The 144,179-nt window shown below is 33.1% G+C and overlaps 3 protein-coding genes and 3 long non-coding RNA genes across 11 annotated transcripts; 2 read left to right on the top strand and 4 right to left on the bottom strand.

Moving 5' to 3' along the window:
- Positions 1–14,432: 14,432 nt before the first annotated feature.
- On the top strand, positions 14,433–24,294 carry LOC134696797 (uncharacterized). Its single transcript, XR_010103019.1, has 2 exons — positions 14,433–14,596; positions 23,012–24,294. It is a non-coding gene; the product is annotated as an uncharacterized LOC134696797 (long non-coding RNA).
- Positions 24,295–30,920: 6,626 nt separating this feature from the next.
- On the bottom strand, positions 30,921–35,125 carry LOC134697226 (uncharacterized). Of its 5 annotated transcripts, XM_063559366.1 has the most exons (3): positions 34,525–34,552; positions 33,831–34,184; positions 30,921–31,378 (listed from the first exon to the last, which is right to left on the bottom strand). In XM_063559366.1, the coding sequence occupies exons 1-3, from the start codon at positions 34,535–34,537 to the stop codon at positions 31,209–31,211; spliced, it is 537 nt and encodes a 178-aa protein (XP_063415436.1). In that variant the 5' UTR covers positions 34,538–34,552; the 3' UTR covers positions 30,921–31,208. The 5 variants fall into 5 exon arrangements, with proteins under 5 accessions (XP_063415436.1, XP_063415432.1, XP_063415434.1 ...); XM_063559362.1 differs by lacking the exon at positions 34,525–34,552 and adding an exon at positions 34,647–35,125 and having other exon boundaries at positions 30,921–34,184; XM_063559364.1 differs by having other exon boundaries at positions 30,921–34,184; positions 34,533–34,625.
- Positions 35,126–37,256: 2,131 nt separating this feature from the next.
- Positions 37,257–132,941, bottom strand: LOC134697542 (ankyrin repeat and KH domain-containing protein 1-like). Its single transcript, XM_063559822.1, has 9 exons — positions 132,643–132,941; positions 119,618–119,681; positions 118,882–118,925; positions 112,176–112,241; positions 47,321–49,756; positions 45,209–45,473; positions 43,098–44,242; positions 40,891–41,101; positions 37,257–38,340 (listed from the first exon to the last, which is right to left on the bottom strand). Exons 1-9 carry the CDS (start codon positions 132,806–132,808, stop codon positions 37,647–37,649), a joined length of 5,091 nt encoding a protein of 1,696 aa, XP_063415892.1. The 5' UTR covers positions 132,809–132,941; the 3' UTR covers positions 37,257–37,646.
- On the bottom strand, positions 42,958–45,964 carry LOC134697225 (uncharacterized). 2 transcript variants are annotated; one of them, XM_063559360.1, is made up of 2 exons: positions 45,664–45,964; positions 42,958–44,242 (listed from the first exon to the last, which is right to left on the bottom strand). In XM_063559360.1, the coding sequence occupies exon 2, from the start codon at positions 44,236–44,238 to the stop codon at positions 43,093–43,095; it is 1,146 nt and encodes a 381-aa protein (XP_063415430.1). In that variant the 5' UTR covers positions 44,239–44,242; positions 45,664–45,964; the 3' UTR covers positions 42,958–43,092. The 2 variants fall into 2 exon arrangements, with proteins under 2 accessions (XP_063415430.1, XP_063415429.1); XM_063559359.1 differs by lacking the exon at positions 45,664–45,964 and adding an exon at positions 45,030–45,155.
- LOC134696592 (uncharacterized) lies at positions 50,821–55,917 on the bottom strand. The gene is made up of 3 exons (XR_010102974.1): positions 55,823–55,917; positions 52,482–52,574; positions 50,821–51,460 (listed from the first exon to the last, which is right to left on the bottom strand). It is a non-coding gene; the product is annotated as an uncharacterized LOC134696592 (long non-coding RNA).
- Positions 67,037–71,460, top strand: LOC134696684 (uncharacterized). Its single transcript, XR_010102992.1, has 3 exons — positions 67,037–67,069; positions 69,890–69,977; positions 70,678–71,460. It is a non-coding gene; the product is annotated as an uncharacterized LOC134696684 (long non-coding RNA).
- Positions 132,942–144,179: the final 11,238 nt, after the last annotated feature.

The following is a 144,179-nucleotide window of genomic DNA, read 5'->3' as shown; positions in this document are numbered from 1 at the left end:
GGTTTGACAAATAGTTGATGTATTTACGACTGTGATTTAACCACATCACAAAAAATAAGAACATCTGATTAGTTTCAGATACTTATAATATAATCAAGCAAGTAAACATATCAATCTATTGAACTGAATTTGATTTCTCACCCTTTTCATATGCCATGCCGATGGAGCATGAAAAAGTGACATATTCCAGGGGATCATCCCTACCCACTCATTACATAGAAAGTGACCCCCCTCCGAGATTGAAAGTAAAGTTGGGGTTGATGGTTTTCATTGGTTTCTGGGGAAAAAATAATTAATATATCCCTCTATATACATGTACATGTATATATACACTCTGAGACAAGTGCCTGTGCTAGTTTGAACTGAAATCGTGACAAAACCGCATAAAAGTTTTACATATACGTATAGAATGGTTAAATTTGTATTATGCATGAGAGGAGGGTGTGTGGTTTATACCCCCGTCACACTTGGTCACGGTCGCACTATGATCTCAAATGCAAATTTTGACGATCGTAGTGCAGTCGTGTTGATCAAAGTAAAGTCGTGGTATACGTTTGTGGCGACCATGAAGTCTTTTTGATCGTGCTGAGCGAGGACCAACTTCGAACATGTTCCAAACAATCTACGTATAAATAAATAATAGAAGGAAAACGACAGTTGTATGGTACATGCTATTGACGTTATTGCTGAAAGCGTAGTAGGAATGCAGCATGAACGTGCATGGTACTCAAACGTGTAGGTCAAGCTATACATAGTCATGTAAAGTTTCAAAACAAATTGGCATTGCAATTCCTGAGGTATGAAATTGTCTTACTCGATTGACCATTCAGCCTTTCAAATAGTCAGAAAAGTACTCCCCCTTATGTACTGGTATATATGTAACATGTGACTGCTTTTTCTCCTGTTTGATATTCTAAATACATATTCCTGCACATTTGTATTTACACTTTCTGCACATGCTGCAAGTGCACAAATATATGCTTATCCTATCAACTCTTTGTGAAATATGCACTAAATACCTTTTATTTGACAATAGAATATTGGTGACAACTAAGTGGAGGGTGGCATAAAATGCTTACAGCGATAGCGGCAATCGACAGCAATCTTCATGAATGTCATAACAGACCACACTCGGAGCCTTGTGCATAATTTTACTCCACATACCGGTATTCTATACCTGCGCAGGTTTTTATGTACAATAGAAATCGTTAAATTCACCCGCAGTAGTTTTATAGGAACACAGGATGATGGTCAACATATTAATGTATTGCCATCAGTCAACGAAGTGTGGTATTAGATTTCACCCAGGATTTTTTTCATTTTAAGAAATAAAGATAGCGCAAGTCGTTCTCCTCTCGTTACCCTTATAGACGTCAGAAACTTGGAGCTACATGTAGACCAACAGCAGAAAGAATATTATGCAAACAATTAACTTGTGATTATCGTTTGGGATTCTGGTATACGCGAAACAATCTATTATAACTGCTTTAGAAACTTTCAAAGTAAATATATACGTGCCTAGAGAAACACCCTTAACAAAAACCCCGTATGTACAGGTTGAGCGGATTTAGTACAGATTGCTTGTTTGTCATATGTATTTAATCCAGTGACAAGTATTTCATGCATTTTCAGGTTTTCATGACGAGGTTCATCTTGTGTTTTACACTATTGTCACAGTTTAAGTAGATGATGGACTTACACACATGATTTACCCAAGCGCATTACAAGTATGTACTTGTGATCTAAAAGGCTGACTGGGGAATAGTTATGGGCACTTTGGTATTTTTCCGAACGGAGGTAAACCCTCTCCGAAGTGGCACATCTGTTGAGCTGTATGGGATGTAAACGCTACCACGTCCAGTCAGAATGGGAATATAAGATGCAATGTCTCATAAAGAGAGAGCACCACTCTCTCTACACTTTGCGAACCCTTGCAAAAACTCTACGAGGGGTCCGTAAATAGCCTGCTGCACGGCATCGTTTTTGTACTTTTCTAATATACTTTATTTTATCCAGTGCCAGTCCGAAATTCCGCGACATTACTCCGGACTGACTCCTTCCAGAACCAACCTGTAGTATTGGTACTTTGTGTTCATCCTGGACATTCATGAACTAGTTGCAAGTGAACGTTAAGCAAACAATAATCATACAGTATCAATACGAGTGTCATTAAAACATGAGGGGGAATAGGAGGGGTCCTGATCCCGAAATCCCGGGCTTAAAAACATGAAATCCCGAAGTCCCGATTTTAAAATTACTTAAATCCCGACATCCCGAGATTAGGAAAAAAGATTTTTCGGATCCCGAAAGGGTCAATCCCGAAAGGGTCAATCCCGAAATCCCGAGCTTAAAAACAGCCGATCCCGGAGTCCCGATAAAGGTCCTATCCCCCCTCACACATGGGGCTCCAGAAAATTTTCAGGGCAGTTTCACCAGTACCAACTTTGAACCGTTCATTATGTATTGATAACTATAAAGACATGCATGAAAGACGCAACAACGCAAGTATATAAGCTTACGTAGATGATTGGTGCTTTGTCCAACTGTATCATTTATACCGACGACGCCATTTTTAACTGGGGTATAAAAATATGGTCCCCTTCCGAGACAGTACAACCTGTGCTGAAATTGGGTGTTCGTTTGGCTATGATGAATGTCTTAATTAGCCAACACGTTCGTTTAGATTTGTGACATTCACTCCTATGACCCACATTGAGAGTGCCCTGCCATTTGCATGTTAAAAGAATTTGAATCACTATACACATGTACAACAACTCTTTGTGGAACCAATAAGTTGCATTTTCAAGGGCCAGTCAATCCCCCTACCACCACCATCTCAGCCCGATCAGATTTGATCATATGACGTTTTAACTGTATTTGTTGGCACTTATTAAAGTACATGTATACTTTATTAACCATAGGACTATAGGAAAACTAATGGCCTAATTTATGCAACAAAAAAAACCGAACGAAAAACAAATATATATAACCACTGAATTACACGCTCCTGACTTCGGACATGCAGGTACATACATAATTTGGCAATGTTGAACATGTTAGCGGCAATATTAGTTTATATCATATCAAATAGACATAGGAAGATATGGTGTGAGTGCCAATGAGACCATTCTCCATCCAAATAACAATCTTAAAAAGTAAACCATTATAGGTCAATGTGCGACCTTCAACACGGAGCATTGGTTCACAACGAAAAACAAGCTATAAAGGGCCCAAAAAATACTTGTGTAAAACAATTCAAACGGGAAAACCAACGTTCAAAGCATACTTTAACACATGCAAAATTAATTGAAAACGTGCATCAACGAAGCGTAGTATAAAAAAAGTGTAATGACGAAGAACCGTACACAGCTGTATGAAAATAAAGACACTTTAAAACGTGTATTTAGATACCATTTTACCCCTATATCTTTATAAGTATGGTACTTTTGAACAATGAAATTTAAAAAAATGTACGTTTTAAAAACTATGAGACACGATAAACAGAAGGTTTTTAATTATAAAAATACCCAGCCTGCTTTAATCAGTGGCATTGTTTTTTTAATGTTTGCCTATAAAATGTCACATATTTGAAACCCGTTGTACTAGTTGTAGTTAGAATTGAGTATTGTGACAAAGAATATATTGGAGCAAAATATCCGAAAAATAGATATATTAGATTTGTTTAAAAGTTATTATATGCACTCTTCACTATCTGAACTCATTGGTACGCGGTGTTTGATTCGAACGCGTTAACGTCCGAATTAATGTGTTTCGAGGCTATTTTTAAATACGGGGTGAATATGGTTAAGTTGACGGATTTGTGTTTTGATGCTTGTCACAGATCATATTTTTGATTTATATGATAAGGCAGCAACCATTTATTTGATTTTCGGGGGGGGGGGGGGGGGGGGGCTATGGGTTTTTTTTGGGAAAAAAAACCAGTTTGTTTCCAGTTTTTGGTGAAAAAAATAATTTGTGTTGGACCCTGAGAAAAAAAAATGTTTGTTTCACCCTCAGCTTCTACTATATGTAATGCTAAAATTGAAAGAAAATAATTGATTTCGGTTTGTCGCTTAAAAAATAGATTGTTCTTCGTCGAAGGCGAAAAAAAAAAGTTTCTACAGAAAAAAAAAACATCCCCCAACTAGAAAATCAAATGGTTGCTGCCTTATAGCATTATTTGATTTTGATATACAACCAAAAACTTTGTTTTCAAGTTACTATTGAAAGTCTCTCTTGAATTAAAGTATGTTTTATTTTTATAAATTTACTCAGTCCAACATCCATGCACAAGAAAGTGAAAATTTCATATCTTCTCTCAATTATAAAATGGTTAAGTAGTGCTATAAATCTGTCATTTCATACTGATAAGGCGACTGATATTATTACAACAAACATGTTTAAAACACAAAATTGTTAAACTTTAAAAGTTTAGGGAAAATGCACAGGCACTTGTGGGGTTGACCCTCCCCCTTTTTTCTTAATTTTTGGTGTTTTTTTTTTTTTTTTTTGGAAATGTTCTTGATGTTGTTTATCCTGACTTTTAAGATTAATTTGAAAACCCAATTAATTTTAATGATGTTTTTTTTTAATATTTTAATCTTGCAATTTATTGAAACAATTAAATTTTGTAAAAAAATCAAAATCACATATTTATAAGAAAGAAAAAGATACATTTCTTGATTGGTATTGTGTATTTATTTTAATCTCTTCTTGCAATTGTCACCTATAAATTGAGAAAGAAAGCATATGGCATCTGTGAACTAACATAATATAATTGATGTGACAGTTTAATTTGAAAATATTGTGTTTTCTAAGTGGTGCAGGAGATAAGTTCACTTTTTATTCAACATCATTTTGATGCAAATTCTTGGGCTTATATTGAAGACTGTACTTGTATATTTGGCACAAATAAAAAGTTTTATTTTGGCGCAAATGAAATCTAGGTTGTGTCGTAAATGAAAGATTATTTTGGGGCAAATAAAATGCGAATTGGCGCAAAAGTAAAGCACCACTTAAGATAAAACACATTTGTTTTCGTTGTTTATGATTTTTATCAAGTGAAACAGGCTGGGTTAATTATCCAAGGCTGAACTCTCGATGAATCAAGGCACTGCAATTTTAATCTGAACTAGTTTACGACCACACCAATTGCAACAATACCAAAGATCAGATGTATCGATAACCAAATCTTACAAGGATTTCTCATTTTAACTGTTTAAAAATAGAAAGTAATATAGATAAAACATTTCCGAAAAGATACCTTTCCTATATCTGTATTATGAATATTCTTTGTACAGTGCACCATACCATATGTATTTGTCACGTTTTGTAGATTTTAAAATAATAATCTTTTTTTAACATTAATATAAAAAAAATAAAGATGTGATGTGATTGCCTATGAGAAAGCTAGCAATTGAAATTTATTATTTAAAGAACCTTCAATAACGAAGAAAACCGAAACCGTACTGTAAGGAATAAAATGGTTGTCGTCTGTTTATGTGGTTCATAATTTTCTCGATTTTTATATATATTTAACAGTGGCGGATCCAGAAGTGTTCATAAGTGGGGGCCCACTGACTGACCTAAGAGGGAGGTCCGCTCCAGTTACGCTTTAGTTATTCCCTATATAAGCAACCAATGTTTTTCCCAAAAAGAGGAGGCAACCTGGGCCCCTTCCTAAATCCGCCTCTGGATTAGACCGTTGGTTTTTTCCTTTGAATGGTTTTACACTAGTACTTTTTGTTAGTATAATAGTCCTATCATGAATTGTTATATACCATGTTATTAATGTAAATTTAAAAGCGTTAGCATTTCTCTACAAGTCTTTCCCTTTAAGCATTAACGTCGGATTTAGGGAGCAGGGGACCAGGGTCCTCCCTTATTGAGCTTCGAAATTAATAAATGTATTAATGCATAGACTTTTTTACAAGTATCACTTCCAATGTTGGCTTTACACGCCCAACCTCCCTTTTACAAAAAAAAAAAATAGATCAGCACGATCTAAGCATGGGTTTCACTGAATGATAGGAGAAGGTTAAGAAAGACCAATATATGCATCCCGCTAACATGTTTAACCCCGCCACATTATTTATGTATGTGTCTGTCCCCAGTCAGGAACCTGTAATTCAGTGGTTGTCGTTTGTTTAGGTGTTACTTATTTGTTTTTCGTCCATTTTTTTACATAAATAAGGCCGTTAGTTTTCTCGTTTGAATTGTTTTACATTGTCTTATCGGGGCTTTTTATAGCTGACTATGCGGTATGGGCTTTGCTCATTATTGAAGGCCGATCGGTGACCTAAAGTTATTAATGTTTGTGTCATTTTGGTCTTTTGTAGATAGATGTCTCATTGGCAATGATACCACACCTTCTTTTTTATGTAGTAAAAAATGTCAGGAAAACTAACCGTAATCAATTCCAATATATAAAATTATAATTCTTCTAAATAACACCCCAACAATTTTAGACCTGCAAAGCGAATGCACATTTTTATTCTTCCCTGGCTGGGATTCGAACTGACATGCTAAAGAGATATCGTGCTACCAAATCGCCTTGCGCTAGACCACTCGAGCACTTAGGCTCGACAAAAATCAAGCTTTTGGTTGCCGAGTGTTACCTTTTCTCGTCTGTTTTTATCTAGCGTCGTAACAAAAAACATGAGCCCTCGTGAAATATGAATATTCTAATCTTTGTTGAACAAATCTTTATATCTACCTGAGGCACGGGAAATACATGTATAATATATACTAGGCATAAATATGGAATATAAAAAAATCAGCTGAATTATCTATCGTAGAGGATCTTGAAAATTAATGTAGGATGCAGTCACATAAATAATTATATTATAAACTACGTCTGAGCCTATTATATATAATGCTTTCCTATTTGCTGCTGACACAGGATGAGTCATGGACATGTTTAATTTCTACTTTCTTTTTGGCTAATTATTATATATTTAATTGATCCAACTTTTTGTGTATTATACATATGTGGATATCTATTTTTCTTTTTTTCTTTTTGGGCTACTTGTTTGTTATCTATATCAACCACACTTGCAATAAAATGCATTAGTATTAAAAAAAAACATACTGTAGATTCTTTATCTACGTATTCTTTAAGAACTTAAATAGTTCTCGTTTAACTTTTTTTTTTTTATCTCATTGTTTGTATTGTATTATGAAAAAAATTATTGATGTTGTGATGTTTATGCCCTTTGGGGCCCATAATTGGAAAATAAAATATCTTATCTCATCTTATCTTATAGTATTGTTTCTATGACACATGTACAGGTCCGTTGGTTAGTGTAAGAATTTTTTAAACGATTTTATACAAAACTACAAAAAAAACATATCATATCTGATTGTTTGAGATATCGAGGGAAAATATATTCTTTTTGATAACTCTATCGCATTGTTATTTCCATCTTTCACTATTTATCAAAATAGCTGTTGTATATGCATTTACTGCAGTAGTCAAAGTATTCATGACGACAAACGCACCAATTAAACACTGGTTTGATTAACTTGGAAGGTAGATAACTATTGAACCGGTTTACCCACTGTTAAAAAAATAGACTGATCTTCTTCTAACTAGTTAAATTTTAGTTTCTATTTCAAACAAGACGGCACACACATGTCGAGGTCAGGTGAACTCTGACGGACATCGGCGGAGGACTTTTTAGCGCATTGAAAGGAAATTTGAGAGAGAAAAATCGGACGTTTTAGCGCCAAAGTAGAACCCATTTTAACGTCTGGTTTTTAACCCATTTTAGAGAAAAAATTAAGAATCTATGATGTCTTTCAAAATACAGCACTAACAGTCTAAAAAATTTAATCAAATGTTAAAAGTTCGTTCTAGCCTGGAATTTATATCCTAGAGAACGTACATAATAGGCTCCGGATAAACCCCATGTACAAAATTGTTGAATTGCATTAGGAACTGTTCTTTCTCTTTATCTTGTCTAGATTAATGTGGTGCATATTTGTCTATACTTCGTATTTTTATATATGCTATTCCTTGCAATTTGATAAAAGTATATTAAAAAAAGTAAATAGCTGAATGATAACTAAAAAGTTGTTCATTATAATGTCATGGAACGACTCAGATCCATTATTAATTCGCTTTGAATTACACTGAACTTCTGCCCAAAGCTTAGCGAGTATTATCTAACCAGGTAAGTAAGTTTTCGCTAAAATGGACTATCGAAAATACAGGTGAACGGATTAATCCCGCTCTAAAATGGGCTCTATTGTCTCCTTGTAGTTCAATTGTTTCGCTAATATGTCCTGCGCCCACACCCACCCGACGGACATATAGACATTGTAAGGAAACCATATACCAATTATAATTCTTCTTTTTCTCATGATACCGTAAATGACTAATTTACATGACAACTTTGTTAAGTAGTTGCTGAAACATGAAAAAATATGTCTAGGACAATGTATGGACACATGACAGATGACTTCGTAACATAATGCATCTGTTTACCAGATATGAAGCATCCATGTCTTCTTCCTGCTAAATTATATATGTTTCATAAAAATAGTTTACCCCATTACCACCACCGCCGCCGAACACCAATTCCTATATCTCGAAAACTGCGAGAGAACAAATAATTAAATTAGAGGTTTTACTTGTTTACATTGTTTTATATTTGTTGTATCGTGCTAGGTGTGCAGTATAGCTAAATGCTTATTTTTGAAGGCCGTTGGTATCATGAAAGTTGCTAAATGCTATACGCCATTTGTTCTCTGGAGGAGTGGTTTCATATCGGCATTCATATTTTATAATTTTATATCGTCATGTAAATGATGAATCAACTGGTCAATTCACCGATTAGATAGGTTTATTGTTGTTAAACATTTTATAGTGTATTTGTGTACATAAATAAGGAGCTTTATAAACAGGCAGACAATTATTGCTTTGTTGTCCATACATTTTCACGTTCAGTCGTTTCAATTCCAAACAAATTTGTTCAATTTGCATTGATATTAAAATATATCATTAGTGTATAGTATACTTTACACTTGAAAAATATCTCCCTTTTTCCACTTAGGTCGCACATCGGGATTCTCGAAATAAAAAAAATATATTCAAGTTAAAGAGCTGTGTGTATCACTGCCTGATTATTTCTGTATGAAGATAAAGCCAAAAGCTCAGTCACGTGTATTCTAAAATATAAAAATTGAATGTATGCAATTATATACAACCGGACAACCTTCAACAATAACCAAACCATACCATATGGTCGTTTATATTAGTCCACAACATGAAAGATGTAAAACAATTCAAAAGAAAAAATAACGGCCTCATTTGTAACAAAACATGACAGACATAAACCTGACTTATAGGAAATGCACATTAAGAATGTGCGAGATTGAAAAAATTACACATCCAACGGCCTTCAAAATTTATCGGACAGTAATTGCATAAATAACAGTTCATCGAAACTTAAACGGGGCTACAGTAACGATCATGGTTATCAAGTTGTGAAATATGCATGTACATAGGAGAAAGGGGCTTAAGGAAAATCAAAGGGAAACATGACAATTAAGTACGAAAAATTGTCTATTTTGTCGGTTAGTGTAGTGAAATATTTAATTCTAGAAAAATGACAGGTATTGCTGTCTGTATTGTATTTAATGTGCTCCTTGTCTTCTTAATTTATATCAGATAGCACAGTATTACTTTATTCGGTTATCCTCTGGTTGTTACATGTATTGCAATTTTTTCTCGGTTTATTTGTCATCGACATCGATCTCACATATTCTTTTATTCTTAAATATACCAAAGTACCGTGTCCGTCAATTATGCAGTATGCGGCTCCATTTGTTAAAAAGTCATGGTCACTGAGGAGGATGGACTCAACAACTGCATGATAGTTCCTTATATGTATATAATGTTATGTTCTTTTGTTGTTATTTTTGTATGATGTATTGTGTTGATTTATATATATATATACGCCTTCAACCCCATTGGGGTATAAATGTGCATAATCATTTATTCAATAAACGTAAAATAAACACTCCCCTCCCCAAACGCTTATAGTAAAATAACTTATTTAGTAAATTTGTAACTTGAATATCACTTAATCCGAATAAAATAACTTGTTTGAGTGATCATGATTTCATAATGTATTTTCTATATTGATAAAGACCTATCTTAACTAAAAATCTATAACGGTTAAATCTTTCATGAACCAACAGATACATATATACTTGTATATATTTAACAGACCAGTAGCCAAAAAATAAGGGTCCAGGGATTCGTACGAATCCCAGGCTTTGAAAACGAATAAGCTCATTTCAAGTCGACGTTCTGTTTGAACTGTGACCGTTAAATTTGAAAATGTTTGTTCTTTCGGTAGATGTTATAATTATCTCATATTTTCAGACATTTTTAGCTATGTCTACTTTAAAACTACCTTTTAGTCGTTAAGTCAACGAAAAACGTCACTGGACATTTTTCTTATTCCAGCTTAATATGTAGCCACCGAGTCAAACGAAATTCGACAAAAGAACGGCTTTAATCTAACCAAGAACTGACACACTTCGTTGCTTCTGCCAAGTTTCGGGAAGATCAGAGAATAATAAATAGGATCACTATACATAAGAGATAAAACAGTTGTTCAAAAATGTAACGTTGGACATCCGTTTTTTCATATATATAGCTTTGTTGTTTTAATCCTCAAATATACTATATATTACTAAGCATATGACCAAGACCTATAAGAACATAAAGGAAAACATATACTGAATTAGTTTTTATAGTGGTTAGTGTTTGTTAACATTTTATTTTGTTTTGCGGAGGAAATTTCGAAGATTCTGTTTTAAATTATAGGAGTTGTAGGAACAGCGTGCGTGACGTTAGTAGGTCCAGGAAAGAACCTTTTTTGGCCCCAAAATGTAGCAGTTTTAAAAAATTGATAATATGTAAACTTTTAGTTATTTATTGAACAGTAGTGTGCTTCTGCTACATAAATATGGGCTTTTTTTTAATATACAATGAACATATATCGGGTACTGCATGGCACCTGAAATTTGTGCTAAATTACTCGGAATTCTTCATGCAATTCCTACATTTTAGTTAAATTTTAGACGGTTTTCGTGTAAAACGAAAGTGGCCGCATTCGTGTTCATCCATAATATTGAAATGGAAGTTGTATTTTATGACAATGCATAACATATATAAAGGTTGAGGATGAACACGGATGCGGCCACTTTCATTTTTGCCAAAAACCATCCAAAAGTGACATTTTTCTGCATATTTGGTTGATTTTTCATACATTGTATTTGAGCTTGAATCGGGTAGTTTTTAATGACTTAATCAGTTCAAATCTTTCACATAAACTAATTGATTCAAATGAAATAGACACTGAAGTGTTTAAAAAATGGGTCAAAATCATTTGTCAGATGAACCTGAAATATGAGGCCAAAATCGGCCCTTACCGGACCTACTCCTTTGTTGGAACAACGACTATTAACGAGTAATGTAACCCCCTTAGAAATTCCTTGCTACGAACTTTGTTAAATCAAAATGTGCGGATCTAATTCCATTATTATGGATAATTACCATTAAACACGTATAATTTGACAAGAAATAAATATAGAACGAAGTGAAAATTATCAATAGATCAATAGTTGCAATTTATATAAATGACTGAAATCTTCATTTTTGTTATTTAACCTCTTTATACGACTGCAAAAATGTATTATTCTATCATGATCATGAATATCCTGATTTTTTTCATCATATGTTAAATAACCCCTATAGTGACCGAACCCAACTTGCTTATAGAAATATGTTCACCATGAATTGTCTTGAGGATCTGGCCATAAAATCTGTGTCGAGGTCGGATCATGACTTTTGTTTAGATGCCGTTTAAGTAATTTATATACATATAAAAAAGAAGATGTAGTGCGATAGCCATTGAGACAACTCTTCACAAGAGACCCAATGACACAGCAAATAAAACAAATATAGGTCACCGCACGGCCTTCAACAATGAAAAACGCCCATACCGCATAGTCAGCTAGAAATCACAAATGTAAACTAATTCAAACCAGAATATAGCCGGTTACTGTATAGTGTGAGGTTATAACCTACATTCGGTTGTAGTTTTAGACTCCCGATGAAGTGAGTATAGTACGCACTTGTTTCTGTCAATATTGCCCCTTTATCAATTAAACAATTCATGGTTACAGTTAAAACCAACATCAAGTCTTTATTCTTGATCTTTACATACATTTTCAATATATTAAAACAAAAACGAATGATCGTATTTTTTTGGATTCACGGGAGCTCGTTCGAAAACTGAAAGATTTGCATACGATTTCAAGAAGAATGTTTGTATACAGACTACAAAGTCAGACAGCGGTAAACATAGAAGATGAAAAGACAAAAGGTAGGTATGTATGTAAACTTTTCTACATTGGTTAGAGGTATAGGGGGAGGGTTGAGATCTCACAAACATGTTTAACCCCGCCGCATTTTTGCGCCTGTCCCAAGTCAGGAGCCTCTGGCCTTTGTTAGTCTTGTATTATTTTAGTTTCTAGTGTACAATTTGGAAATTAGTATGGCGTTCATTATAACTGAACTAGTATATATTTGTTTAGGGGCCAGCAGAAGGACGCCTCCGGGTGCGGGAATTTCTCGCTACATTGAAGACCTGTTGGTGACCTTCTGCTGTTGTCTTTTTATTTGGTCGGGTTGTTGTCTCTTTGACACATTCCCCATTTCCATGAGTATACTTTAAAACTTTAAAACATTTTTTTTTGTTTAAGGAACCGCTTTGATCTTCAACACGTCGGTTGTCTCGTAATTATTTTCGTGTGCGTGCAATATCACGCCTTAAAAAAGTCGTAAAGGGTGGGTGGGGTGGGGTGATTTATGATTTACATGCAGTACATCGAATTAATAAAAAATCATACCACATTTCTAGTCTAGTTCTACGGTCTACATCTCGAGTCCATTAAAGCATAAAGGGGAGGGACTTTTTTTATGTTTTTCTTGGGGGGGGGGGGGATTTATAATTTTACCTGTTTCTGATCTTATAAAAATATGCAGTTCATCGAATCAATAAAAACTAATTTAATCCTACCACATGTCTTTTTTTTTATTTATCTAAAATTTGCCTAAATGATCTGCGTATTTTTCTTCCTTCCAAGTCACCGATCTTAAAGTTTGCTTAGTACTTCATGCATTACTTAAAAACATCATGGGTACAATTTCATCAAGAAAAACTTTAATCTTTTTGTATAAAAGAAGACAATGAAATGTTTTCCCTGATTCAGTTCCACAAACATGTATTTGCTTATTTTGTACACAACATTTTAAGTTGTAAATTTATATCGGTTTACATAAAAATTTAATCAGGTTTTTTTAATGTAGAAGATAAATGTTTACGTCATATAGACAAAGTATAGTCCAACCGTCAAATTAAATATTCAGGAAATGACAAAAAAGTAACATAAACACGGGTCCAACGTAAATTCTGTGGTAATCTTCAGAAGAATTGTTGTTGTGAGTCAAATTTATATGAGAGTGAAAAAAATTCAGCCAGAAACCCAACAGCACAAAACCAAAAAAGTCATCGCAAGCGATGTTGATATGGATACGATTTTAAACAAACAACACATGGAACAGAGTCCCAATAATGACAATACACAAGCGCAAGTTTAATTCACTAAAAGTGAAAAGAAAGTTGTGAATATGTTTATTGTATCTGCCACTCAGTTTTTTCGGAGATGATAGCTCAATTTCGTTATATATATAAATGTCCTAAATTTGACATTTTCTGAACAAATTCTGAAGCGACATTTATGTGTTTGTCCTATCCAAGGAAACGAACGACCTGAGATGCTTTGATATTTTTATTTTTTTTTGGGGGGGGGGGGAAGGAGGGGAGAGAGTGGTGGTATTGAAATGCTGTGAATTTTTACTTAAAAAACTGCACAATAAGCCAGCTTAGAAACTGGAATCCTCTTCAAAACCGTGCTATTTAAATTATGAGTTTACTTTCTGTCTATAAATCTCAAGAGTTTCAAAGTATAAATGGGAAAATTGTATTTAGTTAAATAACAATAAAACCAACGATTTTATCACATAATTTGATATAACTTATCATAAGACATAGTTTTATTAATATTGCTTAAGATACATTAACATCATAAATAACTTAGTATAGATTAGTAATAACTCAGTCTGAATCTCCGTTCATTTTTATTTTACAATATTTAAAGCTGAATCAGAAATTTTTAAGTGACCTTGTTATTATCTTAACATGGATCTTGTAGAGTTGCTCTTGACCTCATTAAGGTTAAGTCATTCATCGAAATTCCGTAACACCTATCCCAATGTTCGCAACTGTAATAAATCATAGGTTGGGGTGCAAAGGTTAAGGTTATCAAATGTAACCTATTTGTAAACAAGATTCCGCGCTTAAAAATTTGACAGGAAGACGTTCAGTTAAAATATAAATACAGACATAGGTCTTCATTTGGCAGTTTCCTTTCCTACACAAAATGAGCAAAGTTAGATGTGTATTCGTCGTTGGGGACATACCACACCTGTCCTTGCGCTAGTTCTCTGAAATAGGTAAGAATTCAACAATCCTTATTTTATATCTCAAAACTTGTTTTAAAGACACTGAGTTTCTTTAATTTCTGAGACGTTAGATTTATAAAACACATGTAGACTTAAAGGCGTGATGTAGCACGCACACGAAAAGAATTTATACGAGACAACCGACGTGTTGGAGATCAAAGAGGTTCTTTAAAAAAAAACACCTATACAGACCATTTGTAACATATTATATTTCAGGACCCGTATTTCTTTTGGTTACAAAATATAATTAAACTCTTCATATGAACACAAAAAGTATAGGATATTTCATTTTGAAAAATCTCTGTTGCCATGTGATTACGCTGTTTGAAAAGCGCGCTTTATTTATAAACCAGATGATACACTCCAACCAGTAATGAGATTTTAAAATACAAGGCAAAACAATTAAAGAAATCTCTCAAAAACTGAAAAAGGAATTTTGAATATCAAATCAATACTCGACGGACAAATTTAGGCAATGAAATCTGAACTTTTGAAAATGATATTGTACGTATGTATCGAATACAGTAAATTATAAGCCTTTCACGGATACTGTGGTTATACTGTAATGAGATGCGCAGTCATATTTTTTATGATGATATAATCAAAGAAAAAACTTTGACGGAGGAAGGATAAAATCTAGGACGTTTTCCCCAAATTGACAAAGATCTTTATCGGACAGGATAGTCGCTGCATCGAAGTAAATTCATTGTTTCCTTTTTCACAGTTGATAATCAGCAAGAATATGTGATCATTAATAGTAATAAAAACAACTCCTCATCAGATATCCTATAAATAGTACGGGAAAGTCCAAGTCAGTGAACTAATATCATAAACTCTGGGTTACATTTTGTCTCTGCAGGTCTTTCAGACAATAAATTCAAATAAAAAAATAACTCTAGTCTTTTCTAGCCCCAAAAAAGTTTTCACAGCGAACGGTAAAATACTGCTTTTGGGACAAGCGTCGTATCTAAGGTGGTGGAACCCCCTTTTTGACGATGAATGCGTCTGAATAGGTAAACATAAGGCTCTTCCCCCCCCCCCATCCTGGGTTTGAACCCGGGCCCTTTTAAAAATGGCTGGACCCAAATTATATCAAAATTACAGAAAGGACATGTAAAAATATGGACAATTCTTTAATAAAAATGGGGGGGGGGGGGTCTTTTTTGCTTAGGTTGATTAGGTACTTTCATACTTTGTGTTAACTGGTATTAAGAAAATATGTGTGTTAACTGTTATTCAAATTATCAAATAACAATTAAGGAATTTTTATCAATGCTGGATCTCCTTGGTTTTTTTTCGATCGATATAAAGTATTTTGCCCTATATTGACCCCATTTTCTTAGGTAAAAATCATTAATCAATTATATAAGTCGTACTGAGATTTCTTCCGGCAACACTGACATCTTAATCCAGCCTTCTATTTCGTCAGCGTTAGCTTATACTGGATCTATGGTTAAACAGTGGCCCAGGATCACAGGTTATAGCAATCAGTGAGCCAGGACCCGAGGCTACGACAAATCATACAATCTAATAGGGTAGCGAATTCAGTTTCTGCAGAGGTTAACCGCTTGTCGAGGTTTAAATTTTCGCACCTTCTATGCAGGATCAAAAGTCAAACATCTATTTTTTGCAATTAAGTGACAATTTTGATTTTTTACATTTTATCATTGTCAATAAAAATTTTGTTATTTCATTATTTTAATAAATATTTGAATGATTGAATGAATGAATGAATACTTTATTTGCAAGAAGCATATACATGCTATGGCAAACGAAAATATATACAATATATGACAAACAAAAGACAGCAGAGAACAGTAGTTACAGAGTATACAATAATATTATGACAATATATGCGATCTAATTTTCCAAGCTGCATTTAAATAGTTACATAGTTTTACTGTCAGAGATTTAGAATGAGCTTGTAATAAATTATCTAACTTGTGCCGATTTGGCCAAGAACAGTAGTATAAAGGTAAAAATTCTATACGTACAGATCTATACGCTGGACATGATAAAACAAAATGATACTCGTCCTCTAAAACATTCATATTACAACACATACAAATTCTGTTTTCTCTTTGAGTATTTAGATAACGACCAACTTCAACATTTAATTTAAGTGTGCCGCTACGTAGTTTTGTTAATATAGATACATTACAATGAAAATCTAAGTATTTTTCAAAACCAAATTCTAGTTTATATCGTTTATAAATACAAAGTTTACTACATTCTTCTAAAGCTGTATTCCAGTTTTGTAAAAATTGATCTTTAATACGTGTTTTTATACAATCAAATGATAATTTACTACTATCTTGTGAAATCCATACATCATAAAATCCAAGGTTACATAACAATTTTTTTACGTTAGACGCCCAATTAATTTTACCATTATTTGCATCTTTGTACAAAAGTTTATAAACTTCATATACAATATGAGGTTTATTAGTTACAATATGAATCCAATATTTCAGGATTTTATATTTTCTCAAAATATGCAATGGCAAGTGCCCAAGTTCACCATATAAAAAATGTGTAGGGACTTTTTTACCAAGTTTCAAAATAAATCTACAGAATCTATTATATATAAGCTCTATATCAACAGCACGATGAAAACCCCATATTTCAGACCCATAACTTAAAACGGATCCAACCATACTATCGAATAAGAAAATTTGTTGTTCAGTAGTCACATATATTTGTTTCAATGAATTTATTAGTGAAGATAAAGCTCTTGATCCTTGTTGAGATAAACGCTTTTGAGTTTGTAAAAATTTTCCATTATAGTGGAGCAATACACCGAGGTATACATAGGAGTTCACAATTTCTAATTCTCTGTCGTTGTAATAAAAACGGTTTACCACAGGCCTCCATCCATTTCGGAAAACAACAACTTTTGTCTTCTCCGTGTTTACTTCTATGTTCCATTTATTACAATATAGAAGTAATTTATTCAGTAAATGTTGCAGCACATTCGTTGATTTTCCAAAAAGTACGGTATCATCAGCAAATAAGATCAAATATATTAAAAATCCATTTAGAGACACGATGTCTTTATCTGTTTCAACGGAAATATCTTGAATAATGTCGTTAATAAAAAACAAAAACAGCAAAGGCGATAAAGGTTCCCCTTGTTTTACACCAAGAAAATTGTCAAACGCATCTGACAGCACTCCTCCAGATCGTACACGAAGACGCACTGATGAATATAAAGTTTTAATAATAGAAACAAATTTGTTACTAATGCCATTCTTTAGCAGTTTGTATATCAAAATTCTTCTGTGTAGTTTATCAAAAGCCTTGCGAAAGTCCACGAAGGCACAAAAAAGCTGAAGCTTTTGTACTAAAATATGTGATATAATTCCATGCAGTGTGAAAATGGCGTCAACAGTTGAACGACCAGGACGAAATCCAAACTGATTGTCTATTAATTTCTCTTCGACGGCGTGCACAAAGCTGAGTCTACAAATGTAACGTCTTCAAATTACAAAAACCATTTACCACGTCGGTATTTTCCCTCAGAAAACGTAAGCGTAACAAAAACACTGGACACTTAGTTTACCACATAATTCCAAACATTCACGTTCAAAATGTTTCTTTTTTTTCGAACAAAAAAGTGCAGCAAATGCACATTTCGAAAATATGAATAAATATTTGCTACGAGCAGTAAAATGGAAATAATCAGCAACGATGCCGTGAATCCTTTTCAGAAAACAGCGTCAAACCGCCATTTCTTTAGAATGTAACATAATAGCTGGACATTTAAAAAAAATCAGGTTTTAAGTCTGGACTATCGAATCATTCATATGTTGCAGATTTTAATAAACCTCTGGTTTTGCACATTTCGAATACCAAGTTATTTTAAAAATAAAAAGATAACAATTACACATTTTTTCTAACCGATTCTTCCACTTTGATTATAAACCTTCTAAATTACTATTTCTTACACATAACGAAGATCATTCCAAGCATATATACCATGGTCGTTTTTGATTTTTTTGCGGTAAATTTCATATAATGTCACAGTCCGAATCTGAACAATTCTATTATACGAAAATGTGGGACACAATGTTAAATTTGTATAAGTTTTAGGTCACAAACTCTATTTTATGCTAATTTAATGTTACAAGTTACACCGATTTTTTGACGTTTTCTATATGTCCGTTTCGTGCTTTATAGATTAAATATTAATTTACCTTACTAGTAATGTGGATTCTTATGGCATGCATTCATCATTTTATCATGATAAACAATTCTTCTTCAAAAGATATTATGAATACATGTAAATATTGTATGTTTAAAGCTATTGAAAAAGCGTAGTTTACAGTTGCCGTCAACTTTGTGCACGCCGTCATCGTCTTCCGACCACGACAGCAAACGTTCCGTTAATATGCTAGTAAATATCTTAGAAAGAATGCTCACCAATACAATCGGCCTGAAATTGTTAGGGTCCGACAAATCACCGCTTTTGGGTACAGGGATAACTATGCATTCGGTCCAATTATCTGGATATATTCCATTGTCAAACATAGAGTTGAAAAGAATTTTAAAAATAGGCGCAAAGAAAAGAGGATTCGCAGCTAACATTTCACCAATTATATCATCGTTTCCCGAACTTTTGCCAGTTTTAAGTTTCTGTATAGCTTTTATAATTTCATCTTCTGTAATTTCTGAATCGAGAATATCAATACTTATTTCACCAAAGTCGGTATTGTTTAATAAATGTAAAACTTCATCACAAAGTTCTGGTGGGTTCGATCCCAAAATATTTTCGAAATAGTTCAACATCTCATTATTTTCAACTAAACATTTTGATCTGTTTTTCGGTTTTACAGCGGACCAAAACTTTCTAGGTTCCCTTTTTGCAATATTACAAAGTTCGATTCCTTTCCTTTTCTTGAAGTTAAACTGTGCATTACGTTTGACTTTATTAAATTTGTTTCTAGTCGTTATATATGAATTTCTATTTGTATCTGTCGGATGACGCATATAAAAATTTCTAGCAGTGTGAAATTCTATTCGTGAATTTGCGCATTTCTCGTTAAACCATTCGTTATTTGGTCGTTTAACATATATATCGTCTCGAGTTAAAACAGAGTGTCCAAAAACTTTATATGCACTTTCATAGATAGTTCGGGTTATCTCCCTCACTGCGTTATTAATATCAATTTCGGAAGATAGATCATTCACCAAACTCAAGAGGCTGTCACTATGAGACTGTAAAATTTCAATATACTCATCGCACTTATTGTTGTCCCATTTAATGAATTTATGGACTCGGGGGAGGTTTTGTTGACGAATAACAGATAAGTCTAGTTCGAAGTAAACAGGCATGTGATCAGAAAATTCGTTCATAGGTAGCACTTTAAAATCATTGATTAATCTACATTCGCTCGGGGGCACTAGTAGGTAGTCATTTACACTTCTTCCTTTGGCTGTACAGAACGTAAAATTACCATTTTTGTCATTACAAAGCCTGCCATTGGCTACAACTAAACCCGTGTTAAAACCCATTTGTAATAGTTTACGGCCAAATGCATTAACTGTTTTGTCCATTGAACTTCTGTCAGAAATAATGGGGTTTACAACGTGCTGAACACTTTCGACATATTTATCTAGATCGTCATTAAGTAAAAAATCACTTAATTCACCTATGCGGCTATTTAAATCTCCACATACCAAAACAATACCTTTATCACTATAGTTATTTACAATACTTTCAATAATATCGTGAAAATCTATATCACATAATTGGTAATAATTAGATCTTTCGTGTGGTACATAAGAAAAACAAATAAAAATATCTTTATCAGTATCAAAGAAACTATGGTCAAGTTTTAACAGAATAATACCATCATTTAATTCTTTTTCAACAATAATACCGTTACATAAAAAACTCTTACAAAAAACAGCAATACCTCCTTCATTTCTAGTACCTATATTTTTATTACGAAATACACAAGAAATTCTTTCAAAACCATCTATAACTAACAAGTAATTATCTTTTAACCAGGTCTCACTGAGAAATAAAATATTATAATCATTTATTAAGTTCAAAAAGTCATTATCTTTGTAGACTGAAGTTAAACCATGAACATTCCAACATAGACATTTTAATTTACAAAATTGTTCTCTGGATTTGTCCTATGGCAAATATTCCTTCCCATTTACAAATATACGGTCTTTCACAAAGTAAGCCTTAATGTCCCGTTCGCGTAAGTCCTTTAGAATCGGCAGCTTTTCTTTTCTTCGTTTCTGGATGTCCAAAGGTAATTGTTCTGAAATACCGAAACAAGTATCTTTTAGATTTTTTGCGCTTTTTTTCACCAGATCCCGGCTTTCAAAATTTGAAAACTTCACTAGAATCGGACGAGTCTTCTCACCATGCTTTCCTAGACGATAGGCCTCAGCAATAGATAACTTTGTGTCCACATTTTCTATTTTCAGACTTTTAACGCAAAATTTGTTTATAATGTGGGTACATTGTTCACCTTCCGATTCCGGTATATTGTAAAATATCAAATTATTCCGCATGGACCTCATTTGAACGTCAATTAACTCGCTCTTCAGTTTGGTATTTTCCTTACGAATAACAATGATTGAAAGTTGTGACCTCAGTTTACATGGTTTACAACAATTTAACATTTATTGTTGCAATTTTCATTAATCATGTTGATGCAAATTCATTTCCGGAATTTTCGATTCTTTAATATGAAATAAATATATAGAAATTTGTCCTTATGTTATATGTTAACCGGACTTTAACCAAATGCCTTTGATTTATGTTAACAAAAAACCTGGGATATGCACCTTACTGTCTAAACATGAACCAATTGTGAACTAGTGATACATGTTTTGATAATTTGCAAACAAAGAGTCTAGTTCTACGGTCTACATCTCGGTCCATTAAAGCATAAAAGGGGGGACACTTTTTTTATGTTTTTCTTTGGGGGGAGATAATTTATAATTTTACCTGTTTCTGATCTTATTAAAATATGCAGTATATTGAATCAATAAAAACTTATTTAATCATACCACATCTGTTTTTTTTTTTATTTATCTAAAACATGCCTAAATGATCTGTGTATTTTTCTTCCTTCCAAGTCATCGATCTTAAAGTTAGCTAGGTACTTGACGCATTACTAAATAAACAGCTGTGCTATGAGCTCATGATACGCCCGTCGTTTTATGCAATAATCATAATTCTAATATGACGTCCTTATTACGCTTTGTAAACAAAGCCGTGTTTCAATGAGCATAAAAAATATGTTTGACACATGCGCACGAACTTACTGTGTATATTAACGTTATTCCCATCGTTATCCTTTAAATTGTACACATTTAAGCAGCAAGCATAAACTTTTATTGTGTATTTTTATAAAACAACATATATTTACTCTGCCCATAGTTTTTAAACTTATCTAATATGAAATGTAATGCACAGACTCCTCGGGGAGGAAACGGGAAAAGCCAAACAGTTTTACGGTATTTTCGTACGCTTCGACCTATAAAAACACTGTATTTGTCCGATTAGAATAGAAATAATTCCTTCGTGTCATATATACTCTATGCTCATTTTAACATGGGTAGGCATTATATTTGACCACATTTTACACCTCGCTATCGCTCAGTATAAAATATCGACAAATGTAATGCCTACCCATGTTAAAATGAGCATAGAGCATGACACGAAGGAATCATTTCTTAAATAGTTTCTGAGGTACAGCGTGACATGTGAAAACACACCTTTTCTTAACATACTTTTTTAATACTAAAAACTCAATAACTCATAATTAAAGTTTTGAAGCATCACCAAAAAGAATACAGAACTTAAGATTAATATAACTAAGAAGTAGGCAAAGTTTTAAACAATAATCATAAATTGTTTTTTTTAGATACGGCGCTACATGTGAACCCCCTCCCCCCTTAAAAAAACAAACTCAATATCTCTAAATTAATATTTTGAATCAAAACCAAAAAGTATACAGATCTTTGGATTAATATAATGTAGACCGAAAAGTTATCAATTATTTCTCTTTAATTTCTCAAATTAAAAAAAACAAAAAAACGTATGAAGTTCTTAGATTGGTCATATTCAGGTGCAAATTTGTATGTAAGTATTTGTTCCTTCTTCAGTGAATATAAAAGAAGAATATTGTGGTTCATCTCTAACTCTAAGCCACATGTCAATTTTATTTGATGTAAACATGGTTAAGTGTGTCATCTTAAAACAACCTATCCAAATTCTAATAATTATTTTCAAAGCTTAATTTTACTTGCATTTAATAAATGAACATGATAAAGGTATAGATATTCATATGTTAAGATAACAAGTATCTTTATAGTCGTTGATTGTATAATATATGCACAAATAACATCAAATTTAAAGATAAAATTTCTTTGTAGGTAGAAGAAGCTTTATCAGCAATGGACAACTTAGAGTCATCAAAGGCATCAGGATTATAATTTAGCACGCCAGACGCTCGTTTCGTCTACATAAGACTCATCAGTGAATATCATACGAAAACATTCATAAAGCCAACCAAGCACAAAGTTAATGAACATTGAGGATCCGAAATTCCAAACAGTTGTGCCAAATACGGCCAAGGCAACCTAGAAGTTAAGATTGACAATTAATTGAGAATAAAATAATATAGAGAGCAAGATAAATAAGAGAAGAAAATATTTAATCATAGTTGCAGTTTTTTTTATAAATAGCAGCCTCACTAATCATAACGAAAAAGACAGTTTATCACAAGCATCGCTACCAATCGATCTTGACCCAGTCGTGGCTATATATTTCTGTTTTGCTATCAACGCTACTGATATTGGGATTGTCTATATAAGACTGTTTCTAAAAAGAATATGTTGCTGATTATGATAGAAGTACACCTCCTATTAGTAGTAACATCAGAAGATTACCTTACTACGCTTAAAGAAGTTTTCAAGGAATAATAAACAGTCAATAGGAATATAGACCAACTGTTTTGATGTCTGAAAACTACAAGATCACTTATTAAACACCTATGGTGTGGATACAAACAGGGAAAATACCATAATGTATAAGACAGAACGATAATAGTATGTGACTGAATTCAGTCATAGACTTAGATTTAAAATGTGTTTGTATATATTGTATAGATATTTCTACTGCACAAACCATGTACTTTATAATGTCAATAAATAGTGGTGCCAGTGACTGAATTCAGTCAAGATTTTCGTTATTGTTAACATTAATATGTATATTTAGAATCAACTTGGAATTTTTTTCTATAATACTATAATCTAGTTTTGAAAAAAGGAAGATGATTCTTGATGTTTAATTGTAAATTGACTGAATTCAGTCAACAGTTTTCTTATGTAAAAACTGTATATACCCCTCAGAGCATTTAACTTGTTGTGTAGGATATTGCACACACCCAACTGCTACCAATCTCTAATTTTTAATGTATTATCAATTGAATATTCAAATAAATTAAGATGAAAGTAGAAGTGCAAGATGACTGAATTCAGTCATGACTATGGTGTCACATATGCAGTTTTTATTCATACAGATAACTGGGACAAACAGATTTTCATTAAAAAAAATAGTCACAATTTAACAGTTTGAATAAAACGTATATTCTCATTTATTTTGTTTTTGAACATGCTAAATAAAAGCTTCAGATTACACAAATGGAAGCAAGTACCCATTGTGCCTAATATATTTTTCCAAACAGAGACCGAAACCCTCAGACTAACAAAATAGTATATGCACATTTGCAATCGTGTACTTCTAAGAAAATAGCTGAAAATACGTAAGGACACGATTTGCATCAACATGTGTCAATTTTTTCTAAGATATAGGGAGAAACCTCAGTTATCTAAATTTTAAGGAGGTGTTATTAAGCAGATTCTTGCATACCCTCCATATTTGACAAATCAGAATATTGACAAGTTGAAACAGAATGTGTTACATGTAAATTGCATTTTTATGTCATTGAATAGGCCTGGCGCATGAATACATGTATATTTGTTGGTTAACGCAAAAATATGTACTCAATGAAATTTACTATCTAATAAAAAATAAACTGCACAAACACTTGTTATCATTCAAACGAACATGTTTGTGTTTATTATTTTATTTAACGATTAACGTACAGTGAAAATAAATATTATCGACGCCATCTTGTATACATTAGTTACGAAAAGAAGTTCGGTCAACGTCGTATAGTGAAAAATAACTAACGTAAATACCAACTACCACAAGTCCTCTCGAACAATCATGTCTAATATGACAATCATTTAAGAATTATACAACTATTAACGGAGGTAACAGCCTTTGAAACTATTGACCGGCAAACAGTCTGTGGAATAAAATAGCACAATTATTTCAATATTTTTTTGTTATATAGAAAAAACATACAGAGGTATAATAATATTATATATACTACATAAAAAAGACCTATAAAAATAACTTTTAAAAGAGCATTATTCATCTGATGGATACAAAGATGAATTACATCTAAAAAAAACACAGAGCGAATTTAGCATGGCACTTACATTTTGTATACACCCCAAACAAAAAAGTCCAGATCACAGTTACTGACAGCTTGTTGAAAGGCTAAAAACAACATATAAATTCACACAACTTAAACTTAAATTTGAATCAATACACATCCAGCATCCAATAGCTTTTGTGCAAAAAAGTATCCTAAAAAACACAGAAAAACATGGCATTGTTCAAAATTACAGGTATCAACAGATTGTAAATACATGAGTTTGCATATCTGTTTTAAAAATAAATATATTGAATTTGATTTAATTGCTGTCCTATAAATTCTTCTGTCCAATTATAGTTGATGCAATGTTGCTGGGAAATGTCTTTCAAAAGATAACCATGTGTCATTAAAGGTGAAATGCCACCAAATCAAGGTACGTCACATCCGCTTGTAGGTAGGTCTAAAAAAATATTCCCTTGAATTTGACCGTTGTAGGTAATTAATCCTACATTTTATTGCAGTAAAACTATTTCTGTGTCATGAACATATGTCTTGGGTATTTCAAAACACCATTATTTTTTATTTGTGATTTCTATACATTTTTTTGTAATCTTGAGGTTACATGGTGACTTAACCTTGTACACATATCGAATAGGGGGATAAATTTGATTGGTTAACTTCCAATGACGGTTACTTTCTTATATGCAATGAAATGTTAGGTGAACATTTTTCAATAGAATTGGACAGGATAAAACTTTACTCATGCTAAGTATTTCTTTATTTGAAACAAAGATAAATTCTGCACAAATTTTTGAAAAGTGCAAATTTAACAAAGACTAATAGGGGAAAATCAATGGTGGTATTACACCTATTTAGGGAAGCTGTACATGCACCTATGGCCTTGTGAGTAATCTCATGTGCTAAAATTTCTTGCTATTTAAGTGAAATAATACAAAAAAATAAATATTCTGAGTGGATTGAGTCTCCAAAACACATTTTATGAGAAAGTTGTCTTGAAATAGGACTGTACCATGAATATTCAGTTGACAGAACAAGCCATACTAAGTGCATATATTTATTTTTTTGGAGGGGGGTGGGCTTTTTCTCCTTATTTCTTATATTTTGCTATGATATAACATTTTATTGAAACCTCCTTGGAGACAGTAAACTTTTATATGGATTGTTCATTCTGCTAAAATGCTTCAATTACTCATTTCTTATAACATTTCTACCATAAATGAGTGAAAGTTACCCCAATATTTTTATTTTTTGGCCTGAAAAGTTGAAATTTTGAGGAAATGAGAGGTATAAATTGACCTACAGAGACCTTATAAAGAAGACAAAGAGGTTTATTAGTGGTATTTATCTTCCTAAAATCCTCTTGTGTATCATATTCAACTGTTTGAAGGCAGATAAGATAGATATTTGATCAATTATTGGTCCACACTCTATTCTATCTTGATGCGGCTTGGTTTGGATTTGTCGAAGAAATTTTGCTCGAATCGCTGTAGATGTCGTCTTTCATTATACTAGATTTTCTCTCAAACTATTGAACTGATTATGACAAAACTTGACAGAAATGCTTGGAATAACCAGTATTACAAAGGAAAAAAGTCACATGCAGTTTATTGAACAAAAAGGTCTTCTTTGGGGAAGCTGTACATGCACCTATGGCCTTGTGAGTAATCTCATGTGCTAAAATTCTTGCTATTTAAGTGAAATAATACAAAAAAATAAATATTCTGAGTGAATTGAGTCTCCAAAACACATTTTATGAGAAAATTGTCTTGAAATAGGACTGTACCATGAATATTCAGTTGACAGAACAAGCCATACTAAGTGCATATATTTATTTTTTTGGAGGGGGGGTGGGCTTTTTCTCCTTATTTCTTATATTTTGCTATGATATAACATTTTCCTAGGCAATACTTAAATGAATATATAGTTTTAAGTAGATGAAATTATTTTAAATGCTGTATCGACAAGTTAATCACTTAAAGAGAGGCCTTTTATGTCCCTCTTTGGAACGCGGCGTAAATTTAATTTTTACGTAAGGACTTATTGAAACCTCCTTGGAGACAGTAAACTTTTATATGGATTGTTCATTCTGCTAAAATGCTTCAATTACTCATTTCTTATAACATTTCTACCATAAATGAGTGAAAGTTACCCCATTATTTTTATTTTTTGGCCTGAAAAGTTGAAATTTTGAGGAAATGAGAGGTATAAATTGACCTACAGAGACCTTATAAAGAAGACAAAGAGGTTCATTAGTGGTATTTATCTTCCTAAAATCCTCTTGTGTATCATAATCAACTGTTTGAAGGCAGATAAGATAGATATTTGATCAATTATTGGTCCACACTCTATTCTATCTTGATGCGGCTTGGTTTGGATTTGTCGAAGAAATTTTGCTCGAATCGCTGTAGATGTCGTCTTTTATTATACTAGATTTTCTCTCAAACTATTGAACTGATTATGACAAAACTTGACAGAAATGCTTGAAATAACCAGTATTTCAAAGGAAAAAAGTCACATGCAGTTTATTGAACAAAAAGGTCTTCTTTAGGTGTAATACCAACAAATCATGGTACGTCACATCCGGTTGTTTACGAAAGTAGGTCTAAAAAAATATTCCCTTGAATTTGACCGTTGTAGGTAATTAATCCTACATTTTATTGCAGTAAAACTATTTCTGTGTCATGAACATATGTCTTGGGTATTTCAAAACACCATTATTTTTTATTTGTGATTTCTATACAATTTTTTGTAATCTTGAGGTTACATGGTGACTAAACCTTGTACACAGATAGAATAAGGGGAGACATTTGATTGGTTTACTTCCAATGACGGTTTCTTTCTTATATGCAATGAAATGTTATGTGAACATTTTTCAATAGAACTGGACAGGATAAAACTTTACTCCTGCCAAGTATTTCTTTATTTGAAACAAAGATAAATTCTGCACATTTTTTTGAAAAGTGCAAATTTAACAAAGACTAATAGGGGAAAATCAATGGTGGTATTACACCTAAACACGAACTAAGGTGAAAATTAAAAAGATCTAGATTTTAAAATCGATACTGTAAGTTAGAAGAGCATTAGTTCTCAATTCTCATTCACCAGATTAAATCATTTGCTCAATACTTGACATGAGCTTTGCCCAAAGTTCTAACCGTATGCATCGTGAAATATAAAAAAATAATAGTTATGAATACTATTTTATTTATTTATTTACATTTGTTTTGTATCACCAAATTTCAGTATATCCAGAATATTCTGTTTAATTTTCAATTATAATTACACCAAGGATGTACCTTGGTTTTATTACCAATTCCATATACGTTATATATACATTTTGTATTTCATATCATTTAGATAGTTTGATGTTGCCGATTGGTTTCAACAAAAAGTTATGTTTTAATTAAATGGATAACTTAAAGTTGCAAAATGAAAAACTGTTGACGCAATTGGATTTTCTGGGTTTGGACGCAAGATAAGTCACGGATTTTCTGTTATCTGGATGCTTTCTTGAATCCCACATAAATAAGGGTGATATTTTTTATATTTAAACTAAACATTCTGAATATTTTTGTTAATATCAAGGACATAAATTTTAAAAGTATCGTTCTGATAATTCTGAAGAATCATCCCACTTTTAGTTGAATTCGCATTTGCACATCTCATTTCCATGGAGATTATATTACCCCCACCATCAGTGATGGTTTATTGACTTTGAGATTTATTTTGCTAAATTGACATGTATTACTTTGTTTTCATGTTTGTTTAAAGGGAACTACTTAAGTCAATGGTATTTGGTTTGCATTTGCACATCTCATTTCGATCCATAGAGAGTGTTTAGTGTATAGTTCAACATTTGCATTATCGAAATTACAAAAAACACAAGACATATCTCTGTGATAACAGTTTATTACTTATTCAGAGCAAATGTGTTCTCATACAAAAATAAACGATTAATATAAACTTTATTACAGGTCTCTGTTAATAATGAATGCAAAACATATAAAGATTATTAAATAATATAGCATACAATAGCTTGGCTAAGGAAGTGGTCAACTAAGCTATACAAAGATATCCCAATGCTAAGTGTATCACACGCGAGATCACACGCTACAACAGCATACACAAATAAAGAAGCACACAAACTTAATAACCTGGTGTTATAACCAAAAAACATTTTTAATCGACAAAAAATATATGAGCCAGTCCATGCGAAAAGGTACAAAAACGAACAAAATACGAAATTCTAGAAAGTGTGCATAATTATTGGTAGTAAATTTGTGATTTATAAAACACATTTGCTTTTCCTCATATCCTGAAGCTGTGGGCTACACGCACCTGCAAGTGTTGAGACCCCACCTGTTTAGTTTTATCAAGTTTTTAATGAATTATTTCATATAGTTCAATCGTTTTGAAAGTACATTTCAAATGACTTGATTTGTCAACTGATAATGTTAACCATGGTAGCAGTGGGGATAAGGCTCTCGCTTACGATGTGGATATCAATGCAATCAAACTGGTCAACTGTTCGACTCCCGTGCAACGACGGTTGATTTAAATAATATTAAATAACTTAACTAAACTGAAATTTCAATTTCTAAAACACAAAATGTCATAGTTTTTGTAACTTCCCTCATGATTTTAATGTTGTCTTACTTTCTTTAAACCTGTAGAACTGAATGAAATTATTCACTTTTGTCTCTGTAGTGTCGTAAATTTTTAAGTTTCTGCTCGGTATAGCATTTGTTCGGGAAACAAATGATTTTATACTTGCTCAAATACCAAAAATTCAGATATTTCTACGCCTTTTTCTTTTTTGATTGACAAACACGGGATAGAATTGACAATGTTATGAATGTTAACATTAATATATTTTTTTTCGGATAAAATCGTTTTTCAAAAATATTATAACAAACTTTGATAACGTGTTCTCTAAAGTTTATCAAAAGGACTTTTTGTACCTTTTCGCATTGACTGGCTCATATTTTAACATCTTACAAATATCTTGATAAAAAGCTTTGGGTATTGAAAGGGAATGGGCGATGGGAAAGTTTATAAAAATACAATCTCAAAATAAAATTATCATGTATCTGTAGATCAACTTTGAGTAATAATTAAACTAATCAAAGATACAATGATATAATTTTGTATTTACACCAGACGTGCGTTTCCCTACAAAAGACTCATCAGTGACGCTCGAATCCAAAAAAGTTATACAGGCCAAAAATAATATAAATTTAGAAACAAATTAATGGTTTTCGTCGTTAAACTTACCTTTGTATTTTATCTAATACATACTTGTTTTTTTTCCAATTGATTGATTTAGGCTCAAGTTATGTTGGTATATTCATGAGAAACGTTTTTTTCAATTGACAGATTGGCAGTAATAACATTGCCAGTCGAATTACTGATGCATGGATTTTTATTGAAGGATATTGTGGTGATTAACAATTGAATCACTGATAAGTATTTGATTTTCTAATCATTTTAACATTTCACTGGACTTTCTGGAGAAATACGTCACACTATTATTGTATAGTGCTTTTGAAAATTTACGATAGTCTCTGTTCTAAAACAAATTTGTTATTATGTTGCAGAAAAAGTATGCCAAAATGTGAAATGAGAAACTGTCCGTCCTTGATATTTAATCGTGATTTTAACTAAAATTGCGCCGCAGGAATATTTGAAGACCCGGCTAATAAGAAATCGCAGATGAGAAGCGTTCGAATAGTATATGATTTCGTCATATGAATGAATGAATAAATATTTAATGTTAAAGTGCAAGCTGAATTATAACACAAAATTACATTTATCCCAGATGCTTAGTAAGACCAAACAACAAATTGGCAGTATTTGGCCACAGCCTTTAATATTATTATTCTCATAATTTATACATGTTGTATATAACTGAAAAAAGAGGTTACCCGCATATTGCTGATTATGGCAACCGTACTGTCATATATATATATATATATAAATTACTACCACAGATAATGGTAACTGAAGATAGGATTAAAACAATTTGGAAATCACCGTGGGAACACAGGTGATGGATCGAAACCCTTACATTGTTCATCTAGATCTGTAGTAAATGATCCTATTCATAAAACAAAATGTTTTTTGATGCAGCGAATTATGCAAATCACAGGCCTAATAAATTCAAAGTCTTTGTTGGAAGGTTTGATAACTTCAATAGACTTCTTCTCAGGTCCTGTCTGTCCAATGGCCAAATACATATAGGTGTTCAAACAATTGACAACTGAAACATCACCTGAAATTATAAATTACAACACAGGCAGTATCTTATTCTAATACATTGTATTTACAATAAATATACATTTTGGGAGGAGGGAGGGATTTTGAATAAAATTTTCCTCTGATAACAACAAGTTATTTTAAAAGCAGCCTCTCCTGTTGGACCCGAATTAAAAAAGGATCGTGACGTCAAATTGTATGGTTCACTAACCACCAATGAAATTTGAGTTTTCTTAAACTCACTAATAACCAACCAATGTAATAGTACAGCGCACCGTGATAACTGAATTTAAGTACAGGACTTAAATTCTATTATCCCAGATGCTTAGTAAGACCAAACAACAAATTGGCAGTATTTGGCCACAGCCTTTAATATTATTATTCTCATAATTTATACATGTTGTATATAACTGAAAAAAGAGGTTACCCGCATATTGCTGATTATGGCAACCGTACTGTCATATATATATATATATATATAAATTACTACCACAGATAATGGTAACTGAAGATAGGATTAAAACAATTTGGAACACAGGTGATGGATCGAAACCCTTACATTGTTCATCTAGATCTGTAGTAAATGATCCTATTCATAAAACAAAATGTTTTTGATGCAGCGAATTATGCCAGATTGACAGTGAAACAGAATAATGATTCATTGTCAACCGCCATATAATGGAGGTTCGCTGCCAAGCTGTGAGCCAAATACATCCACAAAAAAATCAAAGAAAACTTTCAAGTTACATGTAACTAAATGTACTAGTAAAGTTGCTCAATAAATCGTAAAAAACTGTATATATCTACAGTAAAAATTTACACACAAGATCAATTATACATAGTTTGTCTTAGGTAACAATATTGTATTTATATCACTGAGACAAAAACACAAAACAAAACAACATATTTCATACTTATATATCAGTAGAGGGGAAAACATGACCATTGGTTTTATGCATGAAAAACTAAAGACCACCTTGAAAAAAATTGTTATTTCTTATGACAGACAAATGCACCCCATCAGATTTATACATATTTCAGTCCTAGAAATGTCTGGATAGCATATTAAACAATAACCACCAGATTCCAATATATAGTTAGCTACTGTCTTATTAACCCTGTAATAGGCTGTATCTACACTTTAGAATATCTCCGTTTAAATGAGGCAACATTTGGGACCACACAATTTTAGTGTCAGGCAAGTCCTTTGAAATAAAGGTCATAGCTTGTATCAACTTTTCTCTTAAATTTTCAGTTTAAATATTCCCTAAATCATTAGCACCTACATACATGTACGACTAGAAATTTAGGATTGGAGGATCTTAAAACAACCTTTAAACAACTTAACTGCATAACTGGAGGAACAAATAAACAATAGAATTTAACTATTAATAGAAGTAATTCTTGGTAATAGGCAATCTTGAATCCCTAATTTTGGCCTTGACCGGTAAACTCCCTCCATCATTTTTTTTTAAAATTTATTTAAAATCGCCCAAGACATTCAATCTACTGAAAAAACTTATCCCTGCTAAATAACACTTAATAGAGGAATGCGAGTAACGCTTGAAACAAATAATCTATAAAATTGCACAATTCATACAAAGGTATTGGCCATACATTTTATAAACCAAACAATTTTCTTAACTCATTAAAGGCCAATACACCTCTTTGATATGTTGTTTAGGTACTTTGGGCAACTGAACTATCTATAAGGGACCCAATTATAGTTTGAAATTTATGTTTAAATCTTCTGGTATCCCTGCTGGGGTCGTTCTGGCTGTTGATTTGGTCGTATTTGCGAAGGCAAATTATTTTGTGTGAATTGACAGTTTATAACTGAGTGAACACCATGACATTGTATACATGCATGACTATATTGACAAAATGAATTGAAACATTCGCCGTTATAATTAAAGGCATAGCACTTGGACGTTTTATTCACATTTCTATTAGCAGAAAATGTATTGTAACCAGAAGAAACTACTTCCAAATTTTGTGTGCCAATACTATCAGCCATATATAATAACCAAAGCTCTGGATCTACTATAGCCCATGAACTTGCCGGATCCAGCGTTTTGCGCAACCTAAATTATTTGGATTTCTTTTTGCACCCAAACGTACAACTGACATGTATTTAAGTAAATCTTGTAATCTACCTGAATGCACAGTACAATATACACTAACAAAAATGATAAATGCTGATGTCCATTGGTCAATAGATCCAATTTTGTTTTGCATATTTTCTGTTTGCACAATAAATTCACCCCCTCTAAAAACAAGCTTTTGTGTAGCCTGCTGAGTATTGTTAATCAACAAAATGCCTAAATCAATAAATTCACTTTTCTGAATTTTTTCTCTAATACTTTGAGAAACATTAAAAGCAATATTAGCATGCATGCTGGGTATCTGAATAGGGTGATCAAAAGTACTAAATGGCATTGTAAAACTTGAGGCACCATTAGTATTACCTAAGGAATGTTCTGGAGGATCTTGACTGGTTACAGTGTTGCACACTCTTTGGTCTGGTAGTGGTACTCTTGAGTATAAAAGGGTATTAGCTGTGCTCGTCAAATCGACTGGCCCTGTACTTGCACTGGTATATATGCCTGCCCCTGTCTGTGAAAACAACATTGGGTATGTACCAGTAGAACTAGTAATGGGTATGAATGGTGTACCAGTATCAACTGTAGGCAACTGTGGTGCAGTTACTGACATAGTGTCAGGTACTCTCTGGTTAGCCTTTTTCCTTGCTGATGCAGCAGCCACTATTGGCAAATTTTTCCTTTTCCTGGCTGACCGCCTGAGCTGTGCTGACATGACTCCTAAAAGAATAACTAGAATTTATAAACAAAAAACACTGTCTGAATATTCGGTTAATCCAGATTGATTATTGCTTGATTAAATGTCCAGTAGAAAATATCACACATGAGTAATTAATATATATATATATATATACAAAGAAAAATACTGATGTACAGTACATGTATCACAAAATAGCTAAATTAAATTAAATAGGCTGTGACCGGTTTATTATTTAAAAGAAGACATTACTATTAATAAGGTTGTGTGAATTTCATGTAACTCTGTACTCCATTATCCAGCAGGAACACCAATATTCGATAACTATTTGACTTGATGTTATTGTTTACATTTTAAAAGTACCAATTGACCTCATGTACACCGGTGAAACTCGTTCATAGAAGGCGAAACAACGGAGACTAGTGTATTTATTATTAAGTGGATTCTTGTTCCTCGAACAGAAGTTTTGCAAATAATATGCATACATGTAAAGCACACGTTCCCACATCTGACACCATGTACAAAAATGTATAAAGTTGGCTTCAGCTTTTAAGTGATAGAACTCAGTACGAACTACATATATAATAACAATACAAAGCATTATGGGTACATTCCATTTAAGTGTGTAAATAAACAATAACTAAATTAAGTATGCGGACCAGGACGCGTCTTATAAATTCAAGTATTGAAACACATTAATGTGGGCGTGTAGCCGCGATGATATTCTCCTTTCACCTGATAATGGGCACAATCAACGAACTGAATATTTTGCCATGGCTCAAGTTCGCAAACCAACACACGAAAGGTTATTTCAACTCGCCAGATAACTTGAATATTTTGCTAATTCTGGTAGTCCTAACATGTTACCAAGAAGCATTATTTACCATTTATTATATTTGAAAATTAGCAACGGCAACGAAAAAACATTGAAAGAAAATTCAATAAACCATGTGCTCGCCATGTGCTTCACTACCGACACTAGGTCAGTTACATGTATCCTTGTTTCAAAGTAAACATTTACTTTTTCCCTGTTGAAAGAGACTCAAATCTATACCAAACTGTTGGCACTTAAAGAAAATTAAATAGAATTAACTTTGAAAGAGAAAAAAATTAATTTTTTTTTTTTATTTCAGCCATGTGGTCGCCATACACATGTACATGTATCTTTGTTTTTGGATAATTAACGTCAATATTGTCTTTTATTGCACGAATCCTCGTTAATGTGCGTACAGCAATAACAATTCCTTTCAAAAATTATTATATAACATAAAATACTCCCTGACAATTTTTTGTTGAATAAAATTTTCCTCTGATAACAACAAGTTATTTTAAAAGCAGCCTCTCCTGTTGGACCCGAATTAAAAAAGGATCGTGACGTCAAATTGTATGGTTCACTAACCACCAATGAAATTTGAGTTTTCTTAAACTCACTAATAACCAACCAATGTAATAGTACAGCGCACCGTGATAACTGAATTTAAGTACAGGACTTAAATTCTATTATATATACAATATAAAAAAAGAAGATGTAGTATGATTGCCAATGAGACAACTCTCCACAAGAGACCAAAATGACACAGAAGTTAACAACTATAGGTCACCGTACGACCTTCAAGTCTTCAACAATAAGCAATAATCAGATATAAAGGACTTCGAAATGACAATGTAAAATAATTCAAACGAGAAAACTAGCACAGCCTTATTGTACACTGCACGTATGCCTAGTGGTTGCATTAAATATAAAATTGAATGGTTAATGTCTCTCGACTAGTTGATAGATATAGTTTTACATCGACTTCGTCAGATTTTATGGATTTACCCATTTTTCGAAATAACCTTGTTGTTCAGTATTTTCTTTTAATTGATATCTTTAATAAATATAATTAAACATTTTTCACTAACATGATTGAGTAACTATTTAAATAAAAACTATTGAAAACTGTGTAGGCTTTATGTGATTCAATGAATCAAACGCATTATAAAATAAAAGCAATAATAAACTTTCCAAAGAAGCTGCACTTTATTACTATTCAAACTCATCCCTCTTACGGCTCTTATAAATTAAAACCTTAATATTTTATTGAATGCCGTATGATTCAAACTGTAGAGTGAAACATATATCTGTTTGCAACTTTTAATATTGTAAAATCATATACTGTGGGTTCATTATTATTCGTTGGGTACCAATTTTCGTGTGTTTCGTGGGAACAGGTGAACCACGAATTTAAATGTTCAACGAATTAAAAAATTTCTGCAGGCTTAGTATGCAAAGATTTGCAAAACCACCAAATCAAATGTCCACGAAAGTTATCGTCAATCCACGAAAAATGATACCCACGAAAATAAATGAATCCACAGTACTCAACACTAATAATGTAATTAATCACAAACACAATTTATGTTATATAGTTGTAAAACAAAATATACATAATATTAGCAAGGTATAAATTTAAAGCGAACATTGAGGCAGCCTTTTGAACGAGTATATAGCACGTGACACATGAACATTCGTGAAATATGCAAAAGTAATACGTATAACTATGGACGGAAAGCAAATGCTATTCAAAAATGAAATGTTCAGCAAACATGTATTTTCTATAACATTGATATATGACAAGACTCAAAACTCATTCATTGTCCAAATAGTTATTTATGATGCGATGTATAGATATACAAATACTTAATGGCTATTCATAATGATATTAATATTTATATTTAATATTTCTCCTGCAATTAATATACTGTAATAAAACGGGTAATCCATTGTTGCTTTACTGGCCATTATTAAGATGTTTTTATCAATTCAACATTTTTCATATTGAAAACAAGTCAAAGTTATATAACAAAGTATGGACAATATGCCATTAAAAAGGGCCTATTATATACTGCAAACCAACTTCTTTTGTGAAATGTTTTAAGCTTTTCTCGTTATGTCATTTCCTAGTCATCCCGCTACAATTTAATTCAATTATTTTTTTATTATTCTATGAACCTTATCAGGATTTAAACTTTATGAAATCTTGAATATTTAATTTCGCATACTTTTTTCTACTCACAAATGTTATGTTAATTTTTCTCTTATAGATAAAAGTCAGTTTTTAGAATTTACCTTTCATTCTATAGACTATGACAAGATTATTTATCAACCACGAAATTCTATCTACATTTTTTATTGAGATATAAAAAGTGAAAAAAATTGTCATCATGTAGGGAAATGACGCAATATGTTTCTATAACATTAATATGTTAATAGTTGTTATATCAAACATTCAAAAAAACAGAATTGGATTTAAGAAATTTTACTATTTCATCACGTTTGTTATCTGAAGCTATTATAAGAGCATTTTGACACCTATCATTTCGCCTTTGAAAATCAACTTCACTTTCGATTAAGAGTTTGACTATTGATAGGTGACCCTCCTGATTATGATAATGTTTATCACATCCATTCCCTTACAATAAATGTACTATCTCAATGTGTTTAGCTACACATGACCAATGTAAGGCGTTTTTCCATTATTATCGCTAAGAAATATGTCAGTACCATTCTCAATAAGAAGTTTTGCTGTAGAGAAATGTCCTTTACTACATGCACCTATAAGAGCTGTGTTACCATAAATGTCCGCTTTATCGATCATGTATGTATTACATTGCTTATCAATTAATTTTTTAACTATATCAATTTTACCAAAGAAACACGCAAAATGAAATGATGTTTGTCCGGCTTTATTGGTAATGTAAATGTTAATATCCTTTTTTATAAGACTTTCCACTATTGACAGGTGTCCTTGAGCACAAGCCTCCATGAAAGATGTTGTTCCTTTTTTGTCACATTGATTGAAATCACATCCATTGTCTATCAGTAAGTTTGCCATGTCTGTATTACCGCCAGTACAAGACCAGTAGAATGGCGTTCGACCTTTATGACCGGCAATGTTTATATGAGCACCTTTCTCAATTAGAAATGTTGCAGTAGAGGGATGTCCTTGGTCACATACTGCCATTAGATGTGTCTTGTCGTTATTGTTAGCTTGAGTAACATCGCACCCGTTAACTATTAGTAAGTTTACTATGTCCATGTTACCACTAAAACATGACAAATACAACGGCGTTCGTCCTTCTTTATCAGCTGTTTTGGTGATATCACCATCCATTTCAATCAGATGTTTAACATCAAGCCGCCATTAAAGGATTTTTTTCCACTATGGCCGGAGACCACAATTAATTCCTCTATAATTTCTTTATAACGTTTTGTCGCATTAAACATTTTTTGCCTATTCTTTTTGTCTATTTTTTGTGTGTGTAATGTACAATACAAGTCCAAAAATATATGCAAATTTCAGAAAAATTACATTACATTATACAAATTAGGCCAATTCACATCCATACTCCTATAGGCAAGTCAAGAGATGTTCCGAAAAGTAAATATAACCTTTTTGCACCTTGCCCAATCACTCTTTCCTTATTAAAATCAGTTAAAATAAAACATCCAAAAGTTTATTTCAGCTCTCTTCTTTCATTTCCATCCCCGAAAAGCTAAATAATGAATGAGAAAGGGAAAGAAAAAAAATACACTATAATTAAAGGGATCTATATTCGTGAACAACGAACAGCGGGGTCATTAATTGTGGTTTTGGGCCTATTTGTAGCCAAAAAATTGACCAATTCCAATAAAACTTGGCATGATTTAAGCTTAGTGTATTATGAGTCAGTTTACAAAGTTTCAAAGCCATATAATATATTTTATAGAAAATGTGGCATTTTTTATATCTCAACTTTGGTTGTTGAATTGTGACGTTGAAATAGAAAAATTTCAACTTTCAAATTTTGGCTTCAAAAATCTCCCCAAAACACCAAGTTGCACTTTTTTTATGTCTCAATGTATAGGATATTATTTATTCAAAGTAAATGATTGCATACTTAATGTATGAGACTTATAAGAATTTGACAAAAGTTAATTTTATATGTGCCTATGCCAAAAAATGGAGGTTTTCTAATGAAGCGAGGCCTTATATGAAATGTTATATTTTCCACTTACAACAATTTTCTGAAGCTGTTATGTTAAAACAAAACATTTAACATATCATAAATGTTCTTTTTGTCAGCTAATGTTCCTTGACACAGATAACAACGAGAAAACCTTGTATAAATGACATAGATCAAAGAGTCTGAGCTATGTTTGCTGTTAATAAAATACAAGTTGAGTAAAATGTCATTTATTCAGAAATTAATTTAAAATGCAACTTACATCTTAACAATTATAATAGTACTTCATAAATGACAATGACTTTAATAAGCAAAGGTGGGGTTGAAAAAGTGCCACACCGTAACAAAATAAACATCATAAAAATGACAAAAATAAAAGTGAGTTGAAAAATTAACTCACTAACATATGTATATACAAATTATATAAACAAGTCTACATGAATATTGTAATTAATTCATGTTTAAAGAAAAAATATGTCCTATGTAATAACACTTAAAAGGGAGGGAAATGGGAGGGTTTTCAGATAAATTCAAAACGATCTTTTCTTTCTCCCAAAACAAAGGCGAATGACCGCATGTCCAAGCACATGTAGAAATTTGATATTAATTACCGATCTCAAGAACTGACCAATCAGATAATGTAATTAGATGATCATGCATTGAACATGATCTCATGTTGATATACTTTAACAAAGAAATGCCTTTTACACACATGGCATTAATAAAATCAATATTATCGGAAATTCCAGCCAGAAAATCTTTTATTTACAATAAATGTTATTTTGTCAGCTTATGTTCCTTGACACAGATAACAAAGAGAAAACCTTGTATAAATGACCTAGATCAAAGAGTCTGAGCTATGTTTGCTGTTAATAAAATACAAGTTGAGTAAAATGTCATTTATTCAGAAATTAATTTAAAATGCAACTTACATCTTAACAATTATAATAGTACTGCATAAATGACAATGACTTTAATAAGCAAAGGTGGGGTTGAAAAAGTGCCACAAATCCCAAGAGGGATCCCCAACCGAGGACTCTGTATTCAACTTAGGAACTCCAGAATTAGAAAATTGAGCAAGCCATGTTGACCTCAACAAAAAACACCCAAAATTGAATAAAATATACACTTTTTAACATTAGCATTTCAGTAAAAGTGTAGAGCAAACCATGTTGACCTCTACAAAAATAATAACACATATTATAAACAAAACAAAACAAAACAAAAAAGAAATGATATATAAGTATACAAATAATCATTGATAATTAAACTTGTAAGGAAAGGTAAAGCAAGCCATGTTGACCTCTACCAACCAAATAAATACCATTACATATAGTGAATGACGGAAATAAAAAACTTAAATTTCCAAAGCAAACCATGTTGACCTCTCTAAAAATAAATACAAAAAAATCACAATAAGGTAAAGCAAGCCATGTTGACCTCGACCAAAATACTTAGTAAACGACTGAGATTAAATTAAATCTAAGTGTGAAAATTATCAAGTCGAATATAATGTTGAAAAGCGTTCGACTTCCATCTACCCATGCTTTGGATCAAGGCTAACGGCACACCTCTGGCAGCTGCAGACGTCGCAGCTCCAATTCGGAAACTGTGACCTTTATAAAAATTAGTGTCTAATCCTACGAAATTAAGCAAACTTTTTAGTGAAGAATTGAAATAAAAACCCGAAACATGTTTCCACATTTAAATCGAAATAAAGGACCATGTGGACAATTTTGTAACCTTAGATATTCCTCAATAGCTTTATCAGGACATAGATAATTTTCAGGACGTCTAGCTATTGATAATGTCTTATTCTGTAGATTACTATGTTTGTAGAACTTCATAGTAATTGTCATATTGCTCACATGACCATTTACTCTTTCAAACTTTATATCTTCCCTTTGAATTACTCTATAGATTTCAGACTCAGTTTTAACTGCAATCTCCAATCCTTAAGAAACAAAAATAAGCTGTAGACATCATAGCTTTTAACAAAACTTGATTGTAAATGCCTACTATTACTTTTGGTAAAGCCTTAACCAATTTTACAATAATGTCATAAGTTATTGGCAGCAGTGTATCAACAGAATGTCTCAACTGTTTTGTACCTTTTAACATTTTTTTAATAAAAAATGTGTCTGTTGGATCCTGTAAGAACTTAATTTTATGCATAAAACTGATGGCTGATATGTAAGACGCAATTGTAGATGGTTGATAATTTTGAATAAATAAATGTGAAATAAAATGAGCAACCATGACATGAGTAGATGGAAGTACATTAACTCCTGGAAAATATTTCTGAGAAAAATTTGAATACACACTTAGCATTCTATTATATGATGACTGAGTAGCAGCAGATAATGATGCAATAACAAGCTTATCAGTCATAGATGCAAAAATTGAGGTGGAATGGCCACAGGAGTTGGACTTAACCAAGGAGCAATCTGATGAGCTTCCTGAAATGAATAACGAGACAACAAGTCACAAATAACGTTTGTTTTCCCAGGAATATGTTTGGCTCTAAAATAGATATTGTACTTTAATGCAGCTAACACTAATCTTCGGATCAGTCTCATAATATTCTTTTCCCGAGATGATGTCTTATTTATAATTTCAGCAACAGCTGAATTATCTGTTAAAAACAGTATTTTATGGTTTGCTAATAGAGGGCCCCATATATCAATAGCTAACACAATCGGGAAAAGTTCTTTCACTGTAATGTGTAAATCAATTAACTCCGGTGGCCATTTCCCTGAAAACCATTTGCTGCCAAAAACTGCAGCAAAACCACCATAAGTACCTGCAGCTTCAGAAAACAGTTTTAAAAAATCTGATGAAACCCATTCTTTGAATAAAAAACATGATTTACCATTGTATTTTTCAATAAAACTGTACCATAACTTAAGATCTAATCTTGCATCAGAATTCAGATTGATTCTATAATGAGGAGATGTATGACCTATAGTCAGATCAAAAAGCCTACGTAAAAAGGCTCTCCCATGTATGATAACTCCACATGCAAAATTTAAAAGACCCAATAAGGATTGCAATTCTCTGAGTGTGATACTGCGTTTACATTTGTATTTACTTAATAATTGCAAATTTTTTTCTATTTTCTCCATAGGTAATCGAGCTACCATCTGAGTAGAATCAATTTCAATACCGTAGATAGTAATGCAAGTAGTAGGGAGTTGTGTTTTTTTCTGATTTGATGGGTACCCCCAATTTATCAGCAAGACAAAGAAAAGTTTGTAATGCACTATAACATTCATTTGAGCCAGTTTTTCCGACAAAGAAAAAATCATCTAGCAGGTGTGATACCCCATATATTTGAAATTTAGCATTTAAAATCCAGTTGAGGCCTGTAGAAAAAGCCTCAAATAGCTGACACGAGGACGAAGCCCCCATGGGGAGGGATACATCATAATAAAACTGTTTGTCCCAATGAAAACCTAACAGATGATGATCTGTTTTAGCTATTGGAATTAAGTGAAATGCATGCTCAATATCGGTTTTAGACATTAGACAGTTTGATTCATAAGATTGGACTAAATCTATGACTGTTTCAATGTTTTGGTATTGAACAGCCGAAAATTCTGGGGAATACCAGAGTTTACAGAGTCATTCTTAGGATACGACAAATCATGTATTAATCGATAAGAATTGGGTTCCTTTTTTGGAACTAAACCCAAAGGGGAGCATACAAAAAGAGGGAAAGGGGGCTTTGTAAATGGACCCTTAACTCTTCCTGTTTCAATCTCTTTATTCAGTTTGGATTGCACAACATGATAATTTTCCCTTGCACTTTTATGATTTGGAGGAAAAATCTTCTTATTAAGGGATGTAGAAAAACAAGAATTAATTGAAAATCCAAAAGAAAAACCATGAATCAATTTATCTTTCAACTGGGTTTCATAACCTACTAAAAAATGTTCTAAATTTTCAACCTTTATTGGTGTTGGAAGTTTTGACAAAGTTTGCCTGTTTTCCTTTTTGCTCTGGACATGTAAGGGTACAGTGTTTCTTGCTGCAGTGTACACATTGGTTTTTGAGTTTACAAAACTTTGATGTGCATTCCCCTGATTTACAGAAGGCCCAGCAATAGCCATTTGGGAATTGATACTGATGCTGGGCCCTCCTTTGAAAAGAATTTGGGTCTGAGTTTGAGGTTTTAGCATACAACTTCTTATTTTGACCTGAAAAATCAGATTGTCTTTCATATAAAGCAGCAGATCGCCAAAGTTCATCATTGATTTGATCCCATTGTAACCCTAAAATTTTTCTTATCTTTCTAAATTTCTCATCATATACTTTAGCGGCTTGGAAACCCAAGGACTTGCATAATGACCGTACATTAAAACCATATTTAATCAATGCTCTAGCCGACCTCAAATTCTTTTCAAGATATATAGACATAAATATGTCAAAAGCATTTGTCCATTGGTGAATGGACAAAAGCTCTTTGTTAGACTTCCTATTTGAAATTGTTATATTCAAATTCTCAAATAATGTTGATTCATTACATGTATCATCAATGTTAGAAGGTAATAATAAAGCAAAATTTACATAATTAATACACCAAACATCAGATTTAACCTTACTGCTGACATGATAGTCTAAAGGTATTGAATGTCTCAACATGTCACAAGCATAAGGATTCTCGTCATACGAGTTAGAGTTTAACAGCTCACCATCAGAAGACGTGTTAATATTAGGATCTGAAGACAATGGCGGTTGGAAGACAGCTAACATTTGTCCCTGAGAGTCATTATTTGTTGAATTTTCTGGTTGTGTGGATGATGACGACAACATACCAGTTAAGTCATTAATTGGAACTACTGTATTGTCTTTTATCAGTTGCACGCCGGAACTTTTAAACTTTCGGAATAACGCATCAGCAATGTAATTTGCTGTTGGAACAGACGGCTGTTCGGTAATTGTTTCAGGAACTCCTCGTCTTGTATTGCGTCTCCGCACTGGTGGCCTGTATAGTGGTGGTATCTCACTTTGTTCCTCCACTAAATTTTGAACATCTTCAAGATTTTGTGGAGCAGCCTTTCTTCTTGTTCGGCTCTTCTGCTTTGGCATTTTGCTATAAAAACATAAAACAAAAATAAAAATCCTGTATATCACAGAACTTTAAGAATGTTACTACAAATGTAAATAAGTATAATTTTTAAACCAAAATGCTTGTCCATAAAATTAACATAGTTGATATGATGATATATCTAGCAAAATGTACTCATGTTAAAAGTTAAGTTTGATTATGATACATGTATGCTAATTATTACTCCAAAACCAATTTTATAAAACCAACCAATATGAATAAAATTCTTCAATAGTACCAATATCGATCCCTATTGTGACACAACCATTATAGGGAAAGCCATGATTTATTCTCTGATTAAATAATTAACCTGGTAATATACTAAGATAAAAGTATATAAACCATACTTATGAATAATCAATATTTAAATATAAAAAGAGACTTATTATATTATATAACTCTGATATAAATGATATAACCAACCATAATTATTTACAAATAAGACATTTTTCATGTCACCAGTGTCACAACCATGTGCGTATAAGCACAACCATGTGCATATAAGCACAACCACGTGCATAATAAGCACAACCACTCAGAGATAATTTATATTATAAATCGTTACAAAAGGTGATGGAGTAATAATATGCAAATAATTCATAGATAACTACATAATTGTAGTGTATGCTCCTTTTTTTTCATATGTCCAAATAGGGACAATGAGTTTTTAACAATCATAAACGGTAATTTGCAACGCATGTTTGCTCGACATTACATGTTCGTGAAAGGCTACCAATAGCAGCACGGACACTTCTAGCGTATATTTCCATACCTTCATCATTAAGATGAACTTTATCTTTTAATAATAAATCTGGGGTGTTCTTCCACAACCCCCTATGATGCCAGAAAGTCGCATTGTCTCTTTCTTTTACTAAATGACTAAGTTCTTTGTTTACAATGTAAACCTTGTTTAATATATAATTATAATAAGCTTCCGGTCTTTCGGAATACCTCGGGAGAAGTTGACCAATAACCACGTGGTTAACATGATAGCAATTTATTATGTAATCGGCAAAAACACTGATATCTCTTGCTAATTTCATGGGCTCATTTTCAGACGACAAATCGTTGCCTCCAACCTGAAGAAAAACCGAATGTGGCATATATTCTTCAATAATATGCATATATTGTTGCTTTTGAACACATTTATTACCGGGGCGAAGAGTCCCTCCCCCCAAATCAAAATATTCCACCTGGATGTCGGTTCCGTCTAAACCTAAATTTAACCAACCTCGATCACAGTTCTCATGAGTAAAAGTTTCTCAACGACGAATAAAAGAATTACCAAAAATTAAGGCACGCCGGACCATGGTTCAAAAGCAACAAACAATTCAAAAATAAATAATAATAAATTAAAAATTAAGTTATTAAAAATATATAAAATAATAGTTAAGGTTCGCTTTTACCTTCTAATCTGTGGATTCTTCGATGAATGCCTTTCTACAGTTCTTTTTTTCAGTTTTTCAGATAAATTCAAAACGATCTTTTCTTTCTCCCAAAACAAAGGCGAATGACCGCATGTCCAAGCACATGTAGAAATTTGATATTAATTACCGATCTCAAGAACTGACCAATCAGATAATGTAATTAGATGATCATGCATTGAACATGATGTAGTCCTTGACCTCATGTTGATATACTTTAACAAAGAAATGCCTTCTACACACATGGCATTAATAAAATCAATATTATCGGAAATTCCAGCCAAAAAATCTTTTCTTTACAATAAATGTAATTTCATGTAAATATAAGTTTCGAATAGCATACACATGAGTTTTACAAGGTCTTAAGCAATGTCAAGCGTAAAACAACAAGTTGTTAATTCATGCCGTTCCCTATATTTCCATATTTAATTGCATATAAATGATATTGGAGATGGAAATATGTTTCTTTTTGCCCAAATCCTTGCTGAGATATGATCAAATAGGAAGCCTGGGTGTAACAAGACTGTTGCTTTTAACTATATATTTAGACAGTATGGTCTGATGCAAAGTTTTTTCAATTCACTGTTTAAAACATGTATGAAATTTCAGTCTTGGAATGCCAATATTTCAACCACCAGCCATCCAACAGAAGAAAATAAAGGTACAAAAAATGTATTCTGTGAAACAGACAAGTTTAAACAACCAGTAATAAGTGCTTTTGATATAGATTCAGTGCAATCTGTTTAAAGAAATACAATTTTTAAGTGCATAGAACTTCATATTTCACTTGCTTCGTACGGACCGCTAGACCTAGACTCTTTAAACAGCCCATTTTGCACTCTTTTTCTGCTTTTATCCACTTTCCTTTGTGTTCGGAGTTAACAAATGAGTAAAACACATGAAATAAAAACCACAAACACAAATAGATATCAGAAAAAAAATGTCAGAGAAAAATTAAGGATACTGCTTTTGAAAAAATATTGAAAAAAGTGTATAAAGCTTCTTTTTGGGCATATAAGCTGAAAAGTGACTTTTTTTTACAAATTTCTATCATATAAAAGTGGAAATCATTTCTTTTCATATAGTTTGACAAATCAATACCAATAGATCATTCAGAGAAGTTGTCAAAGTATAAATTCAAAATTTGTTGAAATGCACCTCTCTGGCCCGAGACCACAATTAATTCTTCTATCATTTCTTTATAACGTTTTGTCGCATTAAAAAAATGTTGCCTTTTTTTTTCTAACTTTTTTGTGTGTGTTATGTACAATACAAGTTAAAAAATATATGCAATTTTCAGAAAAAATGCATTATTACATCATACAAATTTGACCAATACACATCCATACCCCTATAGGCAAGTCAAGAGATGTTCCGAAAATTGTAAATATAACCTTTTTGCACCTGGCCTAATCACTTTTTCCTTATTAAAATCAATTAAAATAAAACATCCAAAAGTTTTTTTCAGCTCTCTTCTTTCATTTCCACCCCAGAAAAGCTAAGTAATGAATGAGAAAGTGAAAGAAAAAAATAAAGAAAAAATACACTATAATTAAAGGGAACTATATTCGTGAACAACGAAAAGCGGGGTCATTAATTGTGGTCTTGGGCCTATTATTGTCAGGTTTATTAATCTAACATTTGTTATCCATGAGAAATTTTTCTATTTCAATGTTATAACTACATAACGGCGTTTTACCCTCACTGTCACTGTTATTGAAATAGGCTCCTTTTTTTGTAAGAAGTTTAACTATAGAGCCATGTTTAGAAATACATGCTATGAAAAGCGGTGTTCTATCAAAATTGTCAAGTATATTAAAGTCACATCCTTTATTGATTAGTAATTTGACTATCTCGATGCTTCCACCGGCACAGGACCAATTGAATACCGTTCGACCATCATTATCGGCAATGTTAATATCAGCACCCCTCTTAATCAGCAGTTTTGCAGTAGAAAAATAGCCTTGACAACAAACTTCCATAAGAGGTGACTGCCCCTTATTGTTAAGTTTATTGATATCGAATCCTTTAAGTATCAAGAAGTTTATTATGGCTATATGATCACCACAACATGACAAGAACAATGGCGTTAGTCCTTCATTATCGGTTATGCTAGTGTTCTCATTACGATGGAGACGTTTTACTATAGACAGATGTCCTCTAAAACAAGCCGCCATCAGAGGTGTTGTTCCCTTATTGTCAGGAATATCAATATCACATCCATTTTTTAACAGTAAGTTTACTATGTGAATGTTGTTTCCATTAGATGCCACATACAATGGCGTTTTCCCATTTGTATCGGTTTGGTTTATGACGGCACCCGATTCGATAAGACGTTTAACTGTATAGATATGACCTTGTTCGCATGCCAACATAAGAGGTGTACACCCATTTTTGTTAGTTTTATTTATATCACATTTTTTATCTATCAGAACGTTTATTATATCAATGCTTCCAAGCACGCAAGACCAATGCAATGGTGATTTCTCTTCATTATCAGTAATATTAATATCTGCCCCTTCATTTACAAGTAACTGAACAATAGAGAAATGTCCTTTACTACAAGCAACCACTAGTGCTGTTTGTCCGGTATTTTCAGTCTTATTTAGATCGCATTTTTTATCTGTTAGTATTTCTACTATCTCAATGCGGCCTTTGAAACAAGCATTATATAGTGGAGTTTGTCCTTCCTCATTTGTGCTGTTAATGTCGGAGACCTTATCAATTAGACTTCTTATTAATGGCAGATGATCTGCAGCACAAGAACTTCTAAAAAGTCTGTTTGCAATTTGAAGGTCTATTCTTGTGATGTCACATCCTTCATCTATCAGGAAGTTTACTATATCAAGGTTTTCATGTATACAGGAAAAAAGGAATGCTGTATTTTCTTCGTTATCTTTAACATCAATATCAGCGCCTTTTGCAATCAGACATTTTACTATGGACAGACTTCCTTCAGCACAAGCTTTCATAAGAGGAGTCATCCCATTTTTGTCAGGGATTTGAAAATCACATGCGTTTTTAAGCAGAAAATTTACAGTGTTAATGTTATTTCGAAAGCATGAATGAAACAGTGGCGTTTTTCCTTCTTCGTCCTTGCAGTTTATGTGTGCACCCTTTTCTAAAAGGTGTGATACTGTAGAGATATGTCCTTTTCTACATGCCCGCATAAGCGGTGTGCGTCCATATTTGTCAGTTTTATTTATATCACATTTTTTATCTATCAGAACGTTTATTATATCAACTGTCAGTATTTCTACTATTTCAATGTGGCCTTTGAAACAAGCAATATGTAGTGGAGTTTGTCCTTTCTCATCTGTGCTGTTAATGTCGAAGTCCTTATCGATAAGACACTTTACTAATGGATGATGATCTGCAGCACAAGCGTCCATAAAAAGTCTTTTTACCTTATTATGGTCAATCATATTGATATCATATCCTTTATCAATCAATAAGTGTACTATATCAAGGAATTTATAAGTACAGGATAAAAGGAATGCCGTATTGCCATTATTATCGGCAGTATTCATTTCAGCACCTTTTGTGATTAGAATTTCTACTATGGTCAGATAATTGTCAGCACAAGCTTGCATTAAAGGTGTCATTCCACTATTGTCATTGGTGTTAATATCACATGCTAATTCTAGCAGTAAGTTTACAATGTCAACTCTATTTTTTCGACAAGCCTCATACAGTGGCGTCTTTCCTTCGTTATCCCCGATGTTAATGTCGGCTCCCTTTTCAATAAGACGTGTAATGGAAGGGATGTGTCCACGGCTACAAGCTAACATAAGAGGCGTCAGTCCGAGTTTGTCAGGTGTATTTATATCACATGTTGTTTCCATTAGAAAGTTTATCATGTCAATGTTAACGCGTAAGCAAGACCAGTGCAACGGGGTTCGCCCCTCATCATCAGTAATGTTAATGTCATAACCCTCCTTAATAAGGTATTTTACTTTTGATATGTTCCCTTTCTCGCAAGCTTTCATGAAAAGTGCTTTAACATCACTATGGTCAGGATCATTGATTGGATATCCTTTACAAATCTGTAAGATTGCTTCATTTATGTTACAACCTAAAGGAAAAAGAAAAAAAAAGCTGTATCGTCATTGGTAATAGTTATCTGACCATAAGCAATTTTACTGTAAATTGAACATCATGATAGGAGATGACTTCTGATTATGCATATTAATCCATACCGCCTCCAGTTTTACTTAAAACTGTCACAGGACAAACACAATGACGTTTATTTTTAATTTATTCGATATAATGATGTCAGACAATTTAGTAAAAAGACATATGTGGCAAGCCGTCATTGATCGTCGAGTGTTGCTGTCTATCATATTTGTTTTTCTTCGCAAGTGTTGTAGATAAATCAGACCTTTAACAGTCTCCGGGACAAGTTTGCAATTCCGCTGAGTGCAAAAGTTGTCACCTTAATTTTTGAGTTAAGTCAAAACAAAGTTGATAACTTGGTAGGTATTGGTTCCCTGATATTTGTCCTAAAAAAATTTGGCTCTAGCACCACGGTTGAAAAAGTTATGCCCCTTTTTTCAACAATTTCCTCAGAGGAAAAGTACTTTTCCTCAAGGGAAATCAAATTTCCCTGAAGGAAAAAGATTTTTCCTAAAGGGAAATTGTTTTTTCCTCAAGGGAAAAAGATTTCCCTTAGGGAATTTGCTGCATAATTATTTCCTTTGAGGAAATTCTATTTCCTTAGATGAAATTCTTTTTCCTTAGAGGAAATTCTTTTTCCTTTGAGGAAATTTGAGCCTTCGAGGAAATTTTGCAGCTTCAAATTTTCCTTTGAGGAAAAACTTTTTCCTGTGAGGAAATTTGTAGCTTCAAATTTTCCTTGGAGGAAATACTTTTTCCTGTGAGGAAATTTTTGACAAACACTTTTCCTTGGAGGAAAATTGAAGACAACAAATTTCCTCTGAGGAAATCGTTGTTCTTCAAATTTCCTCTAGGGAAATTTCTGAACATCAAATTTCCATTAAGGAAATGTTTTTCCTCTATGGAAATTTCATAACAGTACAAACAGTATTAATACATGTAATATATTTTCTCCTAGACTGAACTATTGATACAAAAGATAATTAAAACTTTAATACTGTTATACAAATTTCTATGGTGAGTATTAAACATACAGAAACAAAAGGCTGACTATTTAGCATGTTTAAGACAATACAATAATAAGCAAAACGCTATGAATATCATACCATTTGTGATGTTATTAATATTGTGCTCATATTTGAATATAAAATAAAATAAACACTTTTCATGTCAAATTAACTTGTCTTCTGTTTCAGCTGCTGTGTATTCGACCCCCTACATAACAGTTCAGTGCATAAATAATTCAATCCACATGACATCTTCCTTCAATTTGTTGAATAAATTTTGGCAACATGTTCTTCAAACATCTTCTTTGTATATTTGATATGATGGAGCCATGTACATGAATGGATAAAGCAGGTGTTTATTTCGAAAACAAACATGACAAAGATAGTATTTTTTTCTTAATTTCTCCATAATCCATCAGTGAATGAATGTAGGTTGTTACATTTTACACAATTGTGTTCTTTGATAGTACTCCATTTTGTTTATAGCAATTTTGTAGGATTTTTCTATTTCTTTTTCCAGAAAAACACACAGTTGAGTTCATTTCACATTAATAATCCAATTAGCACATTATGTAGAAAAGTATTAACAATTAAAATTCCTCTTCAGTATAGACCTCCAGGACCTGTTGATGATCATAAAAACCAAGATATCTGACCTATAAATACACAAAATTAAAAAAAATTGTTATAAATTGAGAAAAAAACAGCAATATAAATAAGCTTATTTTATCATGTTTTAATGAACATTTTGAGAAACTTTCATTTGATATTCTTACTTGTCATGCTTATGAGTTCTCTTATTTCAGTGCTTTGTGTCCAAGATTTAATATTCTTTGTTTAGTGCCTTGCAGTGATATTTAAAGTTGAGCCACTTGCAATAGTTGTTATAGAATGTTCATATGTTGTGTTAATATTTGAACCACTGTCCTATATTATGGTCAGGTTGAGTGCTCACAGACATGAGGCCTTAATTAATATATTGTTTGTTTCCCTAATCCCTATTCTGACAAGGCAGGTGTGGGTAGGTAGGTTGGTAAATAATTTTATTTTTCACAGAAGCCTGAATATTATCTGATGATCCAGTAAGCCCGAAAATCAGAAATGAATATAATAATATTTGGCTTAGTTTTGACAATAAAATTTTATGAGTAGGACAATTTTTGCAGGGTCATTCGGGATTGGAGAAACAAACAATATTTTATATTAGGCCTGATTTTTTTTTTTATTAATTGTTATTGCCTTTGAACATGTTGAACTAAATTGGATTGTTTAAATCTTTATATGTTGAGATCTTTAATGAATGACCTATAAAGGAAGTGTTTTCTCATTATTGAAGGCAGGCCCATGATTGGCCTTTAATTTCTTGCATCCGCTTCATTGAACTCTGGTGGATAAGTCACTCATTTACTATACCACATTTTCTTATTTTTTTATGAGTCATCATTCAAAGGCAATTTCTTTTATTACTGTCATTCAGAAATTATCCAAACTTTTTAGTAATGCGAATAATGTGACTGGGTGAGTATCGCAGAAATAAGAAATCATATTTTGATAGCAGAAACATATATATATATATCATGTAACTATATAGATCTTTATGCAGATTTTTTTTGTAATCACAATAAGTTGTCCATTCCCTGAAAAATCTGAATTTACAGTATATAGAAGTGGTCTTACCATTTAGGCCTTGTTGTATTCTGTTTATCTTGTTTTGCGCTCATTTCTATTGTAACTGTTTATATTTTATATTATTTTTCTATATTTCTTGTCCTATAAAACATAAAAAGGGTAAAAATTATTATTAAACATCAGTTTGTGTTTTTCTTTATATGCAGTTATATTTAAAAAGAATGGAATATTTGTGCTATTTCATTTCACAAACTTTTTGCCAGTCATGACTTTCAAAGACTTTCACCCTGGTCAATAGTTTAAAAAACAAACATTCCCATACTTTTTCTTTGTATTCGTACTAATTTTTCATTTGACAAAAAAGACATGATTCAACTATTCTTCTATAATTTGTTTCGCTTGACTATGTTAAACTCTGAAATATTGTTAACAGTATAATCTGTATGTGTCTCACTCGTCAAAATTTCAAATTAATATATAAATAACCAATAAAAATGCTATGCATGGCTCAGCTTGATACAAACGTATAGGTTGAACCCATAACAGTTTGGGCAAGTATGGACACAACATTCAAGCTCGATACAACTCTGAATTTTAAATTTTTATTGTGATTCAATAGTTGATGCAGCATAGGTTTCTGACACAGACTGAATGTGGTCCAAGTACTTAAAAAAATTTAAATTGACAATTTACCTCTAAAATGGTCCAATATTCAAAATCTCAATACATGGTTAGATGCAGCATATCAACATGATCAAAGAATCCCATTAATTCATTTTTTGATGAAATCAAATAAAGTTAAATTTTGGACCCTTTAGAACTCAATGTAGACCAATTTGATAATGGGCAAAATATAAAAAATCTTAACGAATGGTTAGATTCAGCATATCAAAGAGCCCCATATAATCAATTTTTGTTGAAATCAAACAAAGTAAAATGTTGGACCCCGATTTGGACCAACTTGAAATTTGGGCCCTTAATAAAAAAATCTAAGTAAATATTCAGATTCAGCATATTAATCTGAACACCAAGAATTTAAATATTGTTAAAATCAAAATAAGTTTATTTTGGGACCCTTTGGACCTTAAGGTAGACCAATGTAAACAAGACCAAAAAACTAGGAATCTAAATGCACAGTTAGATTTGGCATATATATATATATCAAAGAACTCCAATAATTCAATTTTATATCAAATCAAACTAAGTTTAATATTGGCCCCTTTTGGCCCCTAATTCATAAACTCTGAACAAAAACTCTGGTCACAAACCTTGTGTTTGAATTTCACAGATTTCTATCAACTTGTACTAAAGTAATTAAGAGGAAACTAAATGTCCTGGGACAACGACGACTACATGATAAAATTGAGAATGGAAAAAGGGAATGTGTCAAAGAGACAACAACCTGACCATAGATTAGAGGGTTGGAATACTTTTCTTTTACTGATCAATGCATTTGAATGGGAGATATTATAGTTGGAACCCCTCTTTACTCATGGTTGGGACCCCCCTTTGAAAATGGCTGGATCCGCCCCTGAGAAGCATTATAGAAAAATCTATAACATGTATAAGCTTTAACTCAAAATAAGGATCACTTTATTCTTAAAGGGCAGGCACAGATCCAGAGGGGGGTTCAAGGGATTGGAACCCCCCTTTTTTGGATTATCAATGCATTTGAATGGGGACATGTAATTGGACCCCCTTCCCCTTTTGTCCTGGGTTAGAATCCCACCCCACCCCTTTTTAAAATGACTGGATCCACCCCTTAAGGGTCTATAATTAAGTTTGACAACATCAGACATACTACTTTAATAAAAATAAATGCCACATTTCATCCAATTTAATTTCATCTCTTACTTGCTATTTCATCCATAATATTTAAAGAAATATAAATTTGGGAGTAGTATGATTTTAATTTGCAAGTTATTAACTATCCAAACTAGAGACCTAATCATGCTAATAGAGTAGATATACTTGACTAATTTAAATCAAACTTGGGGTGACTGGGAACAAAGATTTAAGGGAATAGATGACAGTTTACCTACAATGACCTAGTTTCATAACAATAGCATACATTAATAAAGACTACATGGTCACTCTTATGTTAAAATTTTGGGTGTTCATTTTTTAATGTTTAATGCTAACAATTTCAACTACATACAAGTATCAATTGATTTGATCCTACATTATTTAAATATTGAAAAAAATAGCTTTTTAAATTTGGATCTAATCTAATTATATATAATTGTGTATGTTACATGGATGTATTTTAATGAAAAGCATCTCAAAAATCATTAGCCGTCTCATATTAATTTCAGTTCTTCAAAAGGCAAATTTATATGACATGTATGAGCTTATGCTGAAAATAGAGATTTCTTATTAAGGAGAAATCCCTGGCCCCCTTTTTGTGTGAAAATTTTTGTTGATTATAGGCCTATAGGGAATCACAGAAACATGACTGAGGCAAGCATCCCCCATCTGAACATCCCCCCCCCCCCCCAATGAAAAGTTCTGGATCCGCCCGTCAACCTTTCACTCAGGTCATTGGTGAAGAGTTGTCACACAAAACAAGTAATACCAAATGTTCATATGAATATGTTTTTAGCTAGTGAGTAGTGTAGGTGTAAGTCAGTCAGGAGGCAACCATTTGATCAGGTCAGGAATAACCACCAATTGGTGGATTATACCTCAATTGACGTATAATCCACCAATTGAGGTATATTGGTATAGACCAATTGACGTATAATGCATTTTTTTGGTAATAAAATGCTAGTGTGAGAAAGGAGCATGATTTTGCAACTTGCAACCTATTTTATGACCCTTATTGGGTCCTTCAAAAGTTTTAGTTTAGTCAAAGCCTGCTGCATCTCTTGAGAATGCATGAGTACAACAATTCTTTTGTTGAAACATTTGTACTATTGACCATGATTGACTCTTTATCATGAAAGTCAAGTATTAACAAAGAGCTCCATTCACCTGTTTGAGTTGTACTCATGATCACATGACTGCAGACAGTAATGATGTCCATTGAAAGGTGATTACAGGTAAATTTGCCAATCAAGAATTGACAAGATAACAATAGAAGAAACTGGAAATACAATTTTTGATTAAATGCAATATGTTATGTCACTATACTAAACTAGGAATGTTTGACAAGTTTTCATACCATAATATGGTTTTAAGAAAACAATGCTCCATTTTAGTAGAATAATTTGTTTTGAAAAACAAACAATTATACACCAATTGGTCTATACCATTATACCTCAATTGGTGGATTATACGTCAATTGAGGTATAATCCACCAATTGGTGGTTATTCCTGACCTGTTGATTTGTAGGGTGAAAAATGTGATTAATCTTGTTTGGTAAACTTGTGCTATAAATAAAAATTACCAATCCATTAAAAAATCCGTGAGCCCAATCTCATCCAATGAAATAGATTATTGTCTGTTTTCGAAGTTTTATGGAAGAAAGTTAGTAGTCCAGATAATTATGACGCATTGCAAGGCATTTTTTCTGAGGAGAAGTGTAGAACGGGGGAATGGAACCAATAAATTGATCGGATCCGAAATGTCCTTCCCAGTAAAGGAGCACCTATTATTTTGTAGGTAATTATTATTAGTGTCGGTGGTATCACAAGTAAATCATAGTGAATATTGCATGCACATTAAAATTAGCAGAGAAGAGACAATTATCAACTTGTGTTTTATTCACGTTCTCGCAGTTATTTACGGTAAATCAGCTATATAGACCTGAGATACATGTATAGACATAGGAAGATGTGGTGTATGTATATATAACCCAAAACAGATGTTCGGTTCTAGTACTATATTATATATATAGTGGCTATGTGGCTATAGTATAGTATATGACTTAAAAATAACAATTATCAATTATATCTGTATTCTGTGGCGGGTCGAAGGGGATGGAATCCGGGGTTGGACTCCCCTAGCTTTTTGTGAGCAATCATTGCATACATGATAATCTCGGGAATCCTCTCAAGTTCCTATATACAATAAAATCAACGGTACTATGTTTGTTGCACCAGATGCGCATTTCGACAATACATGTCTCTTCAGTGATGATATTTGAAATCCAAAGCATATATAAAAGATCATAAAAAAGATATACAAGGTGATAGGACGTTCCGTTGGAATAGGTTACCTGTGCATCAGGAAAAGTTTTAATATAGGAACCTTAAAAATATGTGAACAGGTCGTGAAAAACTCTCTTTTGACACTTAGGTATTGCACTGTTGCATTACACACCAATCAAAACGCAAACAATATGGGAAAAGATAACATTTTAACCTACACAATATATGAATAAGGTATACACTTTTGAAATGTAAATTATATGAAAAGGGTGGGGTAACAGAAACCCAGCGGCAATGACACCCCTTATTTAATGGAGACATGTAGTTGGAACCCCCTTTATCATGGCTTGATCCGACCATGATTTTTACATGTAAATCAAGCCTCGGGTATTCGTTGGCATAACGGTAACCACGAAGGGGGGGGGGGGGTAATTAAAAGCACGAGGAATTATAAATATACAATTCAACAGGGGTAGAGTGCATGGAGGAATGGGAATTAAAATTGTCTCTTCACGATAATCGAAAAAAGTATCTTGCACGTTATTTTCATCATCATGTCTGAAACCCTCTGAATAATCGGAGCTTCAAGGCATGTGAAATTCACAGGACAAAAAGTCACAGACAAAAAGTCACGGACAAAAAGTCACAGGACAAAAAGTCACAATTTAGTTTTTAGAATATTTTTCTTTAAGCAAGAAAAAATAATTTAAAAAATAAAAGTTTGTTTTTTTCTTGAAGTGTTAAACTTAAAGCAACTTTGTAATTAAAAATTATTCAATAAATATCAATAATGATCAAATAATTGTTATGAAAACAAGATGTCATCATGACATGGTACTAAAATGGCTTCATGGTGCCAAGAAATATCATTTTTGAATGATTAAAATTTACTATTTTTTTATTTAACAAAGCTTATGAACAATGTCATACACTTCAAAATGAATAGATGTAATAAAAAGATAATATTTCAAGATCTTTCTTTTATATATTCAAACAATTATCGAAGGATTAATTGTGACTTTTTGTCCTGTGACTTTTTGTCCTATCTAATTTGTGACTTTATGTCCTGTGACTTTTTGTCCTGTGACTTTCTGTCGGTTTACCGTATGGTCAAACCCATAAATCCCTATAAAACATGGAGGTGAAGTGAGTAGTTGGTCATTTATCGCTCCGGCCAAAATCGACTTTTGATGACTTATGCGAACACCTAGAACTTAATTTTTTGTGAGTTTAATTTTTTTATTGTGTCTGGATTTATTCTGTGCTTTGATAATTTTGAAAAATGATGTTTGCATGGGTAAAAGAAAAAGAAAGACAAAGTCTACCCAAACACCACCCAATATGGCGGCGCCCATGATCATAACAAATCAGGATATGAATAGTTCACCAAATCTTTCTCAAGTATTGGCTAGTGCAAATGACTCTATTTATGGTAACCGAAACCATTTACAAACTGTTAGCAACAATCAATTCCATCATAGTACACCAATGAACATACAACAAGGTCCGCCCATGTTTAACATGACCCATGTTCTACCAGGTCCTAATGTTAGTGAAGCTCTACCTATAAATACTCAGCAATTCTCAACCTTAACTTCGCAACAGAGACCCCAACCTTTTTGTGACAATAATACACTTCAAATGATACTAGAAAATATGAATCATATGAACAGCAAATTAGCAAAACTCGACATGTTGGATGACTTGTGCTCTAGAATGGCATCCATTGAATCTCATTTTAATATTGTTAAAACTGAAATTAAAGACATCAGGTATGATTTGAAACAACAATCAGAAAGAATAACTACTGAAGAGTTCCATTACAATATCGTTGAATCTAGGGTATCTGGTATTGAAGCTGACAATGAAAAACTTCAATATGAAAATTTTGAACTGAAAGAAAAGGTACTAGAGATGCAGGCACATTCAATGAAATATAACCTTATATTCAGTGGTATAAAAGAAAGAAGTGAGAGACAGAATGAAAAAGTAGAAGATACTATCAAAGAATTTATCTCTAATGAACTAAAAGTTGATAGTGAGGCAATTCAGTTTCAGAACGTGCACAGGCTAAAAAACAGGGGTGATGGTAAACCTAGAAATATCATTGCAAAATTCGTGAAATATTCTGACCATGAGATGATAAGGTCAGCAGCCTATGAACACCTAAAAAATAAAAAAGAGGTGGCAGTTTATCAACAATACCCAGCTGAAATCAGCAACCGAAGGAAAGAGCTTATCCCTAGAATGATAGCACTGAAGAGAGAAGGTCACCAAAATGTGCGCTTGGTGTTAGATAAACTCTATGTTGGAAATCAACTGTATAACAACCACGCAGCTCCGAATCCACCAAGGAGTCGACAGGATGCATATGCACAAGGACCTCAACCCGGATTTTTTCCCAGTCGAGAGAGACTTCCCCCGAGGGGTCCACCTCCAGGACATCATGCCGGCCCAGTATTTCAGTCAGGATCTACATAGGGACACGACAACAGGAGCGGTACGGACAGTCAGGCTGACAAAGAATTGAGTGACATTAAAGTGTTAAGTTTGAACGTTTGTGGTTTGAAATCTAAACTACAATGCCCAGAATTTATTGAACTTATAGAATCTAATGACATATTAATCTTCCAGGAATCCAAATTAGATAAACATGACATTTTAGAATTACCTAAGGGTTTTTTGTACTTTTCAAAGCATCGTGCTAAATTCAAAAAAAAATCTGGTGGTATTGTTATTATATACAGGGAAAATTTCGAGAAGTTCCTGAATTTTCCAAAAACTAAATCAGATTATGTACAATGGTTGGTAATAAATTCAAACATGTTAATGATAGACAAAAATGTATTGCTCGGCTGTATTTATATACCTCCCGAAAACACTAAGTATGCTTCGAATGATGCATTTAATGACATTGAAACTGAAATGTCAGAATTGATTGAAAAAACAAATAGCTATGTCTCTCTAGTTGGTGACTTTAACGCAAAAACCAAATTATTAAGTGATATTGTAATACCAGATAGTAAACTGTTTGAAATACTTGATGATATTGTTGATGATGATGTGTTATCTTATGTGTATGACTACGAAAATTTATTACAAAACGATGTACTAATGAAAAGATACTCTACTGATATATCTGTACCAAACAATTATGGTCATAAACTTATTGATTTTTGTAAAAGAAATAATTTGTATATAGGAAATGGTCGATTACCGGGTAAAGATTTTTTGATTGGAGAAAAAACATGTAAAAATGTGTCACTGATTGATTATGTATTGTTTTCTTCACATGTATTTTCGTTATTTAAATCTTTTTATGTGAGTGAATTTAATCCATTGTTTTCTGATGTACATAGCAGTTTGTGTTTCAAACTTCACGCTACAGTAAACAATTTTACTATAAATTCCTCTATAGATGATAGTAACACACCCACGCACACACCTAGGTGGATTCCCACAAAACAAAACCAGTTTATAGAGTCTATTAATAATGACGTCACAATGTTCACGACAATAGAATTCCTATTGAATGAACTAGATGAACAAGGTCAGGGTCAACACACAAAAAACACTATAAACTTAGTAGTAAACAAAGTTGGCGAACTCTTTAAAAATTCTGCAAAAAAAGTTTTTGGCTCTAATGGCAGAAAAAGAAAAGCAAATACAAATAAAAAGTTTCAAATTTGGTTTGACAACAAGTGTTTTGAAACAAGGAAAATATTCCACAAAGCACGTAATAGATACAGTTTTGTAAAAAACAGAGAAAATAGAGATGCTATGAGAAAAGCAAGCAAACAATACAAAAACCAGATGAATGCTAGCTACAATAAATTCCAACATAGCTGTGAACAAGATCTCAGAAACACATCAAAACGAGACAGCAAAAAATTTTGGAAAATTTTGAATCGCTTTAAAAAAAGGGAAACAAATAAAAATATTGATATAACTATAGAACAACTGTATGAATATTTCAAGTGTCTAAATAAAAATGATTGTGAAGATGATGATTATGATGATCCTAATGAAAGTGTAAATAATTTAGATAATCAGGTTATTATTGAGTTATTAGATTGTGAGATAACTGGTGAAGAAATATGTAAAGCTATAAAAAGTCTAAAAAATGATAAAGCACCAGGTGATGATGAAATTGTAAATGAATTTTTGAAAAGTACTGTTGACAAGTTATTGCCTATATATGTCAAAATATTTAATACTGTATTAGATACTGGTATTATTCCTGATGCATGGTTAATTGGTATTATAAAACCTGTATTTAAAAATAAAGGTAATAAAAATGATCTCGATAATTATCGAGCACTTTGCTTGACTTCAAATTTGGGCAAGGTGTTTACATCAATTTTAAACACAAGACTTAATAAATTATCTGATGAAATTGGGATTATTTCGGACTCACAGGGTGGATTCCGCAAGGGATACTCTGTCCATGATAACATGTTTGTTTTACATTCTATTATTACATTATATTTATCTGCCGGAAAGAAATTGTTCTGTGCATTTGTGGATTTCAAACGGGCGTTTGATACCGTTTGGAGGGCTGGGCTTTTTCAAAAACTTATAAAAAATAACATCAGAGGGAAAATGTTTACATTGATTCAAAATATGTACACTGATATTAAGTCCTGTGTTAAACTTGACAATTTGAAAACTGCATTTTTTCCATGTGAAACGGGTGTTAGACAAGGAGAAAAATTATCTCCATTTCTTTTTGCACTATACTTGAATGATCTAGAAGACTTTTTAGAACAAAATTTGAGCCATGGTTTAGAATATCTGGATTCAGAATGTATACATAGCATAGGTATTTATTTGAAAATGTTTATATTACTATATGCAGATGATACAGTTATTTTTGCAGATACTGCTGAAGAGTTACAAAATTCTTTAAATGTCTTTGAACAATATTGTAATACTTGGAAACTTACTGTCAATGTCTCAAAGACAAAAATTGTAATTTTTTCTAAACGTAACTGTAACAAGAAATTCAAATTTAATCTATGTAATGATGAAATTGAGATCCAAGATACATATACATATCTTGGCTTGTTATTTAATTATAATGGTAATTTTTGTAAAGCCAGAAACAAATTAGTTGATCAAGCTCAAAAAGCTTTATACAGTCTGTACCAAAGAATTAATAATATTAGTATCCCTTTAGATTTACAGATAAAACTATTTGATTCTTTGGTAGCCCCAATTTTGACTTATTCCTCCGAAATCTGGGGATATGAAAATAAGATGAATATTGAGAAGATACATTTACAGTTCTGTAAAAAAATTCTTGGGGTGAGGTCATCGACCGCAAATTTCATGGTCTATGGTGAACTTGGCCGATTTCCTATCGAAATTAGTATCAAGATGAAAATGATTTGTTTCTGGTATAAGCTTGTAACAAATGTTGATAAACTGTCTGGAAAACTCTACAAGCTTATGTTTAATTTATGTGAAAATGGAAATAATTCTTTTAAGTGGATTAATTATGTAAAATCTGTATTTGATGAAACTGGTAACAGTGAAATATGGCAGGTACAAGGAAACGTTAATTTGAATTTTTTAAAATTTAACGTTAAACAAACACTCCATGACCAGTTCATACAAAAATGGTTTTCGGATATCGATAACTCATCAAGGGGGAAGTTTTATTCAAAATTTAAGACTGACTTTTGTATGGAACCGTATCTAATTAGACTCAGAAAAGTTCCTAGACTTTATATTTGCAAACTTCGTACTTGCAATATCAAATTTCCGATCGAAACAGGGAGATGGAATAGAATTCCAGAAATTGAAAGGAAATGTAAGCTTTGTAAAACTGGTATTGGAGATGAGTATCATTACATATCACTTTGTAACAATGCTGATGTTATTAAAATAAGAAATGCATATATTCCTAAATACTACAGAATCAACCCAAATATCAATAAACTTTATGGAATGCTGAAATATTGCAATGTACATGTATTAACTAACCTTTCTATTTTCATACAAAAGGTTGAAAAACTACTGCTCTCTCTGTAAATCAGCACATATGAATATATTTATATATGTTACACTTTCTGTTACTATCCATTATTATTTGATTGTGTTCATGTGATCACGTGGTTATTTAAGCTTACATATTGCACGGACTTTTTGTGATGTGGTCAATAGATTTAGTATACATTTAGCTTTGTAAAAATGTTTCATTGTATGTATTCTACTCATTTCACTTCTATGTTATTTGTAAATGTATGTGTATTTGTCGCTCCTGTTACGCAGGAAATCTGCGTCTGAGTGTATTTTGAATAAACAGTTAAACCTAAAAAATGCTTGATTCATGTCATATCAAATAAATTACAGCGCGGAAAGGTAACTTTAATTTAATATCAAACCTAAATTGTTGTTATATATTTTTTCAATAAATTTAAAAATCTTAATTAGGCATGCGCGAGTTCCATTTCATGAGACCTACACAGATTTCTATAAAACAAATTAAAAATTATAAATACAGTTTTTCAATTCTTTCCGGCATAGATTAAAAAAATATGTATATAATCTTTATACGAGTTTGGTTGAATTATTTCACTTCATTATAATGATAAATCTTTTAGTTCTTAAATTTTTAATTAAAAATGAATTTATCATTTTGATATTTAACGATAAACTTTTTAAATTAAAGTGACATGGTCAGTAACCCAATTAGTTGCATGGCTGATTATCATCTTACAGGTGACCCAGTAATTTTCCATATGACAGTAGCGTGTGCCCTCGGGGTTATAACGGGGTGTGTATAACTTATTTTCTGGGGAACATCCTGTCCACGTGTAGTAATTAGCATATATTGCAACAGATGACATTAAACAAATTTTCTTTGTAGCATCGGAGGCAATTTCATGTTCGACCACACAAAATATTTCACAAAAAAGATATGATAAAATCAAAAGAAAAAGATAAAGAAATATTAACAAATAATGGTGAAATTGAGTAAACGGGGATTCGTGTTTTTATGAGCTTATTTTTAGTGGACAACAACAACTGCAGTTTTTAACGACCTTGTGTGACCTATAGATGTTGATGTTTGTGTCATTTTGGTCTGTTGTGGATAGTTGTCTCATTGGCAATCATACCACATCTTTTTTTTTTAATATTGACTGGCTATATACATGATATTAAATATATAGCACTTGCACGGTCGGTCCAGTGGACATATTTCATACTAGATAACTTATATACAGTAATTCTTTTTATAATATGACAATAATTGTCCGATCTGATACACGTACCTATAATGTACAGAATTTTGAACAGCTTCAAATATATGCGGTTCGTAGAAACACCGCAAAGGACCTCCTTAGTGCACTTAGAACAAAAATGTGCACTAAGGACCTGATGGAATGATACAACTGTCACAAAGGATATGGCATATAGAAATAGACTTTGTAAAAGGAGAAGGTCCGGTAAGACACTTTTTTGGCCCCAAAATATAGCAGTTTTACAAAATTGTTAAAAGTAAACTTTTAGTTATTTTTTGGACAGTAGAATGCTTCAGCTTCATTAATATGGGCTTTTTTTTGACAATACATGGCACATATATCGGGTACTGGCACCATAAAGTCATGCTAAATGGCAAAAACCATCTGAAAAGTGACATTTTCCGGCATATTTGGTGGATTTTTCTTATTTGAGCTTGAATCGGATCGTTTTTAATGACAACTCAGTGAAAATCTTTCACATACACTAATAGAATCAAATAAAATAGACACTTAAGTGTTTCAAAAGTGGTCAAAATCTTTCGTCAGATGAACCTGAAATTTGAGGCCAAAATCGGTCCATACCGGACCTACTCCTTTATATCTTTTGTATAATGTTTTCTCGGCACGTGCCTCAAAAAGTTGATTGTCACCGTTAGTATAATCGGTAGAAATTCATGTTCGCTCAACCTTGAACCGTGAATAATCTGCTAGTATACTGATTAAACATGTACTAGTATATGGTATTTCAAATTGTTCTCTATTTTTTTCATTTGTTTGTTTCTGCAGTATTTATTCTGTCTGCTATATTTTTTACTTCTAAAGTAATAGCGTATTTTCAACTCTTTTCAGTTTGGGATTTTTTCATCCTTTTAATTTTAAAAATACAAATAATTGTGAACACTTTACCCTTCCCTTTCATGAATTTGACATACCGAATTAGACTATTTACCGGATTTGTAATCACATAAGCAACACGACGGGTGCCGCATGTGGAGCAGGATCTGCTTACCCTTCCGGAGCACCTGAGATCACCCCTAGTTTTTGGTGGGGTTCGTGTTGTTTATTCTTTAGTTTTCAATGTTGTGTCATGTGTACTATTGTTTTTCTGTTTGTCTTTTTCATTTTTAGCCATGGCGTTGTCAGTTTGTTTTAGATTTACGAGTTTGACTGTCCCTTTGGTGTCTTTCGTCCCTCTTCTTTTACGGAAAAGTGAGGATTGATATTTGGTTGCTTAACGTCCAGTTGCCAATACTTCATTCATTTTTCTAATGTCAGGAACTATGCCATTTATCAATATTTCGATTAAATAATTAAACTTATAGAATTAATACTTAAAAGTTTATTTATAGTAACCATATGCCGGAAAAAAGTGTGCCATTTATTGAAAAACATATGGTTTGGTATAACAAGAAAACTTCTCTAGTGTTCTAAACATTTCTCACATAACCCCTCCCCCCAAACCCCCACTTCAAGCTCTGGATCCGCGCCTGCCCAAAGTGCTTATTACATTATAAAATAAAATGGTATTCATCTTCAATTGTTGAAATAAAGATGAATTGTAAAAAAAAAGCATTGGCACCAGTTTAAAGTTATCTTTCATAGAAGACAGTTATGATTTATTCTATAATTCTCTTTTTAAAACGTAAACTAATTTTACCTCTTGGAGTTTTTCTATATTACTTCTGTAATCGGATTTTGAAGAACCCCATGGACACCACATACTCTCAAATGTCTTTCAATGAATAATGATAGTAAGTGAACTCTTGTGTTGCTTGTAAGGAAATGAAATATCAAAAGCCTTTATTTCTCAATTTGTATCTCAAAATAGAGTTCGATAATTGAAAAAAAAGCTTGCATAGCAATTTCCTTAAAAACTAAATATATATAACAAAGGCAAAGTTTTAAAACACAAAATTTATTTTTTATTTTTCTTTCATAAACTTGAAATTATACCACGCTAATCCGTTAGGTTAACAACCATTGATAAATCAATAAGTAACGATCAAAAGACAATTGTTTATTGGATTAGGTTGATTGAACATGATAATTCGGGAATCTGCAATAAACCGTTTGTCACGTGGCGAGTGGCACGCGTTTATTAAAAAGTCATTTAACTTCAAAATTACAAAATCTATTGATACCTAACTTTATAGATATGAGGTTTTTAATCATATCCTCTTATATTCATGCTCGCTGTGATCTTAAAACATCGTTTTAGTGTCCTTAATGCAAAAACTTTCTTCTTAGTGCACTAAGAAGTCTTTTGCGGTATTTCTACACACCGAAATATATGGCCTTATTATTGGTAATATACCATATTAGTGTCACTAATGGCTTAACGTGTTACCAAATTAAAAAGAAGAAATAGGCTCAAAACCGCATTTTTAACTTTAGATTTTTTTCAATCCCACAATAGAGAAGAGGTCCGGTATACAGACTAATTAAAAAGTCCAGATGAGAAGTTTAACTTTTAACTGTTTCTTGACGCATGCAAAAAAATGCAGTACCTGGTTACAGTTGCTCATTGACAAATTATCATCTTTCGATTAAATGATCTTAAATCTATTTGGTCTTAATTTTAAAAGTTATTAAATCTAAAAGTGAAGTGATATAAAATGTTCAATATTAATGAGTATTTTCGCTGTGAAATGAATCTAAGGTCGTCTAAAAGTATATACATGTGTATTTGACCCGACTACTGACTACATAGTAAACTATTCATTATGTATGTATAAGGGGGTCTGAGCGGGACTCGGGATTGTCGAGGCATATTTTTTGTAAACGTGACACATGAAATCAAATTAAGACACGAAATCCCGAAATCCCGGGCTTAAAAACACGAAATCCCGAGGTCCCGAAATTCGAAAAAAGAATTATCGGATCCCGAAAGGGTCAATCCCGAAATCCAGAGCTTAAATAGTTATCAAAAGTACCAGGATTATAATTTTAAACGCCGACGCGCGTTTCGTCTACATAAGACTCATCAGTAAAAACACCCGATCCCGGAGTCCCGATAAAGGTCCTATATCCTCCCTCAAATTATTGTGCCGTGAAAATGAGAAATGAAGTTTAGCGGGACATGGGAAATTACAAAAATATCAGAATTGTTCACTTATATAGTGTAAGCGTAATGGCATCATGCGGGAATCTAAAAAAATAAATAGTAACTAAGCGGGATCTGTGAACAGAACCCCCAATGAGACCCCCATTAGTTGTGGCTTATTTTGGTCTTTTTAGTTCGTTTCTTTCCCCTGTACACTACTTGACCGTTTTTGTAAAACAACAGCACTCGAGGTCTGACAGTATTTTACCAAGAAATGCACAAAATATTCAAAAAGAAGGCCTAGAAAATTTAAATATTGTTATGCACACATACTCCCCTGTCAGCACAGACAATTATATTTTTGTAAACGCGCCAAACTCGTTTCTAATATTTATAATAGAACTGAAAAGAAAATGGAAATGGAAATGGGGAATGTATCAAAGAGAACAACATGACCAAAGAGCAGATAACAGCCATAGGTCACCAATGGGTCTTCATTGCAACGAGAAGATCCCAAAACCCCATTCAAATGCATTGGTCGTCCATTAAAGAAAGGGTGGCTTCCAACATGTCCAACCCTCAGCCCCCCTGGATCCGTGCCTGTGAGTCATGCTTTAGCTTGCCATTAAACAAAAATGTATACTAGTTGAGTAATAATGGACGTCATACTAAACTCTTCAATACAAAAAAAAGAAACTAAAATAAAAATCATACAAAGGTCACAAAGGCCATAACTTCTGGCTCCTAAATAAGAAAAAGTGCAAAATGAAGTGGGGATAAAAGCCTTTACTGTAAATTCCTGAAATTACAATTAAATAAATCATCTCACATAACTGTGCATTTCTTGAAATTGGTCGTATTAATAAATGCATGCAATATTTTCAGAAAATTTCAATATATAGGCTTTTAAAAGTCAATCTTGTGCATGATTATCAATGATTATACTCGCACAATTAACACATGTGGTTCTCAAAACTCAAAGGTGTCTATGCTATTTATGACAACTTTTCATACCCCCGCTTTCAAAAAAGGGGGGTATACTGTTTTACCTCTGTCTGTCAGTCCGTCCGTCAGTCAGTCCGTCCCATGAATATTTTTCGTCGCATTTTTCTCAGGAACTACAATACAAGGATTTCTGAAATTTGGTTTCAGGGTTTATCTGAGTCATTTATACCGTGTGATGCGTTTTCAGATTGATCACTTGTCAACTTCCTGTTAACCGAACACTTGTATGATTTTACACATGATAGCCAAGTTGAAAATTTTCGTCACATTTTTCTCAGGAACTACAATACAAGTATTTCTGAAATTTGGTTTCAGGATTTATATAAGTCAGCTATACCGTGTGATGCGTTTTCAGATTCATCACTCGACAACTTCCTGTTTACCGTACACTTGCATATTTTTACACTATTTATATTATCCACTTGCGTCGGGGGTATCATCAGTGAGCAGTAGCTCGCAGTTTCACTTGTTAATCAAGTATAAATTTACAAAATATGTTTAGAACTATATGATTTTTAGGTTTTTAAGCATAGATATAGTAGGTCAGGATCTGCGAACTCTCACTGACTGACTGAGCACATAAATTCAACACTTGTTTTTTGGTGATGTTGGTGTTGCTAAGTGTTTTGTTTTGTTTTTCTTTTCTGCATCTTATGTTTTGCCTTGGCATTGTCAGTTTCATTTTCATTGCCTTTTGTTTTTTTTGTTATGTTAAATAACAAGTCACATATAATCATGATAATTAAGGTCCTTTTTAATTTTTAGGGATTTTAAATTTTTAATTTAAAGTTAGGGATTTTTTTCATAAAAGGGGGGATTTTCCAGTACGTATACTATTAATAATGCTTTGAGCAATTTTCATGAAACTTGGTGAATTATTTTTGTATAACATAAACATGATAATTTTCCTTTTAATTTAAAAAAAAAATCTGATTTATGTCATTGTACTATTATGACTTGGGATTATGTAGTCTCAAGAATGCTTTCACAAATTTTTATGAAACTTTGGTGAATTGTTTTTATATCTTGACATAAACACCCTTTTTATTATTATGACCCAAAGTGGAGGGGGCATAATGTTTAACACTTGATCGTTTGTCCGTCTGTCCCAAAGTTGTTTTTTGTTCTCTTACATTACTTTAGTTTGCCTCAACCAAATTCAATTAAACTTTTACAAAAGCTTGTTATCACAATACTCAGATCAAGTTTGAATTTTGGTGATGTCAGTGTTACTGTACTAGAGTATCAGAGTTATGTCCCTTTAGAAATGGGGAAAATATGCTGAATTTTTGGTTTCCTGTTTTCTAAACTTTAGTTTGTCTCAACCAAATGTTATGAAATCAATACACAATGCTTATCACCACAAAATACAGATTAAGTTTGAATTTTGGTAGTGTCTCTTTTACTAAATTCTATAGTTATGTTCTTTAAAAATGGAAATTTTTTTTCGGCCTTCTAACTTAAGTTTCCCTCAACCAAATTTTATTAAACTTTAAAACAATACTTTTTATCACAATTTTAATCAGATCAATTTCAAATTTTGGTAGTAAAACTTTTACCGCTCTTCAGTTATGTTCCTTTAAAACTTTGAATAATATTCAAGCTGGAGTATCATTCCCTATTTATCATGTATATTTTTTTATAAGATGCAGAGTTAAGGAACTTAAGTTGTTGCAAAGTTATTTAAAATTTGTCCATTTTAAAAATCTTTGAAAGGTTTTAGAAATGTATTTGTTAAAAAAATCGCAGCCTTAAACTTATAGTCACTTGAGAGATCTATAAATTGAGCCAAATTATATACATGTTTTATGTCAATGAATACCACTGTTTGTGCATGTTTTTTTTTTTTGGAGGGCAGGGGTCTTATTTGCGCAGTGCTCATAGTTTTTTAGTCGATCAATAAAATTCATTTAAAGCTTACAGACCAGCTATAAGGGCAAGAAGCTTATCAAGCACTCATGGTTTAGATTTTTATTAAACACACATTAATATACATATAAATGTACATTAAACAGAAAAAAATATTGATGCAAGATGTCATTCAACTTTTACTCTTTTATGTTTAGGACAAGAACTATAGAAGATACAGAGAAATAATATACAGCAGAAATGATAGGCAATGTAAAATTTGCAGAAGCCAACTAAACCTAAATGGTAAGGCACCTTTTAATTTTAAAAAGTTATTGAACTTGAAAGATGATTACTAGTATCATGATTACTATAAAAATTCAAAGTAGTGGTATATATTAAATATGAAAACTATCATGGCTTTGAGAAAGCAATTGTAGGCCTGTTACGACCTTCAATAATGAGAAAATCCATACCCTATACTATAGTCAAAGTAGGCAGCTATAAAAGACCTAAAGATGAAACATTGAATCAATTCAAACTGTAAAACTAATCATGCTAATTGTCTAGTTTATAACAAAATAAATTACAAAAAATAAATATGACCGGTATGAAACAACAACAACAACAACCACTAAATTTTAGTGTCAGACTAAACTGACAAAAGCTACAGGCTCTGCATGAACTTTGGACAGGCACAATAGGAATATGGCAAGGTTATATAAAAATAAGATGTGGTATGATTGCCAATAAAACAACTCTCCACCAGACAACCAATGATGTAAATTTCCTGCAAACATGGACTTGACTACTGTAAATCCACTAATTTTTCGTGAATACTTTATTTGGCATTTTATACTTTCTAGTCTACATCGCAGTTATTTATTTTTCTCGAGTTCAAGTTTACTTAATGTATTTTAATAAGGAAAGATACACATGAAAAACATTTATTGCTGTTTCTCTCTCCATTTATAACATTTTATTTGCTTATTTTGTGTATTTATAGGTGATCAGACATCTTGGTTTTCATGATCAATAGGTCTTTACTGAAGAGGAAACTTAAAGTTGAAATTTATTTACATAGTGCATAATTGGATTAATTTGAAATGGAATGTGTGCTTTCCTGCAAAAAAGAAATAGGAAATTTCAACATTATCCCATGATAATGACCATATAAAACAAAATGGAGTTCTATCATAGATACACAAAAACACTATTGCATAGTAGCAACAACATATCTTAATCAAAAGAAAGGAGAACGCAGAACAAATACTATTTTGTTGTTGAAAAAAGGAACACCAGTTTTATCCACTCATTTACATCACTCCCTCATATCAAATATACAGAAGAAGATCATTGAAGAACAATTTGCAAAAATGATTTCTCTTAGAATTGAAGGGAATTGTTTAGTGAATGGAATAATGTATTCACTGAATTCTTACATAGTGGATTGAATAACTGTACACAAGCTGAAACAGAAGAAATTATAATTTAAAATAACACGAAAAGTGTTTATTTTATTATTTAATCTGCAAATATATAAAAAAAATTCTTTAGAACACCACAAATGATATAATGACATTCAAATTGGTTGCTTATTAATGTATCGCATTGAAACAATTACAAAGAAAACAGAAGCATTTGCTCCAAAAAAATTATAAATCAAAGTTAAATTTATATAAAAAGTATAAACAATACCTAGATCTAAACAGTCAGACTGTATTATTTTCAATGTCATTAAAATGTTGAGTCAAACATTTATTAAAGTTTTAAATATCATTTGCATCAATTATACAGTCTTTTGATAATTATATTCATACTGTTTGTATACATGGTGAAGTGAAGAAATGTTTAACAAGTAAAAATAATGAAAAACATTTCCTTAAGGGAAATTAGATGTTCAGAAATTTCCTTGGAGGAAATTTGACGAACAATGATTTCCTTAGAGGAAATTTGTTGTCTTGAACTTTCCTCCAAGGAAAAGTGTTTGTCAAAAATTTCCTCACAGGAAAAAGTATTTCCTCCAAGGAAAATGTGAAGCTACAAATTTCCTCACAGGAAAAAGTATTTCCTCAAAGGAAAATTTGAAGCTGCAAATTACCTCAAAGGAAAAAGAATTTCCTCTAAGGAAAAAGAATTTCCTCTAAGGAAAAAGAATTTCCTTTAAGGAAATAGAATTTCCTTTAAGGAAATAGAATTTCCTTTAAGGAAATAGAATTTCCTCAAAGGAAATAATTATGCAGCGAATTCCCTAAGGGAAATCTTTTTCCCTTGAGGAAAAAACAATTTCCCTTGAGGAAAAATCTTTTTCCTTCAGGGAAATTTGATTTCCCTTGAGGAAAAGTACTTTTCCTCTGAGGAAATTGTTGAAAAAAGGGGCATAACTTTTTCAACAGTGGTGCTAGAGCCAAAAAATTTTAGGACAAATATCAGGGAACCAATACCAACCAAGTTATCAACTTTGTTTTGACTTAACTCCAAAAATTAAGGTGACAACTTTTGCACTCAGCGGAATTGCAAACTTGTCCCGGAGACTGTTCTTTGTTTATTTTCGTACTAATTATTTCATATTTCATCAACTGATTTGTTCTGGTATGATCAAAACGACAGATTGCATGGGTGAACGAGAACTGCCTACCTTCTAGTTCTCTATAAGGTGTATGTTGACTTGTTGATCTTGGAAAAAAAGGAGAGTGGACCTTTAACGTAAAGGACGCAAAATCATTACTCTCTCAGTTAAGCCTGATTATAACTATTAGATTTGGATAAATACCAGCCGGATTAGGGAAATCAATGACTAAACTCTTTTCTGTGTTGATAACAACATTGGTAACGAAGTTTTTGCGTGAATTTTTTGTTTGAGCAGACTTTATTTTCAACTGTAAACACGGAGGTTCAGTAAACTTTTAAGGATAATTTTAGTTGGAAAATTTACGAAAGCCCTTAGTAGCTCTTATCAGTAGTATTATAGACGAGTATGAACATTTTACATGGAATTTGGTGAATCTTTGTGACACAATCGTTAGTTTGGACAAGAGTCAATGCCGCTCCAATCAGCAAAGGTGTTAAACATAAATCAAAATCAAACAGAACGAGAGACGCTAAACGTTTGAATACATGGCAAGATTCTAATGCATTACAGTATGGTAATAATGAACAGACTTTAAGAAGTGAAAGCGGAAATAACACAGGGGACGAAGATATTGCATTCGACGAGGTAATTCAGGATGACAATTTGATCCCACATAGAGCCCAATAAGTCATACCTATAATTACTCAACCGGTGCTTACGGTTATTTTAAGTAACCACATAAGTTTCACATAGAATGACATAAAGAAAGACAAACGAAATTCATAACCAAATATTTATGTCTATGGAAGAATTTAGTAAATATTTTGAGTAAACCTCTAACTTTAAAAAAATTACCAGTAATAAAAAACGCAGCCTGATACTACGGCAGAGGACATACATTGTATCATGAACAGCTGTGCAAATTTGAACACAATATTCAAGATTGATACTGACTGAATTTGGATTGTGATAAAAATTTTGACATGATGTAGGTATAAATGTATAAATTTTAAATTGAAGATTTCCTGCTATTGCGCAATACTTTGCCACTGCAGAATACTGAGATGTAGTTAATATCGTACTACTGCCTGATACTGTGCAATTGGAGATTTCTTGCTATTGCGCAATACTATGCAACAGATAATTTCTTGCTAAGGCGCAATACTGTGCAATTGAACATTTCTTGCTATTGCGCAAGACTTTGCAATTGAAGGTTTTGCTATTGCACAGTACTGTGTTATAGCTCAAAACTATGCAATTGAAAAATTTTTTGCGCAATACTTCTTTTAATAATTTAAACATCATGTTTGGTGTTTTTTTCCTGCCATATCATAAAATTGAGAAAGGAAATGGGGAATGTGTCAAAGCGACAACAATGCGACCATAGAGAAGACAACAGCCGAAGGCCACCAATGGGTCTTCATTGAAGCGAGAAACTCCCGCACCTGTACATGTAGGTGTCCTTGAACTGTCCTATGGAACGCCGGAACTGTCTTATAGTGTAAATATTTAATGTGTTTTGTCGCTTTGCCTTTACGTCCTGTCATTTGTTCTTTATGTTATGTGCAGATGCCTTGTTGTGTAAAATATGCATTACATTATGTTGTAACTACTATATATTCTGTGAATTCTTCGGAACTTTATGATCAACCGCCTTAACATTCTCTCATATTTTATCTATGTTGTCTATTCTTCTTTCACGTAAGTCAGTTTATAATTGCGTCCTGTCTCAAGTTTTATTGTTATGTCAAATGTTCTAAACGTTTTGTGTTGATACACCTTTGTCCTATGTAAATCTCATGATATCATAGTCTTTTGGCGTTATGTTGTGTTTATACATATGTATCTCCAGTGAAAAACATAATACATCATGGTATAATTCATATGCGTTTTGCCGTACAGCTGATACTCTCTGTGAGCATTTATTACGTCATGTACAAATGCCTATTACATTATGTGCAAACAACTAAATACGTTTTGTGCAAACCTCGTTTACCTTATGTGAACACATAGATCACTCTATGTGCAAACATCGTTTACCTTATGTGCAAACACCTAATAAGTTATGTGCAACTATCCATTAAGTTAGGTATAAAAACTACATCATTATGTGCAAACACTATTACATTATGTGCAAATACCGCTTACATTATGTGCAAACACCATGTAAGTTATGTGCAAATGCCGTATACATTATGTCCAAACATCTATTACGTTAGGTGCAAACACCTATTACGTAATGTCCAAATACCAATTACGTTATGTGCAAACACCTATTACGTTCTTGTAAACGCTTTTTTGACACAGATTCAAACAAAACGCATCAGTGATATACACTTTGAAAATTAAGAATATTTTAAGTTTTAGCTTTCTAAAAAAGCTCTGAACTACTTCGCTGTATTCTTCTTCAAAGTAATATCCATTGGATGATGAATGTGAACTGAAGGAAATATGTGTGCATCAGGTTGTTGATTTAGTATTAGACATGTAGTAATTTTTTTATATTGATTGATATAAAAATGTTATATAGATATTTAGGTTTTTGTTCTTCTTAAAGAGTGTGCGTTATACATCCACTCTTGTTATATTGTGTTCAATTTACGGGTTCAAAATTAAAATATTTACAAATATATAGACACGATTCTCGAGGTGTGTCTCTCTGGAGGTGTGTCAAAATTGACAAAAGTCATAAAATACATTTACTGCATTTTTTAAAACATTGTACAGGAACATTTTTAACAAACAAATCGTACATATTATAGATTAGCAATGCAAGTAAAGACGTATTAATGATTGATATTTAAATTTTCAATTTCAGTGTGTAATATATGCATAATTAAACGACCATGAATTAATTACATTTGATCTGAAATGTAATACACACAGTTAATTTTCCGCCATTTGATGGCTTAATATCCTCAGAAGAGAGCAGTCTGTAAATATTTATCTAATTTAAGCAAATAGTTGTTGCTGAATTTCAGCCACATCATGAAGCAACCAAACATAATTTATATGTGAAAAGTAATTATTTCAAGATAGCGTGTATGTCGACTGAAACTAAAAGCTCTGTCCGGTTATTCGAAGCCAAAAAAAGCTACATGTAAAAAGCAAAATGCAACCACATTTCTTTACGGAAAATGTGAACGGAAAATAAGTTGATATAAAAAAGACGTGGTATGATTGCCAATGAGACAACTCTCCACAAAAAACCAAAATGACACAGAAATTTAATTAACAACTTTAGGTCACCGTAAGGCCTTCAACAATGATAAAAGCCCATACCGCATAGTTAACAATAAAAGGCCCCGAAAAGAATATGTAAAACAATTCGAACGAGAGCACTAACGGCCTTATTTATGTAATGTTATTTTCCATCTGCACCAAGCGGGTCATTTCATAGGTCGCCATATCTTGCATACATAATCATAACATATGCTTTTGGAAGGCGCCAAATTACATTTATGAATTATAGACTTTTGACAAGGTCAACACATTACATATGCGTCTATTCAGGTTATATTGACTGAGGTCGAAGATATTTTCTCGCCACCTCTTATCTTGTATTTATTTTAAATAAGCAGGGAGTTTTGGCAAAACTGAGTCCCGAGCCCCCTCTTAACCAAACTGCTTAAAGAACCAACAAACGCAGCTTCATCATTTTTAAAAATTCTGGTTTCGCCACTGGTTATTGAATGAAAAATCAAAAGAGAAAAAAAAATAAGTGTTTTTTAACATAAATTAATAATATGAAAATTTCGTTAAACTCGTTAGAAACATAAATAAAGTAAACAAATCTTTAATATTTATACACACGTACAGAAAAAGTGTGTTACCGCATGCGGAAGAATATCTCAAGAACGTTTGCGATATCCCATGCAGAGTTGTCTGTCTGTGTTTCCTCTTTCATGGGACATTGAATGTTTTGCTGGAAAATATGAATGCCCACTCAAATGCAATCTATTAGAAAAATCGAAATATTACAAAAGAGTGTCCACCATGCACTTGCACAGCACTATAACTAATATAGTGCAATATAATGAGTTTACTGATTTGTATGACTTCTACGATGAGGTTGAATTTATCATCCACGCGCAGAAAAAATATCTATCTGTACTTTAACGTCACTTTCAGGTAAAGAGATGTGATTTGGTTTTCTGAGACAAGTGCTTGTGACCGTCCACAAAAACTTGCGGTCATCCGATGTTCAGTACTTCAGTGCTTTGATTCATATATTTAACATGAAGATGTTATCAACTAGTAATAAAACATAACAAGGGTTTTATATTTTTTACAAATGTCTTATTGTCCTTATATTATCTTGATTCATTTTGAGAACTCGAATCGTATCAATGACATACTGCACACATTTAAAGATTCTTGAAAACTGAGAGTAAGCTGGCAATTGTTGCATGATGCTTTAAACGGATGAACAACAGGGTTCCGAAATTCCAATAATACAAAACATTAAGTGAACTTTCTTAATTTATAATCAGTAGCAGGAAAATTACAGAAGAATTTTAGCCTTCCATTTAGTGTTAAAGTTTGTCACAGTTTTCATTTCGTTATATAGGTGATTTAAAAAAAAAAATTGACTAAATATGTTACGTCGATTTCAAGGCGAACACGAATGCATCAATTCAAGATTATTTCCGCACTTTGAGGATAATTTTGGTTGAATCACATTAACGTCATGCCTCGCTAGCCATTTATAAAAAAAACGTCTCGCTTTAACAGTAGCCGAGAAAAGGGGGACCGATATATCTAAAAATTCGTAAGGGTTCCGCGGAACCCAGTGTCTCGACTACTTTCACTGTTAACTGCAGGCTCAACAAAAATGAGGAAAACATCAATAAAAATATTCCTCTTGATACGATCTTTGACTGTAAGAAGCTTCTGTCCACGTTTGGTAAAAATACAGGCTAGTTTATGAATCGAATAAATGTTTTAAAAGAATGAACTTCAGACTGTAATAATAACTGGAAGTCCATTCATTAGTAAAACACATGTACAAAATCTTAACAGAATTTCTTTCCAGACACTAGCTTTTGATCACAAACAAGCGTCTGTCCAAGTTTGGTACCAATCCAAAAGAGTATAAAAAAGTTATTAAAATTCTAAAAACATTAACCACAGAGTGAATGTGTTGCTTCACAGTGTAAACGTATGCGTTTAATCACTGATTTCCAATTATAGACCAATCTCATTATTATCAGCAGTGGGTAAAGTTTTTGAAAGAATTGTGTTTAAAAATGTATTTAATCACTTAATAGCAAACAATTTATTATACAAATTTCAATCAGGTTTTATTCCAGGTCATTCTACCGTTCACCAGCTAATAGAAATTTACTATAGGATATGCATGTCACTTGATGATCGCTGTATAACATCTCTTATATTATGTGATATCTCGAAAGCTTTTGATAGGGTATGGCATAGTGGCCTCTTAATAAAACTAAAAGCGTATAGTATTGATGGAAATCTGTATAAATGGTTTGAAAGTTATATTTCAAATAGAAAACAAAGCGTTTTTGTTTCAAATGCCTATTCGCCTTTTGATAATACTAATGCAGGAGTTCCGCAAGGCTCTGTATTAGGTCCCCTACTATTTCTTATTTATGTAAATGACATAGCTGATAATTTGACAAGTCTAACTCGATTGTTTGCTGATACATCTCTTTCTTATTCCAGCAATAACCCTTACACTATAGAGGATGTCTTAAACAGCGATTTGGAACAAATTTCAGTATGGTCTAAAGATTGGCTTATTAACTTTAACCCTAATAAGACAAAGGCTATGATATTCTCCTGCCATACTTCCCCAGATGATATTGAAATAGAATTTCAAAACCAGTTAGTAGAATTTGTCTCCTGTCATAAACACTTAGGGATTACTTTTGATTCCAATGGTAAATTCCATACACATATAGAAAATATTTTAAAGTGTGCAAGCACAAGATTAAATGTTCTTAAAAAATTGAAATATGTATTGAATAGAAATTATCTTGCTCGTATATATTTAACTTTTATAAGACCCTTTATGGAATATGCATGTGAGTTATGGGATGGGTGTACTCAACAAGAAGCCGACAATTTAGAACATGTTCAGTTAGAAGCAGGGAGGTTAGTAACTGGGTTGCCCGTGTTTGCTAGTCGGGAAGCTATATATTTTGAAACTGGCTGGCAATTGCTTGTGGACAGAAGAAAATCAAGAAAGCTCAATATGTTCTATTCTTTACATAATGGGACTGCCCCTGATTATCTCTGTGATTTAATGCCCCCGCTTGTTGGTCAAGTATCTAACTACGATTTGCGAAACAGTAATAATTATGTAGTACCCGGTTATAGACTAGACATAACTAGAAAATCCTTTTTCCCATCCACTACTATTGAATGGAATAGCCTTCCCCCCGACATACGTATGTCCAAAAACATAAATATTTTTAAACGAAAGATGAAGTCCAGATTGATACAGCCACCTTCCTATTTTAGTTGTGGGGATAGAAAACTTAATATCATTCATACACGTTTGAGAAATATGTGCAGTTCTTTAAATTCAGATTTACATCGTGTTAATATTAAACCAAGTCCCGCATGCAGCTGTGGCCACCCTGTTGAGGATAGTATACACTATTTTTTAGAGTGCGCTCTTTACAACGAAGCAAGAGAAATACTGTTTTCAAAATTAGAAAGTTATGCTATATCCATTGAGCTTCTATTAGCTGGTGACGGTGACCTTTCTTTTCAGCAAAACAAAGACATTTTTGAGTCCGTACAATCTTATATCAGAATAACACAAAGATTTAAAACAATCAATTAACATTCTTAATTTCTACTTTACAACCTTTCACTCCAGTCTAGTTGTTTCATTATTATTCCTTATTATATTGTAGTTTTTTCTTTTTATTTCTAATTTTTGTTTGAAGTATGTATTACATGCATTACTACTATGTTGTATTTTTTTCTTTTTCGCCATTATCTAATGTACTTTGTGTTTATATTTATATTGGGAGAGGACGTCTCTAATGTTGTTATAACTTGTGTCCAATCCCTTTTGCTACTTTTGCAAATAAAATATGTTTAAACTAAACGTATTATTTCCTGGCAAAAAATCTAAGTTTATTTATAAGTAAAATACGGAAAAAATGAAATTTTATTTTTACAAATTTTAATTCTAGATACTGCATGTACATGTATCTTATGATCATAAACAAACTTCTGTCCAAGTTTGGTAGAAATCCAGTATACATTTATGTAGTTTAAGAAAATTATTACAATTTCAAAAACTTTAACCACAGAGTGAATATTTATGGACGCAGCCGCCGACGACGATGACGACAACGACGACGACGGAATGTAGGATCGCTATGTCTCGCTTTTTCGACAAAAGTCGAAGGCTCGACAAAAATGGCAATATTTTACGGAAACTGTCAAAACATATTTGAGAATGATAATATTTAGATCCAATAGAATATATTTGTATGAAATTTTATATTTTTTTAAATAAGATTTTGTCAGAATAATGATGTGCAGCAAATCCTTTTATGAACATTTAGCTTAATTGTGTGTTTAGCTATATTGATCGAACCATTCGCGTTCATAACTAAACACATCGAAGCTTACCGTTGTTACCGTATATCCCGTAGTATTCATTGAATTTAAGACTCTCCGTTAGGAAAATAAGTTTATGTCTCTAATTTATACGACGATGTTCGTTGAAATATTGAACAAATAGATAAATTCATATCGGGCGTATTGCATTTCCGCTAATTTTCCAAAGTCCCAATACTACGTTTCCGCAAATTTAAAGTATACGTTTATGCATTTGTATTTATTACTTTTCCGGAAAATTACCTGGTAAAATATAAATATTTGAATATATATTAGATAATTAGGTATCACCTCATGAACCCGAGGAAAAGAGAACGACGAATGGTGCTGAGTCTTTCATGCCCACCTAAACGAGCAGTTTTACGCAAGCCATCCTAATATTTTTTGTCTTTGTCAATGTGTTATAGAAACTGGAAACAACATTTTACATAACGATGAGAAATCTAACCGTAAAAGCAACCCTTTGGAAATATAAAAAGAAGAAGAAGAAGATGGACTAGGCCTTCCTTCTTGAACAAAATACAAAACTTGTAAACAGGGAATGTACTACTGTGGACTTTGTACGACGTATTGGCTAATGGCTACACATACATGGATTCTGCCATATCTCGCTTATGAACTCATATATATCAAGATATATCTGACTAGTGCTGTCTTTTGCACATACGTGTTCATACGTTTTATGACGAGTTTTGCTGGCATGTAATGATGACCTTTAACTTAATAAATATTTATTTTTTTAGTATTACATTTGTACGACTTTGTTTTCGATCAACAGTGTATTCCTTAATTATTTGCGGAAAAGTAACAGTTTTATTTCCGGAATAGTTACTTTTTTCCGGAAAAGTAAGATATTTATTTGCGGAACCGTAAACTTTTTTTTGGCGGAAACGTCATATTTTCCCCCGGAAAAGTAATGCCAATTTGCGGAAACGTAAAACGCCGTTCATATCAACAACGGTGGAATAATGTATTGATTATAAATGTTCTTTGTCGGTAAACGTGAAATTTATTTTTGACGAGCTTTAGAAACCGGACGAAAAGCGAAGCCATAAGGGGATCTATTGTTATTTATTTCTTTGTCATTCGGTCTTTCGTGGAGAATTGTCTTATTGGCATTCATATCACATCTTTTTTAAAAGATAGTCAGTGTTTTCTGAAATTCAAAGGGAATATTATGTTATGATGACCATTTTAGCAACGAAATTATTTATCTATTCCGTTATAGACAACAAAAGAAACGATATGCACATCACTTATAAAAAGAAATAATAGAAGAAAACAATAACAATTTACTAAATTATGTATTTTTTTTTGTAGCGTTCTTGATGACACGATTCGAAAAGCTACCGGACGAAATACGGATAAATGAAAGTCATTATCTGGAGTTTCAAGTTGCGGAATTTAATTTCGAGTATGGCCAGTGAAGGGTAAACAAGGCTGATAACCCTTTCTTTCAGATTATTATGTGTATTTGTAATTTTTGTGGATTACAGGATACATGTAAGGCAGTTTTTATTATGAAAAAAAATAGGTTTTTTTTTTTAGAGAAAATGCAGCTTTTTGTTACACCCGTCTTCCTGTCTGATCCAAAATCGGATCAAATTTTTCCAACATCCCTGTGAATTTAAAAAAATTGTCAGATAAGAGGGGCGGGTCACCTGACCACCCCTTTTCAGGACACCCACATTTCAACACGCCTTGACAGGGACGGAGGAAATAATAAGTCTTAGGAAGTTTATTCAGAATAATATTCACAACTGTTAAAGGAAATGAACGAAAATAAAATCTTACACGTTTTGTAGGATTCCTTAGCTGCTACATGAATCGTGAGAGACGTCATTACATTTGTAGCATTAATCTAGTACAGATGAAACCATAATGGAAGGTTAATAACAAATCATCCTTGTCTCTTGTGAAGAGTTGTCACATTGTCATTCGTACCACATCTTCTTTTTTATATCGTTTTGTTTCTTTCGGTTGCACCTCTTGGAGAAACTAGATTAGTGTCTGAATATTTGTTAAAATTTTCAACAAGTAAAGAGAACAAATTTTCAAATAAAATTGAGTATGGAAATGGGGAATGTCAAAGAGACAACAACCCGACCATAGACAAAAACATCAGCATGGATGCATAACGCACACTTTTAATGTGGAGCAAAATAATTTTCCATACAACTAGATTCATAGTTTGTATTTAGCATTTTTACACCAATCAAAATAATTATGAAAATCCACTGTTTGATAGAAAGGTCAACATTTTAATTTTCTTCATTTTCAAAACGCATATCATTGATGCGATTTGTTTAAATCTGTGTCAAAAAAGCGTTTACCAGAACGTAATAGGTGTTTGCACATAACGTAATAGGTGTTTGGACATAAAGTAATAGGTGTTTGCACATAACGTAATAGATGTTTGGACATAATGTAATAGGCATTTGCAAATAACTCACCTGGTGTTTGCACATAATGTAAGCGGTATTTGCACATAACGTAATAGTGTTTGCACATAATGTAAGCGGTATTTGCACATAACGTAATAGTGTTTGCACATAAGGTAAACGATGTTTGCACATAGAGTGAACGATGTTTGCACAAAACGTATTAGTTGTTTGCACATAATGTAAAAGGCATTTGCACATGACACAATGAATGCTCACAGAGAGTATCAGCTGTACGGCAAAACGCATATGAATTATACCATTATGTATTATGTTTTTTCACTGGAGATACATATGTATAAACACAACATAACGCCAAAAGACTATAATATCATGAGATTTACATAGGACAAAGGTGTATCACAACAAAACGTTTAGAACATTTGACATAACAATAACACTTGAGACAAGACGCAATTACTAACTGACTTACGTGAAAGAAGAATAGACACAACATAGATAAAATATGAGAGAATGTAAAGTTGGTTAATCATAAAGTTCAGAAGTATTCTCAGAATATATAGAAGTTACAGCATAATGTAATGCATATTTTACACAACAAAGTTTAGCAATGACATATCATACAATTGTTTGACCAAACAAATTAATAATTTGACATAACACAGAGATGCCGTGTCAGGATATAAAGACATCTGCACATAACATAAAGAAGAAATGACAAGACGTAAAGGCAAAGCGACAAAACACATTAAATAATTACACTATAAGACAGTTCCGGCGTTCCATATGTCCCTTTAAAAATATGTATACTAGTACAGTGATAATGGACGTCATACTAAACTCCGAATTATACACAAGAAACTAAAATTAAAAATCATACAAGACTTACAAAGGCCAAAAAGCAGTATTTTTTGCTTTTAAATATAAATCAGAAAATTATCAATGAAAAATAGAAAATTTTAAGAAATAAAACAAAAAATTACGAACACTTTTTGTTAATCCCCTTTTAGTATAAACCCCAAAACTCACTCCCAGCTTTTTTTTGTGGTATGGTACATAACAGTACAATTTCATAGAGATCATACACTTTAACACAAGTAATTGTCTGAAAACAAGAAAAAAAGCAATTTTTTGGCCCCAATTCCTGAACGTTTATCGCAATAACACCAAAAATTCAATCCCACCATTCCCTTTGCGGTATATGGTACATTGCATAACAATATAAGAGAGATCCATTCAATTAAACACAAGTTATGGTATGGAAACAAGAAAAATGACGACGACGATGACGACGACGACGTGATACTTATATACAAAAAAAAAAAAAATTCGATCGTATAAAAAGGGAAAATGGATAAATATATAATGACAAAACCAAAAGATGTTTCGTTTCAACTAACGAAATGACTACAAAAGAAACAAATTCTTGACAAATATCATAAACAGCTGCACCATGAGCCCATGGTACGCCCGTCACGTTTTCAACGAACAAAGTTTAAAAACTTGTCAATGTCATATCAGAAATGTATTGAAAAAAAGCTAAAGGGAGGTTATTTTAAAAGATATAAGTCAGTCATCAAATTTTAATGAAAACAGTTCAAAGCACTTTAGGGGTTTTATCCGAAAACTTAGAAAGCACCCCTTTTTCATAAATAAAATCTCATAAGCCAGAAACGTCAAATCTAAAAATTATAAAAATGGAATGGGATCTTACAACAATAGATATAAACAGTTAACCAACGTTTCATAAAAAATGCTGAAAGCATTTTTTGAGTTATTGTCCAAAAAAAGGGAACGTATGTAAATATATTAACAGGCCACAAAAGTTTCTGGCAAATTGTTGAAAGTCTTTTAGAGTTATTGTCGAAAACTGGAAAATCCACCGTTTAGTAATAAATGAAACTCCAAAACTCGGAAACGTCAAATCTAAAATTTATAAAAAACGAAAGGGAGATCACGTCAATAGATATAAGCATTCATCAAAGTTTCATGCACATTAATTGAAGCGTTTTTATGTTAATGTCCAATATGTTGACGACGAACAGACGGACAACGATATACAATAATATGTCCAGTAAATCAGTGTATACAAAAGTAAATTATGATTTGATTGTCAATGTGACAACTCTACACAAGAGGCAAAATGACTCAGAAATTAACGACAGTCACTATATGTCACCGTACGGCCTTTAATAGTAATCAAAGGTACTAGGATTATAATTTAGAACGCCAGACGCGCGTTTCGTCTACATAAGACTCATCAGTGACGCTCATATCAAAATATTTATAAAGCCAAACTAGTACAAAGTTGAAGAGCATTGAGGATCCAAAATTCCGAAAATTTGTGCCAAATACGGCTAAGGTAATCTATGCCTGGGATAAGAAAATCCTTAGTTTTTCGAAAAATTCACAGTTTTGTAAACATTTTGTAAACGGGAAATTTATAAAAATGACCACATTATTGATATTCATGTCAACACCGAAGTGTTGACCACTGGGCTGGTGATACCCTCGAGGACGAAACGTCCACCAGCAGTGGCATCAAGCCAGAGGTGTAAATAGTTATCAAAAGTACCAGGATTATAATTTAGTACGCCTTTAACAATGAACAAATACCATCCGGAGAAATGATATTTCTTTTTTGGTACCTAAATTTTATTTCATTGGAAACAGGATGGAAAATATACTACATACAAAATTACGACACAGATGTAGTCCTTTAAACGATGATTTATACAGAGTTAATTTAGTAAATGACCCCAGTTGTGAATGTGAGTGTCCATTAGAAGATTCGATTCATTTTTTCTTAGAATGTCCACTCTACATAAACTTTAGAAATCAGCTCTTTAAAAACATTCAACACTTAGCTGATATATCTATAAAACATATTTTATTTGGAACAGACGAAATTACTGTTGAACAAACCACAATCCTTTTCAGAAATGTAAATAGTTATATACGCCATACAAAAAGATTCTTTGATTAATATAGCTGTATCTTAAAATGTACTCGTATCCAACTGTTATACTGTTTAAACATAATATAAATTGTATATATTTTTCATATTGTACTGAAATATTTAATTGCTGTCATCTTGAAATTTTGTATATTGTACTTATATGGAGAGGATTATCTTAAGTTGTTATAACTTGTATCCAATCCTATTGAATATTTAGACAATAAAATATGTTTAAACTAAACAAATCCCATATCGCAAAGTCAGCTATGAAAGGCCCCGACATGACAAATGTAAAACAGTTTAAACAAGAGAACTAACGGCCTAATTTAGGTTAAAACAAATGAGCAAAAAACAAATATGTAACACTCTAAAATGCACTGAATTACAGGCTCCAGAATTGAGACAGGCACATACATACAAAATGTGGCGGGGTTAAACATGTTAGCGGTATCCCAACCCTCCTCTAACCTGGGACAGTGGTTTAACAGTACCAAATAAGACTGGAATATACAAGTCCGTTCAAAAGACTTAAATCAGATGGATACAAATAGAAAAACATCCAACAAAAACAAAGAGTGGACGTGGCCGGGTACTTGCATATACCAACAACAAAAAGACACTGATCTGAGAGTACTCAGAGTTACTGACAGCACGTTAAAAGCCGCCTACAACTATATATATCCCATCCTTCTATAAGCGGATGTTTTGTTTATATTTCAGTAAGTACAAACTGTTGGTATACTTGTGTTTTTGCTCATTAACTTTTACATGAAAGGTATATAATATTTCTAAAATCTGTGACTTTTTTCATATCATTATCATAGTTTTACTCTTGTGTGTTGTTTTGTTATAAATAAATACTCACCTTTATTCCCCAGGAAAATTAACACTAACACTAGCATGACCAGTATTACTACAAAAGAACGAAAACATTTACATTACTAAACAAAATAGAGGCTCTAAGGAGCTTGTGTCAAATATGTATTTGGCTACATAATACAATTGAGAATGGAAATGGGGAATGTGTCAAAGAGACAACAACCCGACCAAATAAAAAAAACAACAGCAGAAGGTCACCAACAGGTCTTCAATGTAGCGAGAAATTCCCGCACCCGGAGGCGTCCTTCAGCTGGTCCTTAAACACATATATACTAGTTCAGTGATAATGAACGCTAATTTCATTTTTAGTATGTTTTAGAGTCGATTGCAAAAGTATGTCAAAGCCACTTGTCTAGGGAGACAATCAAGCTTGAAAATTTTCAATATGTGAAATTTTCGGACTCTAACATTTATTAATTTCATTCCCAAGGTAACCACGTTTCCTATCTTGTAACCATTAATTCGAAAGTTTCTGATCTAAGTTCAATTTTAAAGATACATTTAGTTAGATCAAGTATTGTTTTTCTAGACAGTTCAGCCTTATTGAACTATTTGTATTGGTAAAAAACATATAAAGCTAAGGTTATTAAGGCCATTAAGCATCTTAATCGTTCCTAGAAAAGTCGTTTCCAAAGCAATATCTTTAATATATGAGTTTAAATTGCAATGTCTCCAGCCCTGAAAACATGAAAAACTAGTGAATATGCTCATTTAAAAAGAAATCGATCAAATGTCTTGGTGTTTTGGCTCGTCCCCGTCTTGTCCTTTCACAATGAAATGTCGTTCAAGAACCTCTATCACTTTTTCACTGACTGTTCAGCTGTCTGTTTGCATTGAATTTGTAACTCTGATGCACGCCGTTTCCCGATGATTTTTTTTAACTAAAGTATAAATCCAAACTATAGAAACGCAGGATAACGTGTGAAAATATGAAGAATTTTTGTGACACTATAAGTGTAATTTCGTAAAGAAAACAATTGGTTTTAAAATGGTTGCCAAAAAAACGCTGCTTGCAAAAAAGAAAAATAATATTCTTTTGGAAAACAAGTGAAACTGCGAGCTACTGCTCACTGATGATACCCCCGCCGCAAGTGGATAATATAAATAGTGTAAAAATATGCAAGTGTTCGGTAAATGGGAAGTTGTCGAGTGATGAATCTGAAAACACATCACACGGTATAGCTGACTTATGTAAATCCTGAAACCAAATTTCAGAAATCTTTGTATTGTAGTTCCTGAGAAAAATGCGACGAAAAATTTCAACTTGGCTATCATGTGTAAAATCATACAAGTGTTCGGTAAACAGGAAGTTGTCAAGTGATCAATCTGAAAAAGCATCACACGGTATAGCTGACTTAGATAAACCCTGAAACCAAATTTCAGAAATCCTTGTATTGTAGTTCCTGAGAAAAATGCGACGAAAAATATTCATGGGACGGACGGAAGGACAGACAGAGATAAAACAGTATTGTTATGATATTGTAATTATTATGTTTATTTATGTTGGCCTAATTTGTGTTGTATGGCCTGATAGTTGTTTACCAAATAATCTTATAACTGTGCAGTTTATGAATCACTGGAACAATCACAGAATGATTGGAACTTTCTAGAATGATCCTTATAAAAGATGCGTAATTTAAACTTCTACGTTATTCCAGAAACTTCCGTTATAGTTGTCTAGAACTTTCCACTTATAGATTGTTCTAGAGTTTTCCGTGACAACTATATATAAACAGACACTAAAGTTAAACTCTCATAATTAGGATTAGATTTAGACTTAGACATCGATAGACATTAGTATTCACAGCATTTGGATTGACACTTTTATTCTACAAACAACATCATACTGGATTGTGACCTTAGTAGTGAACATAATATTCAGACTGGATTCCGAAAGATTTCCGGATACAGATACAGATAAAAGAGTGGACTCATATTTTGACAGTTAAGTTAACAGTAATATTTGTGAAATACTTCTTGTAAACTTTTGTATAATAAATATTGTTAACTTTTACTATTGATTTGTGTCTTTTGTTGGCTACAATTTAAAGGCGATGTCTGGCCGTAACAGTATATCCCCCCTTTTTTAAAGCGGGGGTATAATAATACGTGATATAATTTATCGAAAATACTTAGTACAACCAGTCGTTGCAAATCAGGTGGAATAGGATTTTTTTTTTAATGGAATTAACAAAGAAGACTAATAAACTTGTCATTGAACATGGTTGATTTTGGCGCTAAATTTTCCCTATACTATATGTTCCAAGTGTAACTAGGTTTTTTAAAATTTGGTTTTTGGAAAATGTATAAAGGCACGCAGAGCACATAGTCCGACTTCCTCCTTTTACAGTGTCTAATTTTAAGGTAGAGCTGTTATAATGCACCGAGTGTTTAGCTTTTAGAGGTTGCATGTATATGTTCTCAGATTTTTTTTTATTGTATCATTTTTCACAAATGACAGAAATTCCAATGTTGAAATTATATTGAATACAGTTTGCAAGGTTTGTCTGCAATTATGCACACTATCCAAACGTTTACATCATAGAGAATATAAGTATATTAAAACATGTAATATTTTATCTTTCACTTTTACAACTGACGGAATGTTTTTATTAGTAACCTTTTTTTATGGTTGCATTAGAAATGTGTCTTTTAGACACAACAATTTCAAATTGTATAGGATCGTCCACCGGACTTTTTGCAAACCCAAATCAATCAATTTAAACTGTACTTGAAATTCACTGTTCACTCAACAAATTTTTGAAGCCGAATGTACACCCAGTTAGTTGGAAATAAAACTAGATTTGCCATTGCAAGCAATAGCGGATGGCACCCTTCCCCTATTGCCAGGGGAGTGGCAGCCATTTAAAAAATTCCAAAGTCATAAGAGTGCTTCTACACATGCAAATTATCACTTTTGTGAAGTTTCATAAGTTTGGAGCATTTTGAAATTTTGGATTTTTTTGGTGTTGCCATGGTGACGGCGGCCATTTTGAAAATTCCAACTTCAAAATGCAACTCTGCACATATCAGTTACCATTCCTGTAACGTTTCATCCAGTTAGCAGCACTTAGATTTTTTTAGAAAATTTTGAACATTTTTGCTGTAACCATGGTTACAGTAGATAATTCCAAAATTCTAAAAGCAGACATCTCATTGCCACATGTCATGTTATATATCAATACAGTTTTATTCAATTTGGTGCAAAACTTTTTGAGAAAATGCAGAATTTATGCATTTTTCCATAGGGTCAATGCAAAACTTGCTCCTTGTTTCCATGACAACAGCGGCCATTTTGGACTATCCAAATATTGTTTTGACATCTTAGGTTACTGGGTAACATTTTCATAAAGTTTCGTCTAGTTGGGTCTTATAACGAAAGAGTTAGCATTTTTGATATTTTAGTTGTTTCCATGGTAACGGCAGCCATTTTAAAAATTCCAAGATCAAAATGCAGCTCAGGCTATGCCTATGACTATTTCAGTGAAGTTTCATCCAGTTTGGAACATTTTGAATATTTTCGGATTTTTGCTGTTTCCATGGAAACGGCAGCCATTTTGACCATTCCAAAGTCAGGTGCACAACTTCACATGCTGGTCCACATTATGGTATAGTTCCATCAACAATGGTCAACTCAATTCCAAGAAACTGCGTGGACAAAATGTGTGGAAGAAGAATAAGGAAAACTAGAATTGCCATTGCAAGCAATAGCGGATGTCACCCTTCCCCTATTGCCACTAAGCGGCATCCTTTTGAAAACAATTTAACAGTGAATGCAGATCAACGCATTACAATATATCTTTCTGTAACTGTTCAGTTCATTTTGAGCAATGTCAAAAGTTTCACATTTCTTCTGTTTCCATGGCAACAGCAGCCATTTTGAAAATTCCAAAGTCAAAAGTCTCATCTATACATGCCAGTCAACAATAATATTAAGTTTCATTAAGTTTGGAGCATTTTGAAAATATTTGACATTTTTGCAGTTTCCATGGCAACGGTGGCCATTTTGAAAATTCCAACTCCAAAAGTCTCATCCAGACTTGCCAGTCACCAATCATATTAAGTTTCATCAATTTTGAAGCATTTTGAAATTTTTGAAATATTTGATCCTGTATCCATGGTAACATAGTAGTTCCAATGATTGTCAAAATCATACAAAACCTGTATATAGTAGACAACTATATTGTGTAAAAATTTTATGCTTTCATGTTCAAGCATATCAAAGTTATTTACCAAACCTGGAAGTTTTTGGAGCATTTTGACCTTTTTGCATTGTTTCCATGGAAACGGCAGACATTTTGAAAATTCCAACGCCAAATTCCACATTTACCAAAGTTGCTCATCGTTATGTTAAAGTTTCCAAAAAATTGGAGCATTTTCATATTTTTGAAATTTTTGGTGTAGTTTCCATGGCAACATAGTAGTTCCAATGATTGCCAAAATCATCCAAAACCAGTGTATGGCTGGCACCTACATTGTATTAAAATATGATGATTCTGAGTTCAAGCATCTTCAAATTATTCACAAAAACCAAAAACTGGAATTTTTCACAATTGTTCTGTTTCCATGGAAACGGCAGCCATTTTTTATGGTCTTAGACCCACCTGCAACCCGAAATTTTTAGTTCCTCCCTATGGTGAACTATCATTAAGATTGGTTCCATTTTACTCCAAAAAAGCTGACGGACAAAAAAAGGTGGAAGAATAATAATAATAACAAAGAAACATAAGAAAAGCAATATGTCACCCGACATTGTCGATCGGGTGACATAACTAGATTTGCGATTGCAAGCAATAGCGGATGGCACCCTTCCCCTATTGCCAGGTGAGCGGTAGCCATGGTAACGGCGGCCATTTTGGAAATTCCAAACTCAAAAGTCAAGTCTACATTAGCTGAGCAACATTTGTTATAAGTTTCAATAAATTTGAAGCATTTTGAAGTTTTTTGTATTTTTGCTGTTTCCATGGTAACGGCAGCCATTTTGAATATTCCAAAGTCAAACCCCCGCTGCAATTATTATCCTCCACAATCATATACCATTTAATATCTCTAGAATAAATTAAACATTGATGTTCTAGAATGTTCTGTGAAAATTCAAAGTGTTGACCTTTTTGCATTGTTTCCATGGTAACAACAGCGATTTTGGAAATTCCAACGCCAAATTCCACATCTTCCAATGTTGCTCATCGTTACTGTGAAGTTTCATTAAGTTTGGAACATTTTGAGATTTTTGAATTTTTTGGAGTAGTTTCCATGGCAACATAGTAGTTCCAATGAGTGCCAAAATCATCCAACACCTGTATATAGTGGGCACCTACATTGTGTTAAAATATAAGGATTCTAAGTTGAAGCCTACTCAAACAGTTCACCAAAACAAAAAACTAGAATTTTTCACATTTGTTTCGTTTCCATGGCAACGGCAGCCATCTTGATGGTGCCATACCCCGATTGCACAATTTCATGTAGTGGTCTACATTATGGTATAGTTCCATCAATATTGTTCAAGCCAATTCCGAGAAATAGCATGGACAAAAAAGTGTGGAAGAATAAATATAATAATAAGAAAAAAAGAAACGAACAATAACAATATGTCACCCCAACTCCGTTGAGGGTGCCATAACAAGTAATCCTGTGTTAGGATGCTAACACAAAAGTCACCAAAACGGACCCCAAATCATTGTTTTACGGTATCCATGATGCCACATAACCTGTGTGTAAAGTTTCATTGAATTTAAAGGATTTTGATTGTTTTCACATTTTTGCCGTTTCCATGGTTACGGCGGCCATTTTGGAAATTTTAAAGTCAAAAGTAATGTCCACATATGGCAGGCAACATTTGTTTTAAGTTTCATCAATTTTGAAGCATTTTGAAAATTTTCACATTTTTGGAGTTTCCATGGCAACGGCGGCCATTTTGGAAATTCCGAACTAAAAAGTGAAGTCTACATTAGCTTCACAACATTCATAAGAGAATATATAATTCCATCTACTCTCCATACAGTGGAAAATTTAGGAAATGTAAAAAAAAATTAACCCCACCCATCTTTGAGCCCCCCTAATTATGCCAAGATGACACCCTGGTATCATGGACATTGGGTTCTGCACCCCCCATGATGCAGACCCTTACCCAGAAAAAATATATAATTTCCATCCTCTACTCCTTCCAAGAAAATGGTAGGACCGTTTAAGGGGTTAGAAAAAGAAAAATAAGAATAATAATAATAACTAGATTTGCGATTGCAAGCAATAGCGGATGGCACCCTTCCCCCCATTGCCAGGTGAGCGATAGCCATGGTAACGGCGGCCATTTTGGAAATTCCAAACTCAAAAAACAAGTCTACATTAGCTGAGCAACATTTGTTATAAGTTTCAATAAATTTGAAGCATTTTGAAGTTTTTTGTATTTTTGCTGTTTCCATGGTAACGGTGGCCATTTTGAATATTCCAAAGTCAAACCCCCGCTGCAATTTTTTCCCTCCACAATCATATACCATTTAATGTCTCTAGAATAAATTAAACATTGATGTTCCAGAATGTTCTGTGAAAATTCAAAGTGTTGACCTTTTTGCATTGTTTCCATGGTAACAACAGCGGTTTTGGTAATTCCAACACCAAATTGCACATCTTCCAATGTTGCTCATCGTTACTGTGAAGTTTCATTAAGTTTGGAACATTTTGAGATTTTTTAATTTTTTGGAGTAGTTTCCATGGCAACATAGTAGTTCCAATGAGTGCCAAAATCATCCAACACCTGTATATAGTGGGCACCTACATTGTATTAAAATATAATGATTCTGAGTTAATTAGTATTCAAATAGTTCACCAAAATCAAAATTTAGATTTTTTCACAATTGTGCAGTTTCCATGGAAACGGTGGCCATTTTTTACCATTCCATAGCAAGGTGCACAACTTCACATGGGGGTCTCCATTATAGTAGAGTTCCATCAACATTGGTCCATTGGATTCCAAGAACTCGCGCGGACAAAATTTGTTGCAAGAAAAATAATAAGAAAAAAAAGAAACGTAGAATAACAATACGTCACCCCAACTCCGTTGAGGGTGCCATAATAAGAAACCGAACAAAAACATAAAGTCCCCAAAACTCCGTTTTGGTGACTTAACTAGATTTGCGATTGCAAGCAATAGCGGATGGCACCCTTCCCCTATTGCCAGGTGAGCGGTAGCCATGGTAACGGCGGCCATTTTGGAAATTCCAAACTCAAAAGTCAAGTCTACATTAGCTGAGCAACATTTGTTATAAGTTTCAATAAATTTGAAGCATTTTGAAGTTTTTCGTATTTTTGCTGTTTCCATGGTAACGGCGGCCATTTTGAATATTCCAAAGTCAAACCCCCTCTGCAATTTTTTCCCTCCACAATCATATACCATTTAATGTCTCTAGAATAAATTAAACATTGATGTTCTAGAATGTTCTGCGAAAATTCAAAGTTTTGACCTTTTTGCATTGTTTCCATGGTAACAACAGCGATTTTGGAAATTCCAACGCCAAATTCCACATCTTCCAATGTTGCTCATCGTTACTGTGAAGTTTCATTAAGTTTGGAACATTTTGAGATTTTTGAATTTTTTGGAGTAGTTTCCATGGCAACATAGTAGTTCCAATGAGTGCCAAAATCATCCAACACCTGTATATAGTGGGCACCTATATTGTATTAAAATATAATGATTCTGAGTTAAAGCATAACCAAACAGTTCACCGAAACTAAAAACTTGATTTTTTCACATTTGTTCTGTTTCCATGGTAACGGCGGCCATTTTTTACCATTCCAATGTCTCTTGCACAACTTCACATGGCGGTTCATATTATGGTATAGTCCCATCAACATGGGTTTGACCAATTCTGAGAGATAGCATGGACAAAATGTGTGGAAGAATAAAAATAAAAATAAGACAAAAAAGAACGGAACAATAACAATATGTCACCCCAACTCCGTTGAGGGTGCCATAACTAGATTTGTAATTGCTAGCAATAACGGATGGCACCCTTCCCCTCATTGCCAGGTGAGTGGCAGCCATTTTGAAAATTCCAAAGTCGAAGAATGCATTTACAGATGTTTAGTAACATTTTTGCAAAGTTTCATTAAGTTTGAAGTATTTTGAAATTTTTGATATTTTTGCTGTTTCCATGGTTACGGCGGCCATTTTGAAAATTCCAACTTCAAAATGCAACTCCGCACATGCCAGTCACTATTCCTCTTAAGTTTCATCTATTTTGCAGCACTTAATTTTTTTTGGAAATATTGAACATTTGAGCTGCAACCATGGTTACAGTAGATAATTCCAAAATTCTAAAAGCGTACATCTCATTGCCACATGTCATGTTATATATCAATACAGTTTCATTTACTTTGGTGCAATACTCTCTGAGAAAATGCTGATTTAATGCACTTTTCCATAGGGTCAATGCAAAACTTGGCCCCAGTTTCCATGACAATGGCGGCCATTTTGAACTATCCAAATATTGTCTTGACATCTTGGCATACTGGAGAACATTTTCATAAAGTTTCATCCAGTTGGATCTTATAACGAAAGAGTTAGAAGTTTTGATATTTTAGCTGTTTCCATGGTAACGGCAGCCATTTTGAAAATTCCAAAGTCAAACTGGAAATCAGCACATGCCAGTCAACATTCCTGTGGAGTTTCTTCCAGTTTGGAACACTTTGATTTTTTTTGCATTTATGCTGTTTCCATGGAAACGGCGGCCATCTTTTACCATTCCATACCAAGGTGCACAACTTTACATGGGGGTCCTCCTTATAGTAAAGTTCCATCAACATTGGTCCATTGTATTCCGAGAAACACGACGGACAAAATGTGTGGAAGAAGAAAAAGAAAAATAAGAAAAAAAAGAAACGTAGAATAACAATATGTCACCCCAACTCCGTTGAGGGTGCCATAACTAGATTTGCCATTGCAAGCAATAGCGGATGGCACCCTTCCCCTATTGCCAGGTGAGCAGTAGCCATGGTAACGGCGACCATTTTGGAAATTCCAAACTCAAAAGTGAAGTCTACATTAGCTGAGCAACATTTGTTATAAGTTTCAATAAATTTGAAGCATTTTGAAGTTTTTTGTATTTTTGCTGTTTCCATGGTAACGGCGGCCATTTTGAAAATTCCAAACTCAAAAGTCAAGTCTACATTAGCTCTGCAACATTTGTTATAAGTTTAAATAAATTTGAAGCATTTTGAAGTTTTTTGTATTTTTGCATTGTTTCCATGGTAACGGCGGCCATTTTGAATATTCCAAAGTCAAACCCCCACTGCAATTTTTTCCCTCCACAATCATATACCATTTAATGTCTCTAGAATAAATTAAACATTGATGTTCTAGAATGTTCTGTGAAAATTCAAAGTTTTGACCTTTTTGCATTGTTTCCATGGTAACAACAGCGATTTTGGAAATTCCAACGCCAAATTCCACATCTTCCAATGTTGCTCATCGTTACTATGAAGTTTCATTAAGTTTGGAACATTTTGAGATTTTCGAATTTTTTGGAGTAGTTTCCATGGCAACATAGTAGTTCCAGTGAGTGCCAAAATCATCCAAAACCTGTATATAGTGGGCACCTACATTGTATTAAAATATAATGATTCTGAGTTAAATAGTATCCAAATAGTTCACCAAAACAAAAAACTGGATTTTTTCACATTTGTTTCGTTTCCATGGTAACGGCAGCCATCTTGACGGTGCCATACCCCGTTTGCACAATTTCAGATAGTGGACTACATTATGGCATAGTTTCATCAATATTGTTCAAGCCAATTCCGAGAAATAGCATGGACAAAATGTGTGGAAGAATAAAAAGAAAAAGAAACTAGAATTGCCATTGCAAGCAATAGCGGATGTCACCCTGGTCCACCAATTGCCACTAAACAGCAGCCATGGTAACGGCAGCCATTTTGGAATTTCCAAAGTTGAAAGCCGCATCTAGATTAACAAGTTAACATTTCTGTAACGTTTCATACAGATTTGAAGAATTTTCAAAATTTTGCTTTTTTTGCACAGTTTCCATGGCAACATTTGAAAATTCCAAAGTCACACTGCTGCTTTATATTGTGCTCGCCATAATATAATACCATTATATAACATTTAATGGTCGTAGATTTACTTTAACGCCAATGTTCTAGAATGTTCTATTACATTTTTACATTCTTTCTGTTTCCTTGACAACGGCAGCCATGTTGGATATGCCAACCCTCGACTGCACTTCTGCACATGGTCTTTAACATTTTGGTAAAGTTCCATAACAATTGGTCCATCCTTTTCTCAGAAATAGTCTGGACAAAAAAGTGTGGAATAATAATAAAAAAAAGAATCGTACAATAACAATATGTCACCCGACCTCCGTCAGGGTGACATAAAAAAAGAAACGTAGAATAACAAGATGTCACCCCAACTCCGTTGAGGGTGCCATAACTAGATTTGTAATTGCTAGCAATGACGGATGGCACCCTTCCCCGATTGCCAGGTGAGCGGCAGCCAGTTTGAAAATTCCAAAGTCAAATACTGCATCTACAGATGTCTAGTGACATTTTTGCAAAGTTTCATTAAGTTGGAAGCATTTTGAAATTTTAGATATTTTTGCTGTTTCCATGGTAACGGCGGCCATTTTGAAAATTCCAAACTCAAAAGTCAATTCTACATAAGCTAGGCAACATTTGTTATAAGTTTTATTAAATTTAAAGCATTTTGAAGTTTTTCATATTTTTGCTGTTTCCATGGTAACGGCGGCCATTTTGAATATTCCAAAGTCAAACCCCCGCTGCAATTGTTTCCCTCCATAATCATATACCATTTTATGTCTCTAGAATAAATTTAACATTGATGTTCTGGAATGTTCTGTGAAAATTCAAAGTTTTGACCTTTTTGCATTGTTTCCATGGTAACAAGAGATATTTTGGAAATTCCAACGCCAAATTCCACATCTTCCAATGTTGCTCATCATTACTGTGAAGTTTCCTGAAGTTTGGAGCATTTTGAGAATTTTGAAATTTTTGGTGTTGTTCCCATGGCAACATAGTAGTTCCAATGAGTGCCAAAATCATCCAACACCTGTGTATAGTGGGCACCTACATTGTATTAAAATATAATGATTCCGAGTTCAAGCATATCCAAACAGTTCACCAAAACAAAAAAATTGATTTTTTTACATTTGTTCTGTTTCCATGGAAACGGTAGTCATCTTGAACCATTCCATGCTTCGTGCACAACTTGATCTGGGGGTCCTCACTATAGTAGAGTTCCATCAACATTGGTCCATTGGATTTCGAGAAATCGCCTGGACAAAAATGTGTGGAAGAAAAATAAGAAAAACTAGATTTGCGATTGCAAGCAATAGCGGATGGCACCCTTCCCCCCATTGCCAGGTGAGCGATAGCCATGGTAACGGCGGCCATTTTGGAAATTCCAAACTCAAAAAACAAGTCTACATTAGCTGAGCAACATTTGTTATAAGTTTCAATAAATTTGAAGCATTTTGAAGTTTTTTGTATTTTTGCTGTTTCCATGGTAACGGTGGCCATTTTGAATATTCCAAAGTCAAACCCCCGCTGCAATTTTTTCCCTCCACAATCATATACCATTTAATGTCTCTAGAATAAATTAAACATTGATGTTCCAGAATGTTCTGTGAAAATTCAAAGTGTTGACCTTTTTGCATTGTTTCCATGGTAACAACAGCGGTTTTGGTAATTCCAACACCAAATTGCACATCTTCCAATGTTGCTCATCGTTACTGTGAAGTTTCATTAAGTTTGGAACATTTTGAGATTTTTTAATTTTTTGGAGTAGTTTCCATGGCAACATAGTAGTTCCAATGAGTGCCAAAATCATCCAACACCTGTATATAGTGGGCACCTACATTGTATTAAAATATAATGATTCTGAGTTAATTAGTATTCAAATAGTTCACCAAAATCAAAATTTAGATTTTTTCACAATTGTGCAGTTTCCATGGAAACGGTGGCCATTTTTTACCATTCCATAGCAAGGTGCACAACTTCACATGGGGGTCTCCATTATAGTAGAGTTCCATCAACATTGGTCCATTGGATTCCAAGAACTCGCGCGGACAAAATTTGTTGCAAGAAAAATAATAAGAAAAAAAAGAAACGTAGAATAACAATACGTCACCCCAACTCCGTTGAGGGTGCCATAAAAAGAAACGTAGAATAACAATATGTCACCCCAACTCCGTTGAGGGTGCCATAAAAAAATAAGAAAAAAAAGAAACGTAGAATAACAATATGTCACCCCAACTCCGTTGAGGGTGCCATAAAAAGAATCGATGAATAACAATACGTCACCCCAACTCCGTTGAGGGTGCCATAACTAAATCGGTTGAATTAATAGGAAATTTACGAAACCAAACAGGGGAAATGAAAACAAAATGACATACACCATTCAGATCCCGTTATATACTTTTTCAATACATATACCTCTCAGTAAAAAAAAAACACGTTACTCTACATAAAGTAATGCCATCCTTTTTTCTGCCAAATTCTATGCATATCGGTCAACTTTGAAGCAGTTTATCTTTAAAAAAAACATGTGCCTGTAAACATACACGGGCTCACAATAAAATCCGGGAAACTGTTGCAGTAGTTTATAGTCTTTCTCCATATATAAGAGATCGTAATGAATATAAGTGACGACGTGCGGAATTTGTTTTTCGTTAATATGCCGTTTTGGGGGATTTTCTGCGACTGTCATTCAAGTAAGAGGTTTGGCTAGTCACAAACCCAGGTCCAATCCACCGTTTTCTACTTTGATAATTTTAATAAACATTTTTGTCTCCTTTTTTGCCCCTTTTCTCCTTCTGCCCCTTTTCTCCTTTCTCTCACCCCTCTCCCCCTGTCCACCACTTCATAGAAGATTGATATCCTACAATATCGATGTAACACCCTTGCATGATTTTAAGTGGAACTGCTACTTTAAAAATACGAAAATCAGATGGGCGTCAAGTTGGTTACTTATTCCCTATTCCCTATTCGTTACCTATTACCTATTCGTTACCTATTCGTTACCTATTCCCTATTCCCTATTCGTTACCTATTCGTTACCTATTCCCTATTCCCTATTCGTTACCTATTCGTTACCTATTCCATATTCCCTATTCGTTACCTATTCGGTACTTATTTGATTTTTAATATCCTTCCCCCTTTTTAATATGGCATGGAATGGTTTAATGTGGCTGTCGTTACCATGGAAACGGCACAAATAAGAAAAAATCAGTTTTTGGTTTTGTTGAACTGTTTGGATATGCTTCAACTCAGTATCATCATATTTTAAAACAATGTAGGTGCCCACTATATACAGGTGTTGGAAGATTTTGGCGATCATTGGAACTACGATGTTGCCATTGAAACTACACCAAAATTTTAAAAATTCTCAAAATGCTCAAAAATTCATGAAAGTTCACAGTAATGATAAGCAACATTGGAAGATGTGGCATTTGGAGTTGGAATTTCCAAAATAGGTCTTGTTACCATGGAAACAATGCAAAAAGGTCAAAAATTTCAAAAATAAGAATTTTCAGCAAACTTGATGAAACTTTACAGGAATGGTAACTGGCATAGGCAGAGTTGGATTTTGAAGTTGGAATTTTCAAAATGGCCGCCGTAACCATGTAAACAGCAAAAATATCAAAAAATTAAAATGTTCAAACTTAATGAAACTTTGCAAAAATGTTTCTAGATGCTCTCTTTGACTTTGGAATTGTCAAAATGGCTGCCGCTCACCTGGCAATAGGGGGAAGGGTGCCATCCGTTATTGCTAGCAATTACAAATCTAGTTGTTTTAAAATACGCTTATATCTGGTAATAATTCTAAATTTGTTGACTCAGAGGTAAAATGATCTTTTTATGACCTATTTATATGCGTTTGTGCTCAACCGATCCTTTTACTTCATGTTCGATACGCATTTGTTCCTTATTTGTTTTTTATACGTTCTACCTTTTAACTGCTTTATGTCCGTATGTTTGAAGATTGATCTTGGTTCGACGGGATGAAATCACCGTGTTAGCGCTTGCATAAAAAAGAAGATGTGGTATGATTGCCAATGAGACAACACTCCACAATAGACCAAAATGACACAGAAATTATCAATTATAGGTCACTGTACGGCCTTCAACAATGAGCACAGCCAAAACCGTGTAGTCACCTATAAAAGGCCCAGACATGATAACCTCACACAATTCAAACAACAAAACTGACGGCCGTATTTCATATACATAAAAATAAACGGACAACAAATAAGTAACACAAAAACAAACTATAACTACTTAATTTCAGGCTCTTGTCTAAGGACATGCACATACTAACATAATGTGGTGGGGTTAAACATGTAAGCAGGGTGTTTCAGGGCATGCTATTACATGTACCTTGTTAAATTCGTTCCATTACTCGCTTATAATTCGCTTGTAATACGTGTATCATACGTTGCACCTTTTTAAACATGATTTTTAATTGTTTTGTTGTCTCTGGTGGTCGATTTGGGTTCTTAAAGGTGATATAACTCTATCAGCGCATGTGTACCCGTTCCAGCGCTGGGATAATATACCCTGTTAAATATTCGTTACTTATTCGCTTTTAATACGTTTGTTGTACGTTGCACCTTTTAGAAAAGGATTTTCAATTGTGTTCATATCTCTGGTGGTAATAATGTGTTCTTATAGATGAAATGACCCTATTAGCGCGCATGTTACCGTTCCAGCGCTCAGTAAAAAACCTGTTACCTATTCGTTACCTATTCGTTACCTATTCACTTATGATTCGTTTATTGTACATTGCACCTTTTAGAAAAGGATTTTCAATTGTGTCCGTGTCTCTGGTGGTAACAATGTGTTCTTAGAGATGAAATGACCCTATAAGCGCGCATGTGCCCGTTCCAGCGCTCGATTTATACCCTGTTACCTATACGTTACTTATTCGCTTTTAATACGTTTGTTGTAAGTTGCACCTTTTAGAAAAGGATTTTCAATTAAGTTCATATCTCTGGTGGTGATAATGTGTTCTTATAGATGAAATGACCCAATTAGCGCGCATGTTACCGTTCCAGCGCTCAGTAAAAACCTGTTACCTATTCGTTACCTTTTCGTTACCTATTCACTTATAATACGTTTGTTGTACGTTGCACCTTTTAGAAAAGGATTTTCAATTAAGTTCATATCTCTGGTGGTAATAATGTGTTCTTATAGATGAAATACCCCTATAAGCGCATATGTACTCGTTCCAGCGCTCGGTTAAGGGGGTACAGAACACCTAAGGAAAGATAACTCTTACTCATAGTCTGAGTCCTTGCTATGTTTTAAAATTGTGTGCAATTTGCAAGCTTTTAAAAGATCATGATCAGAATGTTTACATTATTGCTAAGACCAGATGTACACCATGTACACCCTTTGTTATTCATTTAATCTTTTAATTCATTTAAAGTTACTCATTTTCCATAAATGAATCTTCAATGAGACATATTGGGAAATTTACCATTGAAAGAAAACCAGGACGTTAGAAAAGGAGGGAAACAGAAAGAGGAAGGACCATTTTACTTGGCAATGCCTAGGTCTTAAACTGGAACATATATATATACTGTTCCCAGGTCTTAAATGAAATGGAATAAAGTACAAAAAGTCAAAGGTCTACGGATACTTCCGTTTGATTTTAAATGGGGGAGGGCCAGGATTTAAAATGTTGTCCTGGATTTTTTTGATTTTTTCATTCTTTACGGACCTGCACTTTTCATTAGTTTACTGTTTACCTAAATTGTCATTCTGCTTGTTATGCCAAATAACTCATCCTGCATTTGTTTGTTCTAAAGCCTGTCTTGCTTTTTTCAATTTTCATCCAAGCCACCCCATGCCCTTCTCCTCAAATAAGGGTGGATATTACCTTTATCGGGACTCTAGGATAGGGTGTTTTTATGGTCGGGAATTAGGGATGGACCCTTTTGACATCCAGGAATTCTTTTTCAAATTTCTGGGTTTTAATCTATTTTAATTTTGGGACCTCAGGATTTCGGCATCAGGACCCCTCCTACCCCCTCACAAATGCATGGTAGCTCCCTCCGACAATAAAATGTTAACCAAATAAATAATAATCCATGGACACAATGCTTCTTTTAGAAGATCTTCGTATCAAATTGATTAAATCAAAACTAAATTGTCTCCACAATACTTTTTGTTTAAAATTAAATGAAATAAACTATGGCCTTAGTATACGTAATACCCGTAGCAATGTAAAAATAGGTTACGAATAATTTATAATTTGATAATTGCTGTCATATATTTTGAAGTGTAATTGAATATTTTATTGCATGATTTTAATATATTCATGTAAAAAGTAAGAAGCTACCGAGGGGGAAAATCAACCACCAGTGCACCATTTACATCATTTACATATTACGGAACAAAGTCAAAGAGACAAAGAAGAAAAAAACGTCTGATTGTACAGTCCAAAAAACTCTACACAATTTTTTTGTTTCATAATTCATATTAATAAAAAGTTTTACTTTCTAGTATCTTTCCAACCTTTATCCTGACACTGAGGTGTATAGTCCAAATAATTATGACGTTTTGAAAGGCTATTATAATTGTTTTCTTTGACGCTTTACATCGTCGATGTAAGGCGTCAAAGAAAAAAAATATAATAGCCTTTCAAGATGTCATAATTATTTGGACTATGAGGTGTAGAAAATTAACGGGTGTCTTCTATTCCGTCCGCAATTTTAGGAAAAGTAAATTCTATATTTAGAATCATAGTTCAAACTAAAACTACACATGTATGATATAAATAGAACATTACATTTTCGCTTTATCAAATTTAAATTTCAAAGGGATAGCAAATTTGTTATTTTTCTTTTGTTGTGCTTTTGTCATGTTTGTGTATCTTTCCGATATTTTTGATCAAATGCAATTTTGAAATAAATATAAAACGAAAGTGTGGTGTTATTGCAAGTTACAAGTAAAAATGTTTCTTCTCAAGTCTCATTTCAAATTATTACTGAATAGAGTAATCATTCTCTATAATAATAAGGGCCCCAAAAATAATGTTAAACTTGTAACTGCCGTGCTTGTACCTAAAAACCAGTTGTGTCTATTTTTCATGAGAGAGAACATCAAAAGTTCAATATAAGATAAAAACTTAATTCACATAGTTTTTTCACTGCCCCCTCTTCTTAACTTAATTTGGGAAAAAATTATTTACCGATATTGTTATGTGTAAAATCGATTTAAAATTAACAAAACTTGCAGCAATGTTACCCCCTCCCCCTTTTCCCTTTTCCACCCCAAAATTGTTTGCAATTGATTTAGTTGTTTTTTTCCTACATCGATTTTTTGATGTCGTCCCTAACCTCTGCAGAAATACTAAAAAAAATCTATGTTTAACGAACTTGATTTCACAGAATAAGGATTTAGCACAGTCAGCTCTATTTCATCTCTCATGAGCCGTGTTTTTTTGCATCAATGGTTTTTGTCGTTAAGTTTTGAATTGTATATTTTTGAATCTGTAGATCAAAAAATTGACAATCAAGATCATGTAAAGCATCTTCCAACCTTAACATGTTTAAAGCTTCCGCACTGTCCCTATGTATCATGTATAATTATGGCGTGTCATGCTTTTAATTTCAACAGCTCGTATCTCAAATCAAAAAACAGTTCTTTTTTTTGCCCCTGCAACTGAAAGTCGGGGGAATGAGGGGGTGGGGGGGGGGGGGGGGGGGGGGGGGGTATTGTTTTACCCGTCCATCTGTCCTTTCGTCCGTCCCATTATTGGTATATAGTTATTAGGCATAACTCCTCCTACTGTTTGATTCCCAGGAAGTTTTCACTTTGCTGTCTGTTGAGTAGTTAATTAAGTACGTACACTGCGCTTCGATAAAAAACGATTCCTTTTTTCAAAAATTGTGTGTGACTTCATGTCCATTATGTATTCTGTGTGCATTGAATGGGTTGACATGCCATAAAATGTGTCTATATTATTATATGGTCGATTACAGCTTGTGTAATATAATTTTTAAAAATAAATATGAATTCATAACTACATAAAAGTAAAGGCCCGTTCAAGTGTTTCTTACAAAAAAACACAATTATTGTCCTTGAGGTCAAAGTTCAAGGTCACATGAAGGTCAAAATATTAAGAAGGCACACCATCTCATGATAATACATCCACATGCCAAAGATTTAAGGGCCTTACTAAGGCCTAGGTCAAAAGGTGAAGAATTTATGGCCTACATGGTTGTGTTTTTTTCACGCAAAAAAACCAACAACATAAAGCTGACCTTGAGGTCACATTTGATGGTCACAAAAAGGTCATCATGATGCAAGACACTTAATCCTGTGATGATACATCCACATGCCAAATAGCATAGGCCTAGTTCAAAAGAAAAAAAAATTATGGCCATTATGTACTTTTTAAATAGATTTGGCTCTGATTTAATGAACCAATTTGAGGGTGGGGCGTAATTTAAACTTAAATACCAAAAAAACTAACGGTTAAATTTTAAAAAAAAAATTGCAAGAACAACCGACTAGTATAGCACTCCAAATGCTTAGTTTTATGAAAAAATTAAACGACACATTTTTTTTCAAAAAAAAATTTCTTCTTCAAATACTTGAAGCACTGCATTTATTTTTCGGTGCTGATTCTGATACCCACTTCTGAAGTTCTGGATTTTTTTTTAATCCGGAATAAAAAAAACTGATATTCACCTCATTATAAGTTATGCTATTGTCAATTTAGGATCAAATTTTTAAAATTTTAACAAATTCAACCCTGTACCCATATTTCTGAAACTTCCAAATTTGGCCCATATTAGTATGTAAAAGATGCTATATTTGAGTTGCCAAATCTTTTAAACCTATGGTTAAAATCTTTTAAAATATTTACAAGATGTTAAGGTTGGCCTAGTTTATCAATGAAAAGAAATAAGAAAAATTAAACGACAGGAACTTTTTGGGGTATAGTGTTGGGTACCCCCTTAATACCCTGTTACTTATTCGCTCCTTATTCGCTTTTAATGCGCGGGATATACGTTGCACCTTTAAATAAATCGTTTTTTAATTGTTTTCATGTCTCTTGTGGTAACAATGTGTTCTTAGAGATGAAATGACCCTATTAGCGCGCATGTACTCGTTACAGCGCTCGGTTTATACCCTGTTACCTTTTCGTTACCTATTCACTTGTAATACGTTTGTTGTACGTTGCACCTTTTGGAAAAGGATTTTCAATTGGATCCATGTCTCTGGTGGTAACAATGTGTTCTTAAAGATGAAATGACCCTATTAACGAGCATGCACCCGTTCCAGCGCTCGGTAAATAACCTGTTACTTATTCGTTACTTATTCACTTTTAATGCGCAGGGTATACGTTGTCTGAGCGCTGGAACGGGTACATAGGCGCAAATAGGGTTATTTCATTTTTAAGAATACATTGTTACCACCAGAGACATGAACACAATTGAAAATCCGTTTCTTAAAGTTGCAACGTATTACAAACGTATTATAAACGAATAAGTATCGAATAGGTAACAGGGTATTAGCCGAGCGCTGTAAATGGTTCATACGCGCTAATAGGGGTATTTCATCTATAAGAACACATTCTCACCACCAGAGACATGAAAACAATTACAAAACGATTTATTTCAAGGTGCAACGTATACCCCGCGCATTAAAAGCGAATAAGGAACGAATAGGTAACAGGGTTTTATCCGAGCGCTGGAACGAGTACATATGCGCTAATAGGGGTATTTCATCTATAAGAACACATTCTTACCACCAGAGATATGAAATATATTGAAAATATTTTTTCTAAAAGGTGCAACGTACAACAAACGTATTAAAAGCAAATAAGTAACGAATAGGTAACGAAAAGGTCAGAGGGTATTATCCGAGCACTGGAACGGGTACGTCATGCGCGCTAATAGGGTAATTTCATCTATAAGAACACATTGTTACCACCAGAGACACGGACACAATTGAAAATCCTTTTCTAAAAGGTGCAACGTACAACAAACGTATTAAAAGCGAATAAGTAACGAATATTTAACAGGGTATTATCCGAACGCTAGAACGGGTACAAATGCGCTTATATAGTTATATCACCTTTAAGAACCCAAATCTACCACCAGAGACAACAAACCAATTAAAAATCATGTTTTAAAAGGTGCAACGTATGATACACGTATTACAAGCGAAAAATAAGCGAGTGATGGAACGAATTTAACAAGGTAATAGCATGTCCAGAAATGATGTACACCCTGCTTACATGTTTAACCCCACCAAATTATGTTAGTATGTGCCTGTCCCTAGACAAGAGCCTGAAATTAAGTAGTTATCGTATGTTTTTGTGTTACTTATTTGTTGTCCGTTTATTTTTTTGTATATGAAATACGGCCGTCAGTTTTGTTGTTTGAATTGTGTGAGGTTGTCATGTCTGGGACTTTTATAGGTGACTACACGATTTGGGCTATGCTCATTGTTGAAGGCCGTACAGTGACCTATAGTTGATAATATCTGTGTCATTTTGGTTTATTGTGGAGTGTTGTCTCATTGGGTATCATACCACATCTTCTTTTTTATGCAAGCGCTAACACGGTGATTTCATCCCGTCGAACCAAGATCCGTCTTCAAACATACGGACATAAAGCAGTTAGAAGGTAGAACGTATAAAAAACAAATAAGGAACAAATGCGTATCGAACATGAAGTAAAAGGATCGGTTGAGCACAAACACATATAAATAGGTCATAAAAAGATCATTTTACCTCAACAAATTTAGAACTATTACCAGATATAAGCGTATTAACAACTAGATTTGTAATGGCTAGCAATAACGGATGGCACCCTTCCCCCTATTGCCAGGTGAGCGGCAGCCATTTTGACAATTCCAAAGTCAAAGAGAGCATCTACAGAAGTCTAGTAACATTTTTACAAAGTTCCATAAGTTTGAACATTTAAATTTTTTGGAAATTTTTGCTGTTTCCATGGTTTCGGCGGCCGTTTTGAAAATTCCAACTGCAAAATCCAACTCTGCCTATGCCAGTTACCATTCCTGTAAAAAGTTTCATCCAGTTTGCTGAAAATTCTTTTTTTTTTATTTTTGACCTTTTTGCATTGTTTCCATGGTAACAAGACCTATTTTGGAAATTCCAACTCCAAATGCCACATCTTCCAATGTTGCTAATCATCACTGTGAACTTTCATGAAGTTTTGAGCATTTTGAGAATTTTGAAAATTTTGGGGTAGTTTCCCTGGCAACATAGTAGTTCCACTGATCGCCAAAATCATCCATCACCTGTATAAAGTGGGCACCTATAGTCCGGCGGCTTTGTGAAAAATTGTGCACATCCTGTTACAAGCATGAAATTTGGCATATACCTTCCTTAACTATTACTCTTCTATTTCAGATAGGGAGGCATTTGAAAAAAATGTCTCACTTCCGGTAAAATCCAAAATGGCGGACGTCATACTTAAATCAGCCCAATATTGAAGGCTAGCGTGTAAAAATGTGTTATTATCATGCTACTATCATAATATTTGGTACAGACCTTTGTTTTTTACTACTTTTGGATAAATTAGATAGATAAGATGTCTTCAGAAACCCCACTTCCGGTTAAAATCAAACATGGCGGACATTGTACTTAAATAAGCTCATTTTTTAGGGAGGGTAATTGAAATGTGTTTTAACGTATTGGTACTATCATTACATTGTGAAGGAACCTTTCTTTGGTGCTTCTGATGGCTAGAATGTATAAGACATATGTCTAGAAAAACACTTACTTCCGGTAATAACCAAAATGGGAGACATAGAAATATCATTTACTTATTCAAATTTCAACTATTTTCAAAAGAAAAGAAATTGATTTCATTTTATGTTGGTCATTAAACTTTTGGCTTTAAGTTATCCCAAAAACCACTTATTCTAGCATGTTGTAAATGTTAAGATATAAAGGTGACACTTCCGGTAAAAATATGACGTAAATTTCAAAGATGAGTTCTCAATCTATTTATTCGATGTAGAGTTTTGGATAGATTGATTAAAACAAAACAAAATCACTATAGTATTAAAAAATATTTAAAATTACTACTATTTGGCCAAGAATACATGTTTATTCACAGTCACCACCACATGCACACATCGCAGTGCATGGTATACCCGGTTTTCTACATTAAAAATAACCGCGGCATCCTTTTTTACATCCATAATGTACAAACCTGTACAAGCTTCTGAAAAAATGATGAGGTCTCAGAAAGATTTTTTTTAAAGGGACCCCCTTTGTCTCTTCCCATTCCATTAATAACTAGACTAGGTAGCATAAGAGTCAATCTCAAGCTTGTCTCACTAAGCACATGCTTGAAAAGACTAGGTCAAGTCGTGGGAATAGCCTCACTTATAATGAGCTTTCCATTTTGTTAAAAAATTGTCTTTCTTGCTTGAACTTCGTTAATCATGTAAGTTACATCTGATAAGTTTGTGCGATCTTACAGTAAAACCCCGGTGCCAAGGCTGATCAATCATCATTCTTAATGTTAAAGTCACATCTTGAAATACCATCAATGTCTCCCACACAGTCTTTTTTTCCTTTTAAAGCAAAGAGAGAACCGTATCACAACCGGTAAAGGTATGGGTCAGAAATAGGTGTGTGTGATCACTCATTGCCTAGTGCATTTGAAAGGCCATTGATAGATATTAATCCAAAGATTTTTGCCCTCCCAAACACAATCCAAAGTTTGTCTGCCCCTATGTAACAGAATAGCGAAATAGTATTGACAGCATCATCAGTGACTGTTCATCATGACTCGTTTAAGTTCGTGTTTCACTGCATCAGACACATGCACCATGATTTAAGTGTCAGTCTCTTTATGTGAACATGGTGCTACACTTAAAATACATCACGTGGTGGATAAGATAGAATATCCTGAGCATTTGTTGCTACAACTTCCATACTCATCAAAGACTTCATCCACTCTTGTTACAGTTTCAAGGTATTTTGTTAAGGTGAGGACATAATACCCAATCATCATACTCGTTCGGAAACACTTTTAAACTGTAACAACAGTGGATGTAGTGTCAGATGTGAACATAGGCAATACTGGTAGTTTGAAAGCTTCTAAAAGAAGCAGAGCAACATTTAGGGGAAAGGGAATACACAGACGAATCCAGGATTAAAAACATCCTCAAAATTGGCAAAGTTTTCTGAGAGATGACGACAGTAAGAAAGAACTTTTAAGTTTTCATTCACAGCAGCTTGCTCAATACAATTTTGAGTACAAGGTAGTTGAAGCAACAAATGCTCAGGATGTTCAGTGTTATCCAACACTTGATGATGTTTCAAGTTTAGCACCATGTTTACACGAAGAGGCTGACACTAGAATCAAGATCGATGTGTCTGATGCGGTGAAACACAGACTTAAATGAGTCATGACTCAAACAGATGCTGATGTGATTGCTGTTTCGCTATTCCGTGACATAGGGGCAGACAAACTTTGGTTTGCATTTGGAAGGGGAAAAGTATAAGATATATATTAATCAATGACCTTTCAAATGCACTAGGCATTAAAAGATAACACGTTTGCTGGAAAAGGAACTGCGTTGGTGACATTAATGGAGTTTGAAGATGTGACTATAGCATTAATAATGATGATTGACCAATATGGATTTGATAAGTTTAATGTCATTGAAAACAATACGTGGTTTTGTTGTAAGATCGTAAAAAAGAAACAGATTTGGTTAACAAGGCAAGAAAATATGTGTTTTTGGAATTTAACGATGTGAGAAACAATACCACAGTCTTTGTAAATGTTGGAAATCAGCTCTCCGATTGTGAATTGCGGCCTAACGAGTATGCTGATTGGGTATTATGTCCTTACCTTAATAAAATACCTTGAAACTGAAATACGAGTGGATGAAGTCTTGGATGCGTCTGGTAGTTATAGCAACAAATGGTCAGGATATTCTATCTTATCCACCACGTGATGTATTTCAAGTTCACCACCAAGTTCACATTCAGAGGCAGACACTAAAATCATGGTGCATGTGTCTGATGCAGTCAAACACGAACTTAAACGAGTCATGATTCGAACAGTCGTTAATGAAGATGCTGTCATTACTGTTTCGCTATTCTGTCACATAGGGGTAGACTAACTATAGATAGTGTTTGGGAGGGCAAAAGACTTGTGGATTAATATATATCTATCAATGGCCTTTGAAATGCACTAGGCAATGAGTGATCTGAGTGATCTGACCCACTTATTGTTATCCATGCCTTTACCTGTTGTGATATGGTTCTCTCTTTGCTTGAAAGGGAAAAAAAGACTATGTAGGAAACATTGATTGCATTTGAAGATGTGACTTTAACAAAAAGAAAGATGATTAATCAGACTAAATCACCGGGGTTTTACTGTAAGATCGCACAAGCTTAAAAAGTGGGTATAACATTGTTAACGAAGCAAAAAAATAACTATTTGCGCAAAAGGGAAGGCTTTTTGATGCTATCCCTCAACTTGGTCATGTCTTTTCCAGCATGTAAATCATGCCATATACTTAGGTAGGTTTTTAGGGAGACGAGCTTGGGATTGGCTCTTATGCTACCCACTCAAGGCGAAGACAAAGAGGATAGCTTTTTAAAAACTCTTTTTGAAGCCTCATCATTTTGTCAGAATCTTGTACATTGTGGCTGTAAGAAAGGATACCGCGGTTATTTTTAATGTAGAAAATCGGGTATCCCATGCACTGCGATGTGTGCATGTCATGGTGACTGTGAATAAAAATGTATTCTTGGCCAAATAATAGTAACTTAAAATATTTTTTAGTATTATGGTGATTTTATTTTGTTTTAATCAATCTATCCAAACTCCACATCGAGGAAATAGATTGAGAACTCATCTTTGAAATTTACGTCATATTTTTACCGGAAGTGTGAACTTTATATCTAAACATTAACAACATGCTAGAATAAGTGGTTTTGGGGATAACTTTAAGCCAAAAGTTTAATGACCAGCACAAAATAAAATCATTTTCTTTACATTTTGAAAAAAGTTGAAAATTTGAATAAAAAAATGATATTTCTATGTCCGCCATTTTAGATATTTAAAGAAGTAAGGGTTTTTAAGACATATGTCTTATACATTGTATCCATCAGAAGCACCAAAGAAAGAATCCTTTACAATGTAATGATATTAGCAATACGTTATAACACATTTCAATTACCCTCCCTAAAAAATAAGCTTATTTAAGTACAATGTCCGCCATATTGGATTTTAACCGGAAGTGGGGTTTCTGAAGACATCTTATCTATCTAATTTATCCAAAAGTAGTTAAAAAAAGGTCTGTACCAAATATTATGATAGTAGCATGATAATAACACATTTTTACACGCTAGCCTTCGATATTTGGCTGATTTAAGTATGACGTCCGCCATTTTGGATTTTACCGGAAGTGAGACATTTTTTTCAAATGCCTCCATATCTGAAATAAAAGAGTAATAGTTGAAGAAGGTTTTTGCCAAATTTCATGCTTGTAACAGGATGTGCACAATTCGTCTGAAATATGCTTGTAGCCGCCGGACTACATTGTTTTAAAATATGATGATTCTGAGTTGAAGCATATCCAAACAGTTCACCAAAACCAAAAACTGATTTTTTCACATTTGTGCCGTTTCCTTGGTAACGGCAGCCATATTAAACCATTCCATGCCATAATTAAAAAGGGGAAGGATATTAAAAATCAAATAAGTAACGAATAGGTAACGAATAGGGAATAGGGAATAGGTAACGAATAGGTAACGAATAGGGAATAGGGAATAGGTAACGAATAGGGAATAGGGAATAAGTAACAAACTTGAAGCCCATGAAAATCAGGAACATTCACGTATATCAAGTTTTTAACATATTTTCGTGATAAAGCTTTTCCTCAAGGAAAAATTATTTCTTCTTGTTAATTTCTTACATCGTTCCAAAATTTGTGTATCTTGTCTTTATATCTTTGTAGTAAAATCCTTCCATTACTTGTAACAAACAACAATTATAAAAGACAAAGAGATCACACTATAAGTAAGATAGAATTACCTGATATGGAAACGTAACTTATAACTGTTCTACCTGATCTGGACCACGATTCATTCTGTTGATAAACTGAAAAAAATGATAAAGGTCAGAGAACAACTTTTCTTGATCATGTTATCTTTCTTTACAATGTATGCTTCTTAAAAATTGAGAATGGAAATGGGGAATGTGTCAAAGAGACAACAACCCGACCATATAAAAAAAACAACAGCAGAAGGTCACCAACAGGTCTTCAATGTAGCGAGAAATTCCAGCACCCGGAGGCAACCTTCAGCTAGCCCCTAAACAAGGCTCCGTGTTGAAGGCCGTACTTTAACCTATAATGGTTTACTTTTTAAATTGTTACTTGGATGGAGAATTGTCTCATTGGCACTCACACCACATCTTCCTATATCTAGTTCAGTGATAATGAACGCCATACTAATTTCCAAATTGTACACAAGAAACTAAAATTAAAATAATACAAGCCTAACAAAGGCCAGAGGCTCCCGACCTCGGACGGGCGCAACAATTCTTTATTTGTGTAAATGTTTAGTGCAGTCGATCTATATACTTTCTCTTGATCTGCAATATTCAAAAATACAAAGCGTAGAACATGAAATGAACACTTAATTCAAAATCTGACAACAAAGTTAAATGAGGAACCGTATATCTTATGGTCCTTTCGATAGGATTTGATAATTTGCAGACCATAATATCTGTGTATAAAAATAATAACATCAGGGGACATTTTCCTAATCAGCTATGTGCTGTGTTTGTATTTGTAGAAATCAAAGAGTTACAAAGAAGAAGACGGACGTTTTTACTTTATTTCCAAAGAATTAGGAAGCCTTGCGTAGTGTTTCTAAACGGCGGAAACAGAAAACGGAACGGAAAACGGAAATATAAATATTATTATCTTTTCTTTTTCAAATTTGGGTTTTTATCTACAGGGTCATGTTTTATAAAGTATCACACATGTTTACATGCCAGAAAAAACAGGTATAAATTGAAAATAAACGATTTTAGAGCATAAATATAAAAAAAGAAGATGGAATATGATTGCTAATGAGACAACGTCCACAAGAGACCAATTGACACAAACAATAACAATTATAGGTCACCATACGGCCTTCAACAATGAGGAAAGCCCATATAGAATAATCAGCTATAAAAGACGCCGAAATGACAAATGTAAAACAATCCAAACGAGAAATCTAACGGCCTAAAAAATGAACGAAAAACAAATATGCTACAAATCAACAAACGACAGCCACTGAATAACAGGCTCGTGACATGGGACAGTCACATACATACAGAAGGAGGCGGGGATAAACATGTTAGCGGGATCAAAACCTTCCCCCTAAAGAATTGAAATAGTTGGCAGTACCGTCACATGATGAAACTGCATGTATGTTTTTGATGTATTTGACAATGTCATGATCATGAGTATGTCGTTCATACGATTCCGTGAAGTCTGGGGACATTAGCCTTGATTCTTAAGATAGGCTGTGAAGTAATAAACTTTTAAGGAAAGGCATTTCGTCGTTTTTTCGTTGATTTCTTTTTTATAATTTTATAATGGAAAGAAAACGTAAAAAAGTCCTAATGGAACAATGGTGTATGGACAACAAACCGATAAAGAACCACGGAAATGAGAATAGAAACTTGAATACACTTTTTTTTACAAAAAAAATTGACAAAATCACTCACTATACAATGCTTTTCTCACCCAATACAGTACTGAAGTACGTTGTTTGGAATTAAGGTAACGAATTAACACGATACTGAATGGAATATCTTCGGCCAATTTTCTAAGTAATTTATCACATTGGTACATTTGTATTTCAAGCGGGTTTTATTTTTACGTAATATTGATAAATTTACTCATTAAACAAAACCAATATCACCCGATTACTTTACTGAAGTACACTGTTTGGTATTATTTGGCTAATGTCCAATGAAGATAGTCACATTATTAATCAAGTAAGCAATTTAATAATAATCTAAATGTTGTTCGAAAACAACTATTAGAAACTTAGTGAGTTTACTGTATATAATTTACCGTAAAAAGACCGAGGCATAATTTAGATATTTATAAAGCTTCTCATTTTAAATGTAGGACCATGAAAGCACCAGGGGAAAAACCAGGATGTTTAAATTCAGTTTCCTATATTTTTTAGGATCACTGTATTTTTCAAAGTTGAAACATGATACATTTTATAAATACACATTCGTGTGTCTTTCTTGTCTTTTCGTTGTAATCATTGATTTAATTGTATTCAAATAATTGTAATCATTTTTTAATCATTGTACCAAATTTAACTTGTGATTATTCTGCCTGTAATGGGCGTCTTTAATTAACAATAAAAATATATTTGTATTTGTATTTGTATTTGATATTATTAGTAACCTAAATATACGATTTGCACAGTTCCTTAACCAAATTAGTCGTAGTCATGTTCTAGTCAAGGGTTTTCAAAATCAATTTGTCCACACGGCTTTAAATATAATGCCGCTTGCAGTAAGACTACATTGTATCTTCTCTAAAAATTCGTTCTTCCTCAAGTAGTCGTAAATTTACACTCATTTAGTATGCTGATTTACTATAGTTGAAAACATTAAAAGATGGGCGAAAGATAGCAAAGAACATTCAAACTCACAAGTCAAAAATATACTGACAACACACTGATGAGTCTTATGTAGACGAAACGCGCATCTGGCATACTAAATTATGATCCTAGTCCCCTTGATAAATTTTTACTGAAAAGACAAACAGAATTTAGATAAGCAATTGTACGCAAAACATAACGTATAAACTAAAGCTGAGCAGCTTGAACCACCATCAAAACCTGTGGGTGATCTCAGTTGCTCCTGAAGGGTAAACAGATCCAGCTTCACATGTGACACCCGTTAACATAGAAATTAATCTTTTTTCATGCAAACTAAAGGAATGTTGAAATTTATAAGTTACTTTTATTTCTAATTGGAAGTTTTTAAAGATTTTAATGCTTTATCAAGACAACTGAAAACTCATTCTTCTCTGTACTTTTTATGACGAAAATTATACTTTAATTGTAAGCAGATCCTGCTCTTTATGAATGTGGCACATGTCATGCTCCTATGTTGAAACTTCAGTTGTTTTACACATTGGAAGATTTAATGCACTCTGTTTTATGAAATAACTTTATTTTTTTCATATTGAGATTTGGCATATATATTTCTTAATGATAAAAAAGAAATCGTATACTTTAATATGCCAGCTATGCTGGCACTTATGGTAGAAGCATCGTTTTGGGACAAAGAACGATAACTCTTGCTAGACGACCCATCTGAAAAGTTTCGTCACTCTCGTTAAATCTCGTACGATTATTTTTTTTTAATGGCGGCCAAATTTAACGTTTTAACGCGATCTTGACTAAACGGAACAGATCGGAATAATTTCGATGTTAACTACGAGATTAATTTTTATTTGTTTGATAAAACAAGAATTCAGAAATTTTGGTAACTTGTGTGGCTTATAAATTTTTTTGATATTTTTGCTGTTTCCATGGTTTCGGCGGCCGTTTTGAAAATTCCAACTGCAAAATCCAACTCTGCCTATGCCAGTTACCATTCCTGTAAAAAGTTTCATCCAGTTTGCTGAAAATTCTTTTTTTTAAATTTTTGACCTTTTTGCATTGTTTCCATGGTAACAAGACCTATTTTGGAAATTCCAACTTGGAGCAATGGTGTATGGACAACAAACCGATAAAGAACCACGGAAATGAGAATAGAAACTTGAATACACTTTTTTTTACAAAAAAAATTGACAAAATCACTCACTAAACAATGCTTTTCTCACCCGATACAGTACTGAAGTACGTTGTTTGGAATTAAGGTAACGAATTAACACGATACTGAATGGAATATCTTCGGCCAATTTTCTAAGTAATTTATCACATTGGTACATTTGTATTTCAATCGGGTTTTATTTTTACGTAATATTGATAAATTTACTCATTAAACAAAACCAATATCACCCGATTACTTTACTGAAGTACACTGTTTGGTATTATTTGGCTAATGTCCAATGAAGATAGTCACATTATTAATCAAGTAAGCAATTTAATAATAATCTAAATGTTGTTCGAAAACAACTATTAGAAACTTAGTGAGTTTACTGTATATAATTTACCGTAAAAAGACCGAGGCATAATTTAGATATTTATAAAGCTTCTCATTTTAAATGTAGGACCATGAAAGCACCAGGGGAAAAACCAGGATGTTTAAATTCAGTTTCCTATATTTTTTAGGATCACTGTATTTTTCAAAGTTGAAACATGATACATTTTATAAATACACATTCGTGTGTCTTTCTTGTCTTTTCGTTGTAATCATTGATTTAATTGTATTCAAATAATTGTAATCATTTTTTAACCATTGTACCAAATTTAACTTGTGATTATTCTGCCTGTAATGGGCGCCTTTAATTAACAATAAAAATATATTTGTATTTGTATTTGTATTTGATATTATAAGTAACCTAAATATACGATTTGCACAGTTCCTTAACCAAATTAGTCGTAGTCATGTTCTAGTCAAGGGTTTTCAGAATCAATTTGTCCACACGGCTTTAATATAATGCCGCTTGCAGTAAGACTATCTTCTCTAAAAATTCGTTCTTCCTCAAGTAGTCGTGAATTTACACTAATTTAGTATGCTGATTTACTATAGTTGAAAACATTAAAAGATGGGCGAAAGATAGCAAAGAACATTCAAACTTACAAGTCAAAAATATACTGACAACACACTGATGAGTCTTATGTAGACGAAACGCGCATCTGGCATACTAAATTATGATCCTAGTACCCTTGATAAATATTTACTGAAAAGACAAACAGAATTTAGATAAGCAATTATACGCAAAACATAACGTATAAACTAAAGCTGAGCAGCTTGAACCGCCATCAAAACCTGTGGGTGATCTCAGTTGCTCCTGAAGGGTAAACAGATCCAGCTTCACATGTGACACCCGTTAAAATAGAAATGAATCTTTTTTCATGCAAACTAAAGGAATGTTGAAATTTATAAGTTACTTTTATTTCTAATTGGAAGTTTTTAAAGTTTTGAAAACTCATTCTTCTCTGTAAATTTTATGACGAAAATTATACATTAATTGTAAGCAGATCCTGCTCTTTATGAAGGTGGCACATGTCATGCTCCTATGTGGAAACTTCAGTTGTTTTACACATTGGAAGATTTAATGCACTCTGTTTTATGAAATAACTTTGTTTTTTTCATATTGAGATTTGGCATATATATTTCTTAATGATAAAAAAGAAATCGTATACTTTAATAAGATAATAATGCACCAACAAATAAATGGGAAATGTGTCAATATGACAAAAGTTATTCCCCCGCTTACTTAATATCATGTGAGATATATAAAAGGACATGTACTTGATATGAGTTTTTTGGTGATCTTTTTATCATATGCTTCAACAGTGGAGAAAAATAACAGATTCATATATTGATCCTTTTACGTGGTTCCCAAATAGAAGTTCAAAGACTGAAAAGTTCACCGACCTCGGACCCCAAATTTAGTACATTCGATATGACATCTTTCTATCATATGCCTGAACAGAGAAGAAAAACATTTTAAAATGTACGAATCGAAAATAAATCAACAATATACATAATGAACACTGTTTGGAAAAGATAACTTTTAAAAAAAAACTTTCTATATAATGTTTGAAACTTTAAAAAAATGCATTTATTTATTTTTTATTTTATTTCATTTTTCTTAAATATTTTACACAATATACTTTTTGATATCCAAATAATTGTTTTGTTCACTACTTTTTGATATCTAAATAATTGTTTTGTTCACTACTTTATTATGTTTGTTTCACAGAAAGGGTAGCATTGAGGTATATTTTCAGGAATTTGCTAAACGCTAATTTGATAAATATGGAATTTACGTTAATTAAATGCTATTATCATACAGTAAAAATTATATTTTATTTAGTCTAAGTAAATGATTAATTAATTTCTGTAATTCTTCGTGAATTTATCCCTTTCTGCACCCATTGTATAAACAAATGAAATCAACGTGTTATTCGTGGGTCTCATTGGGGTCTAAGCGTGACGCGGGATTGTCGATTTTTTGTAAGCGTGACACGTGAAAGTCAAATTATTGTGTCGTGAAAACGGGAAATGATGTCTTGCGGGACCCGGGAAATGACAAAAAATGAGAATCTGACAAAACAGTAAGCGGGATCCGGGATCGAAACCCCCCAATGAGACCCCCTTATTCGTTTGATCTCAGTTCATCATTCATTTGGTTAAAATCCGATTATGACGTCGCATTTTCTTGATTTCTTTTGAATTTCCTGTTGTGACGGCATGAAAAAAGGCGACCATGCCTGATGACTTCACATAGAAAGAACGCATATTTTTACAAGTCATTCGTAAAGAAGGAATAAGTTTGCCTGTATACTGTTTGAAAATCATTAGAGAAACAGATTTCATTACCAAATCTCGTGTTATATGATATTTTCCCACTCTCGACAGTTATATTTTAAATATTTAATGTCTCGAGTGGAGAAATATCGTATTACACTCGATACAGTGGTATAATCTATATATATATCACTCCGCAGATTTAACTAATGGCGATGTTTATGGTAAAATAAAGAAGATAACTACAAAATTGCGCGGTAGAACAGTAAACTTGAATACACCTTACCTTTCTGAACAAAAGGCAGTTCAATGTCGGAAACACTTTTTTCGCTGAAAGAATAAGTATACAAAATTGAAGAACGCGATACGAAAGAATATCTTTATAAAGGGTTTTAGATTTAGTTTGTCAGGCTAGATCTCCCTTTTTGCTCATGTCAGGTACTCTTTTAATGATTTGTTTTATATTAACATAAACAGTGCAAGTCGGCTTAAATTAAAACTAAACTTCAGTTAAAATAAGTGACTTATTATTGCGTTGTTAAATCTCTGTGTAAAGTATCCAATTCCTAGCAGCATCTACATATGGAATATATAAAAGGTTGATATATTCTAGATTTTCCATTTTAGACGGGTTGTTTTTTTGTCGAAGGATTCAGTTAAGAATGCGACTAAGGTCAATTTTTCTCGACGAACTTCTTACGATAGACTTTCAGACGTAGCATAGTGATGACGACTGTAATATATCGTTCTATGATCCTGCGTTCTATAAAGTGTTATTATAGTGATAGGTACAATTTGACTTTTTTTTTTTTTAATTTTGGTAATCCCTAATAAAAATATCTTTTATATGGTTTCTTTTGTTTGAGTTAATAATTAAAATTCTTAATTCTGTTTATACCTCAGATACATTTGTATAGGGAGGAGACCTTCAAATAAAAAAAACCCACATAATTATGTAATAAAAAACGAAATCTCGATAATGTAGAAACAATAAAAATTAGTTTAAGAAAACTGTTATTTACCCATTATATGATTGTTGGCAGCTATAATTCACATCTGATACATGTATTGATATACATTCGTAGTCTGAAAAGGAAATCAACATTTAATTATTCAATTGTTGAAATTTGTTGTTTTACATTTTGCTTTCCTTGAGTTTTATACTGGATATTCTTCAAAATAGCTGTTATATGCTCATCATTACAAATAATATCAGATGAACCAGAGAAAAGTTGAAACAATGTAATTGGAAGAATAACTCAAACCTAATCAGAACTCAACATTTCTGATTACATCCCTCTTTCACCCTCCAATCTAGGTATGTAGTTAAGAACATTTTGTGCGGTTTCATTTTTGCGTTTCAGATGGTTTATATTTGATATATCATGAGAATATTTACACTTGAAGACTATGATTTGTCAAAACAGTCTTTGTAACTTCTAAAAATTAGATTAAAATCATTTGAATCTTTTTTATTTGCTTTTCAATTTTTTTTAATTTTATTCGTGAAATATAAATTTTCAAGTGATATATGCTCTTACAAAGCAATTCGTCATTTTACGTTCCATTTGCCTAAGAGCTTATCACTGTAGTGATTTATGACATATATTTCATATCGTTGTCTTTATCAAGTTAGGAATGAAAACGTCAGGATTAAGACGGAAAATGTCCTTCCTCTTGATGTTTTTCAGCTTTTGGTATTGTCATTTAATAAGGGACATTCTGTATCAATTTTTGCTTGGAGTTCGATATTTTATCTTCCATATTTCAAACAAATGAATGTAGAAACCATATATATTTAAAGTAGCACAATACAAAGATACTTTAACTTCCAATCCCCAATCTTAAAAAATACTGTAACTTTCTTAAAAATGCATATAAATTTATAATAAAAGAGTTAAAGATAGATAAAAAATAAACTTTTAAATGAATGCAAAATATTTGTTATAATTGCAATCATAACGTTATCAATTATTACGCAATTTATTGCAAAATCTTGGTCAGTTAACTTGACTGAATTTAGCTTAATCAACACAACAGGAGTTTCAAAAGCGTGTCTCAAATTATCGATTTCTTATTCCATTCTCTAACAAATTTGTAATTAGTGTAAACATCCTTACAGTTTAGATAAAAGTAGATAATGTATGATTAGGTGTAAAATTTGACCTATTATTATACATTCTATACAAAATCCTTTTGTACATAATGACTCAAGGAACAATATAATAATTAAATCAACCCTCTCTGGGGATCTATGATGAAGCTAATTACAATTGAAAGTGGAAATTTGTTGTAAAATTTTGTAGACACAGTTATCATTATAATTGATTACATAATTGTTGTATAATACTGACATTGCAATAATTTGAAAGAGTAACCTGTCAGCTATCCATACATACCACTATTATAAATTTTCAAGCATTATAACGAAACTTACAACATTTAAAAACTGGGGCATTGGAGGGATAACATCTTTGTATTGTGCTACCTTAAATGAGCGTAAGTAAGCTATTTGTTTACACGGGAAGTGACTATGATTAGACCAGAAGTGGCTTATAATCACCTTTAATTCATAAAAATTGCCTTGCATATTATTTTTTTCAGAATCAATGTGGTTTAAGCTATATGTTTTGGTTTTACACAAGACATTCTTTTTTCATATTCAGCTTTGATTCATCTTAAGTAATATTGGGAGAAAAAAGACTTTATATTGTGTAAGAAAATTCGATTTTAATTGTTACCGTTTTTTCGTCAGATTTCCAAATCATTGTTCAAAATTGAACATGTAAATTACTTATCTTGGAAAATAGAATATGCTACAATAAAACTTTGTTAGATGGTGACAATAATTATAAATTCGTAGAATGTTGAAATGAAATATAATTTCACATAATAAATTGTGTCTTAACCACGTGTCTGGATTTACTTTAAGTCAAGAACGCTTAAAATACATGTGAAATGAAAGAATGGGCTATTTCTGCAAACACGAGGATCTATTGGATCAAAAACACATAAAAGATAAGTCTTATTTATCTGAGGGAGTTGGAACAACTGCAGTTTTCTTTTTGATATTTCATTAATTTATATTTTTGGAAAATGCACGAGAAATAAAATTGTCAAGAAATGACTTCTGAGCCGATGATTATGGCAAATCAAACGTTTAAATATTCACAAAACAATAAAAACATATTCATAAAGTTATAATTTGTAAATGGATTTATATAAGATTATTGGCACATACCTTTTTGCACCAGGTGCATATTTTAAAACATATCAGTTTAGTATCTTAAATTCAAATGCTTAAAATTTAATTTATTATGTAATGCTACTCTCTGCGTCCTCATACCGGAAAAAAGAACAACCGAATGGTTTAAATTGAAATTGTTTTTCTACTTAAACCCACAGCATGTTCATAAACAGTAATTGAGTGTGTTCTTTTGAATATTTTTGTTTCAATGGTCAGACTGTATCAAACAGAGGACTGTGTGCTTGTATGCTCCATTTGTGAGAAACGGTCTATAAAACACTGATAACTTGTAAACAAATATGTACACATTATAATTTGTACATTACAATTTGAAAAAAACATTTTTATACTAATTTTTACACTTCATATTTCTGGTATATCATCTTTTCCTGTAGTTTATTGTTTTCTGTTTGATATTAAATTGATGATTTACGAATTAGTATTTTTATTTGGACTGAAGCTAACCAGTGACTCCATATGAGGGTTATTCTCACTTATTTATTTTATATAAGTGATGTGCGTTTCTAGCTGGTAAACCATTAGTAATATTGTTATAAAAACCATGAGGTGAAGGTCAGAGGTCAAGGTCATATTTTTTATTTTATTTTGGCTTACCTTTCCCTAATAAGGGAAAACTGTATAACATATCGACAAATTATTTTAACTAAATTGTAAGTTGCGACATGTCGTAACTTATAGATCTTAGTTGAAAGGGTGCGATGAGTTTTTGACCATCTTATATTTAGAATTATGCGTAAAGTGTTATTACTCATCAACCAAACATATACGAGACCTAGGGTCTTTTGATTTGATGACCGTAAAATAGGTTAACAGGACGTTCTAGATTTTTACCTTTGCTTTAAATCCATATCTATAATACTAAAATTACGAGGTCCAATTTGTCAGCCGTCATCACGTAAAAACGACGAATCACAGAATTCAACTATATATATAACTAATATAGTACAAAGGTGTAGACTAAGAATTACACCACTCCAAGCCCTTTTGTTTTCCACGTAATTAATATTGCCAATAATTTAGAAGTTCCGGGTCGAGTCCGATACCGATACCAATAGTATATTCACCTGTTATATATTACCTTATCTGTACGTTCCGCATCTGACAGGCGCACCACCAAACGGTGTATTCAAGATTAATATGCTATATTCACGGGTCATAATCACAGGGTTGACACTACTAAATTGTCAAATTGTTACCTATTGTAGTATTTTAATCAGTAAGACTTTCTAAGATAACAATAGGAATATTAAAAATCTGGAGTCTGGACTAAACATAAGGCGTATAGGTACAGTTTTCGATTTGTTAGCGGGCATGCCATAAAACAGCGAATCAAAGAATTCAACTTTATTTATAACTAATTTAGGACAATGCTGTTGATTAGAAAATACTCCATTCAAGGACCTTTTGTTTTCCAAATATTTAATATTACCAATAATTGATAAGTTCCAGTTCGACGGCTTCAAACAGAATGATTTGAAAGCAGAGAAAAACTGTGTATCTTATAATCGGCATGACTTTATCAGATGGCAATATTATTACTAAATAAGGCTTGCGAATAGTTATATACTTTAATTCAGTCACGGACCGTGATATCACGGGTGTGTTCTAGTTTATATAAAAATTATTATAAAGCAAAATGAATTGACATTTGAAACTGATTTTTAATATTTTATATCAAAATAGATCGAACTGGTAGAAAGACCTGGTCCGAGACCACCATTGTCGTCCCTTAATTTTCGTTGCCAAATATAGTCCCTAGTGTTGACAGTGGGTTACTTGCCATTAATTTTTATACCCCTTCCAAATTTATTTCTCCATGTTCAATGCCTCAAATTGCAAGTAGGGGGATGAAATTACACTGTAAAAAAATTTGGGTCCAGAATTTTAAAGGAAAGTAGTGATTTGGTCCAGCTGAAAAAGGTTGAAAATGAGCACTTCGGAAGCTGTCAAAAGATTTCAAGACGCCCTAAACATAAAATTGTCTATATTTTGAGTTAGAGGCGATGAAGTTTTCTATAAATTTGATATAATTTGTCCCAAAAGTAGTACAACACACTGTAAAAGTTTCTTTGAGAAAGCGCAGGTGGGATTTTATTATTTTCATTTATGTTCTTAAAGAAATGCACTACGAATTAATTGTGTTCTCGGACCACCTTCAATTGTTCTCAGAACAATTATATTTTAATATTTTATTATTTTTGTTACGTGTATACGATATGATTGACACTAGGTCGAATATTTCACTGCCTTATTTGTCTTTTTGCAGATTGTTCTAATTTTACTGAAATTCATGGTTAAAGTTAGAAAAAAAAATGCAGTGTTTGTTCTCCAAACGATAAACGACAAACTGTAGACGCATTTTTCACCCTGTATAACCCCCATACAGATGAAACCGGACGTTGACGCGTTCGAGTCGAACACACCGTGTAACACTGAGTTCAGACAGTAAGGAATTCATATTTTAAAGACAATAAAATTTCTATTCACCAGATATTTTGCTCCAATATATTCTTTGCCATAATACTCATTAGTTACTAAAAGGTTTTTTCAAAAATGTGACATTTTTATATACAAACATCATAAAACGCACGACGATATCAATGATAAAACGTGCTTGGTATTTTTAAACATTCAAAACTTAATGTTTCTCGTACCTCATAGTTTTTAAAACATACATTTTTGAAAAATTCATAGTATTAATTAACAAACTTATAAAGATCGTTTTTTATGTTGTATCCAGAAACAAAAAAATACACGTTTTAAAATGTCTTTATTTTCATGTTGTGTACGCTTCGTTGTCATTACGCCTTTTTATACTGTACGCTTCGTTGACAAAATAATGCGTTTGGCAATGAACTTTGCATGTATTAAATTATGATTTGATATGATTATAACCAATATACATGTTTGAAAATAATAATTTACCACCATAACATGCAGACAGCAACCCATAATGTCAGTTGTATTGTCAAAAAACTCTTGGAGGAAACTTTTACATTTAAAAAAATCCTCATGTATACGAAAGTGTGAATTGGTAGGAAAATACAATAACTCGACAGATGCAACTATGACTAAGCATACAGATACACACGTCCGACTTCTAATTTCATAGCATATTTGAAAGTGTTTACCATACAACAGTCGATGTGCGGTTAGGTGGTGGGTTGGATTCGATCTATTATGTTTAATTCCGCCATATTCTGTATGTGCCTTTCCAAAGACCGGAGCGTCAGTAGTTATATATATTTTTTTGTTCACTATTTTGTGCATAAATTGGGCCGTTAGTTTTCTCGTATGAAATGACTACATTTATTATTTCGGTGTGTTTTATAGCGATGTGGGATTTGTTCATTGTTAAAGGCCGTACGGTGACCTATAGTTGTTTATTTTTTGTTTCGTTTGGTCTATTGTGAAGAGCTGTTCCAAAACCACATCTTCTATTTGATATAAAAAGCAACCAAAAACAATCAATGGATAATAGGTTTAGCCTTTTGGCCTGAATCTCAGAGGCGGGTCCAAGGGGGTCATAGATTACCATAGAGTTACATTAAGGCTCAAGATTAGGTGTATGCAAGGAACATGTAACTGATAGCCATCAATAGTAATACAGTTACTTTATGTGAAGATATAAAGATAAAGAGACAATACTCAATATTAACTGGTTTGCTTTCTTCAATTATGTTTTTGTGTTTGTTTAATTTTTAAGGGTACTGTAAATTCAGAAATCAATGCGAGGTTTCTGTTATTGAGAAAAATGCGACTAAGTTGCACACGCAATAATTTAAACTCGCATTTTGAAATATTTTTTTTATGAATTTAACAGGATTTTCCTCAAAATCGTAAACATTAAAATTGCATTTAAGTCTAAAATGACAAAATCGCAATAATTTCTGAATTTACAGTATAAAGATTATGCTTTAGTTCCTCGAACATTACAGTCTTTCTACTGTGGTTCAAAAATCTAAATGATTGGTCAGGTCATTCTGGTTATTATAAGCACCTTTTAAGTCTATACCCACCCATATGCATTTCATTCAAATTTTGATTTATTTCACAGAAGACCACAGGGAGCATATTTATATTCCCCAGTTATCCTTGGCGTCAGGGTTAAATTATGGGTTGAGCAAAGCATCAATCATCAACCTAACCTGAGACATTTGCTGTGTTTCTTCTTTCATGTTGGTACTTAACAATATATAGACACTTTTATTTGTTTATGACACGCGTACGTAATGGCTGATTGTTGGTTGCTTAACGTTCACTTGCAAAGATGTCATGCATGTTCAGGATAAGCACAAAGTAGCAACACATACTACATGTAAGTCCTGTGAGGAGACCCTCCGGAATTACGTCAGGAATGATGTATATTTTATAAGGACACAAATGGTGCCTTTCAACAGGCTATTTATGGACCTTTTCTTGAAGTTTTTGCAGGGGTTCGTACATTGTAGTTAGCGTGGTACTCCCTTTACACAAAGACCTTGGATTTTATATTCCCATTCGGACTGGACGTGACTGTGTACTTTTACATCCTACACAACTTAACGAGTGGCCAACTTCAGTCAGTTTTTACTGCCGATCGGAAAAAGACCAAAGTGATCATATCTAATAGTATATGTCCCAGTCACTTTTCACCAAATTCTTTCATAAATAAAAAAAAATTGACCCCAATATAGAAAGTTTTGCTGAACCTGTTAAATCAAAACAACAATTAATATTATTACAATTTATGCACACTTATGTGCCTTGTACCGACATTTTGAGTTTAGCTAATTGCAACTGAACTTTTTTATCATGTTGTGCTGTTACACCAGTGTTCTAGGTTAAGGAGAGGGTTGGGGTTCACATGTTTAATCCTGCCGCACTTTGTTTTGTCGGTCCAACGTCAGGATCCTGTAGTACATTTGTTACACAATTGGTAACATTCATTAATTATCAAGGAGTATTAATTAGGATATTTATTAAAAAGGAATTAAACAATTCAATGACAATCATGTACGCTTTGGACACTTTTAAAAAACGATTTATTCAAATATTATAGACATACCATGTATACCCTGCATCCAATAAATGACCATGTCTACTGTGAAATAACATGTACCCGTCAGGGGTTAATTGCTTGTTTGACAATTAACCACAGATTAATATTACTCGAAAACCAGACGACTAGGTAAACGGCCTACAGCTATGGGCCGTTGTTAATGGACTACTGGACTATATAAGATCCAGCTTTGGACTTGAAAGTGGACAGATTGGTACAAGCTATTGGTACCGGAGATTCCGTCAAGGTCTTCCCCCTCGTGGGTAGACTGGAACTCATGCGCTTAATATCCGAACGTACTTAATTAGGACTGAACAGTTATACCACTATACGATCAAGTGTCCGTGTGAAATATTGAACATTAGAACAATTCAACTTTAAAAAAACAGTTTGTGAACATTTGAACTTTAGAATCTTTCTTGACTTTGTTATTTCGTAATAAAATTATTTAATCCACTGACTATGTTACATTAGTCAATTTGGTGCCGTTGGACCACGATCGACTTGGATTGTTTAAAATAACGCGAAGGAATATAAAAGGTAAGAACTCAGTTACTTTCATTTTTCTTAATGGAAAATCAAGATATTTCTATGTCAGTACAAAAGGTAGAAATGGCTTTTCAAGGGATGGCACACATATTAAGTAAAGTTTTTAATTTTAAAGGGATTGAGGCCGTACTTTTAAAAGGCTTAAAATCTGATGGTTGTTCACGAGATGTGGTTTGCACGATTTTTGTTATAAGGTATTTTTAGGTATTTTATATATAGGTAAATTCAAAAATTATGAGTACACATTTTTTTTCATGATAAGAATGAAATGTTATTTTTGGTGTATTTTTTATTTGCTGTTATTGAATTCAATAGATATCATAGGATAAATGATTTTTAAAAAGAGTAAAATATATTTTTTTTTGAAAGTAAGAAGCTAGTTTTTCGTTCAGAGTAAATATGTTAAAAAAAAGAGTAAATATGGCTGATAAAATATCATTTTTTGGGTATTTTGGGTTTTTGTTTTGATCATATATTTTATGGTTTTTTTTTTTTGAAGATACATGCAATTATTCTAGAAAATATGTATTTTACGTAAAATAAGCAAAGCACCGGTGTAAATTAAGGTTGATTTAGGACCTTTGGTAAATGAAGTTAAGGGTACTTTGAGGATACATTGTTTGCGTGTTAGAGCCATTGAGTGATGGTTTCGCAGTTGGATAGTGTTTACGCACATTTATTTAGAGAAAACAAATGGTCTATAATTGTAGGTTCCAACCCCTTCTTCGGATGATTAACATAAGTGATGTTAAGTTATTAAATGGTGCAAGTTGTTTATGGTGTTAGATTACGGCATATTTACATATTTTTAATAGATTAAGAGAAGTATCTTCATAAAGTAGCACATTAAAGAAAAACATGGATATGTTTGCCCATAGGGATTTACTAGTACTGTTTTAGTAGACTGATATTTGTAAAGAAAAAAGAAGAGACATATGAACTTCAGAACTTAATGACAAAATTTAAGTGAAATAGATAATTAAAGGAAAACTAGCATTCAAATAAAATTGAAATTGGAAAGTGAACAATTATGAGGATTATTATCAGAAATTAAAATAAGAATAAGGAATTTAATAATCAAGGAGTTGCGATGTGTTTTGTTCATAAGTAAGTTATAGATTTTTATAATTGTTTTAGTTTTTAAGATTGAAATGTATATAATATTTTTTAAACTTAGATCTCAATATATCCCCTAACACTAAGTCGTATGTAAATGTATAAAAGGGATAGACAGTAGGTTTGAAATTTTAAAACAAATGAAAAATAGATATATAAAAAAGAAAGGAAATAGTATGATAAGGAAATTATATACTAATTTTAGAAAAATTTAATACATTTCAGAGAAAGACATTTTTTTCGCAATAAGGTGTTTTTGTTGTCAAATATGAAATGTAGTCAGTAACTAATTGTGAAAAATATAGTTAAAAATTTATCAATGGAATCTTATTTTTTTTTTAAGAGTATTGAGAATTAATATGTGGTCTGTATTTTATGTTTAGCGTTATGATTAATTAATGAGGAAGTATCATGTAGGTGCAGGGGTTATATAACATGATCGAATTGAACTTTTTTATTGTAAATTAAAGATTTGTTTACGTCTTGTATAAATACACATATTTTTTATTTTATTATGTAGGATTTTTAAACTTGTAGAAGTTGTATACGACAGATTCCCTCTTTTATTTATTTTTTTGTTTTAACGGATAATTCGATATAAAAAAAGAAGGTATTGATTTATATATATATAGAAATTGTTTTACAAAATATTGCTAGGCTCGGACAAAGGCGAATGAACAAACTATCAATAATCTGATAGAGAAAAAAATAAAAAATAATAAAAAAATAAGGGGAAGTAAACAAGTTTTAGTTTGTCCAAATTGAGATAAATTTATCAGTGGGGTTTAGGTGTGATCGTCATTGGAATAGCCATATGTTTGTACTGTTAATTAATTAAGAATATATCTTGGTTAGCCAAAAAGAATGTTGTGTGAGTTCTGGTTCTAATGCAACGAACAATTTGGTAAAAACAAATGGTGTCTTCGCAATTGGTTGGAATATATGTTACTGATAACAAAGAGATGTCTTCCTCCGTGCCATTGGTCAAGGATAAAACTTAACCGAATTCCGATGTTAACAGCCTCTTTTAAGAAGGACAAACCAACAAGCTAGATGCGTCAACTACTACGTTATGGAGATGATGATGACGACACTTGTACAAAGATTTGCACCCTTTCCAGCATTTGATGAACATTATACTATTAATGGTGATGGAAATAAAACATGAACTGTGTATACCGAAATATTGAACTTATGATTCGAATGAACTATGTGTAAATATATCCAGATATTGGACTAGAAGAATGTGATGAACTTATTATATCATGATATTGGACTTATAGAACTTTATAAATTAGATATGTGGTGATGGGTACCGAAAACCTTACAATAAACTATTAGAATAACCTACAGGAAGAAAAATTCCGTATTTTATTGAACTTTCGTTCTCTAAGAATTGGAGGTATTATGTAACACAATTGGTAACATTCATTAATTATCAAGGAGTATTAATTAGGATATTTATTAAAAAGCAATTAAACAATTCAATGACAATCATGTACGCTTTGGACATTTTAAAAAAAACGATTTGTTCAAATATTATAGACATACCATGTATACCCTGCAGCCAATAAATGACCATGTCTACTGTGAAATACTATGTACCCGTCAGGAGTTAATTGCATAGTTTGACAATTAACCACAGATTAATATTACTCGAAAACCAGACGACTACGTAACCGGCCTACAGCTATGGGCCGTTGTTAATGGACTACTGGACTATATAAGATCCAGCTTTGGACTTGAAAGTGGACGGATTGGTACAAGCTATTGGTACCGGAGATTCCGTCAAGGTCTTCCCCCTCGTGGGTAGACTGGAACTCATGCGCTTAATATCCGAACGTACTTAATTAGGACTGAACAGTTATACCACTATACGATCAAGTGTCCGTGTGAAATATTGAACATTAGAACAATTCAACTTTAAAAAAACAGTTTGTGAACATTTGAACTTTAGAATCTTTCTTGACTTTGTTATTTCGTAATAAAATTATTTAATCCACTGACTATGTTACACATTGGTTATATAGATCTGTCTTCTTTACATAATTCATTTGTTATTAATTAATAACCGTTAGTTTTATCGTTTTTTTCATGTTTGTATTTTCATATCGGGGCCATTTTTAGGCGACTGTATGGTATAGGTTTTCCTCATTGTTAAATGTTGTACATTGGACTATAATAGTTATACACCCACTTCATTTAAACTTTGTAGGAAAGTTGTCTCACTGGCAATCACACTACATCTACAAAGCTTCATATGTAAAACGAATAATTAAAATAATGAAGCAGTTGGAATGCCATCTATGGCATTCGGCAAATTAAGTTTAACGAGCTCCTACATGTATGTCTGCTTTCGTCTAGGCGAATTAGTACCAACATCGGCATTTGGAAGAGCATCGAATTGTGAAAGGGAAGTCATTAAAATGACTGTACTATACTTTTGAAACTTTATTTCCTCTGGAATATATTTATTAAGTTAAACTGTTCATTTCATCTGGAAAAACATTGAAAGTCTCAATTTTCAATAGAAACATTCCAAGCAGATGTACGCTAGTTAAATATTTTAATTTTGGCTTTGTATGACAGATATTTTAAGATTAACTACTTTGACTAAGTTAACAGATAAACATTTACAATAAAATACAGAAAAAGGGTCGCCGACACCATCTCGAAAACCTTGACAAGAAAGTGATTTGTCACGGTTTTTGTCAACGAACTGTACAGTGATTATTTCAAAACGCACAACGAACGCGACACATTTGGTTGAACGAACAATACAGCAAGAGAAAATTTATTTGTTTGATATTGCGTTTAATCTAAGTTCTAGGACACATTTGAAGGCACGTAGTAATTTAATGCATAGTTATTTAGTATTGCTTAAGGTATTAATACGCAAAGGTGTATGCACGAAAAGATATTCATCATTGTTTATATCATAAACCGTATGGAATTGCACCATGTCTGAGCGTTTTGCATCTAGCAGTTTTATCAAACGTTTTATACAATAGCTAAAACTTACACCAACTGTATAATTGAATAAATAAACTAACATGCTCATTGACATATTTATATATACTCAAATAAGTTCTAGATTGGCATTCAAAATTATTGTCATCCCAAATGTTGTCCTGATTATCGCTTCGAACGCGTCAACGTCCGGATTAATTTGTATCGGGGTTATACGGAGTGTTTTTTTGCGTGTGCATAGTTTGTCAAAGTTTATGTAAATTTAGCAAATGTATGTTAGGCACACATTATTAAATGTGCGCGCTTAGCCGTTTGATGCAAACGGCGATGGTTTTAGAAAGAAATGCACTCCTATATACTCGATAAAAATGCGTCTACAGTTTGTCGGTCGCCATTTGTTAGTACAAGCGCTGCATTTTCTTCTAACTTTAACATTAAGTCATTTATCTTTAATTTTATAATTATGTATTCCACTTAAAAAGATTGATTATGACAAAAGAAAAAAAGAAGTTTTATAGTTATTGCCACGACTCAAAGTATTTTTATAAACTGTTAATCAAATGTATGTGTATTAGATATATACGCGACTCTCAACAGTTGTGCTATTTGACATCAATCTGATGAAGACGAAGAACTGACCATAAAATTAAATATGCACAGAAGTCTGTTGTATATAAAACATTTTCTATAGAAGCTATTTTTGCAAATAATTTTGACAGTTTAAACGGGGCCAATCAACACTGAAAAAACCGATTCATTTGTTTCTACTTTTGTATCGTTTGACAAAATATCATAAACGGCACACAACGTTTAAAAACCTTTGGTTAGGAAGATTGTGTTCACTTGGATAAAAGTTTCGTCCTCATTGACATTGTCAGATTCTCTGCTTCTTTTAAATTAATTATCTTCAGAAAAATGTTGACCAATAAAAGCGTACTCTATATGATATGTTACTTGATCAAGTATATTATTAGGTGACTATATCAAATCCATAAAGTTTTGTCATGGTCGGTTCAAAAAACGTATTTATCATGTTTATAATTATCACGCAAAAGACAAACATTATATAAATCTGAGAAGATAATACAAAGATGATATCTTACCTACAGATAATTTACTGTTCTTTGGACATGATCTTTTATAACAAGAGCAATCTTCCTCTGATGTATTACAGAAACATCTATTTCGTGGCTCAGATACAAAGGAAAATCCTTTGGAGTAATCACATCGACAAAGAGAGTCATTTTCTGTGGATTTGTTGTCGTGCATGATTTGGCCAAGTTCATTACAGTTATTCTTTAAAAGTATACAATCAGTGTCTTTATTAGACCAGAACCATATAGGCTGAAATCGTCCCGGTGAACATTCTTGTCCTTTGAATGCCCCAGCAATAGTATATTTCATACCTTTAAAGAATAATAAGTTAGTAAATTTGATGCGTCGGTTATAGAGCTTACTTATAACAAAACAGTACTAACGTATATAAATGGAACGCCAACACTGTCTTGTTATAACTATTTCCATTATATGATGTGCAATTGTCATTATATGATGTGCATTTACCTTTATATGATGTGCAGTTGTCATTATATGATGTGCAAACACCTTTATATGATGTACAAATATCCATATAAGATGTGCAAACATTCTTATATGATGTGCAAATATTCTTATGTGATGTGCAAACATTCTTATATGATGTGCATATGTACTTATGTTATGTGCAAATACTCTTATATGATGTGCAGTTACAATTATATAATGTGCAACTATCTTTATATGCTGTGGTTGTGTCATTATATCATGTGCTTGTATTCTTATAATTTGGGGTTTGGTTAACTACATTATATAATGTCGAAACGTAATTATATGATGCACGTGCTTTCATCGTCCTTACGGTCAATAAACAATGATTACGATTAGAATGATTACTGTCTCGTCATAACTGATTCCGATCTGCTTCTGTAAACTATAAACCCAGCTCAAATATGTGTCTATCGCTAGCGAGAGTGCAATTAATAGGAAAAATGAGACAATGCAATTTAACAAAATCAACGTTTCAAACATTACGGAGGGAGATTAAGATCAATTAAATCAGGAGCTAATTGGAGAAATTTGCGGTTGTGGCGAAAATAATGATAAAACACATTTTGAGGCTCTTTATAGGTTGCTATTTGGGTAACGCAAAGGATACGTGTTGCAGGTCGTACTTTGACCTATGAGTGTTTACTCTTACAAATTATGACTTGGATGGAGAGTTTTCATTGGCTCTCATACCACATCTTCTTATTTCTATTCATTGCAAAATACATCATTAAACTCACAGTCAGTCTTGAAAATATTTCGAAACAATTGCTATAAAATTATCCACTCATGCATAATACGGCGAGATGGTTTGTTTTATAAAATGTTATTGAATAATATAAATGGTAAGATGTATAATGTAGACAGTGTTACTCCACCAAACCCATACAAAGTCGGAAATATTTGTGATATGACGTATTCATGTAGTGTTTTGTACTTCCTTAATTTTTCTTTGAAACAATCTTTTTTCCACAGAAAAAGCCAAAATATCCAAATTCGGAGACTGCATGCTTAATCCACGTTCTGCCTGCGAAATGCAAAATGGTCAGGTTTGGTAAAGTCCATATATTTGTATATACATATTGTTTGTTTTCAACTTATTTAAATGAAGATTTTTTTTAATTGCTAATAAAATGCAACTTGAGTATGTCAACAGATTTGGAGTGGCGTCAACGGTTTCTGAGATACAGCGGGGCTGATTTCTGTTGGAGTATTTCGGATTTTATTTTTCATCCGATTAGATGGTATTTTTTTCATTGTGACCTCATTTCGATCTTTTTCGGTAATTTCAAAGGATTTTACGTAGTTTATACGGTTATTTAGTTAAAAGGAAAAAAACAAAACTGAAAATCACACTTTGTCACACTCTTTAGGGTATTTGATATTTATATTTTCCAACAGAGATGAATGGGGGTGATGCCAGTCTTTTGGATTATGTTCCTGGTTTTCGTCTCTTTAAATCCTTACTGTGTCCACCTTATTACTCTGTCCACACACTTTGTTTCAACGCATGCACAATTTTTTCGCGATTTCGCTGGCATCTTCTAGAAATTAAAATTCGGAATACTTTGCTTGCTTGTGACAATTTGATTTGATTTTAAACATATTTTATTCATTAAGATATGAAAAGGATTGAGCAACAGGCACAGCCTATAAAAGCTCTCTCCATATTACATGTTCAAGGTATAATCCAATTATAACAACTGTATTTAAAATAATGCAATATAGTGGAACATGCATGCTACTTATGAGCACACATGAGAAAATAAATGTTTACAGTGTTACTTACTAAATGCAAAGAATATTTAAGTATATATAGGCAATTACTCATCATATATTCAAGAACCTTGAAACATGCAAATATCCTTTATAAGTCATTAGAAATATATATATATATATTATAAGGTAACACATGGCCAGCGAAAGCTCTTTTTTTGAGAGCCCAGGTGGTCGTGTTTTCTAGCGGGACGGCTGCAGTGCAGGCGATTCGGTGTCACGAGATCACAGTAGCATGGGTTCGAATCCCGGCGAGGGAAGAACCAAAAAATTGCGAAAGCAAATTTACAGATCTAACATTGTTGGGTTGATGTTTAGACGAGTTGTATATACATTTATATGTACACAGCCATGTATCACCATCATTGATGGCGATCCGATGGATACATCTGTTGTAGGGTTGTCACTGACTCAGACGTACTTATGAATATAATTATTTTCTGTGACTGTATCTTACACTAATTTGTAGGATCCTTTACTATAGAAAATTTGGCTGATCTGTAACAATAACATCTTCATGTCTTATATATCATGTACTGTAGTACGCCGCTAGATTAAAACTGACGTGGAAAGGTAACACATGGCCAGCGAAACCTCTTTTTTGAGAGCCCAGGTGGTCGTGTGGTCTAGCGGGACGGCTGCAGTGCAGGCGATTTGGTGTCACGATATCACAGTAGCATGGGTTCGAATCCCGGAGAGGGAAGAACCAAAAATTTGCGAAAGCAAATTTACAGATCTAACATTGTTGGGTTGATGTTTAGACGAGTTGTATATATATATGTTTAGACGTGTATATATACAACTCGTCTAAACATCAACTCAATATATATTTTGTTACACCTTGTGATCAATTTTATTTGGCAATCGTCAATGGCAGTCAGCAGGGTTAAAGAACATCAGTTGTTCGACCTGTTAGTCAAATGCGTTGTGTTTAAATATACTTTTTCACGTTTTTGGTCTTTTGGAAAATGTTGTTTGTGCTGTTTTTAGATCCTTCTACAACGAAATTTGTTTGACATGCACACGTATTAAAATTGCGGTTTTTATCCAACGCAATCATAGGTTTGAACATAGTTTTCAATTTAGACTCGTTTATATTTTTTGTTTGGGCATGTATCATATTTTCCCTCCGGTTTATATGATTCGTTCATCCTATATTGTCTCTTAAAATTCAAGAGTCAATCTTAAATTGTGAGTAAATTATATGGCCTTCCAAATACCGTTTCGATCCCTAACATCACTGACGAGACATATATTGTCGAAATCTAGATCTGGTGTACTAAAGAAATATTGACACCGAATGTTTGTGGCAAAACATCGTAGCCACTAGTTAACATTTTTTTTTCTTTCTGTGACGTATTAAATTTATATTCAGATCCATTTTGTTACACCTTGTGATCAATTTTATTTGGCAATCGTCAATGGCAGTTATCAGGGTTAAAGAACATCAGTTGTTCGACCTGTAAGTCAAATGCGTTGTGTTTAAATATACTTTTTCACGTTTTTGGTCTTTTGGAAAATGTTGTTTGTGCTGTTTTTAGATCCTTCTACAACGAAATTTGTTTGACATGCACACGTATAAAAATTGCGGTTTTTATCCAACGCAATCATAGGTTTGAACGTAGTTTTCAATTTAGACTCGTTTATATTTTTTGTTTGGGCATGTATCATATTTTCCCTCCGGTTTATATGATCCGTTCATCCTATATTGTCTCTTAAAATTCAAGAGTCAATCTTAAATTGTGAGTAAATTATATGGCCTTCCAAATACCGTTTCGATCCCTAAAATCACTGAAGAGACATATATTGTCGAAATCTAGATCTGGTGTACTAAAGAAATATTGAGACCGAATGTTTGTGGCAAAACATCGTAGCCACTAGTTAACATTTTTTTTTCTTTCTGTGACGTATTAAATTTATATTCAGATCCATTTTGTTACACCTTGTGATCAATTTTATTGGCAATCGTCAATGGCAGTCAGCAGGGTTAAAGAACATCAGTTGTTCGACCTGTTAGTCAAATGCGTTGTGTTTAAATATACTTTTTCACGTTTTTGGTCTTTTGGAAAATGTTGTTTGTGCTGTTTTTAGATCCTTCTACAACGAAATTTGTTTGACATGCACACGTATAAAAATTGCGGTTTTTATCCAACGCAATCATAGGTTTGAACGTAGTTTTCAATTTAGACTCGTTTATATTTTTTGTTTGGGCGTGTATCATATTTTCCTTCCGGTTTCTATGATCCGTTCATCCTATATTGTCTCTTAAAATTCAAGAGTCAATCTTAAATTGTGAGTAAATTATATGGCCTTCCAAATACCGTTTCGATCCCTTACATCACTGAAGAGACATATATTGTCGAAATCTAGATCTGGTGTACTAAAGAAATATTGACACCGAATGTTTGTGGCACAACATCCTGTCCACAAGTTAACAATTTTTTTTTTCTGTGACGTATTAAATTTATAATGAGATCCATTTTGTTACAACCTGTGATCAATTTTATTTGGCAATCGCCAATGGCAGTCAGCAGGGTTAAAGAACATCAGTTGTTCGACCTGTTAGTCAAATGCGTTTTCTTTAAATATACTTTTTCACTCTTTTGGTCTTTTGGAAAATGTTGTTTGTGCTGTTTTTAGACCCTTCTACAACGAAATTTGTTTGACATGCACACGTATAAAAATTGCGGTTTTTATCCAACGCAGTCATAGGTTTGAACGTAGTTTTCAATTTAGACTCGTATATATATATATATATACAACCCGTCTAAACATCAACCCAACAATGTTAGATCTGTGAATTTGTTTTCGCAAATTTTTGGTTCTTCCCTCGCCGGGATTCGAACCCATGCTACTGTGATATCGTGACACCAAATCGCCTGCACTGCAGCCGTCCCGCTAGACCACACGACCACCTGGGCTCTCGTGTGGTCTAGCGGGACGGCTGCAGTGCAGGCGATTTGGTGTCACGATATCACAGTAGCATGGGTTCGAATCCCGGCGAGGGAAGAACCAAAAATTTGCGAAAGCAAATTCACAGATCTAACATTGTTGGGTTGATGTTTAGACGGGTTGTATATACATTATGTACACAGCCATGTATCACCATCATTGATGGCGATCCGATGGATACATCTGTTGTAAGGTTGTCACTGACTCAGACGTACTTATGTATATATATATATATATATACAAGTCTAAATTGAAAACTACGTTCAAACCTATGACTGCGTTGGATAAAAACCGCAGTTTTTATACGTGTGCATGTCAAACAAATTTCGTTGTAGAAGGGTCTAAAAACAGCACAAACAACATTTTCCAAAAGACCAAAAGAGTGAAAAAGTATATTTAAACAAAACGCATTTGACTAACAGGTCGAACAACTGATGTTCTTTAACCCTGCTGACTGCCATTGACGATTGCCAAATAAAGTTGATCACAAGATGTAACAAAATGGATCCTAATATAAATTTAATACGTCACAGAAAAAAAAAATTGTTAACTTGTGGACAGGATGTTGTGCCACAAACATTCGGTGTCAATATTTCTTTAGTACACCATATCCGGATTTCGACAATACATGTCTCTTCAGTGATGTTAGGGATCGAAACGGTATTTGGAAGGCCATATAAAAAGTACACTCATTTTTAGAGAAAGTACCCTCATTTTTAGATTAACTCTTGAATTTTAAGAGTCAATATATAGTATGAACGGATCATATAAACCGGAGGGAAAATATGATACATGCCCAAACAAAAAATATAAACGAGTCTAAATTGAAAACTACGTTCAAACCAATGACTGCGTTGGATAAAAACCGCAGTTTTTATACGTGTGCATGTCAAACAAATTTCGTTGTAGAAGGGTCTAAAAACAGCACAAACAACATTTTCCAAAAGACCAAAAGAGTGAAAAGTATATTTAAACAAAACGCATTTGACTAACAGGTCGAACAACTGATGTTCTTTAACCCTGCTGACTGCCATTGACGATTGCCAAATAAAATTGATCACAAGATGTAACAAAATGGATCCTAATATAAATTCAATACGTCACAGAAAAAAAACTTGTTAACTTGTGGACAGGATGTTTTGCCACAAACATTCGGTGTCAATATTTCTTTAGTACACCATATCCGGATTTCGACAATAAATGTCTCTTCAGTGATGTTAGGGATCGAAACGGTATTTGGAAGGCCATATAAAAAGTACCCTCATTTTTAGAGAAAGTATCCTCATTTTTAGATTAACTCATATATATATATATATATATATATATATATACAACTCGTCTTAACATCAACCCAACAATGTTAGATCTGTAAATTTGTAAATTTGGATCCTACAAATTAATGTAAGATATATACAGTCACAGAAAATTATTATATTCATAAGTACGTCTGAGTCTGTGAAAACCCTACAACAGATGTATTTTACCGAACGCCATCAATGATGGTGATACATGGCTGTGTACATAATGTATAAACAACTCGTCTAAACATCAACCCAACAATGTTAGATCTGTAAATTTGCTTTCGCAAATTTTTGGTACTTCCCTCGCCGGGATTCAAACCCATGCTACTGTGATATCGTGACACCAAATCGCATGCACTGCAGCCGTCCCGCTAGACCACACGACCACCTAGGCTCTCAAAAAAAGAGCTTTCGGTGGCCATATGTTACTTTTCCACGTCAGTTTTAATCTAGCGGCGTACTACAGTACATGGTATATAAGGCATGAAGATGTTATTGTTACAGATCAGCTAAATTATCTATAGTAAAGGATCCTACAAATTAATGTAAGATACAGTCACAGAAAATAATTATATTCATTAGTACGTCTGAGTCGGTGACAACCCTACAACAGATGTTTTTTATCGGATCGCCATCAATGATGGTGATACATGGCTGTGTACATAATGTATATACAACTCGTCTAAACATCAACCCAACAATGTTAGATCTGTAAATTTGCTTTCGCAAATTTTTGGTTCTTCCCTCGCCGGGATTCGAACCCATGCTACTGTGATATCATGACACCAAATCGCATGCACTGCAGCCGTCCCGCTAGACCACACGACCACCTGGGCTCTAAAAAAAAGAGCTATCGGTGGCCATATGTTACCTTTCCACGTCAGTTTTAATATAGCAGCGTACTACACAGTACATGATATATAAGGCATGAAGATGTTATTGTTACAGATCAGCTAAATTATCTATAGTAAAGGATCCTACAAATTAATGTAAGATACAGTCACAGAAAATAATTATATTCATAAGTACGTCTGAGTCAGTGAAAACCCTACAACAGATTATTTTATCGGATCGCAATCAATGATGGTGATACATGGCTGTGTACATAATGTATATACAACTCGTCTAAACATCAACCAAATAATGTTAGATCTGTAAATTTGCTTTCGCAAATTTTTGGTTCTTCCCTCGCCGGGATTCAAACCCATGCTACTGTGATATCGTGACACCAAATCGAATGCACTGCAGCCGTCCCGCTAGACCACACGACCACCTGGGCTCTCAAAAAAAGAGCTTTCGGTGGCCATATGTTACCTTTCCACGTCAGTTTTTATTTAGCGGCGTACTACAGTACATGATATATAAGGCATGAAGATGTTATTGTTACAGATCAGCTAAATTATCAATAGTAAAGGATCCTACAAATTAATGTAAGATACAGTCACAGAAAATAATTATATTCATTAGTACGTCTGAGTCGGTGACAACCCTACAACAGATGTTTTTTTATCGGATCGCCATCAATGATGGTGATACATGGCTGTGTACATAATGTATATACAACTCGTCTAAACATCAACCCAACAATGTTAGATCTGTAAATTTGCTTTCGCAAATTTTTGGTTCTTCCCTCGCCGGGATTCGAACCCATGCTACTGTGATATCATGACACCAAATCGCATGCACTGCAGCCGTCCCGCTAGACCACACGACCACCTGGGCTCTAAAAAAAAGAGCTATCGGTGGCCATATGTTACCTTTCCACGTCAGTTTTAATATAGCAGCGTACTACACAGTACATGATATATAAGGCATGAAGATGTTATTGTTACAGATCAGCTAAATTATCTATAGTAAAGGATCCTACAAATTAATGTAAGATACAGTCACAGAAAATAATTATATTCATAAGTACGTCTGAGTCAGTGAAAACCCTACAACAGATTATTTTATCGGATCGCAATCAATGATGGTGATACATGGCTGTGTACATAATGTATATACAACTCGTCTAAACATCAACCAAATAATGTTAGATCTGTAAATTTGCTTTCGCAAATTTTTGGTTCTTCCCTCGCCGGGATTCAAACCCATGCTACTGTGATATCGTGACACCAAATCGAATGCACTGCAGCCGTCCCGCTAGACCACACGACCACCTGGGCTCTCAAAAAAAGAGCTTTCGGTGGCCATATGTTACCTTTCCACGTCAGTTTTTATTTAGCGGCGTACTACAGTACATGATATATAAGGCATGAAGATGTTATTGTTACAGATCAGCTAAATTATCAATAGTAAAGGATCCTACAAATTAATGTAAGATACAGTCACAGAAAATAATTATATTCATTAGTACGTCTGAGTCGGTGACAACCCTACAACAGATGTTTTTTTATTGGATCGCCATCAATGATGGTGATACATGGCTGTGTACATAATGTATATACAACTCGTCTAAACATCAACCCAACAATGTTAGATCTGTAAATTTGCTTTCGCAAATTTTTGGTTCTTCCCTCGCCGGGATTCGAACCCATGCTACTGTGATATCGTGACACCAAATCGCCTGCACTGCAGCCGTCCCGCTAGACCACACGACCACCTGGGCTCTCAAAAAAAGAGCTTTCGGTGTCCATATGTTACCTTTCCACGTCAGTTTTAATCTAGAGGCGTACTACAGTACATTCATTTCTTAATTTGGTGTATAAATATTCGCATACGCTTAAATCCGCAGTAATTTGGTTTTCACACATATATATCTGGATTTCGCTCCTTTTCTCTTGTCGAGAAAAACTTGCTGATCAGATCGACACGTATATTTTGCATTGATGATATGTAATTGCAGTTATCTCTTTTTCTGATTTAACATTTTTATACTTGTAGATTTCCTTCCAATATTCGGAGATCCAGAGACCACGATTTGCATGACCAGAGTTGTCACAATTTATTGCTATTATTTATTAAACTGATCAGTACAATTTCTCATCCCAAATTGCTTTTTGTTTTTATTTATATATAATTAAGACAATTTTTATGTTCGTATGAGTACAGCGAAGAATAACATAAATGATATATAAGGCATGAAGATGTTATTGTTACAGATCAGCTAAATTATCTATAGTAAAGGATCATAAAATTAATGTAAGATACAGTCACAGAAAATAAGTATATTCATAAGTACGCCTGAGTCAGTGACAACCCTACAACAGATGTATATATATATATACAACTCGTCTAAACATCAACCCAACAATGTTAGATCTGTAAATTTGCCTTCGCAAATTTTTGGTTCTTCCCTCGCCGGGATTCGAACCCATGCTACTGTGATATCGTGACACAAAATATATATATAACTCGTCTAAACATCAACCCAACAATGTTAGCTCTGTAGTTTGCTTTCGCAAACTTTTGGTTCTTCACAAGCCGGGATTCGAACCCATGCTACTGTGATATCGTGATACCGAATCGCCTGCACTGCAGCCGTCCCGCTAGACCACACGACCACCTGGGCTCTAAACAAAAGAGCTTTCGGTGGGCATGTGTTACCTTTCCACGTCAGTTTTAATCTAGCGGCGTACTACAGTACATGATATATAAGGCATGACGATGTTATTGTTACAGATCAGCTAAATTATCAAAAGTAAAGGATCATACAAATTAATGTAAGATACAGTCAAAGAAAATAATTATATTCATAAGTACGTCTGAGTCAGTGACAACCCTACAATATATATATATACAACTCGTCTAAACATCAACCCAACAATGTTAGATCTGTAAATTTGCTTTCGCAAATTTTTGGTTCTTCCCTCGCCGGGATTCGAACCCATGCTACTGTGATATCGTGACACCAAATCGCCTGCACTGCAGCCGTCCCGCTAGACCACACGACCACCTGGGCTCTCAAAAAAAGAGCTTTCGGTGGCCATATGTTACCTTTCCACGTCAGTTTTAATCTAGCGGCGTACTACAGTACATGATATATAAGGCATGAAGATGTTATTGTTACAGATCAGCTAAATTATCTATAGTAAAGGATCCTACAAATTAATGTAAGATACAGTCACAGAAAATAATTATATTCATAAGTACGTCTGAGTCAGTGACAACCCTACAACAGATGTATCCATCGGATCGCCATCAATGATGGTGATACATGGCTGTGTACATAATGTATATACAACTCGTCTAAACATCAACCCAACAATGTTAGATCTGTAAATTTGCTTTCGCAAATTTTTGGTTCTTCCCTCGCCGGGATTCGAACCCATGCTACTGTGATATCGTGACACCAAATCGCCTGCACTGCAGCCGTCCCGCTAGACCACACGACCACCTGGGCTCTCAAAAAAAGAGCTTTCGGTGGCCATATGTTACCTTTCCACGTCAGTTTTAATCTAGCGGCGTACTACAGTACATGATATATAAGGCATGAAGATGTTATTGTTACAGATCAGCTAAATTATCTATAGTAAAGGATCCTACAAATTAATGTAAGATACAGTCACAGAAAATAATTATATTCATAAGTACGTCTGAGTCAGTGACAACCCTACAACAGATGTATCCATCGGATCGCCATCAATGATGGTGATACATGGCTGTGTACATAATGTATATACAACTCGTCTAAACATCAACCCAACAATGTTAGATCTGTAAATTTGCTTTCGCAAATTTTTGGTTCTTCCCTCGCCGGGATTCGAACCCATGCTACTGTGATATCGTGACACCAAATCGCCTGCACTGCAGCCGTCCCGCTAGACCACACGACCACCTGGGCTCTCAAAAAAAGAGCTTCGGTGGCCATATGTTACCTTTCCACGTCAGTTTTAATCTAGCGGCGTACTACAGTACATGATATATAAGGCATGAAGATGTTATTGTTACAGATCAGCTAAATTATCTATAGTAAAGGATCCTACAAATTAATGTAAGATACAGTCACAGAAAATAATTATATTCATAAGTACGTCTGAGTCAGTGACAACCCTACAACAGATGTATCCATCGGATCGCCATCAATG

This window comes from Mytilus trossulus, chromosome 14, assembly GCF_036588685.1.
Source record: "Mytilus trossulus isolate FHL-02 chromosome 14, PNRI_Mtr1.1.1.hap1, whole genome shotgun sequence".
Classification (NCBI taxonomy): domain Eukaryota; kingdom Metazoa; phylum Mollusca; class Bivalvia; order Mytilida; family Mytilidae; genus Mytilus; species Mytilus trossulus.
The sequence above is the reverse complement of the archived record's forward strand: the minus strand, read 5'-3'. Positions and strand labels throughout refer to the sequence as shown.

What these genes read in the sequence shown, in the direction of transcription:
- LOC134697225 (XM_063559360.1), bottom strand. Translation starts at nt 44,238, where the DNA reads ATGCCAAAGCAGAAGAGCCGAACAAGAAGAAAGGCTGCTCCACAAAAT.
- LOC134697542 (XM_063559822.1), bottom strand. Translation starts at nt 132,808, where the DNA reads ATGCACGACAACAAATCCACAGAAAATGACTCTCTTTGTCGATGTGAT. An exon ending in ATTTCTCATGGATAACAAAT is followed by an intron (nt 45,474 to 47,320) that starts GTTAGATTAATA and finishes GGTTAAATTTAG; the next exon opens with GTTTAGACGGAACCGACATC. An exon ending in AACTTCCAACACCAATAAAG is followed by an intron (nt 41,102 to 43,097) that starts GTTGAAAATTTA and finishes TTGTTTCTTAAG; the next exon opens with GATTGGAGATTGCAGTTAAA.